Source organism: Scatophagus argus, chromosome 12 (assembly GCF_020382885.2).
Source record: "Scatophagus argus isolate fScaArg1 chromosome 12, fScaArg1.pri, whole genome shotgun sequence".
Lineage (NCBI taxonomy): Eukaryota > Metazoa > Chordata > Actinopteri > Scatophagidae > Scatophagus > Scatophagus argus.
In genome coordinates, this window is record NC_058504.1 from 18,321,179 (window position 1) to 18,445,037 (window position 123,859).

Here is a 123,859-nt window from a genome sequence, read left to right on the forward strand (position 1 = left end):
GCTGGATAGGAATGCCTCATAAGGACATTAGTCTGAGATTATGATATCTATGTACGGAATCCACGAGAGGCATTTTTTTTGGGGGGGCAGAATGTCCATCTGCCAGGCCAAACAGCACTCGTATTCCCAGGTGGGGGAAGCTCCAAGTCACAGCTGTTGGTGGGTAAGACTCAGAAAAGGAAAGTAAAAACTGTAAATGAAATCATTCTCACATAATCGGTGTATTTGTGGAATAGGATTAAAATTATTCATTGTCCCATTTTAGTATAATAATAGTAGATGTTATTTTAGATAATTATGTCAATCAACAGTACCGTTTTTAGGGAAATATTGTACACTTTATTTCTTTTTAAGTCAAAGAAATGCAGTAACTTTAATTTTCAGAATAATATAACAAATGTCAGAAGTTACATGATTATACATACAATATCTTGGTCCCAAAGAGAACAGTAAATGTAGCATTGTTATGACTGGTTAATAAGTATCCTCCTATCTGTATTCCATGAACATTTTAGTCTGTTTTGCCCTGTAAGGTCAAAATGCTGTATCTATGCATTCGGTCAAAGTGGAGCTAAGAGCAGCCAACTTTTGATATTTGTTTTACAATATAAAATATTATTGTAAAATACAAGTGTGTAAATTCTGAGAAAACATTACAGTTTGTAAAACCATGAAACGCAGCTAAAAATCACTCTATTAAATTAAATGTCCAGTGTGCAGGATTTCATAATCATGATCATCATTATGTTTTCATTAATGTATAATCACATGAAACAAAGAATCGAGTTTTCTTTACCTTAGAATGAGCTTTTCATATATGCAGAGGGAGCAGGTCTGTCACGTTGCACCACCATATTTCTACAGGAGGCCAGCACGGAGAAACTAAACACTAGCTCTAGAGAGGTTCTATCACATTTTTTTGGGAAGGTGAGTCAAGAGGTATTAATTTGGTTACAATCTGCAATCACGTAGATGCCACTAAATCGTAAAATTTAAATTTAAACCAAAATTTACTCTTACTCTTGCCTGGTTCCTGGTTGAAAATTGGATCCTACAACATTTATTAATAGCTAAATGCAATGCTGACAAAGAGAAAAAAAAAAATGGAACAGGCCCTGCTATTACTAGTCTAACCTAACTAAGCGCAGTGGCTTTAAATGACATCTCAGCTCAGTACAGTTTTAACCCTAAACCTGCAAAAGCTGATTCTTGATTGAGTGCTTGGCCTCTTGGGGGCAACTGAAGCAGGTCATGAACACAAAACATATTATTCTTTACAATGGTACTGCAGTAAAATGGTTGCATATTTACATGAACAGGTTTTGTGGAGGAACATTGGCATTCATTTTAAGCCGTGTTTTTGTCCACCTGGTGAATGGAAGTCCATTATTCACTCTCATTCAGCTCTGTTTTTGGTCTGCACAAACTCTTAAGGGAAATATCTGGCTTGTTAGCAGCTGGATGTTTTTATGTTCACCAACTAGTCACTAACTGTGGTTGTTGCTAAGCAGGTAGTGTACAGTGGGTCTTTAAAGCTTTTTCACTGAAAACAAGTGCCTGCTGTAGCATTAAAGGCAATACATCTATAATTTATCTGTTTATTGCAGAGTTTGGCTAACCAGCCCCAAACCCTTAAACCCTTTTTTCTCAGCTTCATCTTTTCTTTAGCTACTCTTTCTTTTGTCTTTGTAGGGCAGCATTGAGCTCTGTTGGAATTTCACTTAGTCAGTAACAGCTTTGTCTCACACTTCCATACTAACTGGAGTTCAGCAATGACTTGAAGGTGGTATCACTCTTCGGGGTGTGATGCCAGTGGAGGGGAAGAAAAGTCTGCTTTCTAGAGGCTGGCTAAGCAGGACCAGAGGGCTCCACAATTGCCAGATCTTTAAGGTCACTGAGTTTTCGAGAGAAGGAGCTCAGCCTAGTGCTGAAGGAGCCCCTCTTCTGACTGTGATCTTCCCCACGGGCCTTCAAACAAGCACACAAGCCCTTACAGAGGCCCCCAAGACGGCCCCGGAAATGGTTTCCAATGAAGCAGTAGAGCACAGGGTTGATGGCGGAGCTGGAGAAGCCCAAGCTGAGGGTGAGAGGGGTGAGGTTGTGGATGGTCCAGGTTACCCAGCAACTGTCCAACCAGCCCTTGCTCTGCAGCATGTCCAAAAAGGTCACACAGTGAAAGGGGAACCAGCAGAGGAAGAAGGCTAGGACCACAGCGGCTACTGTCCACAACACCCGCTCCAGCCCCCTGCCCTCCAAGGATCTGCTGGCAGTGGAGCTGGGGCTCACACATGGGGTTGGGGGTCTCTCTGGTTTACTGCAGCTCTCCTGGGATTTAAAAGAGGCCATGTTGGCAGAGTGCGATGGATGCTGCATTCTTGCCAGACCTGAATCAGCCGTCAAATGTCTACCAATAGCACAGTAGCAACAAGAGATGATAAACAGAGGCAGCAGGAAGGCAAAAATAATCTTCATCCAGACCAGGGTCATATGCCAGATATGATTATGATAGATAATTACACAGGCCTCCACACCAAGCTCCTCAAGGTAGTAAGTGTCCCTCAGATATAAGTTGGGGGCAGAGCAGGCACATGCTAGGAGCCACACCAGAATGCATGTGAGCCGGGCACGCTTGGAATTTCGAGCGCTCTGGGAGCGGAGAGGATGCACGATGGCCAGGTAGCGGTCCACACTCATGCTTGTGATGAAGAAGATAGACGCATAGAGGTTGAGGTTGTGAAGAGCTCCGCAAACTTTGCAGGCAAGCCAGCCAAAAGGCCAGCTGTAGCCCTGGGAGTAATACACGGCCCACAGTGGGAGAGACAGCAGGAACAGCAGGTCAGACACACACAGGTTAAGCATGAAAGTGTTTGCTACAGTTCTTCTTGAAGTACTGGCATGGGCCAACACGCACACTGCCAGGGCGTTGGCTATGATTCCCAGCACGCAGATAACGCTGTAAATGGCTGGGATCACTGTAGTAATTGGTACAGGAGGCCAGTCTGAGCAGAGCAGAACAGAGGGGGCCAGAGAGGTGTTCAGAGAGCTCTCTGCTGTTGAATAGGGGGGTGAGGTGGAGTTGAAAAGGGAGAGGTCATTTGGGATTGCCATTATGAAACTAGATGTACCCTTGCGTCACACAGTTCGACTTCCCTCCTTTCAGTTTTCCAAGGACAGCTGGAAATAAAACAAAACAGGAGAGGATTTACCATTCATGTGCCTTTTATGGACAAAAAAAGTTTTCCTACACAGCAGTTTAGTTGGCGCAAGTGATTTAGCAGCTGTCCTATTTGACAACTTATTACAGTAAAAAAACTACACCATGCTTGAAGTTGGGCAGTAATGAAATATATATGGAGTTGTAATAACCTGGCTGCTTCGTGGATTCCTCAGAAACATTTATTTTGTACTAATGACTGAATTTTGAAATAAACACAATGATTTAGGCAAAATAAATTAATAAATAAAAAGAATGTGGATTAATAGTTTCACAGGGGCCTTAAAAGTGACTAAAATTGATTATGTTGTGGTCTGGTGCAGCAGAGGAATGTATTAACAATACGCAGGCAATCAGTAATATATGAGAAATCACATCTGCAAATGACTTTCTCTAAAAAAAAATGGTAATTACTGCTTAGATAGTTGAATTTGAAAGAAACTATAAGTATATGTATTATCATATCAAATTAAATCAAATCAAACCATTCTTCCTACATAGCTTCTACCAATTTAAAGAATTATTTTACCTGGAATGATTGAATGTCCAGTCCAAGAAGTTAAGCGATTTCAATGCTTCTTTTGGCTAAAGTCCATGTCCTGACAGTTGCTCCTCGACCCCTCGAAGAGAAATCTGCTCATCTGAGTATCATATCATGCCTCTGTTTGTCTGTCCGTGTGTGTGTGTGTGTGTGTGTGTGTATGTGCAAGGAAAACTTACTGGAGGCTCTGAGAAACCAGATGAGGCTGGGGGTCTTATAGCCCCCAAGAGCCTCTTGATGATTGCACAATGTGGAAGTTGCTTATACGTCAGACCTTCTTCATTACCAAGGGGCTGGACTATACCTGGACACCAGCCAGTCTGCACAGTGAGAGAAAGAAACTTGCTCCCTCCGTTTTTCATTCTATCCCTCCCTTTTTGCTCCCTGTCGCTGTCTCTAATAGAAAAGACCAGAACTAAGAAAATCAAGTCAAGATGTGTGTTAGAGTAATAGCTGAGTCTCCAGTGAGTGCAGACACACAACCATGTGTCATACCTGACCATAATGAATGGGACAACAGTGTGTTTGAGGTGTCAAAGTTAAAGCCCAAACTGTGCCCGCCAGGGCCTCTGACCCAACCTTAACGAAGGCTGCGTGTTAATTAGCAGAGCCTCGCACTTTGTGTCATATTCATGCTGCCAGCGGTCAGATAAGCCATGGGAAATATTTACTTTGTCTCAACGGAAGTCAAGCCAGCCACTGGAGCAGAGGGAGAAAGGGGAGGCACACTGTGGAAGATGAATGAGGAGGAGGACGAGCAGATACTGCAGGGGAGTGAACGAGGAGATGAGAGGGAGAGATGGAGAGAAAGGGGAGGGGGAAAAAGGAGAGAAAGCGGAGATTCCCTCCAGTGGTTTTTCATTAAAGCCTCTGGTGAAAGTTAATGAGGGATGTGTACAAAGCTCTGAAACTGATTGCATCACGGCTCCTTTGATCAATGGTGTGAGCACTCATCTCTCCCTGTGTGTGTGCTTGTGTGTGTGTCCATGTGTGCGTCTGTGCTTCAGCACTTGTGCAGCTAGATGTACTTAATCACAGCCTGGCATGCATGCATCGACGCAAAGTCCTCTCTTCTGTTTACGTGTGTTCAGATGCGTGTGCACATTCTGCTCCATTGAGTATCTATCAGAATGTCACATGTTCTAATGGCTGTGGGAAAGCTGACGGTGAGGATGACGGATGAAGGCAAGACAAAAATCAACCGATTTTGAAGGCCTCGAATGAAGAGCTCTGTTGTTGCCTTCTTGCAGGATATGAGAAATTGGCAAGGTGCTCTATGTCGCAGAAGTGTTAAGGTGGGATCATTCCAAAATGGAAATTTCAAAATATTATGTTCTTCCAGTGGCATCCTGGGTATGCACAGTTGTTCACATACACACAGACAAACTCACACAAGCCAACGGCCCTTAGTCATGACATGCAACAACGAAAAACAGAAATTTATGGTGTCATGCTGGCCAATGCAAATAGAAGAAGACAGGAAAAAAAATGAAAGTGGGCGCTGCCTCCCCACAGTTTCTCTGTAACCCAGTGATGAAAAGTAACTGTTCATACAGCACTTCATGGCAAACTACATGGATATCTTACATTTCTCTTTAACTATAGATCAGGTTTGTACTGCGCTATAGGTCTCTATCTATCTATCTGGTCCTTGAAAACTGACATATTAATATTGATATTGGGAAACTGGCTTTTAAGTATTATGGTCCACAGAAGATTTGCAGAAGTGTGCAAAATTGCACTGATTTGTATGTGCAAGTTCATTCAAGGCTAAAGAGAACTTGCTCTCAATGGTCCTTCCCTGTTTTAAAGGTTTAAAAGGAGGAGTGAATAAAGCACATTTCCTCAAAGTACTGTAGCTTGCTTAAAAACAATGTTGTGGTATGCCTACTTGAAACCATTTCCTGCTACATTATGATTCAACTCCACCCAATTTCAGAGGGAAATATCATGCTACCATAGTGGCTTTATCTTACAGTTCTTTCACCAGCTACAAAATCATGGATCTGCACGTCAGGAATGGTTGTCCAATCAATAACAAAAAGGGTTTATGAAAGAGGGTGTTCTGCATGATGTGTGCTTTCATTTTTAATTCATTCAAGTACAAATTCAGTGATTTTATACTTTCTTTTTATGCTTTTGTGTGAGCAGCACTGACAGCCATCCACCACTTTGGCATCATCATCAACTCCAAATTTGTTTTATGTAATTTTGATTTTTCAGCTTTACTTTAGTTTATGACAAAATCCTTGGAAAAATGACCAGCCTTAACTGAAGTCTGTGTTATTGCTGTTTAACATTATCTATGTTAACATGGTTAGATAAGAGAGAGAACACATTTTGTATTTTTGCTGTGTTATTACAACTTGTATATCAAGTTAAGGAACAGACTTCTCTTCAGTTGATCTTACTTTCACTTCTTTTGTCTCAGAACAGCTCCTGTTCTGACCTTTGTCAACATTTCAAGGCACAATCTCACTTTATCCTATCTCCAGACAGTCAATCGAATTGGTTTGCATTGCACATATTGATACATTTCACTTTATGCTATTCATGGCATGTAAAAAAGTTAATTCTGCTACCAAAATAAAAATCATGATACAAAGTGTGATGCACAAACTGAGAGGCTGATTAATTAACAGTTTGAGAATGCATGGGAGTGTGTGTGTGTTTGTTTCATGATCCAAACACAGGGATTTAGTTACAGGCAGCGTCCGTACAGGCAACAGATAAGGAGAGCAATGGAGCAGAGAGCATCAAACCTCAACCCTTGCCAGACATCAATCTCAGTCTCCCAGCCAATTATTTTTCAGGGTTTGCTTTTTTTTTTCTGGATTAAAAACAATTTTAACTGCAACCAAAAAGTAATAGCTACAGCTATGAGTAATCTGCAGAATGACAAATTAAATTAGTTATGATTAATAAATGTGTGCATTATGTGAAGCACATTTCCCCTGAACAGAATGAATTAAATCGTATACTGTGTCTACACAAGACCATCCACATATACATGCATACACTCACAAAGAAAGAAGAACAGGAAGATATACGCAAGTCATCTTATACTGTATACACAAAGGCCTGAAATTGCTTACATAATTGTGTTTATATTTTTTGCTGATAAATGTGCAATGTGTTTATTTGACGTTAGGGTCTCCCCTCACTTGTCAGACCCTGGGAAGATAACCACAAAAAACCATGACCCTTGCAAGGCCCTCTGTGGAAAATTGGGCTCATGGGGGTGAAAGGTAAGAGGTCAGGGTTGGGAGCCCCGCTTCCTCTCCGTTGGTCAGGACAAATCTGGGAGAGCTCTGGACTACATGAGAGACTCCAGTCGAACATAAGTTCTCAGGACATAATCGTAGCCATGAGATGTTGTAAGGAAGGGGGGGCCCCACATGCATATTGGACCCTTGAGAGAGGTGACGTGAGGCTATACTTAGCGTCACATCTAGCAGGGGAGGCTTACAGCAACAAGATGTCCATGTGAGAAGAAAGCATTGATCAGATTTTCAGCAATCCCACTCTCTCTGCGCTGTACTATTTTGAACAATATGTTCCATGTGGTTTTATTAAGGCTGTTAGAGAATAATGATTGCAGTACACAGAGCTGTTTCTGGAGGATTTCTTTTTTTTTTCTATCACAACAGTTGGCAGTGTTCGGTAAAAAAACAGCTCAGTCACACTCAGCCCACGAGTCCCTTAACCCCTAGACTCAAACCAGCAGCACAAAATGTTTAAAGTGCCGATACCACAAGAAGCCTGGTTCCCATATGTGTTTTTCTCTGTATAACAGGAAGAAGGATGAGAAAGTATTGACATCCAATTGATCTGACATCTCCCTTTCTTACACACATATGTGAGTTCACACGCATGCTCACACAGTTGTGTTTCCACCATTTCTGGGGACATTACACAGACTTACATTCATTTCCTGAAGGCTTAACCACCACCTAACCATAACAATAAACATTACTTGCGTAATCCTAAGCTTACTGTAACCTAACGCTAACCTCAGCCTAACCTTAAAGCAAGTCTTCACCCTAATATTTAACGATTTACATTGTGAGGACTCGCATTTTGTCCCAATAAGTAAGGCTAGTCCTCACGACGTGACTGTTTAAACAGATTTTTGTTACCACAACTACAGGAATATGCATATACACACACACACATAGTCCCAAGGGTCACAATTCTGGCCAGCCTCATGGAGAGTTTATGAGGTCCAGGCAGCTTTGGTTCCCCAGAGGGGCCATAAAGAAGCTATAAAGATGTTAAAAGATAGCCTGGTCCCTCGGTACAAACTGTGTGCTCAAAGAAATAAGCAAAAACATATGGCACCAAAAATGCTTTAAAGTATATGTCACATTCCATGGCATTTGTTGCTCAAACTTTCAAAGTTCTTTAGAATAATCATTTACATGATTAATATTGGTACACATTGGTACATTTGTTCCGGCAACTGCAATGACTGTATCACTTGGGATGAAATGATCAAACAAGTTTCCCAATTTGTACTTTACTTACTTACTTATAGGTGGACATAATCTTGCACAAACCAATGCTGTTGATACTGAGATGTTTCACAGAGTAAGTGAAAACATTACCCTCCTGGTGGGACTAGAGTAAAGGTCCAAGATCTTTTATCAGCAGAGCCAAGCCACTGGCAAACTATGAAACTTCAGTCTTATGCATTCATTTCTTGCTATACACAGTAAATAAATGTTAAATGTACCACTGGTCATTACAGAAGCATTCAATCACTCGAAACCGCTGGATTAATAAATTTAATGAATGGATAAAAACTGTCTTCAGTTTACCAGTTTGTGCTCATAGAATTAACGTTTTGGACATCAGTGGTGATATGGGATAGGGAGCTCCAAGTGTGAAATGTGTTGCAAAAGTGTGTATTTCCTCGACAGCAGCTCAACAGAATATAACTGGGACATTCTGAAGGACATGGCTTTGTGAGGTGAAATCTTTAGCTTGAGTCACTTTCAGAAGTTTGTTACAGTATAATATTGATGATCCCGAGAATACACTGTTCCTGGTGTATGAGAAAAGATTCACAAAGACATCAAATATCACTGTGCATGGTTCCAGTTACCATTAGCGACAGAAAGAAGCAATTTCCCTGAGGAGAAAAGCTTTATTTGATTTAGGTGTGACTAAAGATAAAAACCATCTGATGTTTAACTGATTATATAATGACTTAACAGCTACTTTTTTAAGTAAAATGTCCTTGACTTCTGATGAGTTTGTTGTTGTTGGACTATTAAAAAAAAGTTGTGTTTTAGGAAGGAATTTTATTTCTTCATGTGCCAGATTTCTGTGTGAGACTTGGTAGGGCTGAAAGATTCCAAAATCAAATCACAGTGGGATTATTTAAACAGGTTTGTGATTGCGACTTAAAAGAGAAAGGTCATTTTTGCATTCTGTTTTAACTGAAACAATAATAACAGTGCTGATGTGATTTGTGCTAGGGTTTGCACCTAATCAGCATGTTCCTTTACATTTTGAACACACGACTTGCAGGTTGGGGCATCTCTGTATAGCACCACAATGCATCACTTTTATCAGTACGGTGTCACGGTGACACTGACACATTTTACCTTTTATCAAAAAACTGCAGCTACTGTAATTTGGATAGTTTCTTGGGTCATATTGAGATTTTGATGATACTCCGATTAACTGCTCATTCTTTGTCGTCTGTGTGCAGCGTTATGGTAAACGTTAGAAATTATGTGCTCATGTTTTACCACTGAAACAATGTACTTCATAAGTCTGTGTGCTGGGCCGATTGGTAAGTATTTGATATTTGACAAGATGCAACTTGAAAAAGTGAAAAATAAAGATTTATTCTGTTTTTAAACAACTGAAGACAATTTTAGATGTACCAAAATGGAACAGCACTAGTCCATCTTGTAACAATTACCAGCATGTGTGCAGTATTTGGAATTTAGCAATGCAACTGAAATTGCAATAAATAAAAGCACCATGCATTCAGGATGATGAAAGCTGCAGCACAAGAGCCAATAATTATTAAATGACACATACATGGAGAAAATTTCACAATCTGCCATCTGTGCATTAAAAGACAAAAAACAGCTGTGGGTGTATTTTCCAGGTTTCTGTCATCCTTTACAGACAGCTCCGCGTACCGGAAATCACTGCACTGCTTCTACAGTGCAACAGTACTTGGACGTTTCTGTGGAAAAACTAATGGTGTGGGCTGAAGAAATGAGAATGGAAATATTGATGAAAGATTTTCTAACACCGCTTTCTTGTGAAATGGCCTATTTACATTTGATAATGACAACAGTTGCTTGTTTATCTGAAAAAGATGAGATGGCAGTGCAGGAATGAAGTTTCTCCTGCAGCTGGGCTGCAGTATCTCAGCTGCGTGTGCTGTACAGGTCTTCATCCTCCGGGTTGGACTGACCGAAATCCATAAGAGTGGGGTCTGGCTTGAAACCAGAGCCATCTGGAGGGCAGCAAGAGAAATGCAACAAAATCTCAGTCTCACTCGGTCTTATCTGTAGAATAAATTAAAGCTACTAGATAATCCAAATTAAAATGAGAGAACCAGAGACAAAGCCAGTGTTCTGTCAATCTTTCTGCGATCATACAATACCTCTGAACTATAGTTCGGTTCAGTGGGCATTTATACTTACATCTTCTGCTTCAATTACTCAAATAACAAATCATGGACTGGTTTTCATGCCTTTCCCAGTCCAGAGAAGATTAATTTGAATAATCTGAATCATGCTATATTATGGCATTTGTTTTGCCACAAAGGCAAAAAAAAAAAAAAAAAACGTTAAAAAAATGAATTTTATGTGAGCAATTGCTACACAAAGCCAATGAAATAATAAACTGAATGCATGGATAAACCTTCCGCACAATTTACCCGTTTGTGCTCAGAGAACTGATGCATTCATGGAGAACACAAGGACTTCTGATAGGTAACTCTGGCCTTCAGAATAAAAGAACACCACACAAACTAACATCCACTAAATAAAAGGACCAAATAATGATCTGTCAGAGATATAGAACATTATAACATGTGTTAAATACAGCTATGTATTATATGCTGCACATAACAGTGCAGAGTGGGAGTGTGAAAAGTCCTTTTTGATTATTGGTGCATGTTTTCTAAGTGAAGATAAAGCAGAGGTTGTTACATACACTCACATCTGTTAGAGCAGTTTAACTGTCACATCTCATGTCTGAATGTTAAGGAATGACACTGAATGAATTTATTAAAAAAAACAAAAAAACTAATAAACTGTTTTTTCACCACACACACATTAGCAAGATAAACACCCCACACATTAAGGTGTATGGAAATCAGATATTTCTAAGAAATGCATGTGTCAAATCAATCTAAAGGTGAGAGAGCAGCAGTTGTTCACAGTACCTTTGTTGTTCTCTGCAGCAGGCTGCTGAGGAGGTGGTGGTGTGAGTGTCGGGGTTGGTGTCTCCTCCCCAGCGACAACTTGCGGTGGGTCAGCTAAGTCAGGCTGAGGAGCAGGTTCAGGCTCAGCTGATTCAACAACAGGCACTGTGAACAAGTCAAAACACAACACAGGGTCAGCAGCAAGCTATTGTGACTTCAAACCATGTTATTAACCCTCAGGAGTCGACAGACGCGCCGGCGCGTCCTTATCACAAGACCACTTTAAGACGACGTAGCTTCAAGACGCAGCCTCGCTGAATCTCAGTTTTTTTTATGTCGAAAGTGGGCACTTCAAACTATATACCAGTTTTTAAATTTTGTTAATATGTCAAGTAAAACCCGAGTTATGATAAAAAATATACGCACTGTTTTTTTCATGACCATTGCCATCACATTTGGTGCGCGTTTGGTGCGCGTTTGGGGGGCGCATTTTATGCAAGAAGACGCAGTAAACACCAGCGCATTGAGCGCACTTCATTCAGCGCATTTCAGCGCATTTTCCCCAGTCGGATTTTAGAGTTTTGTGTGATTTTAGGTCCAGTGTGTCAATACAGTATGTCAAAATGAAAAAAACAACAGTAAATCACACTTGTGAGGTTGTGCTGATGAAAAATGATTCCAAAATGGCAAGATAAAAAAAATTCTAAGTTGAAATATAAAATTAGAATCAAAAATAGTCAACAACTGACAATTATACATGACTTCAGAGGGTTAATAATAGTAATAACATCCAGAAAGTTGTTATGTGTCAGTTTACAACAAATCAGTGTACAGCAATGGCTGGTTCTAACAACAGGTAATACAGAGAGCTTTGCAAATGATCCCTTATTGGACTGTTTAAGTTTTAGGAGCTTTAGATGTCTTCCATTCCCACAATTTTCCACACTTCCGTGGCTCCTTCATTGCCCATGAATGCACTTCTATATCCACAGTGGTTTTCCAAGGAAGCAGATTAATTGCAAGTGCACTTTCTTGTCTCTGACATTATGTGGCAGAATATTTCTCATACCTAATGGCTCATATGAGACCTTTGGAGCAGGTGGTTCTTCAGTGAAAGGAGCAGTTTCGACTGGAGCAGCATCCACTGGTGTCGCTTCTACCATCTCTGGCTCTAAGCTTGGCATGGACTCAGTGGAGACATCCTCTGCTGCTTTTTTTGTGTCTGAGGGCTCTTCACTTTCAACAGATGCAGGTACTTCCTCAGAGATTGTGGTGATGTTCGTCTCTGCTGGCACTGTGCTGGTGTCTGTAGGGGTCTGGTCAGGGGATATCTCTGCGAGTGTAACTGATGACGCCCCCTCTGACACGAAAGCAACAACAGGCCTGTCAGAGACAGGAACTGGTTCAGCAGATTCCACCTCTGTCTCTGGGACTGTAGAGCTCTGGGCTGAGCTGCTGAAGCTGGCCTCTGAGACCTCTTCAACTACTGCAAAGTCTGGATTTGGCACTGTAGCTGCCTAACAACATGGCAAAAAAAAGAAAAAAAAAAAGATTTAGATCTTTTCAATACCAATATTTGTATTGACTGTTCTATACAAAATAATATTTATAAATTCCACCAGGTAATTACATTACAAAAAAGCCATTCTTGCCAGTGACAGGGGTAACACATTGTTATCTTTAAACAGAATAAAGCACTACTTTTATCATTTTCTTGAAATTTTCAGTTCCAATAGGTGTGATTTATTGATTTATAAGTCTGATTTATTACACTGAAAATGGGGAACATTTTTCATCACTTACATCAGTATTTTACATCACAGGCATTAAGCTGACATTATGGACTTACAGTGAGTTTAGCAGAAGTGGAAGGTTTAGACATTAGATCACAAAAACAGTATCATTTCAATCATGAGAAAAGGGCAAAATGACAGGACAGGAAATGGAATACAACCTATTGAGAGTCTGGAGGGATTTTTTTGTGCAAGTAAAAGTTTATAGGGGAAATAACTCAGTGGGAAGACAGTTACCAATACATGGTGTGACATACTGTCTTGGTATTAGTCACACATAGTGAAAACAACTTCACAGTACTTTCTATTCAAAACTTGTTACAGACATACATAATGATCTGAACAAATCATAAATAAATAAATAAATGTTCAGTAACTTAGTATAACAGTTAACCTGTGGTTGTGAAGTGGCAGTCTCCTTTGCAACGGGGTCGTGGGGCTTGGGCTTGAGTAGTGAAGACACTGCAGCGCTGCTCCACTGTCCTGCAGCATACACCTTCTTACCTGTCACCTTGGGTGAAAACGACAATAACAGTGTTAAAACTCTGACAATAATGAGGTTTGTGACCAAAACTGTCAAAAGACCAGCATTCAGAGAAGAAGTGTTACCTTTAACACAGCCACTGCTTGGGCCGGGTAGCATACTGAAGCCCCTGCACTCATCAGGCCCAGAGGAACAGCTAACCTCTTGAAACGAGAGCCTAAAATAAAGTTCACAATGAAGCAGTGGTAATGAATCTCAGCTTCAGTTTACTGAACAGGTGTCTGTATTAAGAATTAATTAATTCAATAACATCAATGTTTAACTGTCATTTAACTCCCCCGTAGAGAGTGTCAGGGTGCTCTCACACCTGCTTGGTGTGGTTAAAAGGGACCCTGGTGTGTTTGCCCATTTAATGAGGTCCATTTGGGCTGGTGTGTAAGGCGTCAATGGAACCCAACAAACCAGACTGAAACCACTTAAAAAGGTGAGTATTGGTCTGCTTCCAAGTGGTCTCTGGTGCAATTTGTTTGCACTGTCAAAGCAGACCAACCCTAAGATTTTTGATAGCCGACAGGTTAAATTACTAAAAAATGCTTCTGCAGATCATGAAATCTTTTCAAGAATTGTGGTTGATGTGTACAAGCCTTGTAAATATTTATGCAAATAATTTTGGAACCGGATAACATGTATGCAGGTCAGTGCGGGTGTTCTCCAGGGTTAAGAGGTGAAAAGCTGTAAAAACTCCTGCACTTGTTTTCTTCTCCAAGTGTGTGACCACAACCCCACAACACTAAACCCCAAATTGTTTACTGTACAAGACGCCTCCTTCTGATCCTGTCTCTACCTATCACTGTTCATAACTTGCAGTCGATTTGTAGTCTTTGTGAGCTCTGTATTACACCAATGAAAATAAATATACACACCAGAAGGATTAAAGTGCTGCATAAACACCTGCCAGTCCTTGAAATTTGATTTCCTGAAGGTGCTGCCAAAACTGCTAAAACTGTCCAGTCCACAACAATCAACAACCCCCAACTCCCCACCCCCTTGAGCCGGATCAAATGTAGTGAACACGAGAATGCGCCATAAGACAAAAACAAACTGAAACAGACACTTGCCTTCACTTGTTCCCTGTATCTCATTCAACGCACCTCTGGGGTTTATCAGTAAGGTGAATATAACTTGTCAAACTGTTTTCTGCAAATGCTGATAGTCTGTAACAGATGTCTCTTATGACTTGAGTCATAAAATCAGAAATCAGGTTAAATGTGTTTCATCATGTTTCAAAGGGATGTTGACTTACACAGAGTGATTGAAACTAGGTGCAAAACTTTGATGTTAAAAAATGTTAAAATATGAGAAGCTTGAGGTATATGGATGAGGTATTTATGATGTATAGCTGTTACATTACCACACAGCTGATACAGGGTCACTGACCTAGTTTGCATGCCCCATGAAATCGTGGGATTCACTGCAGTCACCTTTTCATTAATGCAGTTCCTGTTGTGAGTCAACCTAATTGCGTAGTATGTTGTTTTGTTCACTTTTTACTTTATTCAAAATATGACTGTTTGTGTAAAGATGACACTAAATATAATTGAATTTTATAAATTGGATTTTAATTTGTTACCTTTTCGTGCCAAGAACATGCCAAGCAGGCCAGCCATGGTGATGGTACCAAATCTGGGTAGAAACTCCGGCGGAGGGTCTTTCAAGTAATAGTACATATCTGGGAAACACAAAAATGCAGTCAACATGATGACAAGTACTTCTTTGATCTTCTTGATTATGTGCTAATTTCTAATCTTCTATACATACTGTGACATTAGTTGCTACGCTAGGACTACTAAGCATTGTCACGTTACATATATTCTTAGACAGGAGACATAAGATATCCAATACAAATACAACAGTGTGTCATTTCATGATGTACAAATGATACTTGTACTTATGTACTGTAGCATCAATGCAGAGATGTAATTTGATAAAGGCATGAAGAGACAAATGCATGTTTTGTTTTTAGATTGTTAGTTTTTAATATCAAAAAGTCAGGAAGAGAAATCATAAAATCACCACCTTATTCCTTCTTATTGCTGTGTAAGGAAGGGAAAGGACTTGTGTTTTATATTTCTGGGGGATATTACTTATATATGACACCTTAAGGTACCTACTGTTGACTCACCCTCTCCTGCATGATATAGATCGACACTTCCCCTTTTCACAGAGAAACAAGCACCCTGCCGAGAACAAAGAGAAAAGCTGAAATCAACCACTGCAACAAGCAAGCGAGAACACAACTTTGTAGAGTATGCTAAAACATTTGAGTCAGTGTGAAGTGTTTGTTCCCCATTTCTAGAGTATCAAACTGTCACATCTCCTTGAAGCAAGCCTCACAGCTGCGGTGTTAACTGCTTGAACACTATTTCCTGTCTCGCTCCTGAACTTAGCTGTTTGCAAAATCATACCTGCACAGAGCACTTGCAGCACGTGGGATTGTGCTCTGTAACCGCAAACAAGAGGAACAAAAATCAGGGTTGGAAAACTAACACTGCAGGTGCGAGATAAGATGTCTTCGATGTGTTTTAGCTCATGTTCTATTTGTGTAACACTCATTTACATCTGTCAAAGGACTGGTGTTTTGGGGTTTAGTGTTAGACAGGAGGAGTTTGAGAGTTAGTTCTGCAGCAGATGATGCCTGCCAACATCAGTCTACTCTCATGTACCTATGCATTCACACACAGAAAAATCTAAATACCTTTACAGTCTGGACAAACGGCAGTATGCTTTCTCTTGCTGTTTTTAACCCACTCTGAATAATACCCGGACTCTCTGGAACAAACTGAGCCTGAGCAGGCTGTGGAAGCGGGGTGTAGATGTTCAGCTGGGGACAGAGACAGAGTTAGAATGTAATGATGATATGTCAGTTAGGTGAATGCCAATAAGTCACACCACGTCTGGTGAGGTTTTTGGACAGTCATACCTTTTCTCTTGGGACCAGCTCATCAGTGGGCACTTCCCTCACAGTATACACACGGATGGAAGCTATGCTCAGCACTGTGGGAACAGCCACTATCACCACCTAACACAAGTTAAAAACACGCTGCAAACTCAAATGTCATAGCAACCACGCAAAACACTGACATGAATCACTGACAGACAGATGACTCAAGTGGACCAGTGGTGGAAGAACTCGGTGCTTTGAATATATAAAACCGCAACATGAAAATACTCAATTAAAAGTCCTATAACACCACATAAGTAAGAAAATAACATATTAATGCCAGTACCAGTTATGTCGAATTGCCCTTACTCAGCCTTACTGTTAACGTTATGTGATTGTTATGTCTACAACATATTTATACACTATTATTATCGAAGCATTAACAAGCAAGTTTAAATTTTAATGTTAAGGGAGGTTTAGTCGGAGCTCACGACCTGTGCCGCTGGGTAACTTGCTTTAAAGTAAAGCATGTGTCGTGTTTTATATTATCATCGTTTGCACAGTATGCAAAAAGTTAGGTCTATAGCCACCAAACAAACAAATAAAAGTAACTTTAGCGAACGTTAGCTACGCGGTATTTATGCACAATTTTGCAGCAGGCTACTTTTGTACGTCAAAATTGTGTATTAATAAATACAGTGTACACAACAGCCACAGTATGTGGAACTCTGCTATGATATGCAGGACTTAAACGCCTCAAACGAGGCTGCCTTGTGCTACTGGTTGCAAAACGTGTTGAACAGTCTACACTGGTTAACGAAGTCAGGATCTGACAAATACCATAATTTACCATCTGTTACACATGCTCATGAGACTATTATTTGTTTGACTACGGCTCAAACAGCGGTCAGCTAACGTATCAAAATGCTGTATAGTTAGCATTATCTCATTCAGGGAGGCTAAGTAGGCACAGTTAGCAAAGCTATTTTCCTGTAACAACTGCTAAGTGACACTTGGTTCAAGTTTGCATTAACGATTCGGGGACAGTTAACATTATCGTTACACCCACGCACTCATTCAAAATATACACATATAAACAAAAAACTTTGCCGAAGTGGAAATGTCACGCATTCACCTTGGCCGCCATGACAGAGCTCCTCCTTCTTCTTTGAGCTCCGAGACGCAGCTTCAAACAGTCCAAACCACGGTCGGCTACTGCCACCTAACGGATTGAAAACGCACCTGCAACAGCCTGGTATCGTGGTGATCTCATTCAGCAGATACACTATATAGACAAGAGTATCCAGACAGACCTCTTTATAGGGTTCTTTTTCTGGACTTTGGCGCGGCCCGTTACTTCAAGTGAAGATGCTTCAGCATACCAAGACATTTTGGACAATGCTATACTTCCGACTTTGTGGCAACAGTTTGGGGAAGGCCCTTTTCTATTTCAGCATGACTGTGTCCCAGTGCACAAAGCAAAGCTCCATAAAGACATGGTTGGATGAGTTTGGTGTTTTGGTGGAGTCCTGACCTCAACCCCGTCGAACACCTTTGGGATGAACTGGAACAGAGATTGTGAGCCAGGCCTTTTGGTCCAACATCAGTGCTTGCCCTCACGAATGCTCTACTACATGGATGGGCAAAAATTTCCACAGAAACCCTTCACAGAAAAGTGGAAGCTGTTATAGCTGCAAAGATGTTTATGTATCAGAATGCAATGTCATTATAGTTCTCATAATGGTCAGATGCCCCAATACTTTTGTCTATACAGAGAATGTTTGCAGCGTGTTCTCCATTCGTCGGTATTGGCAATGATTGTTATTTTGTTAATTTGCATGCATGTCATTAGAAGGTAAAATATAAATATCACATTTAGGTTTATAAAAGTTAAAACACATTTGAAATCATTAAGCTGTCCCTGCTGTTCCATATGTAAAGAGAGTATTCATCATATGCATTGCTTTATTGGGGGCGAGGTAGGAAACTGGGGGCCTCATGCTCCAAAGCACTCCAAAAGCTCCAGGTCTTCTCCAGGGCAAGTTGGTGATTTTTGATTTTATTCGAAATAATTAATTGCAAATTTGCTTGGCAAATAGCACAACTTAACTACAATATCAAATGAGGTGACCTTGTGCCCATGTCTCATAAAGGAACTGCAACATAGTAGATTGCAATGGTTACAATAGACTCGATGAGAACTTAAAATCTGGTCATCTTCATACTGGCAACATAAGCACAGAACACACATATATACAGAACATATACAGAATATAGCTCGTAGTGCAGAGGATTCAGTTTATTGAAGTCAAAGTTTAACAACTTAAGTTTACAATCTGTATTTTTTTGTAATATATATTCATATATATGAAACCAAAAAAGGCTACTTTAGGAAGAATAAATGTCATTTTCTTTCTTTTTTAATATCATCTTTAGTCAGTTTAATGTACAGAATAACAGTAAGCTAATATTATCCTTGAAAAAGAGCAATATGTTCCTTTTTTAATGTCGCAGTGCAACTTACATCTTACACACCTGTGCAATGTACCATGAGGTGTACACCCCTGAAAGAACACACAGTGGAATCTCCCTTTTCGGCCTGTTTCTGCAGGTCTACACACACAAAGATCTGGGAGGGATTACACAGTCTGTGCCTACAAATCAAATCCTGCGCACCGTAATCTACAGTATGTCGCCTGCTCAGCGGAGCAGCGGTTGGAAAAAGAAGACCAACGTTACAGATGAGAAACACAGAGAGGTCTGCAGACTAAAACTGTATTGTCACTCTTCTACAGCTGTGTGTGTGTAGGATCACCAGTATAGTCAGTCTATCGTTGCCAAGGAGAGTGTTGGGAGGCACAGGGAAAGTGCTTGCATCATTTAGTTTCTTTGTGGTACTCTCAAATTAAGCATTTAAGAAATATGAGCTGTGTCTCTGGGGTGTGTTTGATATTTCATGACAGAGTGACATGATGAAAAAACCTGAACTTACACTCAAAGAATTACAGTAACAGATGCGGATAAGTACAGATAGTGCTGGATGCAGCAAGTGCTACTCATGTCTCTCAGAGTCTAAGACACTGGGGGGCACTGTTGAGTCCTTGGCCTGATATTGCAGATGAAGTGATTCATCTGAGTTTCACAGACATTACAGACCAGTTAGTGCAGAGGTCTTTGACCGCCGCAGATCAACCACAAGTTTGGAGGGACTGTCAAAAAAGCTTTCATTTTAGAAGTAACTGCACTGTTGTCTCTCAGTAAAGATTCTCGAAGCCTTTGGAAACATGTCAGTCTTTCCATATAAACCAAAACATCAAACTGAAACCTCCTGGTAGCATGCCAAAAGAGGATCTGCATTAGATCAAGTAACTGAGCAGCAAAAATGCCTCCCTCAGTTGATGTACAGTGTGTGTCTTCAAACTCTATCTAATGAAAAAAAAATACATCAAATCTATGAACATGTAAATAAAAAGTCATTCTTCAACAGTTCTTTAGCACGGATCATGCGCTACAAGTCTAATTTAACTTGCAATCATGAGAGGAAGATAAAAAAAAAGAGCACTAATGATCCACAATATTTTACCCTGTCCAATCAAATCAGTCCCAGGCCTTTTCTCATGCAACACATCACCAGGACAAGGGTCAGCTGTGATGTAAAAACTGTCAATCAACTGTCAGTGATGGTGGTTGTTGTTGTATGCCTCCTAGATGTTTAACTGCTAAACACCCTGCACCTACAGAGTGAAGAGGGGGACACTGCAAAACCTTGGCATAGAATACATCATACTTTACATTATATCTATGACACAAAACGTAAATAGATTTATATATTCTTCTATGTTTAAATATATTTGTAGACTGTACACAAATCTCTAGAAAATGAGACGGCAAATGTTTTTACCTGATATTTTGAACAGCAATGGTAAAGAGGCCAATGAGACATAGACCCTGTGATGCAGCCAATGAGATATAGAGATATAGAAAGTGCATTCTTTGTAGTGAGTGACTCCTTTGAAAAGAACTTTCTAGCTCTTGCATTCACTGTTTAAAAAAAAAATAAAAACAACAAAAAAACAAAAAAAAAAGTTTTGCACCCACACAAATACATACTCTCTGTCTTCCCTCCGCTACCTCTAAAAGCATATCACAGTGGTAGTGGAACGCAAACATTTACATCAGTATACAGAGCAGTATACACATATACACAAGTCTTTGAGGACTAGAGAGAGAGAGAGGAGAAACAAAAGGACAATTAATAAAAGAGAAGGAGGAGATGGACAGAAACACAGAGAGAGAGCAAGAGAGAGGAAAAGAAAGAGAGGGAGAGAGAATGCAAACCGAATCGTAGAACTGCACTCTATCAGAGGAGCCTCCTTCTGCAGGTAAAATGGTGGGGTTTTGTTCCACACAGTTCACAGTTTGAAATAGTGTGCATCTAGCCAGCAAAATGGTTCCCTCAATGCTTGTGCCTCTCGTTTTCATCTGAAGCAGATAAGCCAGCATTGACGACCACCTTTCACAGTCTTACGCTAAAAGTCACTGCCCTTACTTTCCCCACACTGTCCCGTCACATCAGCCTGGAGAGACAAGTGAGGTCCCTGTAAATCAGCAAGATATGCAACGAGAGGAAAAAAAACAATAGAGAGAGAAAGGGGGAGAACTGGTGGCTCTGGGTGCAAAGTTCATCAGTACAAAAGTAGTACAGTGCTGTGGTGAAAAGGGTTCTCCTCTGTATTGCTGCTACATAGCTCCCCCTGCCCCCTAAAATCAACAGGAAAAATATAGCTAAACCAAGAGAATACAAAGGAACGAACATGTTAAAAAGTTTCCTTTTTTTCCATTTTGCTCGACAAGCGTGAGTTTATGCTGAGTTCCATAGACAAAGGAAGATTAATGCTTTCTGTTCAGGCATGCAATAGGCACCCTGTGGGGTCCTCAGGATTATCAAAAGTTCATACACGCAGGTCTCAGACTGTTCCCTCTATGATATTTACACATCTTACAATGTGTGTCCTTGTGTGTATGTGTGTGTGTGTGCGCGCGTGTGTGTGGGTGACTGGGTGCTCAGAGACGTGATCAGGAGAGAGGATTCAGCTAGTGTTATGTGTATGTGTGTACTATGTGTGTATGTGTGTGTTTTAGTGAGTGTGTGTATCACTTCGGTCTTTGCTTCTTCTCTGTTTTTCACACGTGGGTCTCAATAAAAGAGTGTGTGTGGGTCATGAGGGGTACGGCCAGCGGCGAGAGGTCGTCCTGGCCGTTGGTGCCTGGGCTGAGCTGGCAGATGTCTGAGTAGAGCTCGCTGTGCCACTGCTTCCACTCTCTGAAGGTCTGGGAGCACAGGCCAGGGTCCTCCAGAAGGGCACAGATGACCGCCAACTCGGACTCTTTGGCCTGGGGAGGAGCAAAGAGACACTGGGGAGTTAACACCGAAAACCCTCACACATCTAATTCTTCTTTAAATCCTCTGTTTGTGCTACCTTCAAGGTGCTGCGGAGGGCTCGGACCCGATGCAGCCTGTCGTTGAGCAGAGGGTCCCTGGCTCTCTGGGTGAAACAACGTCGAAGCTCCTGCCTGCTACAGGGTCTCGGGTCTCCTAGGGCCGTCACGTTCGCCTGCTCCAGGGCCCGGTACAGCTGTTCTAGCCCGTCCAACAGCTCTGGCTCGCGGCCTTCCGAAACCCGTCGCTCCCTTCCCTCCGACACCCTCCTCTCCCTGCTCTCCACTCTCAGTTCTCGCAGGTCTGAGACACCCAGGAGAGGATCAGTTAGACAGATTCACTGCTACAATGACACACGAACTCCATTCGGATATACAGTGGTGTGTATGTATAGAACTGAAAAATTTAATTGATTAGTCCATCAGCTGATGGGCAGAAAATCCATATCCATATATTTTGATAATCAATATATTGTTTTATCAGCACAAAATCTGAATAGCTTACAACTTCCAAAACCTGAAGATTTGTTGGTTTTCTTAGCTTTCTGTTTTAATAAACTAACTAACTACTGGTTGAACAAACAAGCAATATAAAATCGTCAACTTGCTCCGTAATTTTTAATGTTTTAAAGACCCAATTTTTTATCAATTAATAGAGAAGCAAATCAACATATTCATTGAGAATTAAAATAATCTTTAATAATAATCTTTTACCTGATTCAGGGCTAAGATTTGTCTACAAAATAACTTGATGAGCTTGTAAAATATCATCCAATGTTATAATACAAGAAAGATCACAGTCTAAACATTAATAATTAAAAACAACCCACCTAAACCAACTCCAAAGGTAAAATGCTATTTACTCATTCATTCATCAGTAATAATAATCCAATAATATAATTGATACTGTGACACACACTGGGGCTATTTAGTGCATCATACGGGCTAACTATGGGAGAGAGGTGGGGTTCACTCTGGACTGATCACCAGTCAGTCACAGGGCTGACACACACACACACACACACACACACACACACACACACACACACACACTTAGGGGCAATGTACAGTTAACCTAATGTGCATGTTTTTGGGATTGTGGGAGGAAGCCAGAGTACACAGAGAAAACCCACGCAGGCACAGGGAGAACATGCAAACTCCACACAGAAGGGCCCAGACAGAGCTAACCACTGCACCACTGTGCTGCTCTTGAATGATACCGTTTTAGCCATCATAAATATATGACAAATTTATGCAGTATGCCCCCCATGTTCCATGTAACATGACCTACCGAGGTCAACTGATACCCTGTTTACCTGTGACTTTTCAATATTACAACAACTTTAATGGGCAGTCCTGAAATTTCCTGAATAAAGTCATTCACATGGTACTTACAAATCTAACCCTCTGTGGACCAGAGAATGTGTTTGTGTATATTATCGCTTCTTTACTTGCATAAAAGACATTGTGTGTGATTTCCTTACCCTCCTCACCCTGTAGTAAATCTGCAGCCTGCCCTTCCGCCTCCTCATCCTCGCTCCTCTCCTCCATATGAGCTGAGGTGTGTAACAGCTTTCCTAGCATCGGGTCCCTGTTCCTGGGCAGACTCTGGCTGCGCTGCTTGTGAGAGCGTCGGTGTGTGTGGCTGTGTGAGTGTAGACCTCTCTCCAGGGGGAAGGGCCCATCCCGCTCCCTGTCCCTCTCTGCTGCGTGGTGTCTCCGCACTGGCAGCGTGGCCTGTCTGCGTCTCTCCGGGGACATGCCCTGCCTGCCCAGTCCTCCATACAGCCCCATTTCTCCAGCCATGCTCCCCATTAGGCCTCCGTAATCATTCTCCCCTGGCGCTGTCTGCAGGAAGTGCAGCCCTGCACTGGTCAGTGGAGTCTCAATGAGGTCCTGCCAGGATCGGCGCTCACGATGTGAAGACCTGCAGCCTGATGAGTGGGTACTGGTGCTGCCTGTGCCTGTGCCCATTCCCATGCTATCTCCACGCTGATCTTCGGCTGAGGAGTGGGAGTGCGTGGACTCACTGGAGAAATGTCGCCCGTGCTTGGGCTCCGGGAAGGGGCTAGAGGAATTGACCTGGAGAGGGAGAGGGGAGGAGGAAGAGACCATCTGTGGAGGGATGGGGGAGGTGGAGGCGCTCATTGGTGGAGGGAGTGGGGACGGAGTGGAGCGCATAAGGCTCATAGAGCTGACTGAGCGGGGTAACTGGTCATAACTGTGAAGGAGGTTAGACTGAGTGGTTTGTGCGGTTGACAGGGGTTGGTTAGTATGGACAGCAGTGGGGAGGAATACATATATGTGAGCACGGATACAAGAAAAATGTGACCCGCAAAACAAGGAGGAGGAGGAAGTGTGTGAGGACAGAGAGACACAAGGAGAGGAAAGAAGGACAGGAAAGAAAAAGAGGCAAAAGGAGACCAAATGAGAGCAAAAAGCAATGAGATGGTAGATGAGTAACTTGAGGAATGGGAAAAAATGGTACCGACGACACTGGACCTTGCTGTGCGAGTCTGAACATCTGAATAGAAGTTTCAGTGTTGCATTATGTTTCAGAGATGTAATGTACAGTGGAAAATTTCCCCACCTAGAGGTCTGACTGTAAACAAATTCTGGCAGCAGAACACAGAAAAGTGATGGTCTTGGCTGCTTACCGAACCAGATACTTTCACACTCTGATGTTTTATTAATGCTGAGAGCTCTGCTCTATGCAGCTCTGAAAACTGTGGGGCTTTTAGGAAGAAAATATGCTATCAGAATGAAACACTGCAAAGAAAATGTTGGGTGTGTGTAGACTTACTGATGGCGTGCGATGGTAAGTATCACAGAGGGATGAGGGTCCCTCCTGTTTGAGTGTCATTGAGCCATCGACCTCATCCTGATCACTCTCACTCCAGTAGTCTGATATTGAGATAAAAACAAATACCCACGCATACACACAGGCGCACATGTTAGCAATTCACAGACAAAAGTGTCAAGTCAACCATAGCCAAGTGAATCCATCTCACCTTCATCAGGGCGTGGCACCTTGTCATCTGGTGTGTAGCCAATAGCAGCAAGCCCCAGACGGTTCATCCACCTATAGGAAGCAAGGAAAAAACGAAGGTGAGGAGGTGAGAAGTAAGGAGGGAAAATGCTTCAGAGGATAGATGAAGAGCAGAGTGGGTGAGAAGAAAGGACGAGTTATACTGGGTAAATGGTAGGTGATGAATAAAAAACTTTCACTTTAAATAATTGAAACCGTGTCTCTTAACAGTTGATATGTGTCTAACCGAGTCCATGCCCCTGATGAGGAGAGAAAAGCACCGAGATAATTAGAGAGATGAATGTAGAAAGAGAGAAGTGACAATCTTCTGTCCCGTCCTTTCTCAGAAGTGAGTCTCGGATGGCGTTCTTTCTCTACATGCATGCTTCCTGTCCTCATCCCATATCTCTGTCTGTCTCCATTGCAGGTCCATGCGTTTCCTGTGTCGCTCTGCAGTCACCTAATAATAAGGTCACTACTAAGAATAGAGGCCTAGAGATCTGTGCATGCGGAAACAGGAAACTCATCATACTAGGAAGTGCACATTATAAAAAACATGAAACTTTCCATGACAGAAATTATGAATGATCTTACTCACAAGTATTTCTTGTGTAGCCAAAACTTATTTCTCTGAGCTTTAGAACTTCATGACTTAGACATCAAATTAGAAACACATCAATGAGCCACATTTTTTGCACTGTATGACATTTTCCTTCATGAATATTAACATGTGCTCTTTCTATTTTGATTCAATTGCACAGACACAGTCCTGTTGCCAGAGACGCTCACCAGCATGCCAAATGTGCATTAACAACCCCCAGCAAATACACTATTTCTTTCTGTTCCTGTTTCCTAATGTAAGAAAGTTTTGAGAGATGGCGTAGCGTCTTTTAATGGCATTTTCAACATCAGTTTTGTCTCCTGGAGTCTTCAGTGTGGCTGCTGATTATCTCTCTGCACACACAGGCTATTTTGTGCTCTTAGTTATTGTCTGTTTTCACTTGAAAAACTTTCCCAGGGTGCAAGGAACTTTTTTAGGAACTCTGGGACATTACTTGCACCTCTACAAGTGGAACCAGTGTCTAAATTTAGCTCTCAATCCCCTAAAGCGTTTCCAGTGTCCCAGGAACTACGTGGCTTGCAGCACTAAACTGATTGGTCGAGTATAGTGTACACCATATTAATCAAATACTCCTATGCAGTTGCCCTCAACAGATGCAAGTGCACCAGGGAATGTGATTTTTCTGATGCCACCTATTCACACACATACATACAAACATACTGAAAACAACACCACTTTCACACATGAACCTACGAGCACAGCATGGAAGTCAAATATAGCTGGTTAATTACCCACCCAATTATCTCTCCATGTTACCGAGGAGGGGTGGTATGGATAATTAGAGCTCATCAGACAGCACTCTCACAAATATCACTATGATCTCCTTCTCACACAAGCAAACACGTGACACACCCTCATTTATACACACACACAGTTCTACATTTAACAACAGAGGGCCAGGTTCATGCCTTATTCATGCTCAGTGTTGTGTGGGTTGTTGCCTCGTGTAAACTTGGTTTACTCAGTTAAAATATTCATTAAAGAACACGTGACGTCCCCAGCATCTGACTATTGTCCACATTAAGACACAAACACACATTGGAGAGACAGAGACAGAGACATCCATCCTTCTCACCTGTTCATTTCCTCAAGACAATCTGTGGCGAAGAAGAAGCTCTTGATTTTAGGGTGACAGGCTTTGAAGGCACTGCAGTCAGTCAGGGAGAAGAGGACTGATTAGTGTTTTTGTGGTTCGTGTTGTGTGGGTGGAAGCAAATGTGCTTGATTAGTAATTTCGGCGACATGTGATGGACACTCACAATTTCCGTCTGCACTCTATGGCTCGGTCTATTCTGAACTCTGGGAGGCTGATGAAGCCCTCAGCCTTTTCATCCTGCAGGCGCAAACAGATGGAGGGTGGTGGTACATCATCAACACAGAGAACATAATGTCATACATACTGATATACCAATTTTATTTTGAATAGTGGTACTCCAGTCAAGCATATGAAAACAACATATGTCTTTTACATTAGCCAGGATAAACTCTTTTCACCACTTGACATGAAACTGAGTTATACAGACAAATCACATTTACAGTAAACTATCAAGTCTCGGTTATTTTTCTTTTTCTTCACGCTTTTGCAAATATTCAAATAATCTATTGATCCAATCGTCTAAACTACATCTGAAAGTCAGTGAGTTTTGTGCTTGTATGAGGTATAAATGTATTGAATACATTGGATAGATCAACTAGTTGGAATCAGAGCTGTGACGATTGGTTGATTAATCAAATATCTGATTCATCGTTTTTAGCTTTAAAGCCAAATTGCCAAACATCTGGTGGTTTCAGCATCACAAATGTGAGAGCTGGCTGCTTTCCTCGTACATTACGTTACATTATTACAGTTAATGGAATATCTTTGGCTGTTGGATTGCTTCTCTGACAAAATGTCTGATGATATCATCTTGGGATCTCTTTTGGTCTTTTTGCATATTTTATTGATCAAATGACTAATCAATAAAAAAAATAAAAGGTTAATCAATGATGAAAAACGCTGTTAGTTACAGCCCTTGTATGAAAGCAAAAAGCAAGAATAACAAAAGTTAAAAAGTAAAAATTTTCCAACCTTTACCATTTTTTGTACATGTTGATAAAATATTCTGATTTTCAGACTCTAATATTTCTATAGTACTTTTGAAAGGGTGCTTTACAAAATACAATATCAATCAATAGGGATGAAAAGTTAGTGAAACAGAGAAATCAATCAAAATAAAAATGCACTAAGAATTTGCAAGAGCATTTGCAAGAACAGCATTACAAAATATTATCCAAAAGTTTGTCTGGTTGTTTGAAAGCCTTCCAAATTAAGACACGGCTGATCTGATATTAAGATATTAAGGGGGAGCTGTATGATCACATGTGCAAAATAAGAAAACATCCTCATTAGTTTGACAACACATGCACAGCATTTAGGAAACACACACAACACAACCAAAGAGATGAAGTTACTGAAGTGGTGAGGTGGAGTGGTGGTGAACAAGTGGTGGCCACATACAGGCTTTAATAACTTCATGAGTCACAAAATGTAGCAACAAATGTGTCCAAACTGTGTCCAGAACTAGAAACACACTTCAGTTGTACTCTTCTGTATTTGTAACACTTTTCCGTAATGTCTTGTGGTATTTGCAGCAGTGTGTTCGTGTACTTGGCTGTGTTGTGTTTATTTGCAGCAAGTTTCCTCAACACTGGACATGTCCTGTCAAACTGATGAAGGTGTTTTGTGTTATCAGGGTTATTTCATCAGATTTAAGAAAGTTGTGATATCAACATTGGTCCGTCAATAAAGAATGAAGATGTTTACGGAAATCGTGTTCCATGATGATCCCATTTGATAATGGAATTCTGGACAATAATGTCATCCAAATGTGATTCCTTACATTTTGGTTGGTGTACCAGTAGAGGCAGGACTCTTTGAGGATAAACCAGTACTTCCTCCATTTCTGGGTGAAGTAGCCTTTAGCATCCTTCTTCTTCCATAGCCATCCCTCACAGTCACCGTGGCCCAGGTCCTTACAGGAAATTCTCCTTCGACTGGCACTGGTGAGGGAACCTGCAGAGAGAGGAAAGAATGTTAATGCAGAGAGTAATTTCCTTACCATTTGGAATTGAATTAAGAGAAATACCAGCAAAAAGAATAGACACATTTCCATATATTTTGTGGTTACAGTGTGGCAATGACAAGCTGAATCAAAACGTCTAGACATTGCTGATTGATTGCAGTAATCACCCAGCCATGCCAACTACTGAGTCAGTCAATCAGGTGTGGCAGGTGTTGACATCTGTGAGTGTAAATTTCTGCATTATTTTGTTTTCATCTGCACTTTTCACATACATAGAAATGAGCAATCATCTAGCCTGTTTCAACTGCTTCTGATATCTTTAAGCCCTGCCATTCTCTCACAGTAACACACCACAGTGTACATGCCAGTTACAGCACCTATGGGTCTTGAGTTCAGACATTTAGAACGATTGTGCCACATTTTGGGGGTAAAAGGTTCGCACTTTCTGAAGCCACCTATTCTAACATACATTAAATAGTAGAACTGCAAAGCTCATATACAAGAAGACAGATGCATCAGTGCGTTTACCTTTACTTCGCTTTTTGGTTTTCGTTCTTAGAGAGGTGTAATGGAAAGACTAGAGGGCAGAGAGAAAAAAGAAAACATGTTACCACCAGAAGACATTCGGGCAAACTTTCTGGACTGGCGCTGATGCACATATAAAGGCTGCAGGCAGTTCACTTTCCATGTTTAGCTTGTTTTTATTTTATCAGGCATACAGTAGAGAGGATTAAAGGCACTGAAGGATCTGCTACAGGATCTGCTCTGCTAAATCTGCTACAGCCAGGTAGTGACCTGTGGCCTGTGATGGAGGACTGAAGTCTGCCACACAGACTACAGTCTCTTTGAGGATCACCTTAGCATAAGAAACACTTAGCTACTGCTTTTATAGTTGTTTAAAAACGCTGAAATGCATCAAAAAGGTAAAAAATTTCAGTACTTAGTTTAGGAACTTAATTTATATCCCTGAGCATGTTCAATAGAAAAAATGTGTCTTTTATTGCTTAAAGAATTACATAGATAATCTCACTTCACTACAATCTAATTTTGTGTCTGGATTATTTCAACAAATTGCACTTGTATCTCAAAGAAGTGAGTGGGTTATACGTATCACCATTATATAGCTGTATAAACCCACAGGCTATTTATCAAGGTAACAAAGCTGCATAAATATCTGTTTATTGTAAACTGGGCTGACTCACTGCATGCTACAAACTCATGGTGCTTTCGAGGAAAGGCTAGGGCTAGTGACTAAGACAGCTTCCTTTGTCACACTAACCTAAATATGGAAAGCAATTTACCTCATCAGACTGTAATTTTTTATTTAATTATTACAGTCCTTAATCTCAGGTATCCATCCTACTCTTGTCTGGCTGTATTTTAAGCTATTATCTGGACACATTGGATTGGGGGATGTGGTTGGTAGAAAACTGTTGATGTAACTGAAGCCTCTGTTGCTTCATTAAATGGGTTTTGAGACAGAATTAAAATGTGCCGGGAAGACAGCATTATTTATCGGAGAATCAGAACTGTCATGCATACATTTGTTAAACAAAAAACACGGCCCTGTAGCACTGTGTGCTCTCCTTCCTACCTTCCTCATGGAGGCCGCTCCTGAGCTTCCTGAGCCGGAGTACCTGCAGGAGGACACACAAGATTAAATGTAACCATAGATGACTCCTTCAGCTCCCTCCATCAGTCACAAGCATGTGGTCAGACCACATACAGCCACAAACACAAACTCACCTGTCTGTTGTGTCTGCTCGCAGCGTGTCCGCACCACGCTGGGAGACAGAAGAGAATAAAGACTTCATTAAAGAGCAGCTAAAAACTGCATACACGCAGACACTTTTCACTTGTTACTATCATGCTTGGTGGCTTTTGCCTACACTGCATGCAGTATGTGTTCTGAGGTTTCCTTTGAATTTCTATTCCCCATATGTACCGAAAACCTGGATAACTGACATATAGGTTGGGTAGTGTTTCTTATGCTGGACATATTTTTGTAATTTGAAACCTCTGACACCCTTTTTATAGTTTGCCCAATGAGTAAATTGCTGGTTACCTTCTTTATAGTAATATATGGTGAAATTTGGACTAGACAAAAATAGTATGAATAATTTCACATGAGGGGTAATGTCTCCATACTACTGTTTTGCCACACAACACATTCTGCCTTACTATTACTACAACTAATCACAATATAACAGTATTCATTCAAAAGAACTGTCACCTATTTAAAAAAAAATAAATAAATCTGTTGAAATAAACAAGACAAAGTACAGTTTAGGCCAACCAGCCACAAGCTCCCACACTGAGAGGAAGGTCACGGGGCACCTAATCCATAGCCATTAGGAAGGTTTTGGGCACAGGGGCCCATTGCTGTTATGCAACAAAAGTGATTCAATGTTCTTGCGCTGCTATGGATGATTTCAGAGCAATTTGACTGTGTAGACAACGAGTCATATTGTGCTGAAATTGAAGAAACTTAACTACAAATTACCTATTAGTAAGTTCAGATAACATGTTTTTGCTAAAATATTGGTGTATTAATAGAAAAGAATGACACACAGGAAACAAGAGGTCACTAAGGTTAGTCTATGCTCGTTACTGCAGGACAGTACACTTGATATGCCAGCAAACAGATATGAGTCACCACCATGAGACACACACAGCTGAGAGGTTAGAGAGGGCTGGTGTAAGCTAAGCTGTTAGTTTCGCTGTGTATATGTGTGCGTTTGCAAGTGTCGTGTTTTAAGCACAGTGTGTCGGACAAGCTTGTAATTGGTCTGGCTGATGCTGAGTCATACACCTGCTCACAGGGGTACGTCGGTGTGTGTGTGTGTGTGTTCATCCAAAATATACTTCTATTTAGACTCGGGCCTGTCTGAGGAGATGGAGATATTAGGATGAGTTAGGATGAGTTGTGAGATGGCTACCCTGCATACAAATACACTCCTGCATGCCAGGTTGTGTTTGTTTATGTGTGCCTCTGTGTATGTGTGTGTGAGTGAGTGTTAGCATGTGCACGAGAACCACAAAATGCAAAGTGAGAGTGGTGTATCTGAGAGTGTCACTGTCATTCTCATAATCCCTGAAGCTGGAAGCCATGCAGTGACAATGATAATGAGCCTAAAATAAACCCACTGAAACAGCAATGTGTGTGAATCTGTGAACTCTAGGAGGACAAAGACATAAACTGTAAGACAAGGGAAATTGTGTGAGCGAGCCAGTGAAGTAACTCTATGCCATTTTTTTAAATGACACCATCAGGATTACAGTCTTTAAGTTGACTTTAGTGCCTGCAGTGGGTCCTTTTCACAGCAGATATTTTGAAATGTCAGAGTGAGAAAAGGTACAGACTCATGATCCATGAAACTGATGATGGCTGAATTCCATTTAGCTGTTTCAAGGCCCTGGTATCTCCTCACTGCCACTCTGTCACAGACTTAGACACTTCAATAGTAGTATCGCTTGTCCCACTGAATAAGTATTCTGAGTGTGTGATTGCATGTGGCTACTGATGCCCTAATCTTTAACATGCAGCTTGTTTTTTTTTTAACTATGGATTCTATTCATGTTTCTAACGTGAACATAAAGTGAATCTTGAACCTTGAAGAATGATATAATTCTTTAGGAACAGGAAATACTTTTAGTTTTAGGATAAACTGACATAAAAAAAATTAGCCATTATATTGCCAGACTTATCATTTAAATTTGGCATGTAAAGAAATACACTATATAGAAAAAAGTATTGGGGCACCCGAGTATTACACCAACAGGGACTTTAATGACATTGCATTCTAAAAATATAGGAGGAGCAATGGTGGGAGAGCAGGAGAGCATTTGTGAGGTCAGGCACTGATCTTGGACCAAAAGGCCTGGCTCACAATCTCTGTTCCAGTTCATCCCAAAGGTGTTGGATGAGGTTGAGGTCAGGGCTCTGTGTGGGCCAGTCAAGTTCTTCCACACCAAACTCATCCAACCATGTCTTTACGGACTTTGCTCTGTGCACTGGGACACAGTCATGCTATAATAAAAAAAGGCCTTCCCCAAACCGTTGCACCGTTGGAAGCATAGCACTGTCCAAAATGTCTTGGTACACTGAGGCAATAAGATTTCCTTTCACTTGAAGTAACGGGCCGAACCCCTGACAAACATCAGGAAATATGGATGGATATTTTGTCTATATAGTGTATCTCTACCCACATGTATACAAAATTGGGAAAAAAGTTGTAGTTTTCTTTTTTTTACGTACAGCCAAAGCATCAGGTGGCTGGTCTAGACGCAGGGTAGAGGACAGCATGGAGGGGCTGATGGGAAAGCTAGGGCTGCTGGGGTTGCGGCTCTTGCGTCGGGAGCGTCTGGTGGAATCCCGCCGGCTCTCTCTGCCCGGGCCCTCAGGCTCCTCCTCAATCACCAGGATCTTGTCATCACTAAGGTAACGCAGCAGGGAGTTGTCTGAATCTGTGGAGATGGTCAAGGGATGGAACAATTAGAGGATGGACAGGCTCAACAGACCAGATGACAGAGGGAGGGAAACCACAGAGGGGGGAGATAGCGTCATAGAGTCAAGGGAGAATCACAGAGTGGAAACTGACGAGGGTGAATAGACCCTTACAGATAAAAACCCAACAGAAAGGGGATAAAAGTGCCTCAGAGCTGCAGAATCTGATATGGATTCACAGCCAGGAACATACAGCTAATCTGTTTGGAATGATTATGCTGATTTGGAGGGCACTACTGCTAAATCTTGTCAGTCACGGAAAGTTTTAGTCTGCTTAAGCTCCCGATAGAAATAGTCACTTATTTAATTTGTTTATTATCCATATACTTAAATGTGAAAAACTAAAAAAGTGACTGAGAGAAAGAGAAGGAGAAAGCAAACCCAGACCAGTAGTACTGCGCTTTAATGTTATTCATGGACTTTCGGAAGGTAGAGTGGAGGAACCTTACATGAATACAGATCAAGTCACGTCGCAAAAAGGTGAAGCTGGTTAGAATTGATCACATATTAATACCATCATTTCCAGAGCAGCTGTATAAATGCAATTTCCTTGCATTTATGTTTACTTGTCGCTCTGTCAGATACATAACTGGCAGATATGTATCCTCACACAACCACACCACCATGGATAACCAGAGGATGGGCTGAAATGTATTGAGGTGAGTATGGAGCAAAGCACGACCCATTTTTGTTTGCACGTATGTGTATTTGTGTGTGTGTGTACCTCGGCTCCCTCTCTTGCCCATGCTGGGTTCCTTGGCCTCGGCCATCCAGTTATATTCGGGGGGCATGGAAACGGGCCTGAGGTCACCTGGAACAACCAATCAGCAGTCAGAGAGTCGGCTAGGGGGGAGAGAGTGGGGGTGTCGCACGAAAGTAGTGACTGAGAGACAGCGTGGGAGACAGTTGGACGAGTGGACAGGTGAAACATGTGTGCAGGTGAGGGGGAAGCAACTGAAGACTCTCGAGAAACTGATATAGCGTGCAAAGTAAAGGTCACATGACTTTATTTTCAGGTTTTAGTGATAAGTTAGTTTTGCATTCGCAGTATGTAGACTACACCAACCTACACTCAGTAGTGCGCCTGAACTCCTCTTGCGTAGATGCAAAGCTCTGAAGGAAGTTTCAGCTACACAAGCTGTGTTGACATGCAAAACATAGATCCCAATAGGTTATGGGTATTAACAAAAAAATGTTTAAGTGGTAAAATTTTAGTAACAGTTAGTAGCAGCAGATATTCTGAATGGGCCTTACTTTTACACGTTACAACGGAAATCCTGTAATGGCAATACTATAATAAAGAAACTGATGCTGGATAGGTAGAATAAGCTGAAAATGGTAATTCAGCAAGTGTTGTATTGCTAAATTACAACAATCACCTATTTACACATCCAGTAGACACAAAGCTACATTATCATTTATTTGAAGTAAAGTTTGTGGCCACCAAACATGTAATGTATGTGAATCTAATATTCATTCTCTTTTTCAGCTCTGTTTTGGTCTCCACCAGCACCTGAGAGAAATAACTGATTCTGTAGCGGCTAAATACTCACTATATTTATCAGCTATTTGTTGCTTTTTGAAACAAATCGGTGTTAATGGGAGCAAAGTTTACAGGCTGAAAACAAAAATGTGAGCTGAAAAGCTCAGAAGAACTGCACAGAGTCAACCAGGAGATAATTCTCTGTTGGTTTGTCACTACAAGTGTCATAATGCCATAATGCCATAATTGGCATAATGCATTGTCACTGAGCCATTGTTGGCACAAAAAGTAGTAGAGTTGGGTATCTTTAAATTAGGCTTTTTGAAATCTGATTAAATACAGGTTATGTTTTCATTTCTAACTTTCAAGTCCAGTTGTGTTGGGCACTACTCTATTGATTACCCGTTTGCAGTACAGTAACTTTACAGCACAAGTAGCCTAAAGCTGTCTTCCAACGCTTCTGTTTGTCATATGATCCTTGCCTAGCATATCATAGGCCCCTTGAGAGGAAGGTACAAGAGGAAGGAAGCTGTCTTGGACAGGGGTGACACAGGTGGTGGGGCAGACAGGGAGCTGGTGACAGTGTTTGTGGATTGACCCTTTGGCATGTGATCAGTGTTTATTTGGGATGTGTGCATGTGAGGTACAGACACAAAGAAGCAGAGCCATGAAGTGAGTGATGAACACGTAAGAAGAAGAAGAAGAAGTTCTAAGAAAAAGGTGAAAAAACGGGTGGGAGAGAACATGCTGTTTTACACAACAAACACAGCCGGTACTGCCCCATTCACACCGTTGAACTGTGTTCTCCGTATTACCATGGGTGGGGGTCTTGTCCCGCCGGCGAACCCCTGTATTGCGGCCCCTGTCGTAGTCGGGTGCTGGGGGTCCGTCTCCCTCCAGCAGGGAGAAGAACTGACCGCTGTCTTGGTCCAGGTAGTAGCTGACTGCCTCTGACCCTTTGGAGCCAGACTGGGAGCTCACACTGTAGCGACTGATTTCTTCACATGACATAAGACCCAGCTCCTCCCTGGGGAGAGCAGAGTTGTTACCATCACTGTCATCAGCTTCATCATTAGTGTCATCAGTTGGATCATAATAATCAATGTAATCACCATCATCAAACATCTGTGTGTGCAAGTGTCTGACCTGGTGCTGTAGAGTCCAGAGACAGGAGAGAGGATGTAGACATCCTGCATGGTGGGGGCGTCCATTTTGGACATTCCCAAAGTTCCACCGGGTGTCGGGGAGGTGCTGGTGGGGCTGGTGGGTACTGGCTGAAAGGGAGAGAGGAGAGAAAGAAAGAGAACATGACTTTATTTGAGCTCCTTTTCATGGAAGTATAATTGGAGCGTGGTGAGATGATCTCAGAGCACAACCTGCAGAAACTGAGCAACAGATCTCTTCCTCCCTCACAGAAAAACAAACAAACACAGTTTACTGTGTTACAAGGGAAGGGAACCTTTTATTTGTGATATTTTCCTTGTACTGCAGCCGACACCCGTTTTAACACTGAATCACAAACAAGAGAATTATTTCCACAGAGCTGCCATGTTGTGCATGTTGTCTGTTTTTATATCTGTCTGACTGCAGCCTCTCCCACGTTCAATCGCTTCACTATTCTGTCATTTTGTCTCAAGCCTCTTCACTCACGCAGGGCTCTCCACGTCTGTTCCCATGACAACCTCTCCTCTCCTCTCCTTGCTCATCCTCTCCCCTCTCCCCTCTCCTGTGCTACAAGAGAAGGAAAGGACAGAGGAAAGGTAGTATAGCCTCCTGCCTCAACTTAACTCAAGGACACGTAGATTCATTTGTCATCAGGTCTTCCGTGAGGACAGGATGCCTCGCTTCTGATGTCATGGAAACTCAGTCCAAATTCCAAATGAATTCTATTTGTTCACAGCCAGAACAGCTGGGGTGACAAACACGAAGCTTGAGTTGACAATTTCTCCCTCAGGAGGAGGTTTCCAGATTTTGAAAAATGGGCTATTTTATTTTATGTCAGAGGAGGACGCTCCATTCTCTAGAGGAGATGCGAGTGTGGACAGAATGGATAAACAGGCACAAGCCCGAGCAATGGCAAGACAGTCAGGGTTCTCATTAAAGAAGCCCAGCGTTTCATCATTTCATCAGCAGTGCATTAGGAAAATTCATTTCATATTCCAAACTTTTCATCCTCCTCTCCTTCCCCTCTCACCATCCTCACGACCCCCATCCCCAGGCCCTGTCTCTATCTTCATCTCTTTCTCTCTCAGGCAGTCGTCCTCTTATGAGGGCAGCTTACAGTAAGACGGCTTCACAATAAATAATGAAGACGGGGTGGAAAGAGAGGGACGCGAAAAAGAGAGGAGAGCAAAGGAACTGGGACAAAGAGAGAGAGACAGAGAGAAAGAGTGCAGGAGAGGGAGAGTGAGGCGGGGGAGCTGTACGGTGTGGTGACTGGAGCTGAGAGTGAAAACAGTAATTTAGTGATTACAGCCCACTGCTGCCTGCATGGAAAACGGGGGGAGGGGGGAACAGGGGTAGAAATAGAAACATTGAACCCACAGCGGGTAAAATTCCAGTCTATTAAAACAGCACTTAAACCATCTGACCCCTGCTGCGTCCACTCCAAACTACCTAAAAATCTACTGCTCATACCCTTCTGAGACCAATATTCCCAATCCCATCACCTCAGCATGCACGCACACACACACACACACACACACACACACACACACACACATGCTCAAATAGCTTTAACAAAATATTTGACAATGTAAAGCATCTCAAAAACAGTATGAATAAGACGTTTATAGTTGTAAGGTTATGCACATTGCAGATCGGGCCTTTTCAGATATCTTCCCTTGTTATTGTGGTACTTTTTAAATATTGCTTTCAAATGTCCCAGTAAGCTATAACCATGTGACAGTGAGCCAGCATACACAATACCAGAACCCTGAAGGTGAAGCAGCTGAATGGAACTCATTCATTTTATTACTTAGAACTGTGCTCCTCTGTAAGCAAGATGTCAAAGAAGCTCCAGTCCCTCACCCATTCAGTTGGCCAATTAATAATAAATAAACGGCCAATACGTGTTGCCGAAAATAGTATGCATTTTCAAATAGTAATTATTTATATATGTAAACATATAACAGATTTATGAAAGTGAGGTCACGGACAATGTGTGGCACACGTGTGACCGGTGAAGTGACCTGTGATGTGGTGTAGCCTTCAGTCACGGCTCCCTATGTGCACATTTTGCAGCAGCATGCAAGAGTAATCCTCAACTTATCTCTTAAAAACATTGCCAGCATCATTGTAATCACAGAGGATAATTGAATTGCTTTTACTTCATCCTACCAATGAGACAGACAAACATACAAACACAGACACGCACGGAAAGAGAGATGATATGTGTTGTTATTCAGCACAATAAAAGTGGTTGCCATGGATGGATTTGGGTCTGGAATCTTATGATCACATGATAAATTGTTTCGTTTGTGGATTCGGTTATAATCCATCTGAACGTTGGCCACATTTGGGCTAAACTTCACAGCCGCACAATTCATCCTCTAAAACCAGGCTTAGAGGTTTGAGTGCGCATGTGTTTATATGTGTGTTTGTTTTAGGTTTGTGAATGTATAGTATGCATCCAAAACCAAGCTTACAGAGTGAAGTGACCCAGTTCCTTCGCCTCACAAAGGGGCACCCGACTGATAATGGAAAGCATCTCTCTTCATGCGTGCACAGACATGTACAGAAACACACTGGCTTTGACACATACAGAAGGACAAACATGCATACAGCCAGGCTTGGAAACGTGTGTACACCCACCCGCCCCCAGCGCCCACACACTCACACACACACACACACAGGCTGTTTAGCAGGATATTTTGGATTCAGTGCATTATCTCCAGTATTTGCTGAGTAGCGGCTCTTGTTTCGGAGCCAGTGGAGCTGCCTGTAGTTGCTTATGAATAATTAAGAGCTCCAGTCTTTCTGAGAGAGAACAAATCTAAAACACTTCTTTCTTCTCTTCTCCCACAGATATCTCAGCGCTCTGATCTGGGCGCTCACGGCGCATTTGTGCCTCAGCAGCCCATCAGGGTAGAATTCCCACAATCCTCCGCTGTTGCAGGCAGCCAATACAACAATAAGTTCCTGATAACAACTGAGATTGTGATGAAGTCGCAGCAGGGTCTATGGTTATTACAGGATTTTAATGGTTTCTAGGTCATTATAACCATGTCATGTGAACTCATGTGAACACACACATGTACTGCATTTAGAAACCAGAGTGTTGTCAGATTAGCCATCACCCTTATCTCTGTCCCCGCACAAGTTGTTTTTTTCTGTGAACCAAAATTCGAGTGATCTTTCTGGACTCTGAATGAATGATGAGTGTACAAAGTAATTGCTGTTATGAGAAATGTGTACACTCTGAGCAGTAAACTTTTAAACAAGTTTCGTTCAGACCACTTTATACACAAAACAATGAGGAGGAAATATCTTAGTAATAGCTTTCTGCAAAATGTATGTTTTTGTTTTGCTAAATTCTCCTCAGGTGGAGTTGGTTCAGCTACCAACACATTTGTGAATGGCTTTGAACTGTGCCAGCAATACAGCACGCTGCAAAAAAAGAAAAAGAAAGATTTGCTGAAACACTCCACAAGAGGATAGATGCAAGGTCAAACAGTGAACAAGTTTTCTTTGAAAATATTTGTTTAAAATGCCAGTAGGAGAATGCAGAGGTGGGCAGTAAAAAAAACAAGAGCTAAGAGAGAGTCAAAGATAAAGCCAGAGGTACACAGCTTACTGTACATAGGGCTAAATCCGACCTCAAATCCTTCACTTTAAGTACAAGAGGTGCACAGATATACACGTACAAGATTCTTTGTTTTCAAATACAGTAATGTTTGGAAAGAAGCATGTCATTGATTTTTTTGACTTAGGATTTGGTGAACAGCTTGTTGCATCCCTGTGGTGCTGGTGTTTACCTGCAGGCCCAGTGGTTTCCAGCGGACGTTCCTGAGCAGAGCTGGTGTCGAGCTCAGGGTGTTCTGGGGCCTTTTCTTCAGTGTGAGGATGACTCCGCATGGGTCCTCTCTCAGAGCGTTGACCAGGTTCTTCAGCTGCCAGCCCACCTGAGGAGCACACACACCGGGCTACCACAACAGCCGCTGCAAACTAGTACATACTAATACACATGCTGTACACAATGCAACGAGGGCAAATGTGAACCTGAAGAAAACCACCACGCACCAATACTGAGATTTAAAAAACTGTTGCTGCAAACCACCACACATGGTTCCTGATGCTGACTGTACACCACATGCTACCATTCATTTATTTTTTTTTTATGCCCTCAATGGACAGTGACAGCAGAGATATGATAGAACACGAGGGAGTGAAAGATACGATGAAGGTCACCAGCTAGACACAGGACATCACATCGCAGTGTCTTCACTTCTACGCCTCAAGAACCCCCCCCAAAAAAACAAGTTACTTTTGAACTTTTTAATGAAGATAGTAACGCTAATTTTGCATCCAACTCCTGAACTGTGAGGCACAGTCATCTGTATTTAATACCTGAATTCCTATATCCTAGGATAAGCTTGCAATTTATCCTATATGGCACTACAGTAACATAACATTATATAATCTATAATCTAGTTTTCATGAGTGTGACTCACTTTTGCAAAACTTTCACTGTGTGTCCCTTTCAAAGCTCCAGTACTCCCAGATATAATTTAGGTAATGTCCAAAAATTTTGGCTGTCTTTAGCAAATTAGCATAATTGTGTGCCATTATGTGTATTTTTTAACACTTTATTATTTATTTATTAAACAAAATGGTGCTAAAAGTATAAATAAGAGCAAAGACAGAAGAAAAACAAATCTACAAAAGATACAATTCTGCTTAAATTAATTCATATGTTTTAATGATAGAATAATTCATACTGCAGTGGTAAATTTAAACCCCAACTATGTGGAGAGTGAAGTGTACTGCAACGATCCAGAGATCCAGGAGTCAGCACAGAGACAGAGAGAGGGAGAGGAAAGAAAGTGCTATTGCTGTCATTGCAGGGGAATCCATGATGATTTCACATCACTGAGCAGCTCTCATTTCCTCTTACATTTATTTACATCACAAATACTCTTATTATCAGATTATATGTCATTTTCGAGCTGCACCAAATATGTTTGTGTTATAATCAAACAGAGAGAAAGGAGGATTTAGAGCAAGAGGACAAAAATTGTTAACATTGTTCCATTGTCAAATCAGGAGCTGTTTAATTGACTTTTTTACAGTTTTACATGGCTGGGAGCTAAGTCCCTGTGAAGGGACTACTTATTCAGCTACAAACACACCTCACTGCTGCATCAAAACATATTCACGTCACATCTCGCACAAGCTGCTTTTGTTGCCTCTGGACTAAAATTTCACCAGGCCAGTTGCTACACTTTGTGGTTACCAATACAGCTAGAAACGACACGTCAGACTGTCCTGAAAACATAGCTACATTAAAATAAAGGATGGTTTAGTATGGTTTAATGCTGAGGAGGGGAGTAAGATGTCAAAAAAAAATGCTGACTGCAGAGTCTCCTTGCGGGTCCGGCCAGCCTGTCTACAGAACTCGCAGCACTCGTCAGGTCATTGATTGGTTACACTGGTCTGAGCTACTGGAAGTGTCCGCAGAGGCCACCGCACTCACACACACACACACACACACACACACACACACACACACACAGGCAGAATTGCTCTGACCTTATTCCTGACATAATGATGACCAGCTTGTGTCAGCCTTTAGATGTGGTTTCCTGTTCTCTTTGGCCCACTTCAGAACTCATCCTGGTTTCAGCCAGCATTCACTGGCAACAAGGCTTGCCATGGAAGGAAGTTACTTCAGTACACTGGGCCACAGAAAAGGGGCATTCCACAACTTTCCCAGTCTTTCAGAATAAACATATATTTTCCAAAACAGTGAAGCTGATGAGGTAAAATCTCTTACGTATGTTGTCTTTGTACAGAACAGTATATGTCAGAAAGGATTAACAAAAACATCATTTTATTTATGTTTTACATAGCATTACAACTTTTTTGGAATCAGGATTGCAAACCAAATGTGCTGAAAGAAAGATGTGTGTGAGTAAGAAACCTTTGAATCTTTGGAGAGATTAAATAAAAAACTGTGCATATAATTGAGCACTTGGTGTCTTTCATTGTATGCTTACGTGCTTTCTTGCAGATACTTAGATGACAACACTGATACCTTGCTCATACCTTTGTATTCAAAATGAAAGTACTGCCACATGATAGTTAACTCACACAGCATTCACACCTGCAGTTTGGTTCATTTGCTTCATATCGACAGATAAGAAAGTGGTAGCATCTCATCTAACTCTCTGCAACAAAGCTAATGAGCATATTTCCTAAAATATCAGCAAAAGAAACCAAAGTTCATTTATCATAAAATTTCAAACAATGTTGCCCAGTTCCCAGCCCTAGCCAGGGAATTAATTTATCTATGAAGGAGTTCTATATTTTTGTGCCAGAGGGAAATTAATTGACCTTCAAGTGAACTGAACTGGACTTTAATCATGCTAAACTTCTTAACCCTTGTTAGATCTAGTGCAGTAGTAGGCAGCACACATTGTATATTAACAACAAATACAAAGCCTATCCTAACCAGGCCAGTGTAGAGCTCTTCTAAATGGGGAGAGACCTACCAAAATAATAATAGAGCATAAACTGCTGCCGGAAAGGTTTTTCAGATCCCTGAGGTCTTCATTATTTTCCCAGATGCTATTACCTCCACATAATTATGTTGCCTCTTCAAACAATCACTTTGTTATTTGAGCAAATTCCCTCAAAAGAGAAGCTGAGCTAAAAACTGCGAGTCCTGGTTTGAAGTGGGGCTCAAACAGAAGCTCATGCATAGACATGAAAGCAGTGCTGATACTAAATACGGGGGATAGGCCTACATAATGATTCTATAATGTAATGAAATTTGTTCATTCAATACTCACACTAATCTGATTTTTAAATATGGAGCCTCACTAGATAAACTTATCAGCCGTGATGTTGACAGAGATTTTGCTGGTGGTGTGTATCCATCTTCCCTCTTCAGCAGCATGATTTAGGGTTGAAAAAAGAACTACATTAACTAGAGACTTCCCTCTGCTTTCCTTTCATCCTCTTCCTCTCCTCCCTCACTCCCTCTTTACTTCCTCCTCCTTTTGTTGCCCAACTCTCTGCCTCATCCCAGCATCCCCTAACTACTTCATCACATACTCACTCACACACACACACACACACACACCTCTATGCCCCCCTCCAACTTATCTCCTCCCCCAGAGTGAGGGATCAGAGTGGTGAGGGTCTAGCAGTGGTAGTAATGAGGGGTTGGAGCTGAGAGCCTGGCAGGGTGCGATCGGCACTGTCACCCCGAGGAGGGAGAGAGAGAGAGAGCGGGAGAGAGAGAGAGAGCGAGAGAGAGATTACACAGCTCCCTCAAACATCAATCAATGCTGCTCCCCAAAGCCTGCATGAACACTTTCGCATGAGCTGCGCCTATCAAGACATATGAGGAAAATAGTTACAGAAAAGTGCACACGAAAGACTTCTACGCACAGAGACAATTCCTTTTTTTCCTCCTCGGAAAAACTCAAATAAAGGCTGGAACAAATCGTCTTTGCCAGGGCTGAAAGCACAGGCAACAGACAGCACGCTCAATCACATGCTCTCACAAGGAACCATTCTATTTAAAATGGCTGCCCATTTTTGTGCTTCCCTCTGATGTGATGAGTTGAAGGCAGAAATACAACTTTTTCTGTTCTGAAAGTGGAACATCAGTTCACATTTCAAACCGGACACCTCCTTGAGGGGATTTCTTACGACACTGGAAACAGATTATGGAAAGAGTGAGCTGACAATCGTGCTGGACTGAACAAAGGTCTTGTAACAATCGTTCTATAATCAGCTCCTGCAGCAAGTCTAATTAGCCTACATAGCGACACAGGCACAGGACAGGAAGCACCATGGTGGCAGCGGTGGTGGTGGTGGTGCTGATGGCAGACATCATGTATCTTGACATCTCCTCAACACAGCAGAGAATGGAGAACAAAAGACAGTCTGCAGTATGTGCTCACAGTGGAAACACATGGAAAATAGATTTTTCTGGGACTCTTTATGACTAGAGTTTGGAAGCTTTTTAACTCACCACTGTTTGGTGGTTGACTTGAATCACCTCATCCCCTGCATGGATCTTCTTACACTGGTCAGCTGGAGACTGCAGAGACAGAAATTGGAGAAGAAAAGGATAATGGAAACAAACTTGTGATATACAGAAGGTACAGATTCATTGTCTTGGAAGATAGGTCTACAAATTGCAGTTGGCAGCTGAGTGAAACAAAAACTCACGTTCTCAGTGGTTCCAGTGATAACATGGAGTCCATCATATGTTGATTTTATATACATCCCCTGAAAGACAATCGGTGTCACTATATCACAGAGATTAAAGGAATAACTAACATGAAGTGTCTTAATAAGGTGTAAGGCTTTTTAGCTGCTAAATCATCCACAATGTCCACTAGTTAGTTCATAATTTGGGGGGGGTTGTTGTTTTGTAACCGGCAGGTCTATGTGATTGAAGCGAGGTGTGCGAACCAGCAAACCAAGACAGTCAGCTAAAACATGTTCAAATGCTCAGCAGAGCTGTGAGGAACTGCCAAGTTCTACGCCAGCGATCCTTTTCTCATTAAACATGGTTGTAGTTCATGGTTTAATCAAAAGTATTGATTGGCACTTTAAGACTCTTTAACACAGCATTTAAAACAGCTTTGTTTGATACGTGTGTGCATACTCAGGTGTGTCCTTACCAGCCCTTCACTGGGCATGATGCTGGTAAGGTGGACTACTTCCAGGTGGGCAGACTGAGAGACCAGAGAGTCTGATGACAAAGAGATGATATGGTCGCATATCCCCGCTAAAGTCTTACACTGGAGAAGCCATCGGAGGTAAAGAAAGCAGAGGAAAAGGGAGAGAGAGAGAAAAAGAGAAAGACAGAAAGTTACAGAGATTGGTTTCGGTCCACAAGGGATGCTGTGACCTAGCTGGAGGAGGTGAAACAGAAATCATTTCATAAGATTGTTCTATTTCGCCATTTCCATCACTCCAGCACACAAACTGTTTCCTGTCACAGACTATCCACAGGCATACCCACAAGACACTGTCAGAGACAGAACAACACTGCACTGATACCAGCCAGCCCCCAGGTGCCCAGATGACATTCTGCAATATCTAAATTACATAGCACAGATTCCATTTGCTGGTATTTATATTTTTTCGGTTTCTTTTCTTGGCCTCATTTTGCCTTTGTTCTAAATAAACCTTGACTGTTTTTCAGGCTATTTGTGTGCTTGGTCACTTATGCAAGTTAATTTATCATCAGCAACATCTCTGCCTTCTAATCTTGGCTGACTGACTGCAGTGGGCTTACAGCCACTGTTAACCTGGCTTATTGCATTGCCCCCGAGTGCACACATGCACAAACACACATACACTGGACATACATGTAAGAAAATGTACTGTATGTTGTCTACATTCACACAAGCAGCATGATAGTGATGAACTCTGCATAAAATAATCTTCTGATCTCAATCCTAATGAGCAATTACCAGATTATAGTGATGAAATGAACACAACTTACTATTCACACACACACACACACACACATTCACACACACACACACACACACACACTCACTCACGCACACACACACACACAGGCTCAGAGCCTGTGATTCATTCAGCATGAGAGAAAAGGTGGAGGATCTTCAGTGAGCTGGCTATGTGATGCTTATGCTCTCTCTCTCTCTCTCTCTCTCTCTCTCTCTCTCTCTCTCACTCTTGCATCCTTTTCTGGGTCAGTTATTTCTATTTTATTGGACTGCCTGTTTATTTTTCTGACTGTTTTTTTATATGCTATGTTATGTCTATGTTCTTGTCAATGAGCACACAATGCCCAGAATTCATCCACAGAAATAAAACAGTACTTTGAGCTTCAGGCTGATTGACGAAAGGGGAAATAGATAAAGATGTAAGAAATAAGTAGGGAAAAGACAGAGGCAGAGTATATCTAATCCTGCATAAATAGCATGTGAAGTCACCAGCTGGAAACCGCTGGAAGTGACAAGGTTATGGCTCTGCTTGTATCCTTCTTTGATCATCAGACTAATAGTCTTGACCTGAGATTAACATGGGCTGAGAGACAAAAGTCCAGTAACCAGTGTGGAGACTCTAAACTCCTCAGGCTCTGACACACCCAGCCTTGATCTGACACGCCTCCAGAGAATCAGAGCGCAGATTATAGGGAAGTTAACTTATGTGGCTGCCTGGCATGAGATTTAAGAGCATTCAAACAGAAAGCCAGACAAAGTATGCTGCCAAATGGATTAAGCTCTGGCTGCACATAGCCCCTGTCACCCCCCTCCCACACACACACACACACACACACACACACTCCTCGTCCACCTCCTCCCTTATTCTCATTCATGCTCACGCTCTCTTCCTGCTCCCACCTTCTCTTACGTGCGAACACACACCAAGCCTGTTTGTGTAATGCATCATCACCGCGTACTTGAACATACACACAAATGTGACCTGGCGAGACTCAGAGAAAGACGAAAAGAGGGAGGAGAAGAAGAATAGGAGAGAGGGGCAGAAAGGCATGGAGGTTGAGAGGGAGAGGCCAGGAGGGAAAAGGGAAATAACAAGGGAAAGGGAAAACACACAACTAGGACAGTCTTATGTAATTCCTCTCATCCTTATGCATGCATGCACATAAAAACACACTCACACACTCATACACACTTCACGCTCCATCAGACACACAGACTCACACATGCTCATATCTTATCTCTCTTTTCTCTCTGTCTCTCTCTCATACACACACACACACACACTTACATACACACACACACATTATCCCTGTCCATCTGATTGCTCCAGGCCGCAGTCTGGACAAGAGCAGGGTAGCATTGGGGTTTGCATTATTGAGCAGAAGCTGACAATCGTACAACTGCCACTACAGTAGCTACAGCAGAGCAGAGCAGAGCATTAGACAGTGTCTGAACCCCATGCTGGATGCACACTGGAGACTCTCATACTGCCATACTCTTATCAACCTCTATACATACATCACCTCAGTAAAACTAAAAAAGAAGAAGAGGATCACAAGAAAGGTCTAGCATATAAAACATTCATACAATGCTGTAAAAAAAATCTTAAAGTATTTAGAGCAAATCCTCTCACTGATCTCAACTCATTATATAGACCCAGCCCTTTCAGAGCATCTACAGTCATTTCGACTGCTGGTTATTAGTAGTCCATTAACATGTAAAAGTGCAATGATTTTGTAGTTGGTCATTTTAACTAATTTATGTAATTGTGTCATAATAATATTTTTGGAAACATGTATTTTATAAGATGATCGTCTGTATGTGATGAAAATGTTAAAATGCCTAATTTTAGTCAAAGGATACACTGTCAGGTCTTAGTAAATGTACTAGATAATGTTTCATCACTGTTCTGTGAAGCAGTGATGAACTGCATGTGTCTAATGTGTATTTGTGTGTTGTGAATGATTTAGTGGCAGTTTCACTTCACCCCCATTTTATTAATTTCTGACACATAGTAAACAAGGATCGGCAAGCAAGCGGCATCTAAAAACAAACACCTCCTCCTCCTCTCTCTCCTTTCATGCTGGCTCCCTATTTCACACGTAGACCTCCCACACAAAAGAGCCATGGGTAGCCTTTAGTCTGGCACCCAGGGTTTTGTGTGAGTGTGTGTCTGTGTATGTGTGTGCACACATATGCAGATCCCTTTAAATATTTGAATTAGCCTGATGTCACTGTCCTTTGTCATAAGCAGGCCTGTAACAACAGAGGTAAACGACAGCCCTGGCTCTACAAACAAAAAGCAAAGGGGGGGAGTCATGTTGATCGCAGCAGGGCAGGCAAACAGCTCAATACAAATATGACTGACTTTGCTGATTGACACGTCATACAGTTGCATATATACCATATATATGTATATGCTGATAGAACATCTCATCTGGGATTAAGTTATTGGTGTAGCATGTTCAGATATGTTTCTGTGAACTCCCCCGCCAACATTTTATTTGGTTTCCTCCACCTGACCTTGAATGGCAGCAGGAAGTGTCCCAATCCAACTGTCAGCCCAGATCAGACACTAGATGCTCACTCGGTTTCACACGTGGACGCAGACAGTTCTCCGTCATACATGCATGCACACACACATCCACACACACACACACTCACACACACACACACACACACACACACAAACATGCACAGAAGCTAAAATGGAGCTTTCAAAAGGCCTCAGGCTCCCTTCAATTAAACATGCACATTTTTGTGCCACAAATTCCCACAGAAAACACACAGTATCCTGACATGTATACACACACTCCCACGCACAAAACGTGCACAAACACACACACGCACACACATACACAGATATTTCTCAATAAATATGCAAAACCAGACTAGCATTCTTGCTGTGGCTATTTTATCTATCTATTTACTAGCTGTCATTGTACATCACAGTGACTCTTACCTGTTCCCCACGATGGAAACATTATATTTCATTAAGAATTTGACATTTTAAAGCAGAAACTTACCACATGGAGAATCTTATTCTCTGTCTCATACACAGTGCAGTCCTGTAAAACAAGAAGACAGAAAGAGGAAGTTAACATGAGATGGACAAAGCATCTGCAAGAAGCTCAAATATCTCCCCTCTCCAAATATAACAACCAAGAAAGACAGAAATAAGACAAATGAGGCGGCCAACAGGAAGAAAGATAGATGACTTCTGTGGAGAACATCAGCAGTCAGCGATTTTATTTCTAACCTTCCACATTATGCATATATATTACTTTACAATCAAAGCAGACTAAAACATTGACTGTCCTGGAGCTACTCTGCTGCTCTGTGAGCCTCTTAAGGATTTAGAAACTACATTATATGAACATGACATATTGTTATTTAACGATAGCTGATAGTTAATCTACTTCTGGGAAAGCAGCCCACTGAATCCACCAGATGTGCATGGTAGCAGTTAATTCATCTGTTTGATGCATTAGTGCAGGCGATGCTGCCACCTTTGTCTGTCTTACTGCACCCTGGCAGCCACATGTTCATTTGGCCCATTGTGGCTCTACAGAGGCCCCGCTCTCCATCCTCTCCTCTGGCCCTTGTAAGAGGGGATGGGTGTTATCTGCTCGACTCCAGGACTCACTGTGGGCACATGTACAGACACTCTCACACACTCTCAGCAGGCTCTTACAGTGAGGACATGGATGGGGTCCAGAAGGGCAGACATACTTTCTGTCCAAACAATGAGATTTCTACAGTAAGAGTGTGTGTATGTTTCCAGTTTTAGTTTTTTAAAAAGTGCATTTGTGTGCGTACATGCGGTGAGTCTCCATGATGGAGCGTGCCAGAGGCAGAGCAGATGGGGGACAGGAAATGAAGAGATGACAGACCTCTAGTTCATTCTCCATCAGGGGCCGTAAGTTCAGCAGAGGATGAGGTCTAACTGTGAGTCAATGAGTACTTTGCCCAAGGCTGTTACTGTGAGATACTCGTCCCTTCAGCAGTGCTGAAAACAGCTTTTGGCACAGGACATACTGCATGTTCCACTCATAATCAAATCTATAGAAAAGAGCTATAGACCACAACAAACTAATGACTTATTCAGCCAAAACCACTTTAGTTTTGCTCCTTCAGTTTAAATCATGAACTTTATCAAATGAGTTTGTGTGTGTGATGCATGCATCTTATGTGTTTGTGAGTGTGTTCAGTGTAAGCACCTGTTGTACAATGGTAGTTAACTCTAGGCAGAGCTGCACAATGTTGTTCTTCAGTAATGAATACTCTGTCACACTGGCAAATGGAGACCTGAAGCAGACACACACAAAAAAAGTTCACAACCTGAAAATATGTTGAACTTTTGTAGAACCTTAAGTGTATTAGTCTTAATTGTGTTGCTTTTATCAAATTCCTCTGTCTGTCAAGAACTGGAAACAGAACATAGAAATTTGTTTCTCCAGGGTAAGCATTTAAATGAATGTAAGCAAAGCATGTTAAGTCTTTTATTTGAAGAAAAAAAAGTCTTTCTTTGCTCTTTAAATTGGAGATTTTATTAGGTTTTCTTTCTTTTATACGCTAACGGTGTAATTGTAGAAGCTGACAGTGCAGTGAGAGATGCAAATAAAAATCTCTTCTCTGCTTCTCTCAGAGCACAAGAGCAAGTGATAAAGACAAACAACAATATTTGGTTTTATATCATGGCCAGCAGGCTGGGCAACCCAGGGGTCCAGTAGAGCCCAACGTCGCTTTATTTGTTCCTGTTCAACTGTGTTCTTCATGTGGCTCCGTCAGCCAATCCAACTTCACAACAACAACAACACAAGATAGACCCTCCCTTACTCAGCTATGCATTTTGTTTCTGTATGAGGGGCAGACAGAATAACAGCCTCACAATGCAAACTAACTATGACAAGTTTGTCATGTTGCTTTTGTTTTTAATTGAAACTTTGTGTCAGAGTGAGATTTTAAGGTGTGCTGTTATTTTGTGCACCGGCTCGAGTGCCTTGTGCAATTAATAACTGGACTATCTACGGCAAACAGTTGTGCTCAGTGGTATAAATGTTCTGAATATTAATATCCTGACTATTTAAAGGAATAGATCAACATTTTAGGAAATATTTACTCCTTTGCCAAGAGTTAGATGAGAAGATCAAGACCATTCTCATCTTTGACAGTAACAGTAGACGGTTAGCTCAGCACAAAGACTTAAAACAGGTTGAAACAGCTAGCCAGGCTGTCCCTGTGCAGTTACTGTGCCAGGCTCAGTAAGCTCACTGCTGGCTGAAGCTTAGTAATGGACAGATATGAGAGGGGTATTAATCTTCCCATCTAACTCTTGGCAAGAATCCAACTACATTTTCCACAATTTCCAACTATTCCTTTCAGTTATTACAAGTTTTCTTTTCTTTATGAGGATTCATTGAGAAGAGAAAAACAAAAAAGTAATTAAATTTTGGTGGACGCATGTACTTCTCAACATTAAAATATTATAATACAGCTGTATTTGAGCCAATAGTTGAGTGAAGAATCAGTTGGAACAAACACAAACACTGGAAGTACTAAAGAGGCACTGACTTTGTGGTTCCAACAGTCCTTTGACTGCAGGGAGTCTTCATCAGATAAGGTAAAAAAAAAAAAAAACTGAATTCATGCTATAGTGATAACAGTGGAGTTATTCATTAGCACAGACTTTATATATTCAGATTTTTAAGTGATCCTCTTTAATTGCTGAAAAGAAAGAGAGTTTATATTAAAAATGAATGGTTCATTTCCCAAATTTCCCAAATACATCTTACAATCTCAGGTATGGTCCCTACCTGTCGAGCCAAGCTAGCAGGTTCTTGGCCGCACCAATCAAATCCACCACCGAGGTAAGGAAGTCATTGGGTAGCCTCCGGGAAGCTCGTCCATCATAGTGTCCGCCCCTCCGCCGGCCCAAGATGAAGTTTTGGAGATTCTTTGCCGAAGCATTCAGTTTGTGGGACAGGGTCCGGAGGTTCTCTGTCTCTAGGCCGTAGTTCTGGAGGACAGAGAGTATTCACTTTAGAATCACATTATCGGATGTTCTAACGGGTTATCAAGGCAATCAGTTAGCACACAATTTAGTTGACTCTGCGGAGGCACAGTAGCACCACACCTGGCAGCTTCAGTGTGAGAGTGAGACCTCATCAAAAAATAGTTAGACCAACTCTCTATAAATTAGGGGTCAACCAATATGGTTTTTTTCACAGTCAACAGAGATACTGACCATGAGTGAACAATTAGACTGACAACCAATATTTGCAACCCATATACATTTGTACCATACATTTCAATTTTCTGCTGCAAAAAAACTTCCACTCCATCACATTTATTTAATAATTGCAGTTGCTATTTACTCTGTGGATTTACAATATTCAATACTGAAAGGCTCTTAATTGTGATTTCTGTAGCTCTCACATATGCACTTCCTTCAAATAATGAACAAATGACCCCAACACAATTTCTGTAAAGTGCTATTAAACAATTATTTGGTGGAATGAACTGAAAAGAGAATTAATATCTCTGAATAACCATTACAGCCATTCTCTGCACTAATACAATAACAACGGGCTGATCGAGTAGCCCATTACCACACTGTGACCCTTTTAAATAAACACACACACACACACACACACACACACACAGACCCACTGAGCCACATTGCTCATTGTCCCAAGGCACCTCCAGTCATGTCCTGCCTGACAGAGCCTGATTCCTGCTGACACAAAGGCTACACAAACACACACACACCCAGACACACACACACACACACACACACACACACACACACACACACACACACTTGTATAGTCAGATGCACAGGCTTAGCTAGACATATCTATTCCTCCCCTGCCTCTAGATCTATTCTACACAGTCACGACCACGGTGACTACAATGAATAGGGGGCTTCACAGCGGAGGGAGAGAGAGAGAGAGAGAGAGAGAGAGAGAGAGAATTGAGGAACTAAAGAGGAGAAAGACAAGAGGAAGAGAGAAGAAGAAAGAGCACCTAGCTATGCATTTCACTAAAACTGGGTCATGCATACACTGTCTTCTGTATGATCTTCTGTTCTCTGATGGATGCAGAGGTATACATGAACTTGGAATATGTGTATATGTTCGCACAGCTGTAATTAGCCGGTCCTATGATAATACTCTGCGTCGACAGTTTGAATGACTGTTTGTGTATATGTGGAGAAAGAGAGAAATAAATTGAGCAATGCATGCATGTGTGTCTGTGAGTGTCAAATCAATACAATAAGAGGGCAGTGCCATTAGAGTAACCACCCCTCCACCTTCCTATCGATGTGGTTGCCATAGCAGCTGTGTGTGGAGTAGCCTCTCCTCCATGCTGATGTTTCTGTACCATTGTTCACAGGATCACGCGCGAACATCGTTTATGAAATGTTTAAGAAAAGAGCGGGTTTCACCATTTAATCCTTTCCTTTTTGAACATAAAGCATCAATCTTGCTCCATTCATGTACATTCACTTGTCTTCAGTGTGAGCTTTTCAAATCCACTTGCAATAATCAAAAGATTATTGATTATGCAAGTGTTGCTTTCAACTTGGAAGCTGTGGGTTCACCGCTATAGATAAGCTTTGTATAATGAGCAAATCGTTTCCCTGTATACCCAGAACAAGTCCTGCTACACTTTTCTATCATGGACACTGGATTCAAAATGAAACCTGTGCTTTTCCCCCTAGACTGTCGCACAACAAGAGCTGCTATCAGCTAACAGGACACACAAATTATGAGGCTGCACATGGTTTGATTTGTTTGTAATGACTTTTTTTATGAGACTGTTTCAAGCAAAGTGTTTTAATTCAGATAGTGGTTGCCCCTGAGCAATCAGCAACGAGAAAATAATAAAAGAATCTTCAAACTGTGTAACAAAAGCAGATGAAAAGGGAGGAAACAGTTAGACTAAAATCACTTGGACAAAACAGAGGCAAACATACATTCATTTCCTGTCTAATTAGCTCAAATGTTGAATTGTTCAAATGAAAAAGGACTGGAAATACAGACTATGGCCAACTATTTAATAACATTCACATAACTAACAGCACTTTAACATCAATTTGTAACCAACATGAAAGGGTTAGAGGAGAATATCCCGCAATTAATCACTTTCTCAGAATACAAATAGAATGGGGACAGCATTCCAAATATAAAGAAGCCACCTAATTATTATATACAGTTATATGCAATGTTAAGGTTCGAAGTATGTGACCATGGGAAACTGGCAATTGCAATTAAATGAATAATATGTAACTTCCGAAAATAAAATAGACTTACACAAAAATAATCTTACTCAATCATCACCTATACAAACACCTGTAGTGTTTGTGATGTTTCAGAGCGTTTCAGTGTGTCATCAAATGTTGACGTTTTGGATTGTTTGGGATTTAATGATTTGAACTATCTTTCTCTAGAAAACAGAAATGGACAATTACTGCATATTATGCCTTTAAAGACTGCATTAATCAGTATAACCCATGCAAAACTGTGGCCTGACAGCTGACCTTGAAGGACTGCTTGAGAAAGAACGGGTATTGTTTGTCCTCTGCTGTTTTGTTTCGGAACTGTGAGTAGTGACATGATTAGACAAGTTGTAGACCAGCCAGAAGTTTAGCAAGTTCATCTAAAGTACAAGTGATCTTACCCAAATAATCCATCTTTGCATATCAACTTCAAAATCTATCAAACTGTCCGATTGTTCATGTCTCTTCGCCAGCTGTTGATCCCAGATCTCATAAGTTAACTTGATGAGCAAAGTGTTATTATACCTGATAGGAATGATAGCCAAAGCTGCAAAAAGCAAGAGTTGTAATTATCTGAAATTATCCTTTAAAACTACTCACAGCAGTAGTTTTGGTGATACACTTTGTCTACCTGGCATTCCTATATGTGTGTGCTGTGTGCGCCTCTGCAGTGTGTGCCCAGTTCCAGGACATATGGTGATTGCTGCTCTGGGACACTCATTCCCATGCTGGAACGTTTGAATGAGAAGAGGTGCTGATTAGCACACACACAAGCATGTGCACGTACACACACACTCTCACACACACACTCTCACATACACACTCGCGCACAAATTCAAACAGCCCCAACTAATCCAGCCATGTGTGCCTGGGAGATAAGGTGCATCCTGCATACTCTTTCTACATACTCTCTCTTTCTCTTCCTCTCTCTTTCCCTCTCACTCTGCCTTGGTCTCTCTCTCTCTCTTTCTTTCTCTGGGAGAGTAGCACCTAATTCCCTCTAATTCCCTAATCCTGAGCAGGGCCACTGCACATACAGTCAGCAGTGACCGAGGCAGTACACACAAAGCAGGGCCCAAATAACAAAGGATTTTATAACCATTTCTTAAGCCAATATCAGTAACTAGTGGGGTAAATAAATGACGGCCAATATACAAATTGTCCCACCTGTGAGTTTTTTTAAAAATTAGAGAAAAGAAAACTGAATTTGGTCCTCAAGTAACTAGTAAGTGGGAAACAGAGCAAAAATTATTATAGTTTGTCTTCTTTATAACATATTTACTCATAAAATTCGTTTTGAAACACTGATGGTGGATATATTACAGTGAATATTAAGACTAGGTATGGTTTGAATTTTTCGGACAATAGTGTCAATACAATGCGTGCATGCAATGAGTTTTGGTACTGTGTAAATGATTCATATTTAGCAACAGTTTTGGAATTGGTCCATTAGATCATCTGAGCTGGCAGCCATGACACGACTGCAGTAGCTGCAATGAAATCCTTTGGGGCTACTTCAATCGTCAAAGTTATGTTCTCTAATACAATTTTTTTTTTTGCTACTCACAGGCTGAGATTGTAACTCTAAGTGTCTAAAAATATTGTGGAATGGATCCCTACAGAGATGGTACTTATTGTTTAACCAGAAACACACGTCTAACTCAGGGAGAAAGTGTTACTTTGAAATGCGGTGAGAAGTGAGTTGTTGTAGGAAGTCGTCTATGGAAACATGAGTCAAAGATGGAGAGAACAGTTTGGAGTTTACCAAGAGGAACTGCCAGCAAGAATTTATTTACAAAGCCATAGCTGCATATTTAGATCATGTCAACAGTCTAGAAGAAGAAACAACTGTAACAACTCACCTCGCGAGATTTCACAATGAGACTTTCTTCCTGAGTAAGACTTGTGTTCATGATGAAACTCAAATGATTTGTATAATTTTGTCACACACTTAGAGAGCAGTCTCAGCCTGTGAGTGGCAAAAAATAAGCACTTTGGTGAATCTGACAGTCAGAGATGTCCCTAAGGTTTACATTGCAGCCATTGCAGCTACTGTATGTCGTGGCTACCAGCTGAGTTCATTTAAAGGACAGATTCCAAAACTTTTGGGAAGTGTGAATCATAGCCACACCAAAATATGTAAAAGGACCAAGGTTTAAAAATACTGGAATTCCTCTTTAAACATCAAACATGATTTTTCTACCTTCATCAGTTTCAGGGCTCCATACTTATACCGATCCAACATTATGATACAGTCAAACACAAAAACACACACACATCCAAGACCTGAATACATCATTCCTTCTAAACTGTTACAGATCGAAAGGAGTAATGTCACCAAGTAACAAGGGCTGACTGACCAGCGCACAGAGGAGGTCAACGGCTTCCAGGATGAGCTCCTGATGTCCTATTCTGGTGACACCCAGTTCCTCCAGCTCCTGATGGGTGATATGCAGAAGCTGCTCTCCTCCCATCTGCTCCCGTTCGAAACTCTTCACGTACTGCTGGAGACAGTCATCCAGACCTTAAGAGACCAAAGACAGATGCAAGTTAGCAGATACCGATGTTTAACTACCATCAGTGTCTGTAGGGGATCTGCAGCTTAGAGTTAGTAGAAAAGAACAAAATATTGTTTTAGTGTTTTCTGCCCTGCAGAGCCAAAAAGAAAAGAAATGAGTACGACATACTGATCATTAACTGAAATTAGAGTTCACTCTGTTGTATTGTACAACACTGAATCCTGGTCTACTTGGATGGAACACAGAATTCAGGGGCGAGTGCAGGCACCCACACAGAAACACACTGCAAATGTGTGTTTTATTCTGCTGAAACAAAACAAAAGCTAAAACTAGCATAAAATCAGAAATCTTATCAGTGCTTTATTGGCAACTCAGTAAATGTCACCAGGAAAACATACTGTTGGCTTTCCAATGTCCGATAATGATTATACACCATGCTGTAATAAGATTTCTTGTTGTTGTTGCTTGTTGCTGCTTTTTACATACAAAATAATCAGAGCAATGCATTTTTAGTACTATAGTTTGCAGAGGGACAACATGCACACTCAGAGTTATTAAGGGTGTGTTGAAAATATACAGAGAAAGATGCGACTAACATATTGACATATGACTTTATGCTGTTAAGCTGTGGCTGCCTGCCATGCAGAGAGCCAGTCAGCTGCACATAGACATGGTGGGTCCAGGATACTATTGATCAGTATGAGCCTCAGGCTTTGAACCAAACAAAGTCAGCAGAAAGCACACCTCCCCACAGACTTAATGAACAAGCTTGCTCTGAAATGAGCACACACGCAGGAAAAAAACGCACGAGAGGAAGTAAATCCATGCACACATACACACATGGGAACCAGAAAGAAACACAAACAAGTGCACTCTGCCTCTCCCTGAACACACACTTCAAACACAATCACACATACAAATACAATTACAACTGCTGCTGTTATTCAGGGTCTTGACGCCTCTGTGGAGATATGTTGTTAAAGCCGACTGGAGCTGTGAGGAAAACACTGATGCCCAAGGGAAGCGATGCTGACCGAGAGCAGACAGTGTGGTAGCACCTTAACACAGTCACCACGTACACACACACTTGATGAAAAGAATGAGCAAGAGGCATCTTGCTTTTGGTCTGCCATGGGACATAACACACAAAATATAACCCTTGTGAGTGACAGGGACAAACAGTTTTTTGTTACATATTGCACAGACGAGTAAATCTAACACAGCCTCCGCTCTGTAGCACCGCAAGTGCATATTGTTTAACGGAATATATTCCCTATGGACAACCACTCAGTACAACCACTAATACTAAAGTTGGAGTTGGTGGGTTAGCCACTCAACAAGAACCTTGTCATGTACTGTGAACACAGTGCACTGTTGTCATCACTATCTGTATCCAACTAACTCATGTCCCGAGATGTCACACTGAAGCTGACCTTTGACCTTTTGTATAAAAAATGTAATCACTTCATCATTTTATCCTGTGAGACACTTGTGTGAAATTTTGTCATAATAGGCCTGTGAATTCTTGACATCATGTCTTGAAATGTATTTTGTGAGATTACAGTGACATTGATCTTTGACTACTAAAAATCTAATCAGCTCATCTTTTAGGTCAAGTGGACATTTTTACCAAATTTGAGGAAATTTTCTCCAGGCGTTTCTCAAAGTGTCCTTGGGCAAGACACTGAACTCCTGGTTGCTCCCCAGCCACTGGAGATGGACAAGCCAACGCATTCGTATGTTCATATATTCGTATTTGGATAAATGGGGATGGTCGCATCAGGAGGGGCATCTGTCATAAAAGGCCTACACCAAATCAAATATGTGGATCATAGATGTCAGATTTCCATTTGGGGTTGAGCAGGACCCAGTTTTCCAACCCCAAATGGGGGGCAGCTAAAAGGAGGAGAAGGAGAAGATGTAAAATGCGAATCTGGAAAGTAACTAATAACTACTGGGAATAAATGTAGAAATCAAAGAATAACCAATGTATTTTGAGGTAGTATTGCTTTATTTGAATATATCAGTATGTTTAATTACTCTCCACTATGTGACATATAGAAAATAGTGTGAATTCTTGCTCTGTCACTTGCAGTATCATGTAACTTTGGTTCTCTGGAAAGGGCTTTAAAGTTCTCTATAAATTGCTGTATGCTCTAATACCCAGTTTGAGGTTTTTTTTATTATTATTTTTACTTTTATCTCTATTCTGACAGAGCAAAAAATAAGAGACAATTCATTTCATTCCATCTCTGCATTTTTCAAAATGAATGTTCATGGTGCACTGCGACAATCAAGCGTTTTGTTTAAATAAGTTGTTTTTCTTACCTTTCCAAGTAAAATGTTTATTACGGTGGGAATAGAGTCTAATGTAGTCTAATACATCATTACCAGTGTTGGCATAGATATGCACTATTGGACTGAAAGTGCAGGTTTATTTTAGCAGAGACAGCCATGCAGAGAGCACAGCAGAGAGAAAGCCCTGCAGCTGGTAACCAGGATTTCTGACCATGTGACTGTTCACCATAAGACAAAGACAAGCAAGGGGGGAAGAGAAGAAACAGAGATGACTAATTCTCAAAATGGAAGTCTTGATGTCCACACCTAGGAGAGGTGACTGTACAACACATCCTTCTCATTTCCACTGCCACTCCCTCCATCTCACATTTGTCCTTCCTCATTTACACTCCTGCCTCTCCTTCTGAAGCATGGAATCACTTTTTAATAGTAGCCATGTCATACAGTGTGGCACATTATAGCTCATGTCATCATAATGCAAATGCAATATCGGACTCTTTTTGCAAAATGATGACAGTATAATATCTTCATTGCATATGTAAGATTCTCTGCTGGTGGATTAACGTTTTATTTTAGTCGTCATTTCGGTCCCCTTCCTGGTGTCTAATCATTCATAGCTTCATTTTTTTTCTCTCTATCTTGTCTATCTCATTCCACCTAGATAAACTATAACATTTTGCACTTCTGCAACACACATTTAGATGACTGGGTTGCTGAGCTGACAGCAGTGCATTTAGTGGCCCTTCTCTTCAAGGTATGAAGGAATTTGTAGTTTCAAGTGCCATACAGTAACATATATACATACAGACATGACAGACATACACACTGTTGGCCAATCATGTGTCAGAATGCTTCCCCGAGAGGACCAACAGCTGATCTGGATTCATCTGCTGTGTTCATATGCCATCTGGAAATCACACATTGTTCAGTCACACATATAGAAACGTGGAGGGGTCAGATTTGTTTGCATTACACTTTGCCATATTAAAGTGAAAGATTCAGACTGTTTACTGGGTTCATAGTAACTGCAGGAAATATTAAAACTGAAGTCATGCTTAAGTAGGCCATGCAGACTAATAACAGTCAAACAAATCCTGGTCTGTGCGCAGATGAAATAAACAAAACATAACTTTGCATGAGTAATGTCAGAAATGTCTCTCTGCGTAAGCTTCTGCTAGTTTCCCCTGGGAGCTATCCTGACTTGGGAATTGGATGTTCTATCAGAGCTAAACTAAAAACAGTTGAATCGAGCTTCCATCAGTTTCCCAGTGAGTGGCTTCACAACGGTAGGCACTGCTCAAGTGGTGTTTCCTGCAAATATTCTTTTTTTTCTGATGTAAGTCAGAAACTTAATACTGACCATTACTGTCTAAATCAAGGTATCGTGGACATATCTCCCATGTTCTTATACTTTAAATAGGTCTTCACTGTGGTGCAGTGGTTAGCACTGTTGCCTCATAGCAAGAGGGTTCCAGGTTTGAATCCCAGTCTGGACCCTTCTTTGTGGAGTTTGCATGTTCTCCCTGTGCCTGCGTGGGTTTTCTCCAGGTACTCCGGCTTCTTCCCACAATCCCAAAAACATGCACGCGAGGTTAATTGGCTACTCTACATTGTCCCTAGGTGTGAGTGTGTGGTTGTCTGTCTTTGTGTGTCAGCCCTGCAATTGACTGGTGACCAGTCCAGGGTGTGTCCCTGACAGATAAGCCGTATAGAAAACTGATGTTGTATCAGTTGTCAACAGTCTGTTTTTTCCACAGTTTAACAGTCCATGTTTTATGAAGAATGAAGACATGAAGATAAAAATTGTCAAATGACAATTCAAGTACTCAGCACGTTAAACTCTGCCTATTCTTGGATTTTTGAATTTTAGTCAGCTTAGTGCTTTTTCACTTTGTATACTCTATTTTAAACCGAATAAAAGCCCAGACAAAAGCACTAGAATATAATGCTGGGTTTTGATAGCTGGCTCTATTATTGGTCGGCTTCCAAAAACGGATGTTCTCATGCTGCTTCTTACTATGAGTTAAGGGATTCTTCAGTGTCAATGTTAAAACTGTTCTGGTTATTTCGCCAGAGAGATTACACGCCAATCAAGCTTGAAGGACATCCGAATGAAAATCTGATAGTACTGTTGGGTTTTTTGTCAATGAGGCCAGGTCACTCTCAATCAAGTCTGATCATTCTACACTAGCATAGTCCCAATGATAAATAACAAAAGAATGTTATTTATTACAACTTTAATTTATTTGCTCATGAATATTTTGTGTTGGAGAGAAGTACTTTGGAGTTCATCTTCTTGGTTCTTAACTCATTTTGTTTAATCAGCATAAAGCAATAACCAAAACATTCAGCTAGACACATTGCTAGGAAGAACATATGTAATTCATTTTTTGAAAGCTTGCTGAATCAGATTCAGAGAGGAATTTAAAATAAGGCTGTTTTTTTTAAATACTCAATTGTTTAAAAAACTGTACTGCCGAGTTCCAGTTTTTATCTTTTTAATCAACTGATGAAATTGATGAATCAAAGGAATTCAATTTTGACAACTTGATTTCACATTTTTAAAAAAATGCTATCATACCACAACCTTGCCACAAAGATCCTCAATTTCATTTCTTCATTTCATTTCATGTGGGACACGAATACCTTTGTTAGCAGTTAGCAATCTGAAATATGTCCGTAAAAAACACTGAAGAATCCCATGATCCTTTCCATCACTAAATCCCAGTGTTCCAAGGCTTGAGCAAGCACTTCATGTTGACAGCTTCATCCACATTTGATGCAATTCCCTCCAATCTTTTCCACTTTCCTGGGTAAAATAAACCCCTCCTCTTTGGAAACACGAGGGTTTCCAGGCAACCAGAGCAAGAGCGCGAGATAGAGGCCTTCAAGCAGAAGTGAGGGATCAGCAGTACTTGCCCCTCAGGACCCTACACTGATGCAAGGCTGAGAAGCACACACACACTATAATTGAACACACAAGCACTGAGCCTATATATGCGCTCCACATGTTAACTGAAAGCTTGTTGAAGGCCATAATAAAATAACAGCGTTTAACCCTGAATGTGACTCTGAATAACTCGCAAAACTTGCAGTCACTTTGATGTCTGGCCATTAACATCACCTGAAATCAGACAGTCAAACATTTGTTTTCCACTGAGACAATGTCTGGGTTAGAGTGGAGCCTAAGAGGCAGCAAAGACTCCCATCCTGTCGTCCTGCCCCTCAACCACGAGCTTGCTGGGTAAGTGCTCTGGTGAGTGCGAATAAAAGACACAACACTCACTAAAAATATTCCTACTGTGAAATATTCATCACATCATGACAGAATATTCTTAAGACCGTGGCATTTTAGCTCCCTGGCATGTGCTTTCTGGTGTACCTCTGCCTCCCCTCTGAAATGCAGCTAGCAGGAAGGTGTCAAGAGGCAATGTGAAGGAACAGGAAGATGGAAAACAGGGTCAATAAGGAGAGGAGGTGCCAAGAGTTCAGAGGCAGAGCTCGACTCCGAGGAGCTAACCAACCTGAGGGAATCTGAAGAGACTGCAGACATGGTGGAAGTATTATAATATTTTAAAATGAACTTTAGCTTTACCTCACACGCCCTAAGTATCCCTGTTCTACCATATTTGAACAGTTTGCAGCTGCAGTTTGGGAACCCTTTGAGGAACATTTTTGCACTTCTCAGCTCATTGTCTTGATTTTACAGCTGTAACTTTGTAGCTCTCGTCAGTGTGGTTCTCAGGCACCTCTGGCAGCTGTTTTCGCAATTCAGATAGATCCACTGTATGCTATCTGTCCAGCAACAAACAACTGACACACAAAGTTAGCTGGTAAACTTTGCTACATGTATTTGGATGCTAAAGAAATGACAAATATTTTTTCTCACAAGTTAGTGGGGAGAAAAAGACTCACATTTGTCAAGCATGAAATATTTGCTGACATGTATGCCATACTAACATAATGAAATGAATAAGTCAGTTATGTTGTTTACGGATTTTCGCAACCACAAAATTAACTAATGGTTTGTGAGCATGAAATACTTCTTTAGCTTTGAGTAGATTGCAGTGTTTCACATAATCTGCATGAAACACTAGTATCCATATCCACATTTAATTGGTTTCTCAATGAATCTTCTGTGGGTTCTTCAGTTATTGGTTCCTCCCATTTTATTATTATTATTATTGCTGGGTTGTTGTGGTTAATATTGAGCTCATAATAAGCTGCTAAGTGCTTCAACATGCAGTATATTTACCTGAGTACTGTATGTCTTTAAGAGAGTGGCGACATTCTGACAAACACTACCACTCTATTAAAGAGCAGATCTAATGACTCAAGTAGCAGAGTGCAGCTCAATACCGAAACTATAAACACTTCAGATCCCTAAAGTTTCTGTTCTCATATTAAATGATTGATATCTAAACTCAGTAATTCTGACTAAATGTGTATTTTATCATCAACGGGGACAGAGTAGAAATTAACTACACTGTTGCAATGATCTGGTTTAAATAATAATAGATAGGAACTACTTCTTCTGTCTGTCACAGTCATATGCAAACTGTGGCTCTATAAATGCATGAGGCACCACTGACTGACAGAGCTATCATTGTTGGTGGCTGACTGTAGACGCAGTCATGTGCAGATCTTTTTTAGTCATGTGATGTATGTGACGGGGGGGAGGTGTGAGGTGCTGTGGTCCCAGTCATACACCTTGTGAAGCAGCTGAGATTTAATCACAATCTAGAAAGTGATGAGGTTATGCTGAGGCGATGTGAAGACGAGGAGAAGAAAGGTACCGCTGGGGCGAGACAGACTTCACTCTCAGAGTTCTTTGGCACTGGCAGGCTTTACCCAGGCACACACAGAGAGACAGAGAGTGTCGCTACTGGCGATGTTTATCACTGTCACTGACCGTGGGAAAGTGATTCCCATCTGTCAAGACTCAAGTTTCTGTGTTGATGTTTAAACATCACATCCTTAAAACTACGGAATTAAGTTTTATTTAGCTTTTAGTATCAATATTATATTAGTATCAGTTGATTTAGCCAAGTGATTATCATGATTCTTAAACATTTTGCTGTTGGTCTGAGCTTGGACAGACAAACTAGTTTTGCAGTAATAGAGTGCTGACAGATAAGCTAAAGTAAATGATTAACTCCAGATAGTCATAATGGCTATTATGAAAGGATAAAAGCCTGGATACTTGATCTAATTTGTGATCTAGTTTAATCTTTCAAGTCAGGGTTTGTCAGTATTTGTTGGCTTGTAAAGCCAGAAACTAAGCTGTCATGTACATGTGAATTTTCACACAATTTTTTGCCATATCCAGAAATCTCCAGTGATGCTGTCTGTATATCATGAGATCCCATGCAGGGTCCTGACCCCAAGGATAAGAAACTGCACTTGAAGTTAATATATGTAGTCATAAAACTGCTGCCCCCGGAACAACAGGTGCAAAATCAAACACACACACAGACACACACACACATGCATGCACACACGCACACATACACATGCATGCACACAGGCTTCTCTGTCCGAGCGCCCGGATAGAGCAGGCGCTTTGATATGATGCCCACTGCATCTCCCATTCTCCGCACCACTCTGCCATAGCCTCTGTGCGCTGCCCCTCTTTCTCCGTCATGCCCACCCCTCCCCTTGCACACTCCCTCATTTACTCCCCCATCTTAGCCTCCTCAGCCTTTCTTTCAGTTTGCTTTGTGCCTCCCCGTTTCTGAATCCATGTCCCTGCTCTCTCTCCCCGTTCACGACCATACAACAGGAGGGAAGGCATGCTTGTGGGTGTGTGTGTGTGTGTGTGTGTGCTGCGTGCACATAAACCTCGATATGCATCTCAATGTGTGTTGTAGACATACAGGATGTAGATTGGGCATCTCTGTATTGCTGGTTCCCCATTTTATGACATGTGCTATGACTCCAGCACGATCAGATCTGGTTTCCATGACTACCAATGCCCCACTTAAAGCTGCTGCTCCAGAGTTTGTGTGTCTATGCATGCGTGTGTCAGTGTGCATACATAAATGCATACCATATATACCAGTGAACATGTGCAGTCCGTCGTGTGCATGTATCCGTGTGCATCCATATGCAGTGCATGCACCTCTTTTGTCTATGAAAATCAGGGACCGGAGTTTCCTCTGCATGTGTGTATGCGAGTGCGTGTTTCCTCGCAATAAGGCACGCTCTTTAATCTTTAATGCAGCTGAAACTACAACAAGCACACAGTCAGAGCCAGGGGAAGCGTGTTTTCCAGCACAGACTTCTTTACCATGTCAGCAGGAGACCAAACAGGGAGACACAGTAAGGACACTGAAACAGCCAAACAACAACCAGGGGATTCTTTCACAGTCCCTTTCCTGACTGAAATTTCTCATATCGCCTTTATTTTTAGATTTTTTTTTCTTTCCAATATACATCAGCATGCCAAGAGGAAAAGAGAGATGACTGCAGGAAACTGCCTTATTCATTTTCCTGTCACCGTGTGCACCAGCACAGTGCTGATACTGTGCATCTGAAAGCACAGGGTGATCTGAGGTATAGACACCACCAAGAGCAGAAAAGTCCATTTTTCTTTGGTGCCTAAAATGTTAAAGCGCAGATCCGTAAGCGTCATACTTTACACATTGACTGCGTCTGCACACTCCCCAGCACCCTCACGCACACACATAGAGGAAACTCCTTCGGTGTGGGTGTTCAAATCAAAACAAACGCTGATGAGTCATCTTTCTCCTCACCAGTGTTCTTCTTACAGCTACAGTATAGGCTGCTTGGCTTGGTAGCTCGCTGTGTCAGGTTTTCTCGATGGAATTGCAGAATACCCCATTTCTTTGTCCAATATTTTCTCATATGACAGGAGTGGACTGTGGTGAAAAGAGGCTGTCCACAAGGCCTTGTAATATTATCCTTTTCTCTGTGTTGGGGAACGATGAACGTGCCATTTAATTTGTCCCTCTGATGGACATCACAAAACCTGATGCTGTCTTCATAATTCAAAATTTCCAAGTCCGAGCTGATCTAACTTACTTTTCAGACTAAATATGAAACACTGAATTACACTTGTCAGATATATTTTATAAATCAAACTAGCCAGCAATGCAAAAACTAGCAAAATTGGCCATACATAAAGTAGTTTAATAATTAGTGTTTCATCTCTTTCAGTTCTCTTATATTTTATCTTTTATACTGTATATTTACAGTGTTGATACTTCTACTTCAGTAAAATATCTGAATCCTAATACTGCAAATATCTAAATAAGTACAACGAATATAGGACAAAACACATGAACGTTGTTTCAAATGTTAGCACATTTAAAACAAGAAGGGTCTAAGTTAGCCTGTAGCTAGATTTTAAAAAGAATTATTACAAACAAATATTGTCTAATCAAACAAATTTGTTACTTGTGACACATGATAGGGATAGGCTCCAGCTCCCCCGCGACCCTGACGGATAAGCGGCATACAAAATGGATGGATGGATAGATGACACATGATATTTTAATTTGAGAAAGATTTCCTTTGAATAACTTGAGGACAGATAATTCATCTAAATGTGTTGCTATATGGCTATAATTAGTCTTTGAGCCTAATCCACAGTATTTCTATCATGAAAGAAAATGAGGACTATGGTGGCCAACAGCTGCCTCCAACCTCCACAGAGAAATAATATTAAGGGCAATTTGTCTGAAAGATGTAGGTGAGGACAAATGTTTGCTATCAGCACCTCATGTGTCTCATATTTGTGTGCAATGAAAGCACTTTTCTTTCTCGTGGTGAGCAAGAGAAATCACTTTGTACTGTTTAAGGAGGTCTCAATGTCACTGCTCCTGAAAAATGGCACAGGACTACTCAGATCAGCACGAGAGAGATGAAAAGCTTCCAGAAAAAGAGGCCACAGTGAAGCCCCTGTAAGTGCAGAGATTACCACTAGCCTTTTGACTTTTACTTTATACGTACGAAAATAAGATCTGAGCATAAGCCTGCCACTGAGGGTCTATGTTTAAAACCCCATAGGAAAAAGGGGGGGGCCTTCACAGGAAAAGGACAACACAGGGAGATGTTGGCGAACGTCTATAAAAATGACTGGATGAGTCCCAACTCTTCATGTGGAAGAGGCCAAAAGATTCTTTTTCAGGGAGGCCAAGAGTGAAGCAGTAACGAGATGAAACGGTTCTTCTGAAAGAGCTTGGTGCAACTGTGCACATTCTTCTTTGTCTTTACTTTACTTATGGCGAGCCTAAAAGGACGTATCAGTGTATTAGATTACCTGAAAGTTGCAAATAATAGAATGTGTGGCAATAAAAAAAAGAAATCTGATCTGATGATCAGCTCAAAGGTTTGAATCATGACACTCACTAAATGCATGATAAGCTGACTTTCCACTGTTAGTCCACGTATTAAATAACATTGAAACTTTCAGTTCCTTTTATGGTGATTTTCTAATGATCACAATTTGAAATTGAGCAACATTTGAGATAGCTGATATGAAATTGTGTCTGTTCCCCATTAACAGACAACAGCCAGGATGTCTTAGTGATTTGTTTTATTCAACTGTTATGTCATATACATTTAAAAGAAGGGGAATACATTGGTTTACCTTGGCAGAAGTGCATATTAGTGCATTGAGAACTTTATTTTTTTAGACTGACTGGTTCATAACTTGAAATGCAGGCCCTAAACTGGTGATATTTTTTAAGCCTGATTAACTCCACAGTTTCCATTGTGACTTAAAATAAGGGAAGGGCAATTTCTACAATATCTGGCTTTCTACCCCCTCGCTGTGTCCACCAAGGTTCTAACACCTTGACTTCTCATAATCAAGAGAAACTCAAGTAATCCTAAACAAAAGAACACATAGGAATATGGAGTTTTATAAAATTCATAGATAGACGATTAAATCGGGTCACTGCTAGTGCAATTAATGCAAACATGCAACCACGAGCATGTAGAGGAACGTGAGTATAGGTAATCACACAGCAGTCATTAAGTCATTCTCTTAAGCAATGGATTGCGGACACTCTGCCTCCCCGTTTCCATTTTCTGTCAATAGGCCTACCACAGTTTCTGTCACAGCTCTGTGGCTGACCAGAGTGTGTGAGAGCAGCTCTTACCCCCTCCCTCCACACACACACACACACACACACACACACGTACACGCATGATTAGTGATTACTCATTCATACTGTCTGTTTGAAGGAACGTATCTCACGCCAGCAAAGCAGGCGACAAAAAAGCGAGTGTGATCGGTGCGTTTGCCTTATATGGCAGTCGGCATTGCGCTGTCCAGGGTGCTGAAACTCACTGTACGACTGGCATTGGGGATGAGGGGGGGCATACAGCTAACTACATTAATCATATACGAACGCGCTCGTGCACGCAGGCACACACACGCACACACATACACACACACAGCATGTGGCGATACGGACTTGGAGCATGTGGCAGTGAGTGAAAGAGTAGATGACATCTTCCACATTCATTGATGAGAGCTATGCAGCAGCGGCAGTAGCAGCAGTGCCTATAGGCTGTGCTTGCGAGGGGTGCGCTCTCAAGCAAGCCAGATGACAGAACGCTGAGCCTCCACTCCCTGCTTCTTGGGGACATACAATTAATTGCACCGGCTCAAATGCGTTCACTTTAATGACTTCTTCAAATCAGTCTCACATTAGTCAGTTACAGCGGTTGAAATCATACGTCAGCCTGCAGGAGATCAGGGGAACACACATGCACACAGTGTGGCCCATCATCAGCACCATCATCATCATCATCATCATCACTCTAACCTCAAGCACAATCGGCCTTACAATGAATGGATTCAAAAAAAATACCTTTCATCCAGTCCAGCACTTGCTTTGGGGTCCATTTACTTATAGGTTCCATAACCAAAGCCATGGTGTCACAGTCTCTCCGATGTGAACGGCACAGGACTCAATGCAGGCGACATAAAACGAGTTGTCAGTCACATCTGGAATGACACGGAGACGGATAAATCTGAGGAAAAAGCAAAGGTGGTCAGTTTTATTCTCTCCATCAGAGCATGGCCGTCTGCAGAAACGGTGAACGGGATGCGGTGGTGCAATCCACGCGCACACACAAGAGACACGCACACACACGCGCGCTCTCTCATTTCACTCCCTCCCTCCCCTCTCTCTCTCTCTCTCTCTTTCTCTCTCTTTCTCTCGTGCCTTCCCGCCAGCAGCCTTCGCGCTGTGAGAAGTGGATTTGGTGGGTGCGAGAAGATAGAGCGACCCCTCCCCTCTCCTCTTTTCCTCCCGCCCGCCTCGCTGCAGCATCACAAGGGCCACCACTCACAATACAGACCAGGGAATGGTGCAACGCACACCATATAGGGAGACGCACATACATGCAGTGAGAGAACGAGAGAAGCATTACGCAAAAATAACTTAAGCAACCATTTAACGAAACCTCGACAAGAGATCACATATAACGTGCAGCAGGTATTGAGTAGTACATGGATATTTTAAATACCTATAGATTGCCATAGAAATATTAGAGAAATTAGACGTTTTAGGGAAAGAACTCGTGTCATCATCAGTGACTTTGCCTGTACCGAAAAAATAGTAGTTGTCTGCGTGTTATTTGTGCCTGCTTCACGGTGTGTTACATGACAAGACGAGGTAAGGCTTACATGTCAGTTGCTTTTTGAAGTTCACAATCTGTGAAAGAGGAATTCAGCATCAGTTGTCAGGCGCTAAGGCTCGGTGCATGAGCGCTGCTGAGAAACAGCGCCCCCTGCTGCGCACCTGGGACACAGGTGACGTCATGGATTAAAGCAGCAGCCTTAATCCACATCCACACACAAACACACATACACTCACACACAAACACAAGACTCACTTTGTTCATATTATATAGAAATAGAGAAAGTAGCAGGGATGGATGTATATACTGTATATATAGATAGATAGACCAACAATCATCTTTACTGTTATCATCAGTCAGGTAACGTTACACCTGAAAATAAGACAAAAGAAAATGACTGCATGACCCCCTATAAAAAGCAAGCATGCACACACACATGCTATAGGAACAGATGACAAAACACAGCAATTAAGTGAGTTTATTTTATTTTATTTTTTGCACAGACCTGACAGAGCAAGTTTGTTTTTCACTGCAGAATGACTCCTTCATTCTTCAAACTTCAAACTTTTGCTGTCAGTATATTTTTACATACGCCAAAATTATTCTCTGCATTTAACCCATCACCGATTGAACACACACATGTAACATGCAGTGGAACACACAGAAGCAGTGGGCTGCCTTTTCATGACACATAGATCTAATGTAGACCTCCAAATAGAGATGGATACTTGAGAACTTTTTCAAATGAAAATTAGTGGTAGAGAGCAGGCAAAGTACCTTTCTTTTGTCCTGGTTGAAAGGAGATGACTTTAACTGCCATATTGTCAAATGGTTTAGATTGCTATCACTAAATTCTTCTTTCATACTCACATATTCTCTGTCTTTCTGCCTGCCTCTCGCTGTAATAAATATTGTACAATACCTAAGTACACCTGTGGGCTCAGGTTCGTGTAGGTTATTTTAAAGTGTTCTGACATAGCCAGCTACAACATCAGTAATCTCTATTCTCTTAATTTGATTACTCAAATAAAATGTAATCGAACTCATATTGAAATTGTTCCATTTACATGACCGGAGTTATATACAGTATTGCCTAAAGTTGTAGAAGGTTTACAATATATCTAAATGCAGGCCTGAGTATAATGTAAAACCAATTGTAAAAAAAAAAAATGCTGATTTTAACATTTATTTCAGCTTCAACATTTTGAAATAGAAAAAAAACATCCATCATATGCACCACTTTTCTTGTCAATATGAAGTCTATCAATTGATCAAAAGTTAAAGACAGAATAGTCGACAAAACATTTGCATTTAAACTTAATATATATTCCCATATATTCCCTAATGTACAAGCACAGTTTCAAAGACACTTCGAAGGATACTCTGACACGTTCAGGTGATGAAGAAACAAACTCTTTTCCTCCTCCAAGTTTCGGTTTCTTCCATGTTTGTGACCTCCTCCTCCAGCAACCCACTGAACAAAGTCAATGGTGGGCGGGACCATGGTGCTCAGTTTTCAGCCCTTTCCGAATGTCACAGCGATGATCTTGAGCTCCCATTGGCTCCTGTCTGAAAATACGTCACAATCATGATTAGAATTGATGATCGGACGTTCTGATTTCATTGTCTAGCAAAGGGGACTGGTGAAGAAATCTGCTGAATTTGAACGTTCGTCTGATTTTGACACCAAAATGGTATGTAGGAAAGTGATTTTACTTTTCGTTTCAGGGTATCCCCGAACTGTTTTTGTTCGCATCCGCTCGAAGCCAGGGTCAGCTACAGTGACCATGGCAGGGTCGGAAAATCACAGATTTGAAGGAAAAGTTTAGCTGCAGCTATCCACTGGAGGAGCTATGCTAATGCTAATGCTAGCTAACGTTGACTGGCTTGGATATGGCCGCTTGGGCCTGCAAGCTAACGTAGGCTGTCTGCATGGCCATTGTGGCGATGCGGCGCTTACCCGGTTTGTTTACTGTCTGGCTCGCAGTCGTAAAGTTGTGCCGCGGGCTTCCTTTGTTGTAATTGTGTGTTCTAAATCCCCAGACTGTGGCTTTGGTGGTGTACTAATCTGACATGCCCACAATTTGTTTGTTAATTCTGTCTCTAATGTGTCCATATTGACTGTGGCCATGCGCACTCAGTCTACCAAAATAAACCTACTGGATGCTTATTGGTCGCACAACATTCCCGTATGTTACATTTTCTGTTTATCAAAACCACGAACAACTGTTTTTCAAACCAAGTGACCAGAGTTTTTCAGCTCTCTGTAGTTTAATCGGACTGCTTGCTACGCGTGCTTTTCTCCCTCGTTCCCTCTCACTGTGACAAACATAATACAGATTTGTCTTCAGACTTTAATGTATTTGAATTTCATAACACTGGACACCATTCGTGCTAATGTCTATTTGGGTGTCACATTGAAAAATAAAAGCTAATTATGTTCAAAGAAGAAAGTTATTTAACTTCGCTCGTACACGCATTAGTTATTTTGAATGGTGTGTTGAAACTGAATTATGTTCATTAAATAGCCTCAGCAGCCAATGCTGGGAGTTGGGATAACCATGTTTTGTTTGCACCAATGAGGCAGATCGTTTGTAGTCTATTACCCTGTAATAAGACCGTATCTAAGTCAGTCTTTTAATTGCTGAAGGTTCAGTATAGCGTTTTAAGATGAAGAGATGTTTAGAAATAATCATTTTTCAGTTAACTGAAGCATTTGTAATGTGTCTCCTGCTCTATTTTTAGTACTAAGGCAAAAAAAGAAGTATTCAAGTTAAAATAGTTTTATTTGCATGAGCATTTTAAGTGCAATATTGCCAAGGCAGGCTATAAAATATTTGCAAGGCAGTGAAATGGTCAATTTAAACTGTTGTTTCCTGTTGGCAACATTTCCAGTAGCTATTGTGCATTGAAACCCAGAAACTAAAAAGCAAACTAACCTAAAACCACTGAATTGTGACTCCAGGCGCAATGCAAGGTACTGGTTCTGTTTTCAGGTGCTAAACATCACAATGTCTAGCATATCCGCTTGATCGATAATGTTACACAGTGGCTTGTCATAGCTTATTATACTTTGACTGACAGTGTGGTGTGTATATTACAGCTTCACAGTGCTTGATTGAACTTTTTAAAGATGTTGTAATGTGTTATATGACAGTGTATTGACTGGCTGTCTACACTATGATGACAGTGATTGTTGCTTTTCTAAATCATGATTGAGAGAAGATTGCTAGTCTTCTGATACTTAGAAACGCTTTCAGAATGACATGGATTGAGTGAGATTTTTATTTAGCACAACATTGTCTGCTTTGCTTTCTCCTCAGCCACATTACCCAGCAGTGTGCCAGGTACACTGAGACAGGATGAGTACAGGCAAAGCTGTGCTAATCTAGAAACATGGAGGTTTTGCTGTGATCTGCATGGCAGCCTCATTCCCCTCCAGTAGCAGAATGGATGCCTGGCCACAAAGGCGTGGCCTGCAGACTGTGAGTATATCAAGAGTTGTCTTCCAATGTGAGATGTGAAAAAAATGACATGGCCTGAGCTCTGAATAAATATTGTTATTTTTTTAAATGAAACTGGCTACAAAAACAGGTCTAGATGGATAAATAGCTCTACTGGCAAGAGGAAAGATATGTGTTGTTGTTATTAGGGTGAACTGACCGTTGGCATGTGGAATTTTCTGTCAGCGTGCTGGGCTTTGTGGTGAATTCTTGTGTAATTAAAAAGTTTTTGGTGTTACCTTTCTGGTTGTCTCTCAGATGAACCTGCGGTCAGTATTTACGGCTGAACAGCAGAGGATCCTGGAGCGTTACTATGATAATGGGATGACCAATCAGAGCAAAGCATGCTTCCAGCTAATACTGCAGTGTGCTCAGGAGGCCAAACTAGACTTCAGCGTGGTTCGGGTAAAATGTGTTTGTGTTTTATCTTGTCATGCAGAATGTTTTTAAGTGATGTCACTTAGCTGATAATTTGCTCCTTTCACCACAGACATGGGTGGGCAACAAAAGGCGTAAGCTCGCCTCCAAGGTAGAGCAGAACGGAGGTGTGTCTCATTCCCTGTCCACTCATGGACTTGCTGGTGGACTGCTCTCCAATCACACATTAGCTGGAGGTGCTCTATCCAATCATAGCCTTGTGGCAGGGGCGCTGCTCCCTGCTGAAATGGCTGCAGCACGGAACATCCAAAATCGTGTGCACCTCCTTCCCCCATCCACATCCTTCCCTTCTTTCTCATCAGCATCTTCATCTCCTTCCTCCACGTCTCCCCTCAGCAGTGGGAGCAGCAGCAACAACAACAACAACAGCAGCAACAATGACGTTATACTGACCGGGATCTACTCTCTCAACTCCGTCCCTCGCTCTCGACCAAGACCCACAGCCCCCCCATCTCAGTCAGACTCTGATCTTTCTGTACACACATCCTCATCTCTGATCAGCCAAGCCCTGCAGAGCAGGAGCGGCTCCATCCCCTCATCCATCCACTCCAAGCTGGTCTCACTCTCTCAAAACCTCCCATCCCTCACACAAGCCTCAGGTCCTTCAGTCTACACTGCGGTCAGGAAGGGAACTTCATCCCTTGGGGAGGCTGGGGTAAGTGCAGGAGCAGGGGTAGTACCTCACAGCTGGACTAGACAATATGGCACAGCGCAAACACGCCCCTGGCCGTCTTCCTCACAGTCCCAAACTCAGCTTCAGCCCAGACCTCACTCCAACCCCCAACCTCAACCACCTGCCCCTCAGAAGACTCGGGTTTCCCTCCCAGTGCAAAACTCTGCGCCCTCCTCCGAACAGACACCTCGTATCCAGCAGGTCTTCACCTTGTCAGAGAGACGCGATGGGGACAGACCTAGGCCAAGTCATACCAGGAAAGGCCAGGAGAGCCATAGGCCAGCATCTCATCCTCTGGACACCAGTCATAACTTCTCCATTGCCATGGAAACTGGTGATGAAGAATATGAGTGGCAAAGGGAAGAGGAGCTGGCAAATATGGCAGCTGGGACACACATCCACAGAGAGCAGATGTCAGCCAGCCCAACTGAGGCTGAAGTGTCTGTGGTGAGTGGAAGCCACACACCACCCATGACTAGCTCCAAAGCCGCACTGCTTCACAGTAACGCAACTCTTCAGGGCAGCTACTCCGTTACAGCACAGACCTCACTAACAGGAGAGTCCAGCTCACAGGTAGGAGAAGTTCTAGTGTTATTGGTGCTTCCCTTCCAAGTGAGTTGAAAGACTTAACCTGACTTCTGTCTTTGTGTGCAGACTTCAGTTGGTGTCTCTGCTGGATCCTGGGTTTTAAGCAACTCCAGAAAGAGAACAGTTAGTATTGTTTTCTTTGCCATTTTAAACACCATATTTTGAATATTGATTATAGGAAGAAGCATTTACCAGTACAAGTATTTTTTTTATTCCCCAGGATGGTGAGCATGAAACCTTGTTCACTCGGTCACTTGAATTTCTCTCAGGATCAATAATGTATCCATCTATCATAGCGAACTAACGCTCCTGACGTCAGAACTGTATTGACCCTGTTTTCATCAACGTGCATGTCACCCTTGATTTTTTGAGGATTTTATCTGAACAATGCAAAAATGCACATCACATTCTATTATTTTATAAATAATCTAAATCTATAAAGTAGATAGTAACTGAAGCTATCACAAAATGCAGTGGAGTAAAAAGTTCAACACGTTCCTCTGAGTTGCAGTTGAGTAGAAGTAGACAGTGAAATGAAGAGACTCAGGTAAAGTCTCAAATTTGTACTTAAGCTTAGTACTTAGTTATTAGTCAATAGTTACTTTACACCACATGGCTGAATCTCTGCTGGAGATTATGCCCCAGGCTTGATATTAAACTGAGAGTAGAGGACTGCACTGAGCTGTAGCATGCTCATTTTTAAGAACATGTCATTAAACTAGCTTGTCCCCAGAGAGCAGCAGAGATTCAGCCAGAGACTTTGAGTGTCTCTGAGATCAGCTCATAATTTTTTTCACAGCCTTGCGTAAAATATCAAGATAAAGCAGAAAACATTACCTAAACATGAACAGCTGAGATTGTTTGGCAGACTAGACATATACAGAATTAAACAGAACAGTTTTTCAAAGTATAAGAAATCTTGCACTGCGCTTTGCAGTATATTTAGGAAGATGATGGTACCACCAGATTACTGATAGCTCAGAAGGCTATTTTGAAATCTGATAGCTGACATCCAAAAAACATGTCATCGACAACAGACAAACTTGGTGCTGTTCACTGAGTTAGCATCTCAGCTGGAGTCCAGACCAGCTAACGTTGTTTAACTTCTGCATGCCTGATCCATCTTGTAACTTATCAGTCACACAAAATCAGATCTTCTTTATTTGAAGATCGACCAGCCGGATCTTTTCCATGATTGGATGAATAACATTTTGCACTCAGTAAATATTCATGACTTGCTTTTTGCGATCCTGGGGGAAAACATTATTGCTTACAGTATGGTTGTTACACATTTACAGTGATGTCTGGTAAGTGAAGCTAAAATCAGCTTAGCATCGGCATGAGTGTTCTGTTGTTCTGCCATTTGTGTACTCAGCTGCAGGATCGGACCCAGTTCAGTGATGGGGATCTCATCCAACTGAAGCGCTACTGGGACCGAGGCATGACCAGCCTGGGCTCAGTCTGCAGGGAAAAGATCACTGCTGCAGCAAACCAGCTCAGCGTAGACACTGAGATAGTCAAGGTAAAAAAAAAGACAGGGAAATCTAGAAAACTACTGTTGCCTGACATTTCTGCAGTATCATTGAAACTCCAATAATATTTTGTCGAGTGAGAAAGTTTGAGCCTTTTTCACATCATCTGGACATTCGTCTTTGACATTTAGGGAAAACAAGACTGTTTGAGTTGGCTGAACTTTGTTGGGTGAGAAAGAAAACAGGAAAGAGTCACTCTTCTAGGTCACTGAAGTTTTCTAACTTACTCAAAGTTGTGTAAAAGTCACGCGGTTATATATCAGGGCCACAGTAGGAATGCTGATGGACTAAATATAGTCTCAGTCCTGACACACACATGACCCACTGCCATCTCAATTACTAGGATATTTATTGCAATGAAGAAAAATCTTTGCCTTCGTAGAGAAACAGTGTGCCACTATACAGGATAATTCTCAAATTATAAATGACTACTTAAAACTAATTTCATTTAGTGACATGTGTCCTCATTGATGAGTATTGTGTGGCTGTGTGGTGTAGTATGTGATTATTTTCCCTGACTTTGCCATCAGAATTATCAAACTGGACGCTTTAATTTGAAGAACTGATTGATATTCAATTTCAGTCAAGCACGTTACCATGTTGCCTTTCACATTTTCCAATTGGCAGACGTGGATCAGTAACAGACGGAGGAAGTACCGTCTGATGGGTATTGAAATCCCTCCACCTAAAGGTGGGCCTGCTGTATTTACAACCTCATCCCCAGGAGACAAGTCTCCTGTGGGCCTCAGCCACGACGAGGAGCAGCTCAGAACGCCTGAACTCGGAGATGACTTGAATGATGGAGAATCTGTCAGCCTGTCTGAAGGTGAGACAGCTGATACCATGTACATATCAGCACCTACCTCAGCTTAAACTGTGTGTCTTAGCATTCATACAGTGTTCTGGTTTACAGATGGCACCATCGATTCACAACACAGAGATGGAGAAGATGGAATAGATTTGTCCACTGCTGCTCCACTGGCCAATAATGTGGTACTTCATTCTGATGTTACTGTACAGCCTTATTAAATTTAGCCACTTAAAACAGAGAGTAGTAGAGAACATTCATACTCAAATGTGATAAGTGGATTAGAGCTCATTCATTCTACTTAGGCATATAAATTCATATTAGTTTGCAGCAACAAAACTATGCCAGCTGTTGTACATTAATGTGATGAGCTTTTACAATTTTTTTTTCCATCCAGTCCAATACAATACATGTTTTTGTTTTTAAATTGTTTCTAGAGTATGCCTGATATCATTATCTCTCTTCGGTAATGTATTACTGTGGATGGTGGTGCTTTATTTGAGTTTCACAGTCAGTTTGAGCCAGTTTAATCTGAGCACCACCACCATAGAAGACACCCAGTTTCCACTGCATTCTACAAAGAAGAAGTTTAAGTTTGTTTATAGGGGAATAAATAGGGAATAAAATCCAGAGCAAGTAATAGTCACTACAAGAATTACATGCATGATCATATTTTATTTAATTTTTCAATTCATTTATCTGAAGGTGTGATCATTTAATCTTTTTAACAGAAGATTGAAGTAATCGATGAGGACGAGGAAGATGACGAGGACTATGACAGTGAATTAGTGGCTTCAGATGTAGAACAAATGCAGAGCCTGCTGGAATTCAAGGTGAAGACACACACAAGTCTATGACAGACTGATCAAGCTACAAACTGAATTGTTTGTGCTTGTCTGTCTACAGTTCAAATAAAATGATGTTTGAATTAAAACCACTGTAACTCACAAAGATGTCGAGCACTGAGTGAACTTGTTGTGTCTTTGAATCATTCTTTTTCAGCACGAGGAAGTGCAGTTCTTAGAGAATGAGCTAGAGAACCAAAAACAAAAATACCAGGAGCTTGCAAGCTTCACCAAGAATCTGCTCAGCGCTGTGAGGGATAATGACCTGGAGAGACAGCAGGTACATTCACAGTTGTGTTTACATACTTACAAGGCCTTTTTGAACATCAACTTTAAGTGAAACACCATCGTTTATGTCTAACCTGAAGTCTGCTGTTGTGTTCAGGAACTCATGGCCAGTCTACCTCATCATTCAGACCAGGACTGGGACATGACTGTGGAGAGAGGGGCCCAGCCTGCTGCGGCATTGGCAGACGGGTCCCCCAACCACGATGACTCCCCGGCTGCCAGTGCCAGCAGCATGGAGCCTCTGCCTGCCCCAACATATGAAGAAGTCCCACTGGTCACCATAAACGAAGACAATACAACAACTGAAGTTACTGAGCCCTCTGCATCAGAGGAGCAACTGCAGGAAGCAATTTCTGAACAAAAGTGACTCTCGTGTACGTCGGCATACATACGCCTGTTTCCACACTCAACGCAAAAGCTCTTTTAACACAAAAAGGGACTGTATGGTCTTGCACAGACACTCTGGTAAACTCATGCTCCATGCCTAGTGCCTGTGGGTTGATGCTTCACTACGACTGTTGGGCTGACAAATGCCTTTTTTACTGCATATCATTCGCCTTGCTCTGGAACAGTCCAGAGAGAACAATAAAGACCTCTAACTTATCTGTGTGGCCGTGTCTTTCAGTGAGAGAGGTGACAGCTTTCTCAGTGATCAAAAAAAGTTAAGTATATTTAACAACCTGAACTGTAAAATTAATCAAGATAACTCTCAATAGCAGTTGCAGACGGTATATATATTTATATTCTGTAATGAAATTGCTCAGCCTACAGGATCACCATCCAATATGTCCAGATTTAACGTGATAAAATTTAAACTTTATCAATACAAAATGATGACACTGCGTTAGTTCTCATTTGGAAGATAGAAGATTTGAACTTGTTCTGACATACAGTTCAGTTCAACTTCAAGACTGTGTTCATATATCGACGTTCTGACTATACATAAACAATTGTTGACACGTAGTCTGTGTAACAATGACCTCACCGCACAAAGACTTTGTGCTTGTGGGTGGGAGAGAGAGACAGAGCTGGAGAGAAAGTGGATGAGCTTTAAGCCTCTTATTTCCACTTGGACTAGGGATGGACAGGCTTATGAAACAGTGGCTTTAAAACATTCAACTTTCGCCCTTAAGATCAGAGGCTTAGATCCATGGCTTACCACGAGAGGTGTTTGTTTTGCTCGCTAATTTTATCGTGCCGTTAAATTGGTAGAGACTATTTCAGTCACAAGCAAATTGTCCATCGCCCGGATGCATGTATGTCAACCCGCAATGTGTCATAGAGCATCAAGTCGCCTCCACGCCACCACGTCCTCTCTCCCTCCTCTCTGTCTCGAGATCCGTTGCTTTGGTTTGGACGGGGGAAATCCTTTACTGAATTGCGTCATAAATACGTCAATAAACTCTCATTCACTAACGATCAGGTACCACGATAGCCGCCATATTCGCATCTATGGCAGGGTAGCGGTGCTCTCGGTTAGCGTATGGTCCAGTCATCAACATCAACTATTCCCCGTACTGACCCCCGATCCCATCCTGATAGCGGCCCGCAGCTATACGGCTTCCATCTGATCATCACAGCAGAATAACGTTGACCGGACTTCCACAGAGGGGAAGACATGCAACGTGGAGCGGGGGTCTAGGTAGACTACGATGCCTTAGACTCAGAGGAATCCTGGCACAAGATGGAGGTAAACAGCGTTAGTAGTGAGGTGAGTTGATGAACGCGTGGTTTGCATATTAATTTGCCCAAGATTGCTCTTTGGATTGTGCTGCCCCGCTAAGTTAGCTTGCCTGCGAGGCTGGCTCGAGCATAAATTCGCGTCACGACCTGCAGCGCACCGTGATGCATGCTAACACGCTAGCTAATGCTAACAGCTGGTTAGATGTTTATTTTTGTTGCACTGTCCGGGTTTATTAATCTGATTGCTGCCCGTCCCGGCTTTCGCCACCGCTCAGTCTTACGCACAGAGGACAATCTCTTTATCCAATGACACACGACCTCCTATTAGCCTTTGTTGTTATTTACACTTTTCAAGAGGAGTTTGTTTCAGAGCTAGCTTAGCGTTAGTAGCATTAGCACTCAATTAGCTTGCTAGCTGACAGCTTGCAGGCTTGAAACTTGGAGACAAGTTTTCTTCAGCCTCCACCGTGTAGTTAATGGAAGAGAAGGTAAAGCGTTCTATGTATTTATAGTAAGGCAATAACTTGCTAACTGGGTTAAATTTGGTCAGACTTGGCAACTGAGGTTTGGCTTGTCAGCGGTATAAGTGAATCAGTGATGCTGTTATTAGCTTTAACTTTCGGCTTGTAAGCTACGTTATAACTATTTTTGAGTAAACTATTCATCTAGACAGCTAGCGGTAGTTTAACTAAGTTAGTTACATTATCAGAGGGAAGTTGTGACCAAGAATTACCGCTAACCTACATAATGTTTCCGACAGACAAGGCACTCTTCAAGCAGTCCAAAACGTTGTGTCAATTCTACTTTTCCTCTCAACACCAGAAGTAAAACCAGGCATTCTAATTTGAAGACTTCTCGAAATGCTCTTAACTGTGGAAAGCTTCAGTTTGCTTTTGCATGGGCCCTATGATGAGATATTTTTTTTTTTACTGAGCAGCTAAGCCATCCTGACATCCTAAACCTCTCCATCTCTGAAATTCCTTGCAGTCTTTCACACCTACAGCACAAACTGCCTGTCTGACTGCCGTGGCGGTTTCACAGCCAGCAGTTACTTCCATATTTGACCTAATCCTTTCTTTATCAGTCTCTCCTCCTGTGATACCCCTGGAGACTGCTGCCACAGCATTGTCTTTTTACTGTTGAAGCACCCCGGGTTACGAGGGTGTCATGTAGATATTCAGTTCATCCGCTGCTACGCACAGGTACCTCAGTCTGCTGTTAAATGGATGCCCCTTATTTAAAAGCTGCCAAAAACAGGTGTAAACATTAAGCTTAACCACTTAAACAGGGGGAGTGATAAGGTTGTCACAATACTGGAATTTTAAATTTTAATACATACAGCTAGTACACAAAAACAATACTTGATACTTCTGTTAATATCACAGCAGAAAAAAAAAACAGCCCATGGTATACAAAATGCCCCCCACCCCCCTTTATGAAGAACAACTTACACACAGTACTTGTATTGTGTAGTCACTGGACATATACACATTTGTAGTAATGTTAATATCTGCACCCTCGAATTAAAAATCTGACCAGTTATCTGTTTTTTAATAGCTTCTGTACCTTTGATGCTACCTACTACACATATCATATTGTTTTAAACACGTGGTATTGAAGTATGCTGGTGCTTTGATACTTTCTGACAGCCTCAGTGAGTGGTGATGCTGGTTGTTTAATTCACCTTATATCACTTTTGACTTTGAAGTTGATATTTAATCTGCGTATTTTAGCCAGGATCAGGGACTGTGAGATGATACTATTGTGTATAGCTGTCAGACATTGCTTTCAAATGGCTGAAAAAGGCTTGGCTGGTTGTGCTGCAAGTGTAGGCTGCACTCTGTTACAAGCCTCGATGAGCCACAGCAAAGGTGGGAGTGAAAATATATGTGTGAATTATGACACAAGCACTGCCCTGGCTTTGGCTAGTCTGGATGTTGTACCAAAGCTTGCATTTTGTCATTTTTCTGTGTGGTGTCTTGCTTTGAAGCGTATAGCTTGATTGATTTGAATACTGCTGTTCTTAATGATATTCTTTAGAGCTAAGATATTGGAGAGTGGTTTGTTGGCCTCTGTTTTGAGGATGTACGTGAGTGTTATGGTGGTGGCTCCACCCACAGAGTGGGTTTGCGTAGCGCTATGACTCATCCCCCCCTCTTCAGAGGCTTGATGGAATTCAACACACAAACACACTGGACTGAATACATCATGTAGACTGAGCTTCAGCACAGAACTGAAATATGTAGACCTGGTTAATGTTATCAGCGGCCAGTTTATCTCTCTGCTGAAAATAAAGGAAAGAAAGGTATTTAAAAAAGGCTCTTAAATGTTTAAATGTTCCACGAGTACAGTGAAGTATGTCTACCTGTATTTTTTTTTATTTATTTATTTATTTATTTTTTACCGCATCTGGCCGCCACCATCAGCCAGAAGCCCTGAAACACTTAGAACCTCGTTTGTCCTCAAGAGGCTGAATGCTGACTGCAACCCCAGAAAACATCAGACTCTCAAAGCCAGTCAGACATGTTGTTTTTGCTCTGGCAGGGGATTAAGCTAGAATGCTAATAATGAGGGGCTTTACTGGAACAGGATGAGAGCTGGACAGCTGGACAGGCTTGAAGTATGGACTCCATACTGTACAACAAATAGAGCTACCGTTGGGAAAGTGAAAATGCACTGTTATTGCATGTGACTCATTGATTTCATCTGTTGAATCTACCGTCATACATGTGGGCGAGCAGCAACCACAGTACATAGTCCTTCTCAGCTGAAAACAAGGATGAACAAGCTTTGTGAAAGTGTTTAATCTTTGCGACTCCTCTGATGAAAGTTGTTGGTTTGGCTGCAGGTCAATGGGCATCAGATCATGGACGAGCCCATGGAGGAGGGAGAGTCTTTCTCGCACTGTGTAAGTTATGATGACCGTTAAGACCATTACGCGCGTGTATGTGTGTGTGTGCGCGGGTGTGTAGGATGACATGTGGCTCTCTCACTGATATTATTTCTGTAGGACGAAGGGACATATAAGGAGATTCCCATCACTCACCACGTGAAAGAGGGCTGTGAAAAAGCTGATCCATCTCAGTTTGAACTGCTCAAAGTCCTCGGCCAGGGCTCTTTTGGCAAGGTGAGGAAACGGACCGGATCAATCAAATTTTTCTGTCTGTGAAGTCGTGTGTGTTTCCAAATTTCTCCTGTTCTCTTAGGTGTTTCTTGTCAGAAAGATCCTAGGCCCAGATGCTGGTCAGTTATATGCAATGAAAGTTCTAAAAAAAGCATCTTTGAAAGGTAACACAGCCACACAAAGCAACAAATTGTTCAGTGTGTTCTGCCCTCAGTGTTAAATTTCTCCCTGACAATGCCCTTTCCTGTTTTGTCTCTCCAGTCAGGGACAGAGTTCGCACTAAGATGGAAAGAGACATTTTAGTGGAAGTCAATCATCCCTTCATAGTGAAATTGCACTACGGTAAGAGAAACATTCTTATTTACAATGTATGCAGGTGATTTACAGGTTACATCCCAGTTCAGTCTGAATTAGGGGTAACCTCTTATGTCCATTATATTCATCAAAACATTGTTAGGATCATTTATCAGAATATTTTGAGTGGTATTACACAGTTATTGGACATTGAGTAGTCCCAGCTAGTCAGGTTTATTTTTACATCAGTTTTTCCTTACTCATATTCTGATATATAATTATCATCACGGTGAATGTTAGCAAACTGTTGCTGTTCTTTACGCGTTACATATGTCACCCTGTTAACTAAACACCCGAGTGTCTCTTATGAAAATAGATTATAATTAGCTTTCAAATAATTCACTGGTTTCATTGTCTCCCAGCCTTTCAGACAGAAGGGAAACTATATTTAATACTGGACTTTCTCAGGGGAGGGGATGTATTCACTCGCTTATCCAAAGAGGTAAGATGATGTCCTGTTGTCTTACATCTCATTATACTTTTTTACCCCCTTTTCAGGTCTTTTTTCTTTCTTTCTTTTTTTTTTAACGCCTTGCGTTTTAAACATATTTGTGAAAATCTGAACTACATATGCAACAGTGTTCTTTAAAAACCCTAAGGAATTTTAAGTTGACAGCTACAAAAGGAACAGGTGCAATGTATTATGCAAAAGTATTTTTTTTTTATTTTATAAGAGCATAAGTACTGCCAAGTCATTAGTCTTCCCTGTTTTCTGTTTTTCAGTTTTATTCAAATTATGACTTGAATTCCTCACGGAAACACGAGTGCTTTTCTTGGAATCTTCGTTCGCTTTTAGATCTTCAGTTGTTTGTCAGTTAGAGGCTCAGATCAGCTCTTTTCAGATGCTTTCAGGGAACTCAAACAATGTGTGATTGTTCTCTAGAGAGACCCTGTGTTGAAAGCATGTCTCAGAACCAAAGCGATGGCTGCTGGCAATGTCAAATCAACAGCTTACTCAGTCGTGTAACATGTTTGAAATGTTGATGCTGTGACATTAATAATACTGTTTTCTCTGTTTCTGGTTACTGATGCTTAATATTGAAGTTGTGTTTTTTTTTCTTTGCTGCTGAATTTCTCTCTTCTTCTGAGTTCAGAGAGTAAATTTGTCCAGTTCTTATCAGGTTATGTTTACAGAGGAAGATGTGAAATTCTACCTTGCAGAGCTGGCCCTGGCCCTCGACCACCTGCACAACCTGGGCATAGTTTACAGAGATCTCAAGCCAGAGAAGTATGAAACTTAGACCTCACATTCACCTTTGACCCTTCACACCCAAACTCCACATGCATCTTCCAGAGACCAGCACAGCTGTAATTTGTGTTTGATTCCTTTTAGAGATATTTACAGAAGTAATTTTGTACTTGCACACATAACGCTGTATGCCCCTGGCTGTCATCGCCTGCCATATTTTATAGGCACACTCAGTGCCCCGATCAGCTAGTGCTTGATTAAGGGAATTACTCATATTTCAAAAAGTTGATGCATTTGAATGTAGAACTCTAATCTTTAATTTCCAGTTGTTAGCAGTACATTGAAATGCGTCAGAATATAAGAATAGATGTCCAAAAAAAGAAAAATTCTAGGCCTTCTAAGTGATTTTTAAATGGAAAACAAAGGTATGAGGTGGCTAAAATACTGTTGTTGTTGTATTGTTAACTTGTAGTGTTCCAAGCTCACCTACACGGGAAAACTGTTTTTGTTTTTCAGCATCTTACTTGATGAAGCTGGACACATAAAGTTAACAGGTATGACTTTGACGTAATGCTGATTAAATGTAATTAGTGAGAGTAATAGTCTGATCTAGTTAATAGCCTGTAATTAAACTATTTCAAAAGTGAATTTACTGAACATAAATGCACCACCCATTTTTTGTCCTTAGGCAGACTTTCCTCAGCAGCTAATTATAAGCTTCTTTTACCATCACCTAAAAGAACAAAAGTTTTGCATAGTATAATTCCTGAACATGACTGTTCAGGCTGCTGGGCATCTTATCATTTTGCTTTCCATTGATGTCATACAGACTTTGGCTTGAGTAAAGAGTCAGTAGATGCTGATAAGAAGGCTTATTCTTTCTGTGGTACGGTGGAGTATATGGCCCCTGAGGTGGTCAACAGGAGAGGACACACGCAGAGTGCGGACTGGTGGTCTCTGGGAGTACTTATGGTACACAAGCTCACACAAACCCACACACACACTGGCTCATGTTTTGTACTTTGTAATTTATATACTGATTAGAAAAACAACCCTGTTTTTTTATATATTCCCTTTCTGTCATTGTGTGTTGGCAGTTTGAGATGCTAACAGGGACATTACCGTTCCAAGGGAAAGACCGCAATGAGACCATGAATATGATTCTGAAGTAAGTCATTGTGCATGCACAAGATACTTAGAGCACGACTGAAGTAAGACAAGTTTTCATATGGAAGTAATGATCAATCACGGCTTCACTTTGTGTTCATTTTCACCTGTGGCTCTCTGCTCTGTTCTCCCCTCCAGAGCTAAGTTGGGAATGCCACAGTTTCTAAGTTTGGAGGCTCAGAGTTTGCTAAGAATGCTGTTTAAACGTAACCCTGCTAACAGACTAGGTAAGGTGCATTAAAGCTGGTTGTGTTTAGACCTGTTGAAATAGAACAAAATGTGGACTAAAAGTTGTGCTGATCCTCAAATAGCGCCACTTGCTTAGCTTGAGCTTGTTAACATTTTGGCATCCACTTAAATGCCACGCTGAAAACTGCTGAGAGAAAAATGTGAACATGTTGATCCTCTGAAAACAATAAAAAAACGTGCGTGCCAGGTTAACCTGAGTGGTCTGTGTGTTTAGGGGCCGGACCAGATGGAGTGGAGGAGATCAAACGCCATGCTTTCTTTTCTACCATCGACTGGAATGTAAGAACACACACACACGGACACACACCACTCACCACTCATTTCTCACATACACACACATGTAGCTCACCAGCTTCTGTTAAGGATTCACACCTAACAAATGGTTGGCTTGGTGACTACTGGCCATCAGTCCTGGCCATGCCAACAGTGTTTCTGTGTGTTTGGGCAGAGGGCCAGTTCTCACTGTGTGTGCACTAATAGCCCTGCGTGAGTGTTTAAGAGCCAGCAGGACACTATTGGCTGGACTGTGCTGTAGAGGGATGGGGATGGGGTTAATCTGGGAGGGGTCTTGGCTTGCCTTTCACATATGTCCACCTACTCCGAACAGCCTCTTTGTAGGCTTAGATTTCTAACACGTATGTGTGTGTTTGAATCTGTGTTTTCCGCAGAAACTGTACAGGCGAGAACTCCAGCCCCCATTCAAGCCCGCAGCAGGTAAACCAGATGACACGTTCTGCTTCGACCCAGAGTTCACTGCTAAAACGCCTAAAGGTAAATCTACACCTACACACACGTTCTGTTCACATGCTTTTGAGCTTGAAAGCAAGAGCCACTCCTGCAGCCATGGAAACTGCAACTGAGCACTGACTACAAGAAACAATTCCAAAATTTTAGTGGTGTGTTTGTGTGTTCATATGTCTTCTTTATCAATTATTTCTGTATATTTAGACTCCCCAGGTATCCCTCCCAGTGCAAATGCCCATCAACTCTTCAAAGGCTTCAGTTTTGTTGCTCCAGCTCCTATGGATGAGAACAAGAGCTCCCCACTGCTCAGCATACTCCCTATAGTTCAGGTGAACACGCCACAATTATTACCATATAACTTACACACACACACAGATACACATTGTTCTTTAGCTTTTGTATGAAGGCTAATTGGTGCACAAAATTAAGTAATAATTCCATCTGTCTCCAGTAGTGGACTTCATGACATGTACTAGTTGGGTTTTACACATTGTCCTGCAGGTCAGGCTGATCCCGTGAAAAAGCTATTGAAACACTACTAAAAGGGAGTCAACATTGCATTTAACACATCTGCAACTGTTACGGAACAATTTTCACAGCATGTTAGTTGACAAAAGTCAATTTGACAGTATTCACAACATTGACTAGAAACTTAAAAGTTCAAACTTCTAAAATAAAACCTAGTTATCCTTCAATAGTTGTGTTCTTCTGCATATGTCCACTAACACTCTCACTCATACACGGTCCTTCACACACTCAGCCAGACATCATTTGTTAATTTTGCCACCATTAAGTGATGTGTGAACAGGGAGACAATACTGCAATGGCTTGTCAGTGGTGCTAAAGCTGTTGTGACAGTTTGACTGTTGAATATAATGTTTTCTACCTAAGTTTCACCCCACATAATTGTGAACAAAAGTGTTAAAACGAATGCGGTGGTAGCACACAACACCAGGGTGGTGTGAACTACAACACACTTTCATTGTATGGACCAACCGTGGACTGAAGCGACATTGTGGTGGACTATGAGTTGTCACGCTTGTGTGGGACACTGGAGCACTTTAATTTAATCTAACAGTTCAAAACCTGTCCTTTCCAGATGCACGGAGGCTCAGCCAAGTTCTCTGATCTGTATGAGCTGCAGGAAGACATAGGGGTCGGCTCCTACTCCATTTGTAAACGCTGTGTACACCGAGTCTCTGCCATGGACTATGCTGTGAAGGTAGCTGTGAGGGTTTTTAAATCTTCTATGCCCCAATGCTAATTTTCTGTCTTTACACACAGTCACTTACTCCCAAGACTTCTCCGATAAAATCAGTTTTGTCCCATAGACCCACTTGAGCAGTTAGGGACTCCGTTCAGTGCTCAAGGGCATCAGCACTAGTTAATGAAGGATGGACATGCATTTTTCATTGACATCTTCATTAAGATAATGTATACCACACTCAGAATTCAGCTGGTGACCTTTCAGGCAGAATCCTGCTTCTCTAACCTTCAGGCCACCAATGCACCACATTTATAATCCACATTTAAAATGTAAAATGATTATATGTCAGGTTCAGTGTCAGTTCAGGTGCTTTGAGGCTGTGAGAGTGGTGAAAGACCTCTCTCAAGACTTCTCCCTCACCTGTTTGTTTTTTTATTTAAATAAAACCTAACATCACCCTTATTGCATTGTCAATTTCATGGCTTTACTCAATTGGCTTTCAAAATCATTGTGGTGATTGCACAGTATAATACTGTATATACATGTAGGTGTCTGTAGTTTGTGGGTTTATTACATTTTCTGATGTGGTTAGTGTTGCCAAAAGACCAGCAGAGGGCAGCACATCTTCAGCAATGCCTTGGTGTTTCAGATAGATAGTTTAGATTGTTAAATGCTGTATGTGGGGCCATTTTATCCATTAATTTTACAATAACTGTCTCTGTTTCCGTGTGTCTCAGATTATAGACAAAATTAAGAGGGACCCCTCTGAGGAGATCGAAATCCTGATGCGATATGGGCAACATCCCAACATCATCACTCTGAAAGACGTCAGTAATATTTAATTGAGCATTTAATGACAGTAAAGATGTTAGAGTTGTTCGTCACTGTACTGCTGTTTCTTTGTGCTTTCATGTGTGTTCATGTGTCAGGTGTATGATGAGGGCAGGTATGTATACCTGGTGACGGAGCTGATGAAGGGAGGGGAGCTGCTGGACAAGATCCTCAGGCAGAAGTTTTTTTCTGAGAGAGAGGCCAGTGCTGTGCTCTACACCATCACCAAGACTGTTGACTACCTCCACTGCCAAGGGGTGAGGAAACACACTGCACACATATGAGCACGAGTGAAAAATGGACATGTTGCACTCTAATGTTTCCTTCTCCTCTGTTCTCCTTCCCCAGGTGGTACACCGAGACCTGAAGCCCAGTAACATCCTGTATATGGATGACTCGGGAAATCCTGACTCCATCAGGATCTGTGACTTTGGATTTGCCAAGCAGCTTAGGGGAGGCAACGGCCTGCTCCTCACCCCCTGTTACACCGCCAACTTTGTGGCACCAGAGGTGAGAGAGGATGAATGGTGAAAACAAAAGGAGAGCAGATGCTGCCGGGAATGTAAGAGTTGATACCAGTAGGATACAATTCAGTGATATGAAGAAAGAGATACAGTGTAATGGGAGAGATGACATAAAGTGGACTGTAACATTGTCTTTGTGAGGTCCTAACAGTTTGCTTTTTTGTTTCCGTGGGTCCAGGTACTAATGCGGCAAGGTTATGATGCAGCCTGTGATATATGGAGTCTTGGAGTTTTACTGTATACCATGCTGGCAGGGTAAGACTGTTCTCAGCAACAACTGTTGGACAAATTCTGCTTACATGTGGGTGGGAATGATTAATACTGAGGTGTCTGAATTTCTCAACTAGTCCAATTCCTTGCAAAGATGAAGCTCGAAATCAGAGCCATGCTCATGCATGCGCTCTTGTCATTCACCCTGCTTGTGCTGTTGATGTTATTATGGTTATTATTACCACCAGCTTCTGCCATGATTTCAGATAGTTGTATTTGTGATGTGTCTAATTACCTCAAACATACAGTGGGTCCATTAAATGAAATGCTGTGTGCGTGATGCAATCATGTGTTTCCTAATGTGTTCTTTGGACCACCTGTCAGGTACACGCCGTTTGCCAACGGGCCAAACGACACACCAGAGGAGATTCTACTCCGGATAGGATCTGGAAAGTTCTCTTTGACGGGAGGAAACTGGGATACTGTATCAGACTCCTCAAAGGTACACACTGACACTTGGTGTGAAATAAGAGCATATGTTCAAAGGGTCTTACTTATCTTATTTTTCTGATATCTGTAAAGCACTTGTTTTTGTAAAGTGCTACTCAAGCTAGATGTGTTTCTTTTTAATTTAGCTGTTATAGAGTTGACCCTGTGTGGTTTTATGTGTCCTATGTGTGACAACCAGTCCTGTGTATAAACACAGTAAACAAACATTCATAGGAAAAAAAAAACACTCTTGATATTCAGGTCTTTTCTTGTATACTTTGAAGACTGGATGTTGTGTTATGTTCCAGGACTTGCTGTCCCATATGCTCCACGTGGACCCTCACCAGCGATACACAGCAGAGCAGGTTCTAAAGCATTCCTGGATCACCTGCAGAGATACGCTACCACACTTCCAGCTCACACGGCATGATGCGCCACACCTCGTCAAGGTGAGTGAACGTCCTCCAAAAGAACAAAAGTGGTACTTTGTGGAACAAGGTGATTAGTAAATTCATTCACTACCATATGTTTTATCAACATTCAGCTGGGATACATGGACTCCTCTGTTAGTCTGCATGTGGGTAATGATCATCTCCAAACCAGAAGAGGATCTGAAATCTTCTGCATGATGTCATACATTTGCATCGCCTGTGCCTCTTGACATTTAAAAGTGAGCCTGATCCTTGATGATTCACTCCTAACCCCATCTATTATTAATACCAGATCCAAATGAGCAGATGTGACCATCCTTCTAACATCTCTTTCCACGTATCCGGGTCAGATGCTTCTTTCAAAAGGAACTCGCCGGGCTGTATTTTTGACATGGGAGGTCAAGTACACAGTATGTCCGGAGCGCAAACGGTTGAGTCATGAGAGCAAGAAAGGTTGCTGCTTTGTTCACTTTTCAGTGACGGTGAATTATTTTTGCCTTCTCGATCTTTAGGACTGATGGGATGAAAGAGTGGATAGTAAAACTGCGGTGTCAACTTGAGAATGTCACCGTAGCTCACAAGTCATGAGCTGGAGAATTCATTTTCAACTTTTCGACTCATGACTACTTGAAGACACAAAAGGTCGAACTTCCCCATCTTTCCGTGTGGGTTCAGGCACTGCAGACTGAGGTTTTCTGGGCAGTGCCCAAATTACCAAAATTAAATTACCAACTGTACAGTATATACAAGCACTGCTGAACCTTTCACTCAGTCACACAAAGAGTGACCAGCCACCCTGCACATGAATCTGTGATCATATGTGAGGATCTGGACAAAGATCAACAGTGAATTGAGAGCTTTGCTTTGTGTCTCAGTTCTCTTTTCCTCACCTCAACAACAGACAATCCCATTTCCCTTGGTGCCATTGTATATCTTTCCCAGTACATGAGGATTTTTATTCACGTAATACAACAGATTGGCTTCTTGGCTGGTCCCACATATACAAACACTCTTCTGTTATTTCTTTGGTGTGATGACTCTGGAGACTATCAGGATAAAGAGCATGTCTACAGAGCCATTTTAACGAATGTGTTTTGACACTGCACATTATGGTTCAATACATTCATGCTGCTTACATTAAATTTTACCTTTCTGTAACACAGCGTTGACTATGAATCATTTTTCCACCCGTCAGCCTGAATTGCTGACTGTAGACTCGTCATGATGTTCTGAGTCATGAATCCCACTGCTGTCAGTGATCTATTTATGCTCTCCTCCTCTCATGCACATGTGATTCAAGTTCTGACAAATAGTTTGCATTGAAAAGCTCCACTGGATACTGTTGCCATCATGAGGTGTTATTTTCATGCCTTTGGTCTCTTTGTTATCCTGAACAAGTACTTTCCGTGGACTCACTTGATGAGGCTGGTTAGGCTCGTTTAATTCTGTCAGGGTCACTGTAGACGCACTGATGTGTGACACAAAAAAATCATACAACGTCTCGTCTCATCTTGTCTTGTCCATCCATCCATCCATTTTCTATATACCGCTTATCCGTCAGGGTCGCGGGGGGGCTGGAGCCTATCCCATCTGATTACGGGCGAGAGGCGGGGTACACCCTGGACTGGTCGCCAGTCAATCGCAGGGCATCTTGTCTTGTCTTCTACTGCTTATCTGGATTTGGTTCGTGGAGGGAGCAGTCTCAGCAGGGAAGCCCTGACTGTTCTCTCCCGGGCTACTTCCACCGGGGACATAGTCCCTCAATCGTGTCCTGGGTCTGCCCAAAACAACTCCTCAGGGAGACATCCGGGAGGCATCCTGGCCAGGACCACCTCAGCTGGCTCCTCTTGATGTGAAGAAGCAGCAGCTCTACTCTGAGCCCCTCCTTCATGTCCAAGCTCCTCATCCTATCTACAAAGCTGAGTCCAGCCATCCTGTGGAGGAAATTTATTTCGGCCACTTGTATTTGCGACCTTATTCTTTTGGTCACTACCCACAGCTCATGACCATAGGTGATTGACTGGAAAATCACAAGTGGATCTTGCGGCAGACAAAATGGGTTGGCGGTCCAATCCCTGGTTGTTGAAGCTAGCTTTTGGGACATGTATGGCTAGATGAAGCCTGCATTTTGGAGTGTTAATAATGCTTATTAAGTAATGACAGTAGGAAGGTGACAAGAAAAAAGGGGAAGACAGAAAAGAGCTGGGGATCACTGAGGTACTTGTGATTACATGAACATATGTCATTATAACTGAACTCTTAACCATGTTGGCCTGCACAATGTCTCATCGTGTTTGCTTGTAATTTTGATGATGTATTTTTTTTCTACCTTTTTAAAATGTACAGTATATGGACAAAAGTATTCAGTAAGTAAGTAGGTATATTCCACAACATTTTGGAGTGTTTCTGTGGGAATTTTTGCCCATTCATGCAGTAGAGCATTTGTGAGGTCAGACACTGATGTTGGACCAAAAGGTCTGCCTCACAATCTCTGTTCCAGTTCATCCCAAAGGTGTTGGATGGGGTTGTGATCAGGACTCTGTGTGGGCCAGTCAAGTTTTTCCACACCAAACTCATCCAACCATGTCTTTATGGAGCTTTGCTTTGTGCACTGGGGCACAGTCATGCTGGAATAGAAAAGGACCTTCCCCAAACTGTTGCCACAAAGTCAGAAGCATAGCATTATCCAAAATGTCTTGGTATGCTGAAGCATTAAGATTTCCCTTCACGGTAAGTAAGGGGCTGAACCCAACCCTGGAAAAACAGCACCGTGAAGAGGTGTGTCTGAATACTTTTGTCTATATAGTGTATCTGCTCAGGATTCTAGTGGAGCTCCCACTAATCTCTCTGGAGAAGTGGGTTTCACTAGCAAACAAACAAATGTAGTGTAATACAATGTTGGATAAAATGTTAGCTTAACTCACCCAGAATCTGAATAACCTTTTATGACGAATGGACTGTTACACTAAGGCTCACATGATATTTGTCCAGATTAACAGACATTGGCACAAGGCTGGCTAATTACTACACACTTTTGAGGGAATAATGCACACTTCTGTGCTGGTCTTGGCAGCCAAATGAGCAACAACACATGAACTAACTAGTAACAGTATTACTTCAAAGCAAGACTTTGAAGTATCCAATTAAAAATTAAAGCTAAGTGGTCATTTTGTTGTCTTCCAGGGAGCCATGGCTGCCACTTATTCAGCACTGAGCCAGAAGACAAGTCAGCCGGTCTTGGAGCCTGTGGCAGCATCCAGTCTAGCCCAGAGACGCAGCATGAAGAAACTCACCTCAACAGACATGTAGACACACACCACTCAATTCTCCGGTTTTGACCTCACTCTCAGTTGGACTCCAATACGCAAAAGATGCAGACACAGACACGCAGACCGAAGTCCTGGCCAGTCGGACCTACTGTCTCCCTTTTTAACCTATTTATTTGATACACCCAACATATGCACACATACACATACATGCACTCTCACGCTGGACAAGGTTGCATTGTGAAAAAGTCAGCTGAAGAGGGTAAACTCACATATCTGTTACAGCTGGGGAGACAGACTTGTATTTATTTCCACAGCTTTCATATGCACTCGCCCTCCTCGCCTTTTCATTCTTTCTTCCTCATTTAGGGAAGAAACGCACCAGCTGATGTTCTCCTTCACTGTGATTGGCTGATTCAAAGCTGCTTCGGTAAACTGTGCCCCACCCCCTCCTCCCCCCCACTGCTCTTCATCTGCGCTCCGCCATCCTCCTCCTCCTCCTTAGTTCTCTCTCCTTTCCTTGTTTGCTTTTACTCTTTTAACTTATTTTCTTTGACATGAAGTAACGGTTTATGTGTGAGTGTTGGCAGAATGATATTGACTGGGGGACACTATTAGACTGTTTCCTCTTTTAAAAATATATGATTCTGCTTGTGGGGGATTTAAAAAGTCCCTCAGGATCAAAACCATCTGCCAGCACTTTGGGAAACATAAAAGCATGCGTGAACAAAACCTGTATTTCTTTCCCTTAAAATTCACTGTCTGACTCATGTTACTGTGTGACGCTAACGGTGTATCAGAAGAGGTAAAATATTCTGCCGAGGGATAAAAGAGTGGAGTTCAAAGGTGAAATAAAGAAGTAATGATAGCAGAAATCCAAGTTTGCAAAATTATATATATATATATATATATATATATAAAATGAAGATGAAGAGCATGTGGGGGAGCTGTAGGGACTTCTCTGGGGGGGACGGGACGCACCCTGTCGAACCAGAGAGGCTGAATTAAAAAAAAAAAATTAAAAAAAAAAAAATTCCATGGATATCTCTTCAAAAAGACATTGTGGAAATTGTATGATATTGTATTTATTTCATGTGATTTTTAAGATTCTATTTTTCTTTCAATTTCTGTATATATTGACATTAAAGATCATTATTGACATGCAGTCGTTGTGGTCTGAGCTGCTTTGTTCTGTCACAAAATGCACCACAAGCTTCTGTCTGTTATTCATGAGAAAAGTGCTAATAATTAAGGCAACACTCAAAAGTATGATAATCATAAGTGAAGCAGTAAGATTGTGGAACTTTTGCTGTTACAGAATGACACACTGAATTGCCTTTGTTTTAGTGAGGCAGAGTGTGGTTTTTTCCTGCTTCACTTTATGTTGAAACCATTGAAATGTTTAGCTGTGACATGCTAAGACTTACTTGAGTTAAGTCTTAAGTTAGGCTGTAGCAGCGATGCCTAATTGTACTGTATCAAGTAAGGGAGTGTGTCATTGCTGATGAATTCAACTTTTCATTTGCAATGACAGGACTGCGTTATGTCATCAAGTATTACACAGTTTCACTTTAAAAGGTTGGCTCTCCTAAACAACAAACAAGACTAGGGCTTTTACTCGGGACTTTTCTGGGACATCAAGTGTTTTGTGTCCTATCTTGTCATTGTGTCTTTACATAAAGGAGACAAGCTTTGTATTAAGAAATGGCTGCAGGAAGCAAGACAAATGACTTCTGAAACAAAAACAGTGTAGGAAATCCCACAAAAGAACTCACTTGATGATACAAATCTACTGCTGACCGCTTCCCTCGGACCAATCAGGGTAGTATTGGCTCAGTTACCTTGAAAAAAAACTTGAAAATGTGTAATAACCAGAGCTGAACTGAATGTGGGAACGTGGCTCAGAACTGAGCACTTTGCATTACGCATGGACATTTGATCCATTGTTAAAACAAAAATAATCATAATAATGAAATATTTTATGGTGAGATAGAAGGAATCGAGAGAAACTGCTTTCTGCACTGTTTTCTTTTGTGTCCTACACCCCTTTAAGTGAAATGCAAAGTGCATTAGCCACCGCTAGATGGTAACACTGTCCTTCATGAGAAGTTGTGAGACAGCGTCCCTCAGTGGGTCTGTGCCCTACCCTCAAATGATCAGTCTCGCCTGCTTTTATTTCTGTCTCCTCAACCCCCCACTCCCCTGGGAGTGTGAGCTCCTCTAACCAGTGGTGTGTAAAAAAGAATCGTGTGTGTGTGTGTCAGAGCTGTCATGACCAGACAACAGACGAAGGGGATCTAGGGAGGAAAGCAGATGGATTGAGGCACGAGGACAGCTCCCATCAATGCACACACAGAAACAACACACACACACACACACACACACTAGCCTATGGAACAGCTGTCCTTCTCGTGCAACTGTCTGACTCAGTGTCCTCTCTCTCCCTCTCTCTCTCCCTCTCTCTTCTTTCTCCCGGATTAGATGCATTTTGTAGCCGGCCTGGGAGCTGAGAGGTAAACAGCAGGGCTAATTGTTTTGACATACTGCTCTTTGTTTTGGCCTCCTGGTGCTAATCAACCACTTGGCTAATAAGTCTGCCTGGCAAAGAAATCACAACTATGTTTAGGCTGCGAGGAAACAAAAATAAAAGGACAGGTGCTGCAGTCATAGTTGCAGCCTGTACTTGCTCGTCATCCAGAGTTCCCACAGTGCTGCTGTGGCTGGGTAGCGCCCCGCTCAGGTGTGAATCTATTTATCCTCATTAACGAGCGTCTCCCCAAAGTCAGCCAATTAACACGCTGCTCCTAATGAAGCCATTTGCTGTCAGATGAGGTAGAGGCAGCACTTGTCATCGGTTCACTGTGTGTGTATGTGTGTGTGTGTGTATCCACTCTTGCTGCTAATAAAAGCAAGAGAATTAATGGAGTGAGCGTGTGTGATAATGAGTTAATGTGGAACAAGCAGGACGAGCAGTGATCAGCCCTCTGTCTCAAATGAAGATATCAGACACAGTGATTTACTCTCAGAGCCATAAACAGGCCTTTCTCCTCACATATACCATCCGCTTGTCTGGTTTGTGTGTGTGTGTGTGTGTGTATATAATAGACACACTGGCAGGGTGAGTGAAATGGCAGAAGCTCCTTTCTAAACAGCTACTTGGCTCTGTAGTTTGTGAAATAAGACCTCTTGACTGCATGTGTGCAGCCATGTGTGACCACCTCATCAAAGTCTGCAGGAGCATCAGCCTCAGAATCACAAACTGTAGATGTCACTCACAGTTCCTTAATAGAGTTATCATACGGCACAACCTTAATATGGTTTTAATTGTCGGAGTAATTGCACAGACACAACTGCCACAGCTTCAGCAGAGGAGTACAATGATGGGGGAAGCTGTTTCACTGACACCATTTTAATATTTATTTAATTGTTTAACAGTGACTGAACATGGAATCTTGAATTTTTTTATTTATTTATTTATTTTTTGAGAAGCTGCATTAATCTCAGGAAGTGAGGAAGACTACATTAAAACAGAATTTCAGTTTTTCTATTCATGATGATTCCTCCAGATTTTCATATTGGGAACCCCTTGGAGCACAGGCTACACCCCCACCCCCAGGATACCAGAACTGAGAAGGTAAAATTGATTTTATGTGATGCATTTAATCATATTGCAGATTCTTCCTTCATTCCTCTTCTTCTTCTACAACCCTTCCACTCTGCTTTCTTTTCTCCTCTGCTCTCAGTTGCAGTTACTCTGCAGCTGATACACTGTCAGCGCCAACAGCGGTTCTCTGCCCTCCAGTGATCTGTTATCAAGTTTAGTTACGTTCACTTTGAAGTTGTGTCAGTACTCTGAGGAGGCATGGCTGACTCCACTTTTAAGTGCATAACAGAAAATATGATGAACCAGTGTGCAAATGCTCGCTGTTATAAGGTTGAAAAATGTTTCCAAAAAAAATGTTTGTACAATTGAAGGCATGCAAATTGTGTACCAAAAAAAATTTGTCAAAGCAAATGAAAACATCTCTCAGGCCAAACCACTGAACGTCACTGTTCTCTGACTTTAGGATGTGGTGTTTGGGAGTTGGCAGTCTTTAACAGGACGTCCTGTATGTATCTGCTGTGTATTGCTGTAGGACAACATGTGTACCTTTTTATCTGCATATGAACACTGTGCTACTTTAGTGCATGGTGTGCTGCTATTTAACTGCGAAGTCGATTCTCAGTGTATGTGCACTGGAGGCTTTAAGTTTCCACATCACATTTATGTAAACTGAATACTGGACCAGGATTCGCCTCCAAACTGTTTGTGATGTCACAAATTGCACTCATAGACTCCGCCTCTTAAAATCAGATTTTCACTTTTGAACTGAAAACCTGAGATTTTCGACTATGAGTGTCAAGCCATCCTTATAGTGTCCGACTCTGCACACACGTCATTCTACACAGTGAAGCTCAGACATTCATATGTAGGAACAAGAAGAGAAACTAATGTCACTTTATTATATCTTAACATATTAAAAGATATAAAATATAGTAACATATTTTACAAGAAAATATTTTACTCATCCGTTTGTTTATCTATTAAATACATGTTTTTGTGATTATTTTAGTAATTAGAGTTATATATATATATATATATATATATATATATATATGTATATATATATATATTTGTTTGTTTGTTTGTTTTTGTTTTTGTAATCTCAGTGATGTGTCTAAATGAATAAGGTTTAGGCACTGATTCCCAACCTGGGGACAACACCTCCACAGTCTGAAGGATCACAACAGGATTATTAACAGGATATAAAAATACTAAATAAATGAAATGCAATAAAACATATTGTTTTTCTGCTACACAACTGAATTACTCTAGATACATACATATATCAGAAGGGCTGTCATTTCTGACCTTTGCAAATATTTTGGAGGCCAGATTCAGTTGAAAATAAAGTGGTATAAAGTTGATCATTTTGTAAACTTACAGTAAAAGATGAGACAGAATCGGTAACATCCAAAAGTCATACAAACATGAGGCCAACTCGCAGCTGATATTAATTATTCCCATGTATGCACTCTCTTGTGTGGTTTGCTGTTTCGATCCTGTCTTTGGTACAGCATCGAGGCTGCAGTCGTCTGCTCTCCCACTTTCTAATTAAAGAGATATGTGATGTCGAATGTCCTCTCTTTGACCTTCCGAGATGCCAGTTTTACTGCAAACACTACATCAGTGCCTCAAAAACTTTTTTTCTGCTTTCTCGGAAAATTTATGCTGCCCTGCTTTAAAGTTATCGCTCTTTAATTCCTAATGTGTTTTATTCACTTTATTGACCTTCAGAGATTTTTTTTTCAGGAAAAATAACACTATTAATAAAAGCTTTTGAAAACAATTTATTTAGAAGAATGGTAACCCCCCCCCCCCACTTTTTCTTTACACTTTTGACTTCTTAACTTTCAACCAAAGTCTTTGAAACAGGATACAGAATAAATTCAAAGAGAACAGAAGGTTTGAGATGAGATGCAATTATGAAAAAGGTGTGAGTCAGCTGGTCCCATTATCCTCTGCCAGTAAACAAACCGCTCATCCTACAAACTGCTACTGCACGAGTCACGACTGCTGCTTCTCTGCTGCTGTCCTGTCTGATAATCAGGCCACTCTTACTCAGGATCTGATTCAGAGACTCATTTATCTGCTGGTGCAAAGCCGAGTCATCCGACCTCAAGCATTTGGAAAAATAATTACCTGAAGTTCATCATTAAATGCCTCTGAAATATACTTCTGTCTTGCACCTGTTATATTTTTCTTTCTGCCCTTTACTCTGCTTTCCAAGTCAATCATTTTTTCCCTAGTGATGTATTCATGTGGAGGTATCAGTTATTCTTTAAAGACTTAGATGGAGGGTGCCAGTAGAGTTTCTTTTTTTTTTTTTTTTTAATCCTGAAGCAGTGTGTGGTGGTAGAGGCTCAAGGATACTGCAGTGCTGCTCTGGACCTTGGCTTGCTTTGCTTGTTTGCTCGGCTGCTGGCTCCTCCACCATCCAGGGGCACCCCCCCACCCCCAAAATCAGGGATTATTTCAAACTAAAATAGATGGATGGAATCAATCAGCCATGGTTTTACTTTTCTCTTCTTGAACATAACCACCCTCTTTCACCTCCACCCTCACACCCTTTTCTCCCTCTCCCCCAGTCTCTCTCTGTGTCTCCCCCACCCCCCTCTCAGGGCTGCAGACTGAGGAGATGCATAAATTCATACACATTAGTATTCCAGTCAGGCTCTCCATTTCAAGGCAAGGCCTAGCACGCTTCCGCCTCTCCTCCTCTCCTCTCTCCCCTCCTTCACTCTCCCTCTATTTTTGAATCATTTAAGCAGCGCTGCATCTATAGGCCTACTTATTTCCAAACCATCCCTAAATTATTTTTAGGCATTATGATTTTTTTTTAGGAATATAGCTCTATTTTGCCCTTGCATTGCCAATTATACGCAGCTGTAGTCTTTGAAATGAGATTCATCTGCTTCTGATTGTGTCTGTCTGAGTGTGTGTGTGTGTGTATGTGTGTGTGTGTACGTGTGTGTGTGTATGTCATTGTGTTTTGCTGTTAGGCCCAGCGGCCCAGGCGATAAATCACGCATGTCTGATTGAGGAGGGCAGAGGGCCCGGACAATAACATTTCAGTGGAACTGCTGCAGAAAGTGTCTCAGTCTGCTGTGATCCGTAGAGCCTGCAGACCTGCAGCCAAGGTCCTGTTGAGCCACTGGATATTTTACAGCTGTTGTGACAGACAGACTCCGGCATGAAAAAGGGTGAAAAACTTGGAAAAAGTTACCTTTGACGTGACATTGAAACTGAGTGAAGGTTAAGCTGCTTAAGCATAGCTGCATGTGTGTATAAATACATAATGGAGCATAATATTCTCTTAAGCTAAATTATACTTTAATTTAAATTGAACCCATCTTTAAATTACATATGAATCTAAAGGGATTACTGAATAAAGAAAATTAATTATATATTTTAGTTATTGCTATTTCAATAATAATAATAATAATGATAATAATATTGTAGGTTTTTAAGCCTGCTTCTAAATATTCAAATTAATTCATCAGAAGTTGAATTCTGTTTTGGAGAGTGAGCAGTTGTAGCAAGAAATCGTTTATTACAACATACATAGTTTATTTCAAAACATAATACAAGCTTTATACTGAAAATAAATAATTACTCGAGCTGTCATCGAAATTTGGAATAAAACCGCCGAAACAGTTCAATCTTACTGAAAATATTGTTGTTGTTTTTTTTTCTTTTCTTTTTTATACATTGCTAATTAAGTGCATGGATAACTAAGAGCATTTGTTTAAATTAATGACTTCAAAAGGGTATTATATAAAACTGTACAATATTCGAAAAAAAATACTTAAGAAATAAACCAATAACAGGAGTATTTAAGATTATAAAATTTTGATACTGAACGTACAATAAAATTATAGGCAGGTGGATAGCGTCGTCAACCCCACTTTCTATTTTCGGCTCTGTTTCAGAGTCCACACAGTTTATATGGTCGAAGATGATTGAAATCAAATAAATGAATTTATAAATAGCTGTAACTGTGTGTGGCTTCATAAGTTACAGGCCATAAGGGAGGAATTTAATAAAAAAAAAACCCTCCAAGTGCTATTATGTTGGTAGCAATACCCCTACAACTGGAAACGATGGCCTATGTTTGCATATGCAAAAAAAATAATAATAATAATGATAATAATAATTACAGATCTGCTACGAGTATGTTACAAAATAATGAATGTAAATAGGATAAACATGGTATAAGCCCGAGGGAAGCATGAGGTGGACTGTAAAATGGCCTCTGGTGCTGCAACAAATCAATTCAAGAAAAGTGATAGTATTATTTGTTTCACTCCGCTGATCGTAAAACAGAAACAAAGAGTGCGAGAGAAGCCCAAACAAATCAAAACAAAACATCAGTCCCATCTTATCGTTATTATCGAGCGGATGAGAAGTGGTGACACAAACCAAAGGCGCTGGCAGGTTATTAGGCACATTTTGTATTTATATATCCGTGATGTAGAAAAGAATTTGGCGGGCTCCAAAGGTAATCTGAAATGTGACGTTTGATATGCCGCTATAGAATAATGCCCTCATGACAGTTAGAAAATGACGAAGGCTGAACAGGTATCACTGTTGTTGTTATTGTCGCGTTTCAGTGCTGGAGGCGTCTGAATGAGTCTGTACCGGGACAGGCGCGGGGGCTGGGAGGTGCCACCGCGCGCCCCTGCGCTCGAGAGTCTGTGCCGGGGGATTCCTCCCGGTACTTCGGTCAGAGATCGTGGCACGAGGAGGCGTCTCCCGCGCTCCCGCTGTGAGAATAGGGTCCCTCGTGCGGCGGCGGCTCTCCCGGTGGCGTCATGCGCTTCTCCTTCTGCCTCCGGTTGCAGAACCACACGCGCACCACCTCCTTCTCCAGCTGCAGCGTGTCCGCCAGCGAACTGATCTCCGGCGCGGACGGTTTGGGACACTTGAGAAAGTGCGTCTCCAGAACCCCCTTCACGCTGACCTCGATGGATGTCCTCTTCTTCCTCTTCCTCCCCTGAGCTGCTATCTTGTCTATACTGCTAGAGCTGCCTGTGGACGAGTCTGCCTCCTCCAGCCACTTGTTCAGCAGCGGCTTGAGTTTGCACATGTTTTTAAAGCTCAGCTGCAGAGCCTCGAACCTGCAGATGGTGGTTTGGGAAAACACGTTACCGTACAGCGTGCCCAGAGCCAAGCCCACGTCCGCCTGCGTAAAGCCCAGCTTGATTCTCCGCTGTTTGAACTGCTTGGCAAAGTGCTCCAGCTCGTCCGAAGTCGGCGTCTCCTCGTCGGAGTGGTCGTGGCAGTGATGCCCGCCGAGGTCGCTGTGCTCGGGGCTGAGTGTGTCCCTGAGGCCCGGGTGCATGCCTTGGCCCTGTGGGTTGGGTGAAGGTGTGAGGCCACCGTGGTCCAGCATGCCGTTGACAGTGAAGCCCGTCTGGGAGTAGATGTTCATTTGCTGTCCGCTGGTGATGGAGGAGTTGTGGGACACCGGAGTTCCCCAGGCTCCCCCAGGGTGGTTGCCATGGTTGTTGTGATGAGGGGAGTGATGCGCTACGTGCGGGGAGCGGTGATGGATGATGCCAAGCTGCAGGTCCTCTCGACCTGGTTTAACGTCCTGCTGCTCCATGGAAGCAGACCAGGGGCTGCCCTCCGATAGGCTGCTCGCCCACTGGTGCCCGAGGGGGTGTCCGTTGCTCTGGACGCTCTGCAGATAGTCACTCTGGAGGAGTTTCTGGTGTCCTCTGTAAGGGCTAGCAGGCTGCATGGCCTGGCTGTCCGGGTGGATCATGGGACTGGAGCTGAGCAGGGTGTAGGGGCTGGAGGCAGCTGTAGCCATACTGGCTGCTGAACCCCACTAGTGCTACTGAAGCGAGGGAGCCGCTCAGCCTCTGACATCTCCCTCTCACAGGAGTCTCGGCAGCAGCCTGGCATTGACTGACAGCCTCCACCACCACTCACAGACCGACTGAGGCTCAGTGACAACGCGCGTCGACCAATGACGGCGCAGATACCCGAACCTCCGCCTCTGGAAGCAGGGCTGCGGGTAGGAAAGGGTTACGTGATGTCGAACCGGAAGTGAGTCGGAATGCTGGTCCAGTGGGTCTGGCCGTGGAGCGCAGTTCCTGTTTATTAATTAAAGTTTCCAGCTGATTTACGCACGTGTTTATTGCTGCTTCTGTCACCGTTGAGCGCGTGCGAAGGTGGAGATTAAAGCGCAATGGCATTTGTCAGACGTGCCAGCACTTAATTTAGAAGGATATAATCAAACCAAAAGCAGTTCTCACTGCGAATTATTAACTTTTAGAGAATGCTTCCTCCGGTGTTTATAGAATAAGCTTCTCAAGATAGCCTTTTACGCAAACGTGTTTTAGCAAAGGGCACCCGTACCCATTTTAGTTAAACAAAAATTATGCATGTCATGGGTTTATAACTGCAATTTGGTTTTTAAAATAGGATTTCTATAAGACATAAAAAAAATAATAAATTCCGTGACAGCACAATCTCACGCTTTTTGATCCTACGTGTTGACCACCTGAAAACTTCAGAATTGTCACATTTTGTCAAAGAAGTGAGAAGTGTGTCCTCGTGCACTACACACCCATACTTCCGGTCTTTAAAAATCCCATCAGGTCCTCACAGCGATGAAAAAGATGTATCTGCATATCTGAGAGCTAACTTAGCTGCGTAATTATATTTTCCATTAGAAGACTGCATCCCGGCCTCCTTATTGGTTTGAAATTCCATTAAATATATTGCTCGAGCTCCCAGGTTAAGCTTGATTTAAATTTGCATACATTTTCATACATTTAGGAGAAATAAAAGAAGGCTGCAGCCACCAGAAAGTCATTAAAGAGCGCTGAGCCCAGGAGCTGCTTGTGGGCACTGAGACAGAGAAGAGGCCGAAGCAGGTGAGCTGACTGCGGGTTGGATGTGTGGACAGGGCCGCTGCAGGGTGGACAGGGCCTCGGCAGTCTGAGGAATGACAGACAGCGGCGGTAAGAGCAGGATAATAGCAGGACAGTCTCTAGCACATGCCTGTACTGGATGGGAAATAATTCAACAGAAGTTTGTTGCTTGTTATGTTCTTATTCTAATCCCAGCGTAGTGTTTTGTGTAAATTCCTCATGTAGTTTACTGTTTGAAATTTCATTAAGACTGAGTGAATATTTGATGCGAATGGCAGGGTTGTTCCAGTGGCCTCGTTTGCTTGAACTGGATTGCTTCGTTTTAGTCGTTGCTGGATCAAATTATGCAGAGCTCCATGCAAAAAAAGAAGTTTTTTTCCCCCCACAATGGCAGCAGTTTATATCAGCAAAATTCCAGTATTTCTTGTTTGCCATATTAAAAGACGCACGAAAGCGAATTGAATTTAGAGGATGAATTCTCCATATCAAGAGAAATGAATCTTACAAACTGATTTGATTAAACGTGAGTCTGTATAGCCGATATTAACAAAATTCGAGGTTTTAATGTTGGCTTAACTCCACGCTCAGAATCTCGAAAAATATATTAAGCTTAATTTAAAAAAAAATAAAAATTGTCTCCTTACAAAAATAAAGTCTGCATTTTTGAGTGCATAAAGCAGACAGGAGAGGGACTTGGAGAGGGGGGTTGTATTGCTCTCTATGGTCTAAGTTTCTAAGTGTAACAGATGCTTCTCTAGAAACGCTCCTTGTGCCGATTCCTTTTATTCTCATCAACATTTTTTTGCCGTCGAGTGCGTTTCCATAGCGAGGCGAATAAAAGGCAAATCCCCGCTCCGCGCCTCCAATAAAGAGCCCATTCACAGATAACCCGAGCCAGCCCTGCTACACTTACACCATGCAGCACTGCAGACTCTCTCTCTCTCCACTGAGGTGCACATTACTGCTAAAGAGCACAAGCTAATGACTCATAATTTCTTTAATTTTGTCCTTATAAAATAGCTGTTTATGGTTATTTGTCATATTTGTTTAGGCTATCGGCTTTTGGGTGTTTACTTGGCGGCTTTGATCTGTTGGATTTTATCTTCTGTTTCAGACTATTTGCTGTAGGCACAGCGGAGTAAATAAAACAAAAAAAAGATCTGTTAACTATGAATCTCCAGTAGGTGATATATTTCAGACAAAAATACATACTCACAGGCCGTCCTTTTCCACTACGACACCACGTCGTGTCTTTCTATGGGTCAGCAACTTAAAATTTACATTACAAGCATTTAGTCATAAAAGTGTTTTTTATTTTTTTTAAAAAAAAGTAAATCTCGGCTGCAGGTTTGTCCCATGCTGTAATACAGGAATATTAGTGCGCATTAGTTTGGTTGTGTTGAATTTGTAGAAAACTCATGTTGGCCACATACTCACGTTTCCATAAGCGCAAACTAAGAGCAGGACAGAAACTGCACTAAGACTCTAATTTTCCAGGGGAGGTTCGGTGTGTCTGTCTTTCTCAATCTTTGCCACATTTTGATAGACTTTTACTGTGTTTTTTGCATCTTTATATTTCACTACTGAAGGAGCATACAAGACAATGCAGTTTTGCCAGTTTGTTTTTGAAGGCCTGTTTTATTTCTTTCTAAAAAAAAAAATCGTTTTCCTGCGAAAGTGTTGATGTGCAGCCCAGAGTCATATGTTTATTTATTTAGATGTATTTTTATTTGTTTGTTTGTTTTATTTGTATCTATTTTTTCCTGTTTCTTTACACTTTGTTTTCTTTTGCTTACGTCCTCTCCTGTCCGGCTCGCTGCCGCAGCCTATAGATAAATCATCCTCGGTCTGCCGTGGAGACAGCCTGAGGCCTCGGGGCGGGACCTGTCACTTGGTGTCATGACCTTTGAAAACTTTCCCCATGAAGTCTAAATCTCTGCTTCTGCGTGCCAGATATGGGCTCAGGTTAAACACTTTACGGCTGACACATATCAGGGTGTCCTTTGCCCTAATTATCAGACCCCTAACGTGGGAAACGTACTCAATTTACCGGCCTTTAATCTTCTGATTATTAACAAGTCCTTCCGGTTAGAAATCCACTGCTCTTGTAGCCAACTTTTGGTTTGATTTTTGCTTTTTGACATAATCCTTCACGTCCCTCTGACTGGATGCTTCCTACTCCCTGACATGCGCCTCACACACACACACACACACACTCCACAGGCTCCCAGACAGTAAAATCGATATTCCCATTAACCCGTGACGTCGCTAATAAAGGACAGCGACACCGTGTTTAAACAACACGGCCCTTGAAAAACAAACCCCTAACCACGAAAGCTCACATGGTGTCGGTGACAAGTCGTTTGTGTTCATCAACCTGAGTTTTATTTCTGATGGAAACAGTGCAGGCTGTCTTCCCTGTAAATCTGTCACGTAAATGACGCGTCTCCCACCTTTCCTGGAAAACGTACTGACACAGCCCAGCCCGATGAACTCCAGTAACCCCTCATCAACGTTTACCCTCTAAAGCTGTTCTTCTGAACTGTTTTCAAACTTATCTGAGCATCAATCGCAAAACAGCACATGCAGCGCTGTTATTATACAACTTAACCTTTTTTTAAAAGTTCGTTTGGTTTGGTCAAGTTTTCATTTACAGCCACGTTAAAAGCTGCACCCTTCCACCACGTATCCATTAGTAATCGATCTCAACAGTTTGTTTATCACTTAACACATAATTATTTGTTTCTGTTAGTTGTTGTTTTTCAAATGAACTCAGCTACTCTACAATTTGGTGACGAGCTGGGACAAGAAGTTGCTCCCCTGGGAATCACTGGCCTAAACCTCACCCCTCTCTTTCTTTCTCTCTCTCTTTCTCTTGCTCTCTCTGCGTGTCCAGCAGGGGTGAGAAAGAGGAAATACACTGGACATACCAGTGAGTGAATGTATGTGAAGCTAACAAGCATCCCATGAGAGCACAGGGGGGCAAATGTGCTTGGTCTGCAGCCTGAGGTCCTGGTTTACATGGTTCTGTGTGAAAGTGCTTTCAATATTGAAGCGTTTTTTGTTTTGTTTTGTTTTGGGTTTTTTGTTTTGCCTATTCAATAAGCGATCCTCTGATTTTTCTAAAAAAAAATCCCTGATCTACATGGAGGAGTGAATATATATTCCCTTTCCAGACAGCCTCTGGCCAGAACACGAGTTTGGTTGAAATTGCAAGTTTCAACGAAATTTAGCGAGGACAAAAAAAAATTCATTCGTGACATGTAGCCAATGACGTGGACATTTACTTTCAATAAATCACAGCACACACAATGCTGTATTCGAGACATTTAAATCAAACCTTAGTGTATTGTTGTCATACAGACTAATTCCTCTTTTCAGGAGACACGCAGTCTTATTTTTAATTATAGATCCTCCCCAGTTATTATCACCGCAGAAGAGAGCCAATTTTAATACGAGATAACAGATCAACAAACCTTTTCCTCATTGCGATGATCAAATGGGTGTATGTTTTGTTTTTTGTTTTTTTAATTTAAGGGTTAAAAAAAGGAGAAACATGGGCTACACTTGAGCTTGTTTGTAAGAGGACGCCTTTGAATTAAGAATACAATGAAAATAGGTTCAGCAGTGCTCTTGAAATGGCATCAAAATGAAATGTTTCAGTTTTAGTTTCAGGGTCATAAAAAACTGGAATCAAAAATGGGGTGGATACTCTCACAGCAGATCAGTGCGTGATATCGTAGATCTGCAGGGAATGAATATATGATAGTTGGAAATATGAGTCAGCTGTGAGGATAAACCTCAAACACCCTGCATTTTCTTTTCTTCTTCATCTTCTTCTTTTTAAAAAATCAGATATAGTTTTGAATTCAGAAGTTCTTTCAAAATTCAAATCATTTAATTTCCTGGAAAGACTGAAAGACGGCAAAAGCAATGTGAAGCTTCAATTAAATATCTCATGTCTGGATATTATGCTGTCCCAACTATGATACAAATCCCAGAGTCAAATTAGTTTTGGTTTCTCGTCAATTAGAAAATTAATTCAGCCAAAACATCACACGGGCCTGAGGTCAGGGAGCTTTTCAGCTCCTGGAGGTGCTCTGGAGAACAAACACTCACTTGCACAGCAACGGTCTTTGCAATATTGTTTTTTATTATCTGCAAGAATTTGAAACACCTGAGCAAAACTGAAACTGTTTGTCCCTCTTGCCTTCGCTCAAACAAAGCATATGTTTGTCTGAGAGATTATTCACTGCTTGTGTGTGTGTGTGTGTGTGTGTGTGTATTACAGGTGCTGTTTGCGGAAGAGGCTAGGATATTGTCCCTGGGTCAGTGAAGGAGTCAAGCTTGGTAAAAATCTACATAACATTACCATCTGTTAAACTTCAATCTGCTCAAACACAAAACACACACACACACACACACACACACACACACACACACAAGAACACACAGTATCCTATAATCAGAGAGCAGTGAAGAAGAGTAAAGAGTCTATAGAAATGTAATGTATGCTCTTCAGCACCTCTCCAGCTCCTCTTCCACATCCTCCTTCTTCTCCTTCTCTTCTTTGCTGAGAGCAGACAAGAGCTTGGGGTTGAGGCCTCCGCTGGCACCAACAAGGAGGAGAAAATTGCTCTGGAGCAGAGAGAGGACATACTCGTTACGGAAACTTGTGCGCTAAACAAATCTTTTTCTCTTAAATATAAAATCCGCTCGACGATCAACAAACAACTCTGGTGAATGTTACGAGGAATATCAGCGAGCTTTCTGCCGCAGCTTACCAACCAACTAACTCACATTCCCCTGTGGCACACACACACACACACACACACAAGTCCTTCTGAAGGAGCAGGCGGAGCCGGCAGTTGCACATCTGCATTTCAAACACAGACTCTCTGGGATTCATTATTAATTAGCCTGCTGAGCCCTGGAGGACTGGTGATGCTGCCATCTCAAACACACACACACACACACACACACACACACACACACACTCACACACACAGAGCTCGTGACCCCTTTGCCCCCTTTGCTCTACAGTTGGAGCGTCCTCACCAGAATACTGAGTTGTACAGGAGAGGCCCTCCCTCCAATCACATCACTTCCCTTGATTCCATCGTTTAATGTTTGGTAAAGGATGATGAATTACGGGAGAAGATGGTTTTATTAAGCTGTATGCAGTGTAACTGTGTTTAAAATACCACATTCAGGTGAGTTGTTTAGCGCAGCACAGTGCTAAACGACACGTGAGAAGATGAGCAAAGGTTGGAGAGCTGTACTGGTTGTCATAACACATCAATAAACATTACAAAACTCCTTTCTGCCTCTGTTTGCTTTTATTCTTCACTGTTTGTGGGAAATAGATTGTTGTGTTTTCCTTGCATCTCATTTAGATTTGTGTGTGTTTGTGTGTACACGCATGTGTTTCTGTGTGTGCAGCTCTGTGCATTAACCTCCACCATCATTATATAGAGGCAGATCAGAAAGACACACAGCGATTATGCATGAGGAATGTCTCAAGGGTCCAGAGAGAAAGAGACATCAAACACAGTGCAGAGAGAACCTTCTGTCCACAACACACGTCCCACCACTGTGCAAAGTTGGGGATGCGCAGTTTGCAAAAATACACATAAATGGGAAAGAAACAAACAAGCTGCTGTAGGTTTTAGCCTATTGTGTTCTTCCACTGTTGCCCACGGTTGCATTAGTATGCAGGGAGCCAGCTTCTGATCCGGAGATCGTTCAAGAGCATCAGGTCGTGCATGATTTTCTAACATATTTGTGACAGGTGTTGACTACAAATATCTGAATGTTAAATCTAAACTGAGGGTTTTCACCTTGGCCCTGAAAATGGTTTGTGTTTGATGTGATTCCATCCACTATGTCTTAGACAACGTTACCATGGCCACTGGGGCTATCGGTGGGCAGCCTGCGATCCCTTACCGCACATCGACACCCCTCGCTCAAGGCTATAACCCAGGCTCTGAAAGGGCAAGAGGCTCTGGCAGTAATTTGGACATAAATGCATAATTGAGCAGGACTCCACCATCAAGTCTTCAGTTTAGGTCTCACAGTGGCCAAATCCGCTGCTCAGCTGTCTCCTTCTATCTCTATTCAAAGTGATACCACAGGAGACTAAAACACACTCTCACACTGCAGCATCCCTGTGAGAATCAGTGTTTCTCGAACCAGTTGGATGTGATTCAGAGCCAGCAGTGGACCTCCGTCGAGCACGCACACACACTTCCTGGTTTTATAGAGAACTCTGGACAGTGAGATTTGCAAGGGGAAAGACTACTTCTTCACAACACAGCACAGCCTTTGTTGGATGTAACGAAGAATCTGGGGCAATCAAGAGAATCTGCACAAATGTTGTTACAAGTTCTTGCTCTGAAAGGGAATTCTCATTCCCCTTTCAGAGAATTCTCCTCGGCCCACTCTTTCATTCAAAGGAATGTACATATGATTTTTGGTTTCATACCAATTCCACCTGGAGTCTCGAAGGGAAGAATAACAAATATGGGAAACATTTAATCCAGAATAATATGTTTATCCAGAGACCCGTGGACTTGGGGAGGAATGGACCCCCTCTGATGTGGTCTGCAGCCAGTGTGTGTGTGTGTGTGTTCATGCTAGCATGTGTGTGTATGCAGGTTACTGTGTGTTTGGGTTGGACGTGTTAGACGAGTGAAGAGACCCTCCACCCCCTGAGGCCAGGAACTCTGGGTGAGGAGGAAGAGAGGTCTAACACACTCAGATTTCTAAAGTGCATTTGTGTGCAAGCTTTTGTGTGTGTGTGTATGTGTGTGTGTGTGTGCATGATACAGGATGTGACAAAAGCTGAGCAGCAATGAGTAGCTGGACAGACACACAGCAGAAACTAGCAAGCAAATAATCATCACAGTTATGGTGGTGCTTATTTTTTTTTCTGCAGGAAAGCAAATATAAATTTAGTCGTCTTTACTTCCCTTGGTATTTCTGATAGTGGGGTTAAGTGTAGAGAAAATACTCAAAGCTCAGAACAATTTTCATGGCTCTTGTTTAATGGAAAATTCTGATTTATTACAGTTGAGGTTTGTAGTTTTGAACACAATTTTAAGTAACAGCTGAGCTTAGAGAACCTTGGCCAAGAAACTCAAGTGATCAGACTAGCCAAATGATCTTCACTAATTTTTAAAGGCAAAACTATAATTGCTTATACAGAAAACAATAACAATAATTCCTTATTGTAAATGCACCAACTGCACAGATGTTTTCTGTAAGATAGCTGACAACAGACGGGTGGATGTGTTGTGTGGCAGATCAGCCTGGGACTGACCAGCAAAAAAAAAAAAATAGCTTCCTCTTGTAGTTTACAAAGAAGATTCATGAAGTCCTGCAACCCCGAGTTCACAGATTCATGTGTAATTGTGCCCTTCCAGTGACTGCATATACAATGGTGACGTCTCTAAAATTTGCCCCTGAACACACAGACTTTGTGAAACAGCCAGCAGAATTTGCTATCTCATGACGTGAACATTTTTGATGGGTTTTCTGCCTGTCCTTCGTGCTAATGAAGGTCACTCATTGAGGCTTTGGTGACAAAATGAGTTTTAAAATCCATCAGTGACGCATCGCACAAGCTTTGTGACTCCGCCCATAATGGTCCTGTTATGTCTTAATAAAGCTATAATAAAAATCTAAGTAATGGACACAGTATAGCGTGTTTAATAAGAGAGCTCTTGTGGTGTTGTTCTTAGTGTCCTCACAACCAGCCTACTTTGGTTATCATACCTGATAGATGTGATGGCTGAAAATACAGAAGTAAGACCCAAGTTCTGTGAATTTCCTTTTAAAGACAGAACAGCGCTCATGCAGACAGGAATGTTATATGAAACCAGTGATTCCTGTTAAATCTCCCCACCCCACAACACACACAAACTGACACATAAAAGTGACACTACAACCTCTATTGCTATATCTACTACTACTACTACTACTACTACTACTACCACCAGTTGAGTGTGCCAAAAGTACTAAATCCTGCTTTCTCGTTCTCTCTCTTGCTCTGAGTCTCTCTGTCTCTTTCTCTGTGAAAGAAGGTCTCATTGTGGCCATGTCAGCTGTCTCAAGGGCATCCAGAACAAAGACGCTTTTCACCCCTTTGCACATCCTCCTCTCATCCTATGCTCTCTCACCTCTCACTCCCTTCATTCTGATGCCTGTATCATGCAAACCTCTCATTTGTTTGTACCCCCTCGCCCTCCTTCCTTTCCTCACTGTTGTTTAGGCATCCTTGTGTGGGTGGGATACTTGCAGTTGCTGGCGAGCACACGCGCTGGAGCAGGTTGGAGTAAATGAGATGAGGAGGGTAACGGGGGTGGAAGACAAAAAATTTTTATGTCTCTTGATTTGGACTTAGACACAGTACATTTGAGATTACTCTACTGCTGCTTTATTGTGTACGTGTGTGTGTATGTGGTGCCTGTGCGTGGAGTATGGAGGCAGGAGGAGGAGAGGGACGTATGAAGGCAGCAGCAGCTGGCGGAGATACACAATGTCAAGAGAGCTAAAGGAGAAAGAGAGAGACAGAGAGAGAGAGAGAGCAACAGAGGATGCCTCCTTGGCCGACTGTGTGGAAGGGGGACAGTGGAGCATAACAAACAGGATCCACCTTTCTGCTTGGCTAATTTTCCCCATTAAAACAGCCCAGCAGGAGCCTCAGCAGGCCACCAGCTGGAACAGAGGTTATTTTAGTGCCTGTCTTTCAGCATGGCGTGTGTACATTTGTGTGTGCGTGTGTGTGTGTGCATGTGTGTGTCACTTGCATCTATTTTGGCGTGTGAGTCTGAGGTTTGGGGAAGCATAAAGATCTTCCATAGGAGCGGATTCAATTCACTGATATTAATTTCCTTCTCTCCAGTCATGCATAAACAAAGAAAATCTCCTCGGCTGTCTACACTATGTGTTTCGCCCTGCTGCGCGCCGCTGTAATGTGCTCTGCACTGATATTGATGTATGTACCCATATTTGCCCAGTCATCTCTTTATGTGGCTAGCCCTCCTCTCCTCTGTCTCAGTCAGATCCTAAACTAATCCCCAACCCTGCTACTCTGACAAGAAAATCCCCTATTTTAATGCATGCACACACACACTTCATCTTCTTCCCTTGCCCTCCAGCCACACACACACACACACGCATTCACTTCATTTTTTATCCCTCTGTTTACCTGTACACAGCGTCTCTTTTTCTCTTTATCTTTTAGCAAAGCATGCCTTGTACACAAGTTACATGTTTGTGATATTTGTTATGGTAGTATCTTCACAGTGTGGTGGAATTTTTTAAAAGTTCAACACTACTGAAATTTCTGCTTCTTTTTTTTTTCCACACAAGACAGAATTTGACCGCATGGTGTCATTATGATGACAGGAAACGTTGAGTGGAATCTGTTACAGTCCATTTACTGTAAGAAAACAGTAACCACATAACAGGCATCTGTGATTTAAAAAGAGGGAAGACATCAATGATGCTAACTAATTTTTCCAAAGAGTCAGAATGGTGGTAGATGACAGCACAGTCTGGGAGGTGGAGCACATCTTGTAACTGTGTGGATGGTGGAGACAAAATGATCCCATAAAATGACATAAATTTTCTTTCTTCTTAACAAGTTTTATGTTTGTATGTTGCATTAAGTAATCTGCCCTACAAAAACATCTAGAGAATTCAAAAGGTAATACTGAAAACCAAGGATTTAAAGTTCTAAAATGGGCAGCAGACTACACAAATACAAAAGTTGTATACTGTAAGCTCTTTAAGTTCATTAGGCCTACTGTTTGTGGCACCGACCTAAACAATGCAAAAATACAAATTCTGTGTACTGACTTTAGATTAAGAGGAAGAGTATACCAAACTGTGTTCTTTCAGCTTCTTATATTTTAACCAGTTTTATAGCCTTATTTTGACTATTACAGCTCACTGACAATAAGAAATAAATGTTTCTTTCTTATCAAGGTGTCTGTCTTTCTACTATTAATATTCATATCAAAATCAATATAATACATTAATTTCCAATTTAATAGCTTATATTTGATTTAAGTGTTAAAGCTCATTAGCTAGCTTTATGTTAACATATTTCTATTGCTTTAGCTGTCTTGTGTAGTGTAGAGTGATGGAATCATATAACTGAACCAAAATCAAGTTACTGCCCGTTGCAATCAACTAATCACAGACCACTTGTAACCACACCAGGGCAGGTCCTCCGTATCCAGTTTCTTCATCTGACCAGCCACCCAGTCAGATGACATGATTGTTCGTTTGCACAAAAAAAACAAATAATTTCCACACAAACCGTCAGAAACCGTCCATAGGGAAGCTTTTCTGCGTGCTCTTTGTCATCACCGCGGTCCTAACTTGACAGCAGTTTGCCACCATAACTGGCCTGGCTCACATTCAGCGGTGACTGGCATTTTGTGTTCATCACAGATCAATCCCTGTTTTCATTGGAAGATGGCAGACATCATGTAGTTTGCTAGTGTCATTGTGGTGAATAGATGTGATAACAATGGGGTTATGTACACATGTATGTGATAATTCCGCCAAATTCTTGAAAATGACATTGCATGGATGGATTATCTTGGCAAAGATAACATTGCTCACTAATTTGTGAAACAAATAAGCTTTGTATGTGCACAGAAAAAGGCTTAGAGCTTGTGAAAAAAGTACTAAAGTGTCATGATTATATTTTTGTTCAGTGTATGATGTAATATTTTCTATGAGGTAATCAGAAAAAGTCATATTCTGGTTTTATTCTTTAACAAATATGTAGTTTCCCAGTAGTGTACAGTGTGGCCATGGCGATGAATGGAAACGAATGCATATAGCTGGGTGCGGCCTTGGAACAGTTTGTGGTGTGGCCTAGAAGAGTTCATTCTCAACTCTGTTGAGTTTCCCCTCGAAAAATAACTGTGTACCAGAGCAGGGAAGTCAGACTGAATGTCTAATTTATGCCCTTGTTGGCCTGTCATGAGGTTTACCAATTTCAACCCATTTGTAATTCATGCTGTTGTTTAAAGGCTATAACACATTTTATTTGCAATTTCTGTATTTTATAGCATATTAACACGAATGATAAAACAGCACAATTAAGTTGTAACGCCAATGAGCACAAAACCAGATTATTTATGTTTAGTTATACAGTAAATTCAGGCTGTCCTGATGACAAATTACTGTGTGGTACACATGCAGAATTGTAAGTTAAACAAATGACAAAGGATGTATTTCATCTGTGAAATAACTGCGTTACATTCACCATGTGACAGGACTGTCTGCATTTACCAACCAGGAGAGATGAGGTGTGGCTGACCTTGGCATGCGTGCAAACACACGCACAAAAACGCATGCGCACACACCGTGCAGGTAGAAACTGACAAATGGCAGTTCAGAAGCTCAGTTAGATGGCAAATGTGTGTTTAAACAATGCAGAGTGACGCTTGCACAAGCACAAGCACTTAGTGTCCGGTTGGTGATATAAGATTGATTTGGTTCACTCTCTCACTCCCAGTCTTTGAAACACACACACAACAGAGGCAGAAATGCACACAATCAGTGGAATATGAGTGATGTGATTCAGGACACCTCTCGGCAGCCACTCTGCTTTCCATCCTGACGTCTGAGCAGAATACTAATCACTGGATCACATTACAGAGAGTGAGAGAGGGGGGGGGGGGGGGGGGGGGAGAGAGAGAGAGAGAGAGAGAGAGAGAGAGAGAGAGAGAGAGAGAGAGAGAGAGAGAGAGAGATGGTTGCAGCCACAGGAGGAGAAGAAGCAGAATGGAATAGCATGGATTATATCAGATAACAGAAATACAAAGGTGAGCTTTGCAGACTGTGATTTTTTGTTTTTTTTGTTTAACGCCTAGACCTTCCTGTGAGCAGCATGCAAACACTGTGGTTTAGTGATGAAAAAGTATTGTCATAGGCAGAAAGCTAAACAGCAGGGTTGGAAAACATGTTGGAAACTGAGATGAGATCAGAGGCAACCAAAGAACTTTTGTCCACCTGTGTGAAAGCCGTCAACAACAGCCAGCAGGTTGAACGCAGCTGAAATAAATTAAGGTCAAACAAACATTCCATATTTTTATTTTATCCTATTTTTTAACAGTATTTTAGAGGCCTGTGCCCCTTTTTATCCCCTCACGTGGAAAAATATTCCACAAAACAAGCAGGCCTAAACAACTAAAAAACAATGTAGGAGATTAAAACATCCAGTAGTGTGTGATGAGTTCAAACTGCTTACACCAGTTACATCAGTACAATGTTACATACACCTTAATGCATCAGTAACTGAATCTCAATACTATAACAGGCAATGCTGTAATACTGACATCAGAAATAGTACTGCATACGAAGAACTTTTGAGTTAAAGACTTTCAAGCTGCACTGGTCAACATTTTTATAATAACAATGACTAAAACCTTCTGGTCTGGCTCAGTCCAGCTCATTACACAGTAACATTAAATTTTGAATTTTCTTGATCAAAAATTTTGGATGATACCAACAGAATGACTCCATGCAGCCCCATATTTTGGTTAGCCATCTGTTGAGGTATCAAGCACACTGATCCCATACTGAAACATGGAGGTAAAACACTGCAGACACCTGATTGGTCAGTGGGAGCAGCCACGGTCATCTGATGTTTTCTTCAGCAGTCTTTAGTCCTGCTGCCTGCACCTTTTCCTCAAACACAGCTTACAGTACCTCCCTGTTGTAATAAACAACCACATAATGAGATGAAAAAACACAAAATGTGTATCTGCGTAGTGAGTGTGCAACAGAAAAGTGACGGTGAGCACGAACAGAGCAGAGGAAAACAGTAGCAGTTTGTATGTTGTCGACCTGGCAGTATTGTCAACCAATGGTAAGCTGGATGACAGTTAATAAATGATGAAGCTTCACAAGACCAAGAAAAGTCTCCTCTGCTGTTTGTGGAAAAGATTACATCCTAAAGCCCCGTTAACAACTCCACCTACATTTAATAGCGCTGCCTGCAGTGGAAACACAAAACAGATCTAGCGTTTAGGTGGGTTCCAAGGGCGATATACTGAAGGCACACTAGAGGAAATGCAGTTTGCAGTGAAAGCTGTCACATGTAATGCTGAACTAACAGAGAATTATCATCCAAATCTGATGTCCACCTCATTTCACTAGAGCCTTTCAGCTATTTTCAGCTCATTGTTTTGGTTTTCTGGCTAGCAAATTTACCGTTTTGGTTCTCTCTCTTCAGCATTGTTTTCCTAATGTACATTACCTATTCAGCACTGTTAATAAGTCTAGCCTCTAAATTACTGAATAGTTTTACCAGAAATTGCCAGAGACCAAAAGTTTATGAAGTGTCAAATCATATGACTATGTTGTTTTTAGAGCTTGTTATGCTGCCACCAAGTGGCCAAAAATAATTTAATGTTACTTAAAGTACATTTTTTCATTAATAGCAATAATGTACCTCCCTTTTAAGTAACAGTTTGTGTGCAGGACTTTTACTCGTAATGGCTTGTAATGGTATTTTTTGTACTATGGTGCTGGTCAAGTAAAGGATTGAATCCTTGTTGGAAACACAAATTAGATGAAAGAGTGAGAGAAAGAAGCTTAATCCACCTGAACAGGAGTCAGCCTCAAAAGGCAAGCCGTAAGTGAGACATTTATTCCCATTAGCAAAAGTTATTACAAATAATAACTGGAGTCAGTTTTAATGAGCAATGATTCGTATTAGAGCTCATTTTCAGCGAATGTGGATCATCTGATGCCAGTTTTGGGTCGAGTAGCGTCTTGCATTCTCAGTACTGCACTTGCCTGTATGGCCAGCGTGCAAATACAAACACGTGCCAAATCTCAGACACTCTCCTTCTCCTCACCCTGCCTCCTTCCCTCCCTCTCCCCAACCCCATGCTGAAGCAATTATGTCCAATGTGTGAGTCTTGTACAGGCAGTGTGAGGGTGATTGATGATGCTGTCAGCACAGGGAACATGTTTTAACGTCAGAATAATCTCCCTGCTAATATATTACATCCACTGGATAGGGTTCAATCATTACTAATAGCGCTGCTAAGTTGGTGAGAAGGGAGCCGGTGTTAAGAGCACGTGCCTTTGTGTGTGTGCATGTGAATTTGTGTGTGTGTGTGTCTCATTAATCAGAGCAGAAGCAGAGGCAGGGAAATCTCGCAAGGGCAACCAATAAACAGGTATGCCAGTGCAAGGTGGAATAAGCAGCCAGCAAGAAGTGTTTACTTCTTACATAATTACTCGCTCGTATCCCATAGTCAGTGAATCAACTGAGACGTTGTTATTGTGAATGTGAGAGTCTTACCAGCACTTGATATAATAACGTCTTATGAAATGAAAGAGGTGGAAAGAATGGAGCACAAAAGCATCTGACGCTTCAAAAAGAGGCAGCCTTGTGCTGTCTAATCCGAGACGTCTAATCTCTCAAATTGCTGTGACATTTGATGAAGGGAATCAAGCTGGTGTGAGGAGAGAGACATGCCCAGGCAAAGAAGGGAGTGTGTGTGTGTGTGTGTGTGTTTGTATGAGTGTGTGTGGATGTGTATTCATGTAGTTGTAGGGATAAAAATTTGTTTAGGTCACATTGTGAGGACCTGCCTTACTTATGGGGACAAAATGCAAGTCCTCAAAATGTAAATCGCTAAATATTAGGGTGAAGACTTGCTTTGAGGTTAGTTTGATGTTAGGGTTTGGTTGAGGTCAGGGTTAGGATTAGACAAGTAATGTTTATTGTTATGGTTAGGTGGTGGTTAAGCCTCCAGGAAATTAATGTATATGTGTATGTATAATCTATGTAATGTCCCCAGAAGTGATGGAAACATGACTGTGTGTGTGTGTTTTGTTTTTGTTTTTTTGCTGATGTGTACAGTACATATCCAGCTGTGCCCTCTGCTTCTGAACAAATCCTTCTTTAAATACGAGCTGTGTTGTTTACAGCGGTTTTCTCCCTCTAGACACCATCCTCTCTCAGCCTACACTGCCTCTCTTCATTAGACACTGCCTCCTCTTTTATCTGCTTTACATACTGTTGATCGGAGGCACCATCCCCCCACTTGTCTATAGCTAGGTAGAATACGAATGTATGGCATACACATGCATATACATCTGGGAACATGGGAGAAAGAAAGAAAGAAAAAAGAAAGAAAAGGGAAAGAAGGAAAGAAAGAAAGAAAGAAGACTGTGTGTGTGTGCAGGAACGGGTGTGTGGGGATTGGAGTTATATTCTGCTGGTGTCAGCTGGCTCGTGGCCTGCAGATTAATGTGTGTGCGTGCATGTGTGCACACATACGTGCGTGGCGCAAAACAAAGGCGCCCTCACAAACACCCATAAACAGATTACCTCGTCTGCTGAGAAACAAAGGGTTAAGAGAGAATGCAGATTTCACAGGGAAGGGAGGGAGCTGAGGCTGTGTGTCTAGTTTTGATGTGTGTGTGTGTGTGTGTGTGTGTGCCTGTGTGTGTGTGTGTGAGAGAGAGAGAGGGGTGAGCCGGGCCAGCACGGTGGTGGAGCGTTGTGATCCCTCTCCCTAATACTGTGTGGAGAATCTCCTCGCTGGGCTCAGCTGCCAATTCTCCCCACTGTAACAGTTCCATTCTCCTCCTCAGCCGCTGAAACAATACTGCCGTGCCTTTCTGTGCGTCTCCACACAAAGAACCCAGTGCTGAGACAGACGCTCAGAGTGAACTGAGACATAGCACCAGGACAATAGGCTGAGAATGGTTTTGTTTGGTATTGTGTTGTGTGTTTGTGCAGACAAACAATAAAGAAAGTTCCAAGGAACGAGCAACTTTTTCCTCATTGTTGAAACTTTAAGAGGATGCATGGTTTACAGAAGTGGGAGCTGTGGGATTTGCTTCTTTGGAGAATCTGCGCTTATCACTCGTGTATCAGCCTTATAGTTCAGAGAACATTTATGTATTTCTGCTTGGAGTCAGACTTGAAATAAAACAATACTTTTCCAGCACATTTCTGAATGTGCTGGGAGGTCAGCTCTGTTGACAACAGGGCCTGTATCACTCACAACATAACATGTCTGTAGAAAAAAGCTCAGCCGCACATCATACACACTGAATCAGTGAAAACACCTCCGGCATAAAATCATACACATGCAGAATTTCTTTCGAACCGCTTCTCACTCTCCCAGAGACATACACACTGGAGTACTGGAAGTTCCCCCTCTGCTGGTGGCGGCAAATGCTGAGATGTTTACTGCCTCAGAGGACCACCTCCCTGGGACCTTGAGCCAATCACGGCAGCCGAAACAAGCCTTTTATCTACAGGGGCTTATTAAGCTAATTGAATTAGCATGTTGTGGTTTCTGAACCCAAATACGATTAGCCTGTTATTACAGTGTTATCAGGGTCCCTTGTTACAGTAACAGCAGGTTACTTTTGGCTGCTTCTTTTTCTCACTGCCTGCATTTCACACGTCCACGCGTCAGCTCACCCGTTAGATAGCTGGCACAGTTGCAGTGTCATGAAAATCAAAGATATAGTGCATCTCGTAACAGGTAAAGCTTCACCAGCTAGCGTTTTAAAATTTGGTTTATTGACACAGATGTTACAGGGGTCCTTAAAGCACCAAAAACAGCAGACAGATACAGTTAGCAACTAACTGGTGAAAACAGTGGAGCATTTAGGACCCATAAACAGCCAGATATCTCTTTTAGGAGTTAGTAGAGTTCAAAAACAGAGTTAAAAATAGAGTGAATATTGAGAGAAGTATGACTTCAAATGAATGCTAATGTTTCTCTGTGTCTGTTCGATGTGTGAAAAGCAAGTATTGAAACGAAAAGCGTGATGTGGTGAGTTTGATCATTTCCCCAAAATCTTCTACTGACTGACTTCCATAAACCACTCCCATATAATTAAGTAGCTGGAAAATAAAAGAAACAAAACATGTGACATCAAAGGTTTGGAGAAGCATATTTTATAAACAACAAAAAAAATTAATTTGAAAAATAGATAGATAAATTGGACAAATAAAAGCCTTGTATGCAGTGCGGTCTTTGGAATAGAAAACTCCAGTGTTTCGGTCTGAATGAACCTGTGTGAACACAGCGTTCCTTGTGCACTGAAACTCCCTTTACCAGCTGGGCAGTGAGTCATAGAGGCCGGCTTCAGTGGTGGAGTAGGAGGTGGGCAGACTGGGTGGGAGGAGGTGCAAGGATGAGGAAGGGTGGCGGGGGTTGGGGGTGGGGCTGAGGTCTGGATGAGGAGGTTGAGAGACCAGGTTTGGGAGTCAGCTGGTCTCTCCGAGCCTGTGATTAATACACTGGGGCTGCTCTGCACAACCTCCACACCACACTGTCCTCACCTCCAATTAGCATGCTAATGAACCTGCATGTGTGTGACTATGTGAGTGTGTGTGTGTGTGTGTGTGTGTGTGTGTGTGTCACCTGGGGGCTCTTTCTCACTGTGCAGCATAAACAGAAACAGGCTGTCATTCAGCAGAAAGGCTGCAGCTCTGCTAATTGCGACTGTGTGTGTGTGTGTTATGGACTGTGACTGGTCTCGCTCGCTGCTGTTATGGTAACTGGTTGAATAGGAATGTTTTCTCTGCCTAGTTATACCTGTCATGGTGACCTTTGTTCTCTGTGATCGCTGAGATGTGGACAGGACCAGCCACAGCTCGTCCTCTCTGGGTGACATGATTAACAGGTCCACCGGCACTGTGCTGCATTATAAGCTTTTAACATACAGTTTTAACAACTTTTATTTCCCTTTCAGTCACTTAAATGCTGGAAAAGCATCTTATTTCCCTCTGTTATTCTCCCTGATGTTTCTCTCTGTTTTCTGTAAACTGTTGAATTTTTCTTCATTGTATGTTGTACAATCTATAAGCCCCTCCAAAGCAAAGTTGTGAATTTTTGATTTCCTAATTGACATTAAATCAAGTAAAGTTCATTCAGAAAGCTGTGCTGATTGGGTAGGAACAGCAGCGAGAAGCAGTGTGTGCAAGTATTTTGGGTGCTTCATCACACAAGTAAAAATTAACAGCAAAGACAGTGACTTTATTAAAAGCAGCTCACCTTGCTCTACAGCTACAAATGTAAAGACTACACTACAACTCAAGCATTATGCTACATGAGTTGCACTCTAATTGATTTCACCAAATTACTTGCTAGTTCAAACGTGTTCAAATTTTTATGGCTGCACCATTCCATCAAATCTAGATCTCTAGAGCATAATTATATATGATTTTCCCCAAAATAGAAAATTAAAGAAGATTAGGAAAAAAAAAAGTTTGGGGGCACACTGTGTGTTTGGAATGTCATTAATGATGAGACATTCATGATTAAGAAATGGAAAATTATAGTGTGAGGAATAAAACCATCGCTGAGAACACTGGCAGGTTCTCAGCTCCCTTGTGTTTTGAATTTTTTATAAAAGCAGAAGGCGTAATGTATGAAAGGTTTGGTGAAAATAACTCTAAACATCTTCATTATTAAAGTGATAAAGAGACGGGGAGGCTGGACATGCAGAAGCTTTTTTTCCTTGTTTTTTTTTGTGTTTGTTTTGTTTTTTTTTTATTGTAGCAAAGGGGTTAATGAGAAACATGGACCCTATGTTTAAGCAAAAACAAGTGCTTGTGAGGAACAAATGCTTGCATGATGTGACTTCCTTGTGCTTTTGTAAGTGGTGCTGAACCAAAACCATAATTTCACAGTCCAGCATTCAAAATGCAAAAGGTTGAAACCACACATTTCAGCAGTTCAAATTAAATACATCTCCATTTCACCAGTGTATTTTGGCTGTGCTAAAAAAAAAAAAAAAAAAAAGACAACCAATCCCTCTGCCTTTTCGACACTAGTATGAGGATTAGTTCATATGCTTTGTGGTCAGTGACCATTCAGCGTGTCATCACCTGCAAAAACTGTGCATCAACCGGGGCAGTTTAGAAATTCATTCATGAACAGCGATATAATCCTGTTTCCCTTTTGGCTGTTTGGTATGTACACGTATGTACAAGAATGTCTGTGTGTTTAAGCGCCTGATTGTGTGTGTGTGTGTGCATCCATGCTGCTTGTGTGCGTACAGACGCAGGCAGGGAAACAGCGAGCAGCAGTGCTACAGTAACCTTTGCAATAATCAGTTGTGTCTGATGGGCCTCTTTAATTAACCTTGTAGGAAATTAATCCTAGTGTTAAATGGACAAGAAAAAGATGTTTGATTACCACCGCGAGCCAACTGGGACTTCTCCCCCTGTCTAATTGCCCAGGAAGAGAGAACAAGAGAAAAAGTAGCGAGAATAAGAATGGGAGAACGAGATAGGGAGAGAGAGGTGAGAGGCGAGAGCGAAGAGCGAAGCGTCTCGAATCCTGTGGTGTCATTAGCGTCCGTGTGAATGTCAGTTAGTCCCTGGAGCACTGATAAGGCTTCACCAAGAAGAGAGAGGAGAGGGGAGGAGACGGGGGACGCTGAGGAAAAGGGTGAAAATATTTTTTCTTAAACTGAGAGGGACAACAATGTCTATAATGTGCAGAAATTCTGCCGAATAAGTAAGGAACTAACAGAGAAGAGAAGTGAAGAGACTGTCAAGTAATTCCAGAAATTCCTCAGCAGAAGCCAGGTGTGTTCAAATGCCCACACTCAGTCACACAACTGGAGATATCAGCTCACTTTCATTGTGTTGAACTCCTACACATGAAAAGTGTTTTAAGCTGTGTAAAAAAGACCTGGTCATTCATTTCATAAAGTGTGTGGGATTGTCAGATATTATGTTCAGAAATTACCAAAAGACAGGAGCTGACAATGACTTTGTAACATGCTGAGGCCTTAACTCTTAAGGCAACTGAGAGCAGATTTTTAGATGTCATTTTAGTAAACAAGTATGTGTAATTTTTACTTCAAAAACACACAAATCAATCTGGTACGAGTCTTAATATTATTACTTTTGCGCCCTCTTAAGTAAAGTGGATTGTCCTGTAAAAACTGACAAGCGACAGTTTAGAATGGAAATGTGAGTTAATGAAGATTTACAAATATCTAGGATTTAATCACGAGAAACTGATTTATGAACAAATTATTTTCTCAAGCCCTTATGTGCCATATAGTTTGACTAAATTTGCTCCTTCATGGAACCTCAGAGCTATGACGAGGTGATAATCTGCACCATGACTTCATCTTCATCTCTTTCCTCAAGGCTTGTTCAGGCAGGTGCTTCCTCTCTCTGTGCTCACTAATGTCTCTCGATCTCTGCACTGACCTCAGCTATCCATGACTCATCTCACAGTGCGTGTGTGTGTGTGTGTTGGCAGGGATTATCTGTCAACTGATTTGTCGACTTC

The 123,859-nt window shown here is 41.7% G+C and overlaps 6 protein-coding genes across 8 annotated transcripts; 2 read left to right on the forward strand and 4 right to left on the reverse strand.

Moving 5' to 3' along the window:
* Nucleotides 1-316: 316 nt before the first annotated feature.
* LOC124068546 (type-2 angiotensin II receptor-like) lies at nucleotides 317-3,951 on the reverse strand. Its single transcript, XM_046406895.1, has 2 exons — nucleotides 3,744-3,951; nucleotides 317-3,174 (listed from the first exon to the last, which is right to left on the reverse strand). The coding sequence occupies exon 2, from the start codon at nucleotides 3,106-3,108 to the stop codon at nucleotides 1,849-1,851; it is 1,260 nt and encodes a 419-aa protein (XP_046262851.1). The 5' UTR covers nucleotides 3,109-3,174; nucleotides 3,744-3,951; the 3' UTR covers nucleotides 317-1,848.
* Nucleotides 3,952-9,588: 5,637 nt separating this feature from the next.
* apool (apolipoprotein O-like) lies at nucleotides 9,589-17,647 on the reverse strand. Its single transcript, XM_046406428.1, has 10 exons — nucleotides 17,508-17,647; nucleotides 16,412-16,510; nucleotides 16,187-16,312; nucleotides 15,614-15,668; nucleotides 15,062-15,160; nucleotides 13,557-13,648; nucleotides 13,342-13,458; nucleotides 12,224-12,671; nucleotides 11,176-11,319; nucleotides 9,589-10,239 (listed from the first exon to the last, which is right to left on the reverse strand). The coding sequence occupies exons 1-10, from the start codon at nucleotides 17,517-17,519 to the stop codon at nucleotides 10,151-10,153; spliced, it is 1,281 nt and encodes a 426-aa protein (XP_046262384.1). The 5' UTR covers nucleotides 17,520-17,647; the 3' UTR covers nucleotides 9,589-10,150.
* A 1,018-nt stretch (nucleotides 17,648-18,665) lies between these two features.
* Nucleotides 18,666-68,435, reverse strand: si:ch211-26b3.4 (connector enhancer of kinase suppressor of ras 2). Its single transcript, XM_046406427.1, has 24 exons — nucleotides 68,124-68,435; nucleotides 55,822-55,985; nucleotides 50,994-51,196; nucleotides 49,398-49,485; nucleotides 48,204-48,245; nucleotides 44,377-44,496; nucleotides 43,919-43,978; nucleotides 43,719-43,787; nucleotides 39,490-39,636; nucleotides 35,660-35,787; nucleotides 35,329-35,540; nucleotides 33,755-33,841; nucleotides 32,782-32,990; nucleotides 30,270-30,307; nucleotides 30,118-30,160; nucleotides 29,052-29,100; nucleotides 28,341-28,513; nucleotides 26,721-26,794; nucleotides 26,537-26,608; nucleotides 24,823-24,893; nucleotides 24,615-24,715; nucleotides 23,296-23,893; nucleotides 21,853-22,115; nucleotides 18,666-21,766 (listed from the first exon to the last, which is right to left on the reverse strand). Exons 1-24 carry the CDS (start codon nucleotides 68,185-68,187, stop codon nucleotides 21,557-21,559), a joined length of 3,285 nt encoding a protein of 1,094 aa, XP_046262383.1. The 5' UTR covers nucleotides 68,188-68,435; the 3' UTR covers nucleotides 18,666-21,556.
* A 2,006-nt stretch (nucleotides 68,436-70,441) lies between these two features.
* hdx (highly divergent homeobox) lies at nucleotides 70,442-78,176 on the forward strand. Its single transcript, XM_046406606.1, has 11 exons — nucleotides 70,442-70,592; nucleotides 72,222-72,383; nucleotides 72,660-72,806; nucleotides 72,892-74,085; nucleotides 74,167-74,223; nucleotides 75,476-75,622; nucleotides 76,260-76,458; nucleotides 76,546-76,625; nucleotides 77,172-77,273; nucleotides 77,443-77,565; nucleotides 77,671-78,176. Exons 2-11 carry the CDS (start codon nucleotides 72,318-72,320, stop codon nucleotides 77,938-77,940), a joined length of 2,385 nt encoding a protein of 794 aa, XP_046262562.1. The 5' UTR covers nucleotides 70,442-70,592; nucleotides 72,222-72,317; the 3' UTR covers nucleotides 77,941-78,176.
* A 366-nt stretch (nucleotides 78,177-78,542) lies between these two features.
* Nucleotides 78,543-94,206, forward strand: rps6kal (ribosomal protein S6 kinase a, like). 3 transcript variants are annotated; one of them, XM_046406509.1, is made up of 22 exons: nucleotides 78,543-79,284; nucleotides 82,105-82,164; nucleotides 82,267-82,383; nucleotides 82,463-82,544; nucleotides 82,642-82,722; nucleotides 83,097-83,176; nucleotides 83,856-83,962; nucleotides 84,440-84,477; nucleotides 84,753-84,895; nucleotides 85,021-85,091; nucleotides 85,229-85,317; nucleotides 85,554-85,618; nucleotides 86,008-86,110; nucleotides 86,288-86,412; nucleotides 87,183-87,305; nucleotides 88,028-88,117; nucleotides 88,220-88,378; nucleotides 88,470-88,631; nucleotides 88,824-88,900; nucleotides 89,240-89,357; nucleotides 89,653-89,793; nucleotides 92,959-94,206. In XM_046406509.1, exons 1-22 carry the CDS (start codon nucleotides 79,258-79,260, stop codon nucleotides 93,082-93,084), a joined length of 2,184 nt encoding a protein of 727 aa, XP_046262465.1. In that variant the 5' UTR covers nucleotides 78,543-79,257; the 3' UTR covers nucleotides 93,085-94,206. The 3 variants fall into 3 exon arrangements, with proteins under 3 accessions (XP_046262465.1, XP_046262466.1, XP_046262467.1); XM_046406510.1 differs by lacking the exon at nucleotides 78,543-79,284 and adding an exon at nucleotides 79,312-79,744; XM_046406511.1 differs by lacking the exons at nucleotides 78,543-79,284; nucleotides 82,105-82,164; nucleotides 82,267-82,383; nucleotides 82,463-82,544 and having other exon boundaries at nucleotides 82,640-82,722; nucleotides 83,846-83,962.
* Nucleotides 94,207-100,784: 6,578 nt separating this feature from the next.
* Nucleotides 100,785-102,619, reverse strand: LOC124068695 (POU domain, class 3, transcription factor 4-like). Its single transcript, XM_046407110.1, has one exon. The coding sequence runs from the start codon at nucleotides 102,458-102,460 to the stop codon at nucleotides 101,369-101,371; it is 1,092 nt and encodes a 363-aa protein (XP_046263066.1). The 5' UTR covers nucleotides 102,461-102,619; the 3' UTR covers nucleotides 100,785-101,368.
* Between the last annotated feature and the right edge of the window lie 21,240 nt (nucleotides 102,620-123,859).

Coding starts and splice junctions, on each gene's coding strand:
- LOC124068546 (XM_046406895.1), bottom strand. CDS start 3,108: ATGGCAATCCCAAATGACCTCTCCCTTTTCAACTCCACCTCACCCCCC.
- apool (XM_046406428.1), bottom strand. Junction 16,313..16,411: donor AGCTGGTCCCAAGAGAAAAG/GTATGACTGTCC, acceptor CTCTGTCCCCAG/CTGAACATCTACACCCCGCT. Junction 15,669..16,186: donor CGTTTGTCCAGACTGTAAAG/GTATTTAGATTT, acceptor TGTTCTCGGCAG/GGTGCTTGTTTCTCTGTGAA.
- si:ch211-26b3.4 (XM_046406427.1), bottom strand. CDS start 68,187: ATGGCTTTGGTTATGGAACCTATAAGTAAATGGACCCCAAAGCAAGTG. Junction 39,637..43,718: donor AAGTCAACCACCAAACAGTG/GTGAGTTAAAAA, acceptor TGTGCTCCTCAG/GTGGGCTGGCAGCTGAAGAA. Junction 35,788..39,489: donor GGAAACCACTGGGCCTGCAG/GTAAACACCAGC, acceptor TCTCCCTTTCAG/CCAGTACCCACCAGCCCCAC.
- hdx (XM_046406606.1), top strand. CDS start 72,318: ATGGCAGCCTCATTCCCCTCCAGTAGCAGAATGGATGCCTGGCCACAA. Junction 77,274..77,442: donor AGAGCCTGCTGGAATTCAAG/GTGAAGACACAC, acceptor ATTCTTTTTCAG/CACGAGGAAGTGCAGTTCTT. Junction 77,566..77,670: donor ATGACCTGGAGAGACAGCAG/GTACATTCACAG, acceptor TGTTGTGTTCAG/GAACTCATGGCCAGTCTACC.
- rps6kal (XM_046406509.1), top strand. CDS start 79,258: ATGGAGGTAAACAGCGTTAGTAGTGAG. Junction 83,963..84,439: donor AGAGATCTCAAGCCAGAGAA/GTATGAAACTTA, acceptor TTTGTTTTTCAG/CATCTTACTTGATGAAGCTG. Junction 85,619..86,007: donor TTTCTACCATCGACTGGAAT/GTAAGAACACAC, acceptor TGTTTTCCGCAG/AAACTGTACAGGCGAGAACT.
- LOC124068695 (XM_046407110.1), bottom strand. CDS start 102,460: ATGGCTACAGCTGCCTCCAGCCCCTACACCCTGCTCAGCTCCAGTCCC.